General features: G+C 37.4%; 8 protein-coding genes and 1 pseudogene across 12 annotated transcripts; 5 read left to right on the forward strand and 4 right to left on the reverse strand.

Annotated features, from left to right (window-relative positions):
• Positions 1-10,013: 10,013 nt before the first annotated feature.
• LOC121268506 (60S ribosomal protein L5) lies at positions 10,014-13,692 on the forward strand. 2 transcript variants are annotated; one of them, XM_041172830.1, is made up of 9 exons: positions 10,014-10,163; positions 11,317-11,386; positions 11,468-11,559; positions 11,959-12,085; positions 12,204-12,283; positions 12,396-12,512; positions 12,631-12,765; positions 12,868-13,037; positions 13,342-13,692. In XM_041172830.1, the coding sequence occupies exons 1-9, from the start codon at positions 10,161-10,163 to the stop codon at positions 13,448-13,450; spliced, it is 903 nt and encodes a 300-aa protein (XP_041028764.1). In that variant the 5' UTR covers positions 10,014-10,160; the 3' UTR covers positions 13,451-13,692. The 2 variants fall into 2 exon arrangements, with proteins under 2 accessions (XP_041028764.1, XP_041028757.1); XM_041172823.1 differs by lacking the exon at positions 10,014-10,163 and adding an exon at positions 10,332-10,525.
• Positions 13,693-14,747: 1,055 nt separating this feature from the next.
• On the forward strand, positions 14,748-15,780 carry LOC121243189. Its single transcript, XM_041141270.1, has 2 exons — positions 14,748-15,033; positions 15,352-15,780. The coding sequence occupies exons 1-2, from the start codon at positions 14,876-14,878 to the stop codon at positions 15,581-15,583; spliced, it is 390 nt and encodes a 129-aa protein (XP_040997204.1). The 5' UTR covers positions 14,748-14,875; the 3' UTR covers positions 15,584-15,780.
• An 8,312-nt stretch (positions 15,781-24,092) lies between these two features.
• LOC121239066 (glycerol-3-phosphate phosphatase) lies at positions 24,093-34,433 on the forward strand. 3 transcript variants are annotated; one of them, XM_041136200.1, is made up of 8 exons: positions 24,093-24,269; positions 24,712-24,781; positions 24,938-25,097; positions 25,564-25,645; positions 26,618-26,834; positions 32,072-32,136; positions 33,599-33,849; positions 34,145-34,433. In XM_041136200.1, coding segments are annotated over exons 1-8 (939 nt in total). In that variant the 5' UTR covers positions 24,093-24,176; the 3' UTR covers positions 34,146-34,433. The 3 variants fall into 3 exon arrangements, with proteins under 3 accessions (XP_040992134.1, XP_040992126.1, XP_040992142.1); XM_041136192.1 differs by lacking the exon at positions 34,145-34,433 and having other exon boundaries at positions 33,599-33,859; XM_041136208.1 differs by lacking the exons at positions 24,093-24,269; positions 34,145-34,433 and adding an exon at positions 24,343-24,479 and having other exon boundaries at positions 33,599-33,859.
• A 1,459-nt stretch (positions 34,434-35,892) lies between these two features.
• On the reverse strand, positions 35,893-41,560 carry LOC121253423 (protein IQ-DOMAIN 14). Of its 2 annotated transcripts, XM_041153435.1 has the most exons (8): positions 41,156-41,560; positions 40,983-41,073; positions 40,325-40,354; positions 39,672-39,769; positions 39,082-39,477; positions 38,153-38,386; positions 37,579-37,710; positions 35,893-36,833 (listed from the first exon to the last, which is right to left on the reverse strand). In XM_041153435.1, exons 4-8 carry the CDS (start codon positions 39,744-39,746, stop codon positions 36,099-36,101), a joined length of 1,572 nt encoding a protein of 523 aa, XP_041009369.1. In that variant the 5' UTR covers positions 39,747-39,769; positions 40,325-40,354; positions 40,983-41,073; positions 41,156-41,560; the 3' UTR covers positions 35,893-36,098. The 2 variants fall into 2 exon arrangements, with proteins under 2 accessions (XP_041009369.1, XP_041009373.1); XM_041153439.1 differs by lacking the exon at positions 40,325-40,354.
• Positions 41,561-48,196: 6,636 nt separating this feature from the next.
• LOC121248585 lies at positions 48,197-51,514 on the reverse strand. The gene is made up of 2 exons (XM_041147090.1): positions 51,287-51,514; positions 48,197-48,926 (listed from the first exon to the last, which is right to left on the reverse strand). The coding sequence occupies exons 1-2, from the start codon at positions 51,313-51,315 to the stop codon at positions 48,320-48,322; spliced, it is 636 nt and encodes a 211-aa protein (XP_041003024.1). The 5' UTR covers positions 51,316-51,514; the 3' UTR covers positions 48,197-48,319.
• A 2,395-nt stretch (positions 51,515-53,909) lies between these two features.
• On the reverse strand, positions 53,910-58,746 carry LOC121234236. Its single transcript, XM_041130113.1, has 6 exons — positions 58,635-58,746; positions 56,983-57,461; positions 55,932-56,239; positions 55,660-55,716; positions 54,825-55,303; positions 53,910-54,434 (listed from the first exon to the last, which is right to left on the reverse strand). The coding sequence occupies exons 2-6, from the start codon at positions 57,393-57,395 to the stop codon at positions 54,114-54,116; spliced, it is 1,578 nt and encodes a 525-aa protein (XP_040986047.1). The 5' UTR covers positions 57,396-57,461; positions 58,635-58,746; the 3' UTR covers positions 53,910-54,113.
• A 1,849-nt stretch (positions 58,747-60,595) lies between these two features.
• LOC121234230 lies at positions 60,596-92,552 on the forward strand (annotated as a pseudogene).
• A 2,085-nt stretch (positions 92,553-94,637) lies between these two features.
• Positions 94,638-97,797, forward strand: LOC121234224 (protein NRT1/ PTR FAMILY 3.1-like). The gene is made up of 4 exons (XM_041130088.1): positions 94,638-94,840; positions 95,237-95,454; positions 96,032-96,591; positions 96,784-97,797. Exons 1-4 carry the CDS (start codon positions 94,711-94,713, stop codon positions 97,709-97,711), a joined length of 1,836 nt encoding a protein of 611 aa, XP_040986022.1. The 5' UTR covers positions 94,638-94,710; the 3' UTR covers positions 97,712-97,797.
• A 42,012-nt stretch (positions 97,798-139,809) lies between these two features.
• Positions 139,810-140,792, reverse strand: LOC121247057 (NAC transcription factor 25-like). Its single transcript, XM_041145390.1, has 2 exons — positions 140,547-140,792; positions 139,810-140,088 (listed from the first exon to the last, which is right to left on the reverse strand). Exons 1-2 carry the CDS (start codon positions 140,790-140,792, stop codon positions 139,810-139,812), a joined length of 525 nt encoding a protein of 174 aa, XP_041001324.1.
• Positions 140,793-144,179: the final 3,387 nt, after the last annotated feature.

The following is a 144,179-nucleotide window of genomic DNA, read 5'->3' on the forward strand; positions in this document are numbered from 1 at the left end:
AAGTCATATATCAACTCACTTGAACAAACTCCAAATATGTACAAAGAATCAAAGATGATAGCAGAAGAGAGATTTCGCAAAGAAATAGTGTCTTCTTTGTGGTATTCATCTACAGCAGGTGGAGTACGAGGACTTGGTGCCCTTGTCACAAGTTGAAGGCCGGGTGTGCTGCTCCTTGACAAGGAATCACCAAAACCATAAGTATTTGTATTAGAAGCTAACGCACCATCATTTTGTGACCCTGAAATCCATTGTTTATGCCCACCAGCATGTAAAGCATCCACAGATGCCAATTCATAGTTCCAATGAGCAAAATGGAACTCTGAAGTTCCAACACCAACAACCTGAAATTGCTTCGTTCGAGGGTGTGTAGCCCATGAGGCCAAGACAGAAATTATGGCAGCACTAATTACACAATCAGTTTCCACCAACAGAGAAATATTTATAGAAATCAAAAGCCACCACCTAGTGACTCCAGTATATGTCAGTTTCGTTATCAGGACATTCCAAGAGAGCAAATCTCTTATCGGCATTGCTTCAAACAGTTGAGGGACAAGAAGTTTCTTATCCGTATACATGAAAGTTGTAGCTGCTTTCTCGACATGTCCCCTGCTCCCTTCGAGTTTCTTTGGCCCTTCCCCATGATAGAGAATTTCAGCCTGTGTTATGGTTCGAGGGAAACCATCAAGATTGAAGCCATTTTTTTCCTTCGATTCACCGGCTTCAAGATGCTCGGACAACAGATTTGTTACAATTTCATCTCCCAGATTTTCAGCCCTCTCCCTGCGATCAAGGATCCCCCTTTCAAATGCTTAAGGTAGACGTCGGGGTATAGCCTCATCAAGTTCAGATGGACAATTAGTAGCAGCAAGAACCCTAACTCGAGCATTCTGGTTCTGTGTGTATCCATCCCGAATAGGGGAAATTACTCCCTGGAAGGGCTTGGTTGATCCATAGGCTCAGATCGAGAGAGGAAATTCTAGACACACAGAGAATCGAGAAGGAGAGGGATCTACTGGTTGGAATATGGTATGGCTATTATTTTGTGGTGAGGGTGAGGAATCGAAAAACCGAAAATCGATTCCACCAGGATCAAACTCCCATCGGATGGCTAGGTGTTTCCCTTTTACAGTCAGTGAGTGTTTGTTGCTAGGAACGATCGATAGAAATGAGGGAAAGCGAAAATAAATTTTTAAAGGAAAGGAAGGAAACGATAGCTGGAGAGAGAGTTCTAAGAATGAAGAAATCGATTTCTGATGACTAACATGATTTCTGGAAATATGAGAAAGAGGAATATGAGCGGAATTGACTGCCTCGTCTTTTTTTACAGCAACTGCATCTTTCTCTTGTATGTCACAGATTTGATCTTCGAATTGGTTGAAGTTTTCCTGAAAGTTGCTAGCAAAATCGTCAAGTGACTGTTGAAATACTTGGTGCATTCTATTGTGACTCTCCCGCAAATCCTTCAGATGTTGTTGAACAACATCGAAGCGTTGAAAATTGTCTTCCATTAACTCTTTAATATTTAGTAAGGATGAGATGATGTTTTCCATTCTCATAGATTGATAAAGCCAATGCCAAGGAAAGACTGGCTCTGGATACCACTTGTAACACACCTGATTAGTAGTATTTGGTTAACTAGAAAATAAGAGAGAAAATGTAAAGAAAATGGTCAAATTCGAGATTGACCTAGCCTCCAATAGAAGAGAAGTTGAGAGCAAAATAGAAACAATTGTATTCAGATTCTCTATGCTTACAATTACGTCCTAAACCACTTCAAATACTCCCCTCTACTAACTTGTGGGCCGTAGGCCAACTTAACAAGACTCTAAAAATAAAGACAACTCAATCAAGGCTAACAACATTAAATGGGCCATGGCCCGACTCACGACTATCTTGAAAATAAAAGAAATGGCCATAGGCCAATACAACGAACAGAAACAACCAAAGCCCACAATAACTTCACTCCACCACTGTTCATGTAAGGGAGTGTGACAGAAAATGACGTTGAATGTTGAATGGGGGGGAAAAGGATGCAGCAATGTACGGCTTGGGGGGGAGGGACACTGGACAACGTAACGTACACTGGGGAGGGGGGAGGGACGTGGGACAAAGTATGCAGGAGGGGAAAATCAAATGGGTCTCCTAGCTGCTATACCAAAACGCATGGTTTTGAGGTTTAAAAAAAAAATGCCCACGTAAGCGGTAAGCGGTGCATGGAGGTTGTATGAACGGTAAGGAGCTGTATAGCTTTACTCTTATGGCATCCGGCTAAAAGTGTACAACATTATTTCTCTCAAAAGTAATTTTTTTTTAAAGAGAATATTGCTGCCAATAAAAGCTGGTCTCTGATGTTACCTTCTACTTTATTACTTCGTTGTCTAATGAAAAACGGAACTTCCAAAGCTACACAACCAAAGCAGTCAGTTGATTAAAAAAAGTTAGCGGGTGAACTTCTGATTTCGAGAAATGAAAGATAATTTGTGTGCAAATTTCTTGTATTTATTTTACATATATATTTTAAAACTTATTTAAATATTATCGGTCTCATTTTTTTAAAGGAATTAGACATTATATAACTGTATTTTGTAAAATTAAACATTTTTTTAAGACACATAATTTATAGATATGACCTTTTTTGGACAAAATACACATTGAAATATCTAATTCTGAATGTATGATACTATTTCTTTAATCATAAATGGACATATCAAACTCAATCAATGCGACAAATATATAAATGTCATTGGAAAATGTTTAAATAAAAAGCTTTTAAATTATTTTAGAAAAAGAAAAACATGAGAATTGAGCTTTTGACGGAAATGCTTTTTAAGCTCCCCATTGGCAGTCCCTCTTTTATTTTATACACGACACGAGGAGGGTCCAAGTGGCAAGTAAAAATTTTTAGAGATAATTATTAAACAGTTTTTGTACAATTATTTGAATAAAATAATGATTTATTTCTCAATTCAAATAATAATATTTTATAAATAAAATTATAATAATTATTAAATAGTTATCTTTCATCGGTTCTTACGACTGCTAGAGCAACCTAAAGAAAGGGTCTCACATTGGGAGTTGGGACGAGGGCCTCTATCGAAAACTAAGGTCTTTTTTTTATATAAGAAGTGTTTCATTTTATTTTATCTCATCATTATAATTTTTTCAAATTCTCACATGAAATATAATAAGCGACTCAACATTTTCAAATCTCAAAACAATAATAATATTAAAAAATAATATTCTAACAATATTTTATTTAATTTTTAACTTTTATCTCAATTCATCTTATTTCAACTGACAATTCAAACGGCACCTAACTCTGTAGATTCTTGTCATTTGGCCTCATTTCTCCTCTTTTTTTTTTTTTTTCCTTGTCTCCTTCTCTTATTTTGGCAAAAAACTATTACATAACACAAATATTACCTAAAAGTAAATTCATAAATTGACTTGCCTTTATTGTATTTCTTAGATATACTTTATAACAAAAGTAACTTTACAATCAGACTTATTATATTAACCCACATTAGTTTATGATGTACTTTTATATAATTCTTTTGTTACTAAAATATTTCCCTTTTGGTAACCATTAGTACCTACTTATTTTGTTTAAAAATTATATTTACAATTATAAACCGTGTAAGCATTGCATACTCTTTTAAAAAAGTAACTTAATTATAAGATCTACATAAAAAAATAACTTTCTTAATAATAAATTCACTCTTTTTTAAAAATAATGTGTGATTTTTGCATAATTAATAATTGTAACTAGCATTATTTTTTTTTAACATTTTAAACTTGAAAATTCTCATATTTAAGAGGGGAAAAAATGTCAATAATCAATGAGATTTCATAATCATTATATAAAATTTGCAAAAATTGGGGATGACATAACCAGATAAGTAAGCATGCAATTTTGGCAACTGGGCATAACGTGCAATGCAACTGGGCAAGTGTGTCTTGCACGTTGCACCATTAGCTAGTATAAATATATATATATATATATATATATATATATATATATATATATTTATATATATTTATATATTTATATATTCTATTACAATAAGCAGCGATCAAGCTGTGAACAGTAATAAACAATATTTTTCTTGTCCTTTCATGTATAGTCTATGTGTGTTGGGTTGTGTTGTGTCTTTTTTATCTTTCTATTTTGTTCTTTTGTATCCGTTTAATTGAGGATTTTTTATCTTTTGGTGCAGGTGTGCAGTTTTAGTCTTTTTTTTTTTTTTTCTTCTCTCTTTCAATCTTTTTTGGTGTTGTGTCGGGGAGGGATGGGGATGGGGTTGTGTCAGTCGATTAGGATTTTTTTTTTTCGCCTCTTTATCCATTGAGTATTAGGGTATTTTAGGTTTATTATTTTTGTCTTTTGTAGGTTGTGTCAGTACAAAATTTATGATTAAGTGTTTTGTTCATTTGTCAATCCACCACTTCATGTTTTTCAGGATGATTTTAAATGTCTTGTGCAACAAAAAGCATTTTATTTTCATAGTCCCAATGGGTCAGTTTCTAAGGATATCATATTTGTTTTGTTTGATATTTATTTATATTTTTTTGGTTCCTTTTAGACATGGTCTTATGTTTCCAATCATACTCATTTTTATTGCATATTGCACTGAAAAAGTAGTTATTGAAGCAATACCTTGTCTATATGGAGAACTTTGTTGCAGGATAAAGACGTGAAGTAATAGAGGCTGTTTCTAAGGTTGATGATAAACTTGCTTAGGCATTTCTAAATGATGAGCCCATATCGCTTGCTGAACTTGAGGTCTGTCAGTGTGCTTTATAATATTGATGTAGAACCTGTCTACATGTGCTTGTGGAAGCTTTGGGTTTGAAGAATTTGTGAACCTAGGTTCAAGAATTTTAGAAGAGTGGGTTGAGGTTTTTAGATTGAATTATGGCTCCAAGAGATTGAATTTTGGATTTTGATGAGTTAAAGAGTGGGTTTTTTTATACAAAATTCACTACTTTGGATCAGCACATAAAGCCCATATTTGTCACTGATACTATCAAGGTTTTGGATGGACCAATATAAAGATTTGGTACTAATATAAAAGCTTAATATGGATATCTAAAGTTTAATATGGATTGAATTTCTAGATGAGGATAGAATGTGTGCCATTTGTCAGCAAGCTTTGTCATTCATAAGCCCCACACACCACATACCACAATATCTTTTATTTTTTTATTTTTTTAAATTTTTTTTAGTTTTATTCTTCTTAAAACAATTGAATTCTTCAACTCATCATCCATATACCACACATTTAGTAAGAGAAAAAAATTTAAAAAAATAATAAAAAAGGTGGTATATTGTATGTGAAGCTTATGAATAGGATTTTTCTTTGCTAGCAAATCAGAAGAGGGCTTGCCCACTATTCCATGCAAGTTGGAAGTCCTCAAGAATGGACTAGGTAGGAATGGGAGATCCAAATTCTGCAGCAGGAATATTGAAAATGGGATTGGCAAATGAGAGGAACCCCAAATTTACTTTTTGTAGTTAGTATTATAAGATTAGCATTATTGTCATATATATATTTTTTTAAAGTTCCTATTGTTCCTATTATTTTCACAAATTCTTTATTTTGTAGAAATGTTGCCTATTTTTCAAGAGAACTCTATGTATGTAGGGAAAATATTTATTGCAGCCTACTATATGCTGCAGCCGCAGCACACCCTGTGCTGAATTTAAAAAAAAAAAAAATTTGTACGTGGAGTGTGCGGAGAGTGCGGTTGATGTATAGCCGCACTCATGTATGAATTATTTAGAAGGTCAATTGTAAGGGGATTTTCCCCCACTAAGCACATGAAGCCTATGGATTAAAGAGAAAGAAGAACAAAGGCCCAGCTCAAGGCAAATAGTCCTTGACCCAGCCCATGGAAAAAGTCCTTTGGATGCAACCTGTAGGAGGGATGGTGTTGCAGGGGATGAAACTCATCAACCTGAAAGTCCCTCGAGTAGTGTCCAGCACTCAAGTGCCCGCCCACATGGCAGGGGTAATATGTGGGAGCTTTTGATCTACTGACAGGAAAGATATCAACGGACCATCTAGAAGACAGTCCTGAGTGAAGGAGGTCGGAGAACCACGTCGCATTAATGACTCCACTACCCGGACAACACGTCACATTAATGAAACTATCGTAGAGCCACGCCACATTTAAAGATTCTGACACAGAGAATAATACGAAGGACGCGGACTTCATGGGGCAAGCATGATCTGTCCCCCCAAACTTATAGTATAAATAGCAGACCTCAGGATATCTCTCTCTGATCTCTAGACCCCTTTACTTATTTACAAATTTTCAAGAATATTGACTAACTTTGGCATCGGAGGTTACCTGGCCCCTAGGCCGCCCTCTCCAAATTGCTCTTCTCTCCATCTTTTTCAGGCCCGTTGTTGAATACCTGAGTTGTCAGAATTTGGCCTAAAGGTGTGTGAAACACAACGTTAACGCCAATCAACTCTTATTTTTGTGTAGTGAAAAGATAGGATCAATGCAGTGGGCATACTAAGCTTACTATATCTAATAAAACGATGGTTTCCATTCCATTTTGCATCATTAGGCAGGATGGCAAATACTTGAAGAAGCCTAGGCTTTAAGTTTATAACTATTGTTTCTTGCACATTGATCTTGTGGAGATTGCGTCTCTATAGACCTGACCATTATTTTCGGGAATTCTATTTGCTAAAAGTAAAAGTTCCTGTAATTGTAGCATGTTAGATTTGTTGAGAGATGAGAATCTCATGATTGTATTTTTAAAGTGGTAAGGAATTAGGATGCCGATTCTTTTTGTGGAAATCATTTTGCACCAAGATATTAGGTCCTTGTGTACATTAACTATGATTTTTCACGATTTTAGCTTACACTAATACCTTGTCTCGAGGCTTTGTTTTGTTATTCAAACAATTATGCTCTTTTTGAACTTTTCATATTTCTTATAGTAAAAACATAATTGAATATGAACTCATGACTACTGCATAATATGCATGGAGATCTGTCTTAAATGAAATAATTTGTTATGTTCTAAGCTATTATAAGTTTACAACTTTAATATCAGTACATATGTAATGAATACATTTTTTTTTATCATTTTGTGCTATTACTTTTATATATATGTGTGTATGTGTGGTGTAAGAATTTTTGTATTATGCGTGGTTCAAATAGTCAAGACTTCAGTTGGTGAGACATGATGCCTTCTAGTTTAGAAGAAAAAAAAAAAAGGAAAAAAACAGAGAAAAATGAAAGATTATTTAGTCCTCGTTTTTACTTACATTGAAATGATAGTAGATGGGATGAAAAATTTATGAATAATAATAAAATAGTTTAAGTTAAGATATTTGATGAAGTTTTAAGAAATAAGAAAAAAAAATTGAATAAAATATTATAAAATTAAAATATTGTTATAATATAATTTATTATTTTTATTTTTATTTTAACATTTAAAAAATTGTAATAATTAGATAATAATTAAATAAAAAAGTTAATATTTAAAATTAAAAATTAATTATATTTAAGTGATAATTTAGACGTTGAGTTAGGAGATGTTTGGAAATAAATCTTGTTCCATCTCATTTAATCTCATCTTTTTTTTTTAAATATTATTCAAATACAAATACTTTCAAATTAATCATTACAACTTTTTAAACATGCACGTGCCCCTTGGCCAAATGACACTTTTTATTATTTTTCCTTTTTTTTAAGTTTTTAATTTTTAAGAAAAATAAAAAAATACACTAATATATGAATAATCATTTCTTTAACTATTAAAAAAATTAAAATTAAAATAAATATATCAACGGTCAAATAAGGGAAAAATCATGGAGCATAGCTGCCCTCGGTTATATGGTGTTGGGTCAGTTTTAGAACGGCAAACTTGGGGATTAGAACTGCTACGTACAACCGTTGTGTAATCGACTGATAAAATTCAACTCTGTAGGGTAGTCATGTTGTTCATCTCCATCGTTGCCCAAAAGATTAAAACGAGAAACTTCACTGAAATACACTTTCGCAAAGCTATACAGAATAAAACGCCATTTATTTTGAAGCATACAAATCAAATGTGGACTAGCCAATTCACCTTCCTCATCTTCACACATCTTTTTTCAGAATAAAATGCACCTATCTCGCTAGTCTTATCGCTTTGGTTTCGTTGAAGAAGATATTTTACAATTAAAAATTGAGCCATGAAGTACGCTAGCATACCGTTCTATTGCAGAAAATTTTGATTGAAGTAGCTTCATCTCATTCATTGCCAAAGACAATCTTCTTCTGTTTCTGAGAATCTTTTGCTCCAACGTTATCTTTCTTATCAAAGGTCTTCGATTCCTCTTGTTTGAAATCTTCCCTAAGGGGTGGCCATAATACCATAGTGAGAGTAAAACAACGAGTTGTATTACAAGTGCGAGAATAGTATCTCATCTATTATCATTTCCAAGAACCCCACTCTTTCCCCAACCCCAAGAGCAGAGCTTATATCCATCATGTGCAACGAGAACAATATGCGCAGCACCACAAGCGCAAAGGCACTCTCAATTAGACGCTATATTTCTCAGTACTTTTTTATTGTCTTTGTCCTCATTGAGAGAGAGAGAGAGGGGCTCTGAGTTTAGAGAAAGAAAATAGGGTGAGAAAAGTGATAGTTGGAGTTTTTACGTGCTTCTATACAAAATTGATAGAAAGGGAGAGAGAGAGAACAAAATGGAGAGGGGAACAAAATGGAAGTTTTTATCAAAAGGCATGTCGGTTATGCGAGGATTCTGCGAGGATTCCCCCAGCCAGTTGCAACAAGAGTTTCTCTTTTATAAGTAATCGTATGTGATGTATGGGCTGAGCCAGGTTGAGCTACTTAGCTCAAGTCGAATTAGAATTAAGCTTATTTAAGTTGGATTTAAGTAGTGAGGTATTTTTAAATATTTTGTAAATAATAATAAAAAAATAATGATAAAATATTAAATAATAATAAAAAATAAATAAATAATAATAAAAAAATGATGATAGAATATTGAATAATAATAAATAATAATAATAAAATAATAAATATTAGTGAAATATTCAATATTCAAACTGGACCTTATACGTATCAAAAAATAGTCTATATGTACTCAAGGGCCCAATTTTCAGGCCTATATGCCTTGGAATTGTTGGGCTGATTGTATCACAAACTCCTAACTGAATATTGCACATGTCGGATGTTAGTGTTGAGGTGATGTTTCACATAGTTAAATGGTTAGGGCCTCTGCAACGTGAGATAGTTAACACTCATCCAAAGAATATGAGAGATTAAAAATTTTAATGTGAGAGAGTTAATCCACGTATTGATATAGTTTGATATAGAAGGTTAAGATTATAAAGCTATTTTTATTATAAAATAGATCTAACGTATCATATAAAATCATATCAGTTTATAATTTTATTTTATAGAATCTATTTATAACTCTAACAATTCTTTTTTTTATATAATTTTTTATGATTTCGAAATAATTGGGTTGATACTTGATTCTAGGTGAGTTCTTTCTCTTTCACCTTGAAAAAAAATACTCTCTTTATATTCTTAGACACGTCACTTCTGACTCGAAAAATAAAAATAAAGAAATTCAAAAATGGTTGAATAACATCATATCAATACGGTAATAATATATGGTGTTTTCCCTCCAACAATGTTTCCAATGTGAAGTAATGACAGATGACTGGCTACGAAAGGAATGTGACCAGTGTTGTATTGACAGATAGCTGTATGATGTGGGATGCCGATGGCCTTTAGGCCCAATAGAAGGTCCAGCATCCATCCATAGAGGTTGAAGCGAATTTTGGGCCCTTAACGGCCCAAAGTTTGGCCCATGATGGGAACATAATTTACATTATTTCACTGATACTGATTGAAAGAGCTCGAACGCATTGACCATCCTTGAAATGACCAAAATGGCACCACCCACATGCTAAAACCACAAAACCCTAGTGATCTCCCCCAAATACATCCCAGCCGTTTGTTCCCGCAGAATCAATCTCATCCGTTTATCTCAGAGCCCATTAAGTACCTCTAGGGTTTATAACTTGCCCTTCTTTATTCGCGCTTCCCCTCGCCAAGACTGAGCCGTCCCCAACTCTATCCCTCTTTGGTAGAGTCAGATCGAGTTTCTGCAATGGTGAGGCTCTCATACTAGGGATCTATGTTTCATTCTTGTCTCTTGTTCCATGCTTGAATGGTTACTTTCACTCGGGCGAATAGTCTCTTTGTTTGAGAATTCGATTCCATTTTTCAAAGATATATTTTGTATCGTTTTATTTAAAGGTTATTGTGGTTGTTAGGGAAGTGCCGAATCGTAAAGAGGAGAATTATGTTTTGGGTTTTGCTTGTTTCATTGAGAAGTTTCTGCTTTTCTTCTAAAACTGAAGTTGTGGATTAGTCTGAGGGCTTTTGTTTGGTTCCCGGAAAATGCTGGTGAAATGAGAAAAAATTATAAGTCTTGTGCACCACGTTTGAATCTATTATTTTCGTATGAGAAAGGTGAAATCTTGTAGATATGAATGTGCTACGGTTTTTTTTTTTTTGCCGCCATGTTCGGTCATACTTGGTTATTGAAAGTGTCCGAGTCTTAGATAGTGATATTTTTTTTTTTTTTTGAAAATTTAGATAGTGATATTTTGAATCTAAAGGTTAGCTAAGTTTTGTAGGAATATGATATTTGTTTGCTGCCTCCGGAAGAAGTACAGCTTGAATGGAGGTTTTGATTTCATTTTATTTACTGTTTTTCCTTAAAGCGAAAATAAGGCTTTGAGCTTGTACTCCTTCTATTTGATATTCAGCCCCTTTAACAAACAAAATATTGATCGATGATTGGCACACGGTCTTTAGCTCTTTCTTTATTGTTTGAATATATTTTTGCATATTGGGGCCTTTAGAAGAAAAATGTTGAATAAAGTCTCATTCTGATTCTTAGAAATATGTTAATTGCATTTTCTGGTTCTTCCGTTGAGGCTTAAGAAATACTTAATTGGAATCAATTGTGGCCATCTTTTTAAGGCAAAAAGGAAAGGATATTCAGTTTTTCCCCCACGCTGTGAAAATTCGCGTGCATTTTTCATGCTTTGATTTCTTATGTGGTAAATATCTTTGTTGGTTGTTTTGGTAATTATAATGTTGCATGTACCAGTACCAAGTATGCATGTAAGTTTTCTGCTTGGGAGCATGGGTTTTCTTTTATTTTTGCAAGTTTTCTCCTTGGTTTGGCCATTCTTGTTTTTTTTTTTTTATTACATTTGGGATGGGTGTTTACACTAATTTGTCTATCATTGCAGGCCTTTGTCAAGGCTCAAAAATCCAAGGCCTACTTCAAGCGATTTCAGGTCAAGTACAAGAGAAGACGAGGTATTATATTGTGTTTAATGGTTCATAATCTATGATTGATATTATGCTCTATCTGACATTTTGTTTCTTTAATATTATCAGAGGGAAAGACTGACTACCGGGCCAGGATTCGATTGATTAATCAGGACAAGAACAAATATAATACTCCCAAGTATCGGTTTGTTGTGCGATTTGTATCCCAAGATGATAATTTTTCTTGTGTACTACATAACATTCTTATCTCTTATTCCTTATTTAGCTGATCACTGCAAAGGCATTTTTTAATATTCTGTTTGCCTGCTTTCAGTGGTAATAATAATTTAATTTGAAAAAGAAATGTAATCACTATTGTGTCTAAAGGCTTGGATTGAATCTTTATGAATTTGTAATAGCTTGAAAAAATGCTTTATTTACTATTTTTTTCTTGTACATTGTCTAGGATTTGTATTCTTGGTTCTCTGAGATATTATTGTTGGGATCTGCTGATTGTGCTGGCTAATTAATATGTTTGATCTTAAAATCAGAAGGGCTTCCTTTTGGGATTTAATATTTTTCTTTTGCATGTTCTACATAAACCTTAACCTTATTATTAGACCAACAAGGATATTACTGCACAAGTTCTCTCTGCCAGTATTGCTGGTGATTTAGTCCTTGCTGCTGCTTATTCACATGAGCTGCCACGTTATGGACTTGAAGTTGGCCTTACTAACTATGCAGCTGGTATTTCAGTCGTATCTTTCAGAGCTCTTCTCCTCCCCATCATCCTTTCTCTATACTTTTTGTTTCTGTTGCTTCTGTTTGTCTCTTGTATAATGAACAGTTTTTGTAACGTACTCAGCATACTGTACTGGGCTTCTTTTGGCTCGTCGTGTCTTGAAACTGCTTGAAATGGATGATGAGTATCAAGGCAATGTGGAGGTATATCAAGATTTGCATACCATATCTCCCTCTATTCCTCTTCCACATTAGATTTGATCCCCTCTCTGGTTTTATGGAAGCTTCATCTGTTAATGAACTGTTTTATGATTAGGCTACCGGTGAGGATTTCTCGGTTGAGCCTGCAGAGAGCAGGAGGCCATTCCGTGCTCTCCTTGATGTTGGTCTTATTAGGACAACAACTGGCAATCGTGTTTTTGGTGCCCTCAAGGTATTGCCAATCAAAGCTGTCTTTCATAATCTTCTCGGTTCTCGATTTTCTTTTTGGCATCTCATTATGATTAAAAATGAACACCTGTATTAATTGTTGCTGGTTGTTAACTATATAGGGAGCATTGGATGGTGGTCTGGACATCCCTCACAGTGAGAAGAGGTTTGCAGGTTATGGAAAAGAAAGCAAGCAATTTGATGCCGAAGTTCACCGCAAATACATCTATGGTGGCCATGTTGTCGCATATATGAGGGTATGGACTGGGTCATTCCTCTTTCATCTGATCATTGTGTTTCTTACAATGCTTTGTAAGCTGATGTCTACTTTTTATTTTCATCTGTTAAATTGGTGTCAGACTTTGATGGAAGATGAACCTGAGAAGTATCAGTCTCACTTCAGTGAATATATCAAAAGAGAGATTGAGCCTGATGATGTTGAGGAGATGTACAAGAAAGTTCATGCTGCAATCCGTGCCGATCCTGCGGTAAAGAAGTCTGAAAAACAGCCTCCCAAGGAACACAAGAGGTGGGGGCAATTATTAATTGTTGGGTTTTGGTCTATATGCATATGTATTTATGTATACCAGTACTCTTTTTTTCCTATCGATTGTTCTACCGTGTACTTCATTTTGTAACATTTTTTCTGGTGGTATTCTGGCAAATTTCAAATGAATTTCAGTTATTTATTTCCCATTTGTTTTTGTTTTGTTATAAATGATTTCCCCTTGTAGTTATGCTTCTGTAAGATTCAACTTCTGCAAAACCAGGAAAAATCCTGTTTTCTTGCATGTTCTCTCATTTTGATAGTTCCTATCGGTGGTTCATAACAGGTTCAACTTGAAGAAGCTTACTTATGAGGAAAGGAAGGCCAAGCTGATTGAGAGACTGAATGCATTAAATTCTGCAGCTGATGCTGATGATGACGAGGACGATGATTAAAAAGTAGTTTGGGAACGTGAGTTTTATAGTTTTGCTTATCCGAAATCGAAGCTGCATTTCTGCAGTTTAACTAGGGACCTATTCTTGTTTGAAAGTTCTTATGTTTTTCCTTTTTTTGTTAATTTTATCTTAAGTTCAATTTTGCAGCTTGGATGGTATGGGCATTATGATGATGTTGTGACTTGTCATATTGCTCAATTTCCTTGGTTTAAACATTTATAAAAGAAATTTCTTCGTTTAAACTACGAATAGCTTTATTGTGCTCCCTATAGTCAATTTGCTGTGCTCGTTACCCTTTGTGTTAGAGATCCATGGCTTTTCATCGCTCGTTTTCAAGTTTTATATGGTTATAGGAGACTTAAAAAAAGGTTATATATAGGATGATCAATTTTTTACCTATTTGAAAGATTAGATTAATGCAGCATTTATTCCGAGTTACCAGTAATTCTCTCATGGAATGTCTATAGTTTTTTGTTGCTCTGATCAATGAATTTTCATTCTTAAGGTAGATGAGCCGGTTTGGATTTGGATTGAGATGATTTTATTACTATTCACAAATTTTAACTCAAATCTCATTATTATTCACAAATTATATCAACTTATCTCATTTTTGAATCCAAATGGGGCCTTAATTTACCCATCATTGATGTTTGTTAATGGCAGTATGTTTACAAAATTCACTATAAAACTTGTAAAATTCGTTATAAAAGAAAGAAATCGCAATGTAATACATGATAATGTTGATTTTAGTAAGGACCGTTTATATGCCATTCCTTTTGCGTGGATGGTGGGAGTCTTGCCATCTTGAAGGTTTCATGTTCTCGTCTCACCACCTCAAACATCTGGTTCTTCAATATGAGAACAGTCGTCAGCCATGATCAAGTTCTGTGATCATTGGTAATGTCCGGACAGTTCTTTCGTTTGGCATCAACAATCGTGAGAAAAGGTATATGCTTTTGTCTCGAAATTGATTCTGCCCCTAGAACACGACAATTTTGCTGGTCACTCTTCTTTTCACTTCTCATTTTTCGATTTAGGTGAAGAACAGTCCTAAGAGTCATCGAACATTTTGGATACAAAATAAGAAAAACACAAATATGGGACTAGTCAATTTGGTTGGTCGGCTCGTGGGTATTAGTTTTTAACTGGGGTCGGAAGATCAGCTCAAAGAAAATAATCATTTTGGTCACGGAGAGACATAAAAAAAGATACAAAATTTAGTAAACCAGCCACAAAAGGGTCCACAACCAAGAAACCTTATCTGATACCAGCCAATGGATCTCCTTCTCGTTTACAATTTAAGCTACCAACACTATCCACTTCATAGATTTTTCTTACATCTTGATAATATAATCGACTTCCCAAAAAATAAGTCCTATTATTTTGAATTAAAATAGCCCCCCAAAATCGACATAGAGAAGAGTCATGGTCCATTCTCTAACCCCAGCACCAGCTCCTGCAGCACCCATCTCAACAAGATCAACGAAGAAGACTCATTTCTTTTCTACGGGGTTTCAAAGAGCGTGGGCTTGCCATCAAGGTTGTGGTGGAGACGAGCTTGAGTATAAACTTGTCCATCGCAGGTTCGTTTATATATTTCCTTACATATATCTATGAATGCATATGAGTATGTTATGGAAGCATGAATATCATATTTCAAGAGAGTCGAACGTGTTTTAGGGCTCAGTAATTTGCAAAAGTGACATGTTTAAATTAAATGAATCGAATTTAATTTCCGTAAAATAGGAAGATGAAAGTGGGATTAAATTATCGAACTCCTTATATTCCTCTAAGAGAAACAAAATCGCATATATAGAACAATATACATGCTTATAGAATGTAGCTTTCCAACGAGAACGTATACGTATGTTTCATGGATTCATGCACGTTGCACTTTGCAGGGCTGTGACTTTGAGCTTGGCTGGAGCAGTGCTGGGCTTGAATCTCGGTGATCGGAGTGCAAGTGCAGCGGCCAGAAGGCCTCCGCCTCCTCCGCCCACGGAGAAGAAGGACCCCAATGTGGGTGGTGTCCTGGCAAAAGTTCTAGCCAGCAAGAAAAGGAAGGAGGCTATGAAGGAATCTATGGCCAAGTTAAGAGAGAGTGGGAAGCCCATTAAAGAACCAACGGAATGAACATGATTTCTCCATGAATGCAGACCACCTTCGAAGTTATTTGTTTGTGATCACTATCTACAGAGGATGTGTATTTAAGAACATCTATCAAGCACGATTTTCTATCATTTTGAACAAGATTCTTGTACGTAACTAAAATATTCCAATATTTGGCATTTAATCGATCGGTGTCACCGACCAGAAGACCAATTTTTAAGGATAGATCTCTCGCATTCAATGTCTGCAAATCTTCATGCATGCATTCATCCATGTGTTCAACTTGTTCGTTTACAATTGTAAATAGAACAATATTCGTTCGAGACACTGATCAAACAGTGGTACGTCCCAGATTTCCATCTCACAAATATGAAATACCCAGTATATCTTGATCAAGTGCCTTCACTTAATTCAGTTGCTGAGATACACCAGGTGATAATCCTATCTAAACAATAGGAATTGTGAACATATTTTAAATTCCTTTTAATGGCCGTCAGTAACTAAGACCTCTATACAATATAATTTCTGGACAGATTATTTCCCCTTATATATGACAATAATATCATGCATGCCACGAAATTTAGACCCGTTTTCTTTGTGTTTCCGAAGAACTTTGAGGCAAAGGCTTGGTTAATAGATCGGCTATATTTTGGCTGATGCGATCTAATTAGTAATAGCTCTATCCGTGCCTTGGAAATATGTTACTCAATGAAATTCTTCCTTTAAGGGTTTTTCTTGTCTTACATGGCTTAAGTATTTGGGTATTGAGGTGATCTCAGATGATCTGAATGTGAATAGTAGTATTTTGTAAGTTTCATTGAGATGTGTTTGAATGTATGAAATATGTTGAGATATATTATCACAATGTAAAATGACAAGAGAATCAATGTTTTTTTTTTTTGGTACAAAACTTCGAGTTTTTAAAACTTTTTGTTCTTATATCAACAAAGCTTGCTCTTTTTGCTATAAAGATTAATTCAGGAAAATGATAGACACAATTCTTTTTATAATTTTTTATATAATTATGTTTTAAATAAGGAGATTTTTGTAAAACAACTTATAAAAGTAACATGAGAATCTCGCTTTATCTAATTCTAACATTGATATTAGATTTTGAAAGAAAAAATTGGTATAAACTAATAATAATCTTGTAGAACTTGAACTTGAAGCACTCCAACAAGATGATGCCACATCATTAAAATGATGACTGATGGAAATCACTGGCCGCTCTCTGTGGTTGAGTTTGGGATTTGGGCGCTTCATACTTTTGAGACGAAGATAAATTTTTTGGAGTTGTGAGCTCGCACGAAACGAATAGCACACGAGATAGGGAATTTTTTATGCCAAAATAATATTTGGCCAGCAACTTGGACTCAACAGATTTGGCTAGTAAAAATGATTAAAGTTAAAAGTACTATAACTTTGTTGAGTTCACTACAGTGAGTTTTTATACAATCTAGTTAAACTTTGGCCAAAATATAGCACTAGTAGTGGACTCAATGAAGTTTGGCTAAAATTTGATTAAGAAATTCACTTTTACAAATTTAACTAGTCACTTTTCAACAACATCAAATAACATACTCAATAAATCTATCACTATTCTATTAAAATATTGATTTTGAAATTTTCATTTATTTTAATTCTAATTGTATTTTGAATATTTATTCGTTATATTCCACATTAATTTCTAATATTCATATTATTTCAACGGATCAAATTTTATAACAGTCTTTTTTTTTTTACAACAGTCATATTTTTTCAACTGATAAGAAAACGAAACTAAGAACACGCTTTTCAAGAATTTGCAAGTTACGGCAAAGATAAATAATCTCTTCTTAAAATATTGATATTAGGGAAAGTGATTTATCTACATTAAATATAACCATTTCAAGGATAAGTGGACAACCGAGTGGAACGCGCTTTTGCTTTTGAGAAGAAATGAAATCGTGCAGTAGAATGCATGAAATGAAAGCACACGGGAGATGTAATCTTTTATGCCAAAATAATATTTTGGCCAGTAGTTGGTGCTCAATAGATTTGGCCAGTGAAATAGGGAGGACTTTTTCCCTGCACTCCACCCCCATCCATGCGGGGGAGGGATACCCCGTCCGCTACACGAGGTGCAGGGATGGATTTCCATCCTTCCGTCCCCCTCCCCGAGAGGCCTTTGGCCCAGTTAATAACTATTTACTAAGTTTCAACTAATACTATTGAGTATTAACTAATAATCATCACTAAGGTACTAAGCTATTACAATTATACAAATTCAGAGAACTAATAAACTATTGCAATATTACAAACTCATCTAAAAATAATAAATATTACAAATTGTACTACTAACTATTGTAGCAACATTACAATTAATTGTAAATTAATAAAATCATAACATTTCAAATTTGATCAATTTGGGTTGACGATGAGTTCATTGAGTTGTGTTGAGACCATAAAACCTGTAATATTAATAAGTTAAAAATAAAAGAAATTAGAATTATAAAGTATGAACATTACAAAAATTTAAAATACATGCATATTGTGCAAACCATAGCAAATTAGCAATGGTGGGTCCAATACACACAAAATCATACTGCATCGATGGTAGTCTTAGATGCCGTCTCATGTATTACTATAGCAATTAAATTTGAAATTAATACCGATTAAATGAAAATAAATAAATTAAAATAAGAAAATAAAATTCAAGTCCCACAATTACCAGATCTAGGCTAATCACTACCCTCTTCCTTAACGTCGACCTCCTCATAGTCAAGAACATCCGGAACATGAATTGGAGTCCCCGTTATCCAATGCTGCATGCAAATCAAAGCCTTCACAGTGATTGGAGCTAATGAACTCTGGAATGAATCCAATATCCGCCCTTCGGTGCTAAAGGCCAACTTTGAGGCTACGGTGCTAATAAGGATGGCCAATATATTGCGAGCTATCTCTCCAAGGACAGGATACTTCACAGCATTCACCATCCACCAACTTAATATATCAAACTCTCTTGAAAATAGTTGAAACTCCGCTGCCAAGTATCTGTCTATCTCTGACTGAGCCTCTATAGAGCTCCAAACAAAGGGGGTCTGCTCCAACCCTCACCACAGTCCAATCTATGTCTTTTCTCAACCTCGGCTTATGGAACTGGTGGGGGTAAGTGTAGGTGCCGCAATATTACCACCCTGCAAGATGGTAAACTCATCAAATAGTCTACCAAGAGTTTCCTTAACCCTTGCTGCAATATGATCTGCTCATGCTTACCCGTAAGTAATTCCTAATCCAAATACTATGTTATCCACCTTAAATTGATAGTCAACAACAACAGATATATATAACAAAATATTAGCTCTAATGAAATGTCTTCATTACTTGTACTTCGTTCTCATAATCAATGACATCTCCCGCAGCTTAATGTGACCATCCACGACCATGTTATCTAATTCTTCTTTTACCTTACATATTTGCTGATAGAATTAATGGGATGTAGGGTACAAAGTTCTAGATAGCGTTGTGGTGACCTCTTAGAAGTCTAAAAAAATCTACGAAATAGATACAACTTCTCAATCATCATCCATAGACTTCCCAAGCCCTCGTGAGCATCAAAATATTTTACATATTGGATGTTTTCATCACTCAACAATGCAAATGTCAACTTATATTCTTGGGCCGCCTCCAACATAAAAAATGTTGAGTTTTATCGTATAAGTATATCAGTACAAAGATTCTTATTGGATGTTAAGCCCACAGATCTCGTAGCAACCATGAATTTCTCTAATCTCAAAGGAGAAGATCTCACCCATCTCATAGTAGTCCTAACCTGAGCAATCGAGTCATAAAAATTCCTCAAACCATAATTGACAATAAGATTCAGAATATGTGCCGCATCTCACATGCAAACACTCACCACCCATGATTGTCTTATTTGCCTCTTTAAGATAGATCTTAAGATGTCCTAATGTGACATCGTTAGACGAGGCATTATCAACTGTGAATGTAACAACTCGTGTTAACCCTCACTCCTTTATTGCAGCATTCAAGGCCTTTCCAATTGTCTCACCCTTATGATTGGTGATTTGAAAAAATTTTATAATTTTCTTGTATAATGTTCAATCATAATCAATAAAATGCACAGTCAAAAACATATAATTAAAATTTTGGAATGATATCCAAGTATCAGTGGTGAGGCAAACAAATTGACCCGCCAATTGACCCCCCAACTTCTCTTTTTCAGACCAATAATACTTTTTTACATCATTTGCCACCGTGTGACAAGAAGGACGATTAAACATCAGTTCCAAATAGTGAGAATACATTTGGAACCCTTCCCCATCATCAACTTGAAAATGTAGCTCGTCCATGATGACCATACAAGCTAGGTGTCTCCTACACTCATCGAGATCATACTTAGTATACCCCATCAACATTGCGCCCCCACTACTCTTATCCGCCATTTTTTAAGTTCAATCTCTAGCCTAGATTGGTTATTCTCTTGTAATGATCTTAAAATTAGACTTTTTTTTGCACTGTTTTTCTAAGTGCACATTTAATTATGAGGTACCATGTTTCTTATATTGGCATCCATAAATTTCACCACAATGGTTACACTTGACTTGGGATTATTGGGGTCACCACCCTCTAGTTTGGTGAAATGAGACCAAACTATGGAAGCAGGTTTCTTGCTGGCTTGGGAGCAAGGCAAGGTTATGTAGGCGTAGGAGTAGGTGTTGGGCCAGGAGCAGGAGTAGGAGTAGGGGTAGGGGTAGGGGTACCCTGGGTATGGGAGGTCGCACTAGAATTTGCCGGATTTCCCATGAACTCAAGCAAATAAAAAGTCTGAAATTATAGCAAATACGACAACATGCTAAACAATTAACATCTAAACAAAAAATAAAAAAACTGATATGATACTCTCTATTTTAATAGAACCTTAAGTAACTAAGAATCAAGAAACATACATTCTTTAATATCACAATCATTAAGCAAATCAATTCTAACTTTCACCAAATAGTCAGGGTTTTTTTTTTCAGTTGCATGTAGTTTTAATCTACTATTTTTAGTGCGTGTCTATTATGAAAGTCACATCATCAACTTTTAATTATCTATTTGGAGAGAGAAAGAGAGAGAGATAGGTTTATCACATTAATTAATATCACATTATATGTTTTTAGTTTCCTAATAAAATTTTCTCAAAAATAAAGGTTTATCACATTAATTAATATCTTAATTTTTATATTTGGAAATAAGCAATATATTCATACACAATGTATACAAAGCTTAATTCATAATAGCCTCTAATTCCATGTTTTAAGTTCTATAGAATCTTCATTCACTAAGAGGATTGCCAATATATATAAACTTATTGGCAAAAAAAGATATTTCTTAGGGCAAAAATCCACTTATTATTGCATGCATGGCAATTTCAGTGTCATTGTAATTCCATATCCGACATCATGAGTTGATATTATCAGTCATAGTTGTGAGTAAACATCTTTCTTTTTCAAATCATTCAACTATATATTTGCAAATGATCAAGAGAATATCTTGATGATTTTGCTCAACTCAGAATGTCTTTGCTATTTTTCATATGCTTTTAAATTCTTACCTATTGAGAATAAACCAAAAATTCTTAAACCCTAAATTAATTTTGAGTTCCAATCCGAATTTTGAAACCCACAAAATCACTATCACTATCACATATTCAATCATCAAAACACATCATAAACTCACAAAAATCACTATCACATAGCAGATTCACAAACTCCCAAAAATTAACACACATCAGTAATTAATTATCAAAACACATGCACAATCGAGTCTCCACAGCACACAATTTACTAACACAATCACATCCTCCATCTCTGACTAAACCTCATCCTTCCTCCAATCTCTATTTCATAACTCAACAAAAATTAAAATCTGTGAAGTCAGAGATTGAAAGCAAATTCTTACCTTCGGCGACGGAGATGCAGACGAACGGCGATAGTGTAGTGGAAACGACAACAACGACAGTTGGACAGCGACATATATGAGAGAGTGAGAGAGACTCAAAGAGAGAGAAGGAGCTAAGGGAGTAAGGGCTAAGGGGGAGTCGCAGGGGAGGGGGTCTTAACATAGATAAAACGATATCGTTTGGTCATTTGTTATTAAGTAAAAAAGAAAAGGCATGTTTCATGCTTGGGATTATATATTAATATATATAATAAAGCGGGGGCAGGGGGTGCACCCCATCCCACCCCCACTGTTGGTGTCAGATGTGGGCAGAGCCACCCCTACGTTATATTCAATTTAGTTAAACTTTGTCCAAATTTTAATTTAGTTATTAGTGTTTTCAACCTAAAGTGTAATCTAGTTTTGTATCCAAGTGGACATACACTTTTCATCGTACACAATTTTTTTTTTTTTTTTTTTTTTTGTTGTTGATAAAAAGCATACTACATTCATTAATAATGGACATTACAACTTGACCTGAAACATACATTACAAGCCAACTTCAAACAATAATAGCTCCCCAGTCCAACTTGTGACTAATATAGTCTAGTCCAAGCTGTAAACCTCTCCAGACTTAAAGTTTGAGAGACAGTACAACTCTGTCCAAGACAGAGTTAACCAAGCCCATACTCTGTCGGAGTAGGGTGCACCAAACCTCACTCTTTGTCTAAGATGGAGTTGAGGACACACTTTGGACAAAAATCCAAGAGACAATGTGTATTTTTATTTTTCTTTTTTCCAAAAAATAAAATACATTATAGAAATTAAAATACCTGAGAAAATAATGGATTACATCTTGAAAAGATATAGATCTACATTTTCAACTTTGGAGGAAAAAAACTACAGAAAGCAACGACTGTGATGGCGCATGAGGGCCACGCGCCACCCTAGAGGGATGGCGGAAGGTTAGATCTGAAGTAGCTGGTGGCCCTGGACCGAGAAAAACCGCACGTGCTGGTCAGATGGCAATCTGAGTGGTGGCGTGTGGTATACACGCGCTCTCTGTGGGCCGCGCGTGTGGCTCAAGCGCTGCTTTTCGCCCGTCTGAAGATCAGCACCTTGGGGAGACCGTGGTGGGGCATGTGGTGGTCACCAGAGAGTAACAGATTGGCCTTCCTCCAAATTTTGTCCTGTAAAATACCAAACAAGAAAAAGTAAAGGAGAAAAATTGTAGAGGAGATGAAGGAAAGAAAAGGGAGGGAGGAGCTTTTTTCCTAGTTTAAGTCTTCTAGAGAGAAGGAGGAGCCTCTCTCTCTAAAACTAGGACGAGATGAATCCGTACACAATTCTAATTCTGATTTGAAGTGGAATAACCATATCTCCATGCTAAAGGACCATATAATGCATCGACAAAACAATATTACTTTATGTATAACTACTTCTTACCATTGTTTTTTTTTTTATATATCTAAGCAAGCAAATATATTTAATTAACTAAGATGATACAAGAGGAGGGGGTGAGGTTCTCCAATAAACACCCCAAAACAATAACAATAATGCAAAGTGATGGATAAAAAAGAAAAAAAATGAGTTTTTACGATCAATTTCTTGGTCGTCACCCATGTCCTACCAAGAGGATACCATCTTAAAAGACGGTAATAAGCTGTTCGCAAAAAATTGTGAACAATGGAACCACCGCCGGTAGCAGTAGAACCTCTGCTGAAAGCGGTGAGAGTGGCGGGTGCACTGTTGCTTATTGTCATGAGATGATTTTTGGAGATATCCTCAGCCCCTTCTTCAAGATCACGGTTTAGGGAAAACGATAACATAGGAGAAAACCCGGCATCGAATGGACTGATCTGCCGATCATCTGTATTCCCGGGCACCTGTGATGGCGCGTGGCAGCCACACGCCTGTGGGATGGAGAGTAGGTGGCCCAGATCTGGAAGATCTCGGCCAGACAAAGCTACTGGTTGGAAGCGTTGTTGTACGGCGGCGCATGGGGAACACGCAGGGAAACAAGCCGCGCGTGAGGGCCACGCGCAGACCTTTTTGGTGCGACTCTGCGCCGTCCCAATAGTTCGGCAGCTATAGGATGGGGTGGTGGGGCGCGTGTAGGTATATGGTGGCCGAAGAGCAGCATTTCAGACAAAAAACGAACTGGTAGAAAAAGAAGAGAAAAAACACTACTATAAAGTGCGGAAATGAAAAGGAGAAGGACTCTCCGGTGATGGCTCTCACGGAAATGGACGATTCCAGAGAGAAGGCAGACGTTATCACTCTAGAAGGCAGACCCAAGACATAAAAAGGGGCAGTACTTCTTACCATTGTTGTTTGGCAGGATTGAATTGATATCTAGTAGAGGTACCTACTGTTTAAGCGATGAAAATTATTTGTATATTTGAATTGTGTGCAAATTTTAGGTATTTTTTTAAAAAAAATTTAGATAAATTTAAAATCTATATTAAAATTTTTATTTTTTTAAAAGAAATGTCCTAAACAATATCTAACGTTATTATATTAATCTAATACACGACATAATTTTACATATATTATATTGCCTGGGCGGGTTATATACTTGACCCGACTTGGCCCACTTACTGTTTATGCATTAGAAAGTTTGGTGTGTTACTGTTAGTAACAGGTGAGAAAATATTCGCGGCCGAAGAGGAGGAGGAGGAAGAAGAAGAAGAAGATGATGCCCAGATGCTCTGTTTCGTCCAAAGAAGTTCAGCTCTTTCAGAGCTTGAATGGACTTCAACAACTCGCCGAAACACGTCGTTTCAAGGTTCCCCGTCTCTCCTTACTTTGCTTTGCGCCCTTCATTTCTTTTTCTTTTTTTCCCTCGGTGAAAAGTTACCGCTGTATTATTTCCCCCAGTAACAAAACAGATCCTTTCGATGTGAATCTTGTTGCTCTCATGGTTCATCTCTGCTGAAGGGTGTTTTTTGTTTTTAAAAAAGTTTTGGCTTGAATTGGTTGAGTCAGAAAGTAGATGGTACGTAGGAGCTATCCATATTTCATGAGTCTATGATATTGATTGAATTGTGTTTAGTGAGGATTTTAAGATAGTCATTTCTTTGAGTCTTGATTACTATCGTTGTAATCATTTTACTCTGAACGTGTGCGTTGGTTAATGCATGTATGGTGTATCTATATGTGTATATATTCATGTGTTCATCTTAAATGTACATATTTTTGTTACAAGCTGTTTGTTAATGTGTATGCAGGCATGGTTTTTAGATCAATTTGGGGTCCTTCATGATGGCAAAAACCCTTATCCGGGGGCAATTTCAACACGTATGTTTTCATCTGTTAGCCTTGGTAGTCGGGAAACTCTTTTTAGTTGGTACCCTAAAGTCATTCTCGGTGATAGCAACATGCTAGCATTTATGTTTTAATAATTCCTTTGTTTAGTAACAAAAGCCTATCAATAATTTGATTGATGTTTTATAGTAGAAAAACTAGCAAGTACTGGTAGCAAGATGGTGATCATAAGTAATTCCTCAAGACGTGCATCAACAACCATTGAAAAGATGAAGAGCCTTGGATTTGATCCCTCTCTTTTTATGGGAGCCATTACTAGCGGAGAATTGACACATCAATACCTGCAAAGGTTTAACCCCTGAGGTTTTAGATTTCTATTCGACATTCTTTTTTCATTTTCAGGATTGAAAAGTCAATATGGTTTAGCAATCAAAACAAAAAGAAGACAAAAGATTGATATACTACATTTAACTTCTATTTGTTTCCATTCCATATGCTATATGTGGTCCCTGTGAACATTAAAATTTATAATATCTCAATATATGATGGACTTATATGCAACCTTAGTTGTTCTCATTTATCCACAGTTAATGCTATTTCTAGCTTCTAAATGTTTAACGTCTTTCTGAACACCTTCATTAAGGCTACCTTTAATTGATAAGTAATGAAAGTGATCTATGCTTTTCATTTTCTGGGCACACTGTGTTCTTATCCATATTATATTGTGGACTATGCCGCATTGTGTTTTTTTTTCTCAACTTATTTATAGCATAGAGGTTGTGGCTTATCTTTTCATGTATTTTGCTTTTCAATAGGAAAGATGATGCTTGGTTTGCAGCACTTGGAAGATCTTGCATCCATATCACTTGGAGTGACCGGGGTATCATATCTCTTGAGGTATGGTAAATGCACAAGCATTGCTTGTAATCATTTTTTTTCCTTTTATTCGAATCCTATGTTTTTTTGGGGAGTAAATTGGTTTCTCTTCCTCTTCCTTTAAATCATAACCAAGAGGTAAAGCAACACTGCTTCTAGCACGGCTGCTGAAACTCGTGGATCAAATCACTGCTCAAAGGAGAAACAGTGTATTATGCAATTTGAGAAACTAAAGTACAATTAGATTCTTGTATGTGAAAGCTGAATAGCAGCCTGGTTATGATAGATGCTTTCTTCAGTATGATCCAGACTGTGTGACTACATGTACACATTCGGTAGAATTGATGAATTTAATAACACTCGTCCTGTGATCCCACGGCACTGTCTTCTTAGTTTATGTTTCCATCAAACCAAACATTTGTGATTTTATTTGGGTGATAAGCAAAACTGGGGAAATAGATTTGTGCAAGTAATTATCGTGCTGAAGAATACTTTGTCCCAATTTCATGGTCCTTTTCTGTTGTTCGAAATCTTTTAGGGGACAATCACTTAATGCTTTCACATTCGAAATAATGTCGTTTCTTTCCCAAATTACCCCTCATTTTTCATCTTCAATGTGGTTTTTATTTCAAGCATGGGAAATATAGAAATACCATAAAATAATGAGTAATGCTAGATACAAACCCAAGGCATGCAAGCCCTTTAAAAAAAAAAAGAGGGAGATCCATGACAGGGAAGTGGGGTTTTTTAGCAGGTCTCCTTTTTTGCAAAAGACTTACATGGGGCTTGCACACTCTGGGTTTGTACAAATCATTTTCCTAAAAGAACACAGTATTTTCAGTGACTGGACAGACTTTTGGGGCATTCTGAAAAGGAATGAGGGACTAAGAAAATCAAAAGGAGGGTGCAATGTAATTTTTTCGTGATAGGGTATTCTGAAGTCACCCGTGGAATGTTGAGTAAAGTTATCTGGTGTACAAATTCTTGTTGTAGGGACTAGACATACAAGTTGTAGAGAATGTTGAAGAAGCTGAGTTTGTTTTGGCCCATGGAAGTGAAGCTTTGGGGCATCCTTCTGGTGCTGCAATTCCCATGAAACTCACGGACCTTGAGAAAATATTAGAGCGCTGTGCTGCCAAAAGAATTCCAATGGTGGTGGCAAATCCCGATTACGTGACTGTTGAGGCAAGGGACTTGCGAGTAATGCCTGGTAATAACGTTTAATTTTTTTTCTTTTCATTCTTTTATGCAAAATGCATGCAAAGGGCTGATAAAGTATACTATAACCAGGGTGGGATATTTGATTCTCTCGGGATGTAAAAGCAGGGTTAGGATATGACAACGTCTTAGGTTAAATCTCTACGCAAAATATCAATTTATTAGAGTTTAGGTGATGCCCTCTGGATCTAGTGTGGGTGATGTCTCATTTTAGATTTTTTTAGAGTTGCTCATAAATTCATTCGGGAGAATGTTTTTTTTTTTTTTTATAAGTCATTCAGGAGAATGGTTTCTCATTCTTTCGAAAGTTTGTTACCGAAGTGGCAGGTTGAAGAATCAGTAAATGTAGCCCCAAACTTACTAAATGTTATGGTTATATAGTGTATCTTAAAATATGGAGAGAATCTGTTAACCTAAAAGAAAAGAGAGAAAAAAAGGACTGAGAAAGAGAGGTCCATAGGGGTAGTAGTTCTCTATTGTAGCATGTTCGATGCCAACTATTGACTCTAAACATGTGTTTGAAATTTCTTTGTTCCCATATGATTTTTGTCCTCCTTTGCCTTTGAAACTTATTTTTCAAATTAGTAAATTTGGTCTCTTCCCTTTTATTCTTTTTTCCGTCTTGGTCATATTACAATTCATTTTACACTGTCACTCTATCCACATATCCCGTGTCCTGCCTTTTGTCACATTTACTGAGTTTAATACGTTCAAGTCTGTTTTTTCCTAGCATCTTTTGGTAATGTGCATTGATTTGCACTGAGTCATTAACTTGTAAATATATTTCATCTGTAATCTCTCTGGCTTGGTTTCATAAATAAGAATGGGGGTGATTTGAATGAGGTGGGCAGTCCAACCCTGCTATGTGCTATCCCATCTTATCTAGCTCCTAACTCAATGGATTGGGTGCTGAAAAAGGTGGCGGAGCTGCAGGAGTGTTTGGGGATTTCTTGTGTAAGATATGAAGAGCAATTCAAGGCTCTTCTAGTTGCTATTGAAACTGGGCATCCAACGGTAGTAAAGTCTGTTGCTAAAAAAGATAGAGAGTTGAAAAGATTGGTGTGCTCTATTAATTATGACAATAAGGAGGGCAGTGTAGGGAGGGAAAGATTAAAGGAGAGGGGGAGCAGTTTTTTCTTATGAAGCCTAAAATCTTATCGTGGAATGTTAGGGGGATTAACGATGCTAATAAGCGACTTCGCATTTGTTCCCTCCTTCGTAGTTGGAAAGTTGATATTGTATGCCTCCAAGAGACTAAGTTGAGTCATGTTGACAAAAGTATTATCCGAAGTTTATGGGGTTGCTCTTTTGTGGGATGGAGTTTCTTAGCATCATTCGGTGCTTCTGGAGGGGTATTGTCGATGTGGGATATGAGAGTGGTGGATTTAGTAGAGGATTGCATTGGGGATCATTTAGTGGCCGTCTCTTTCAAGAACATTGTGAATGGGTGGCGGTGGGCCCTTATTGGAGTGTACGGGCCTAATGGGGATAGAGATAGACGATTGTTATGGGAGGAGCTGGCGGGAGTGCATTATATTTGGGAATTACCTTGGGTTGTGTGAGGATTTTAATGTGGTACGTTTTCCTTGTGAAAGGGCGGGGGCTACTTCTTTGTCACGGGCCATGGCAGATTTCTCGAAGCTGATATTTTATGTCAATTTGATTGATCTTCCTCTGGTCGGGGGGTTGCACACTTGGTCCAATAGAAGAGGGGGGTCAAGATTGGACAGGTTTCTAGTCTCTTCTTGGGAGACACATTATCCAGACCTAAGCCAGAAGCGCTTGCCTCGGGAATGCTTGGATCATTTTTCCATTTTGCTAGACTGTGGCGGTATTCACGAGGGAAGGCGATATTTCAAATTTGAAAATATGTGGCTCCATACGGTCGGTTTTGAGGAGAATGTGAGGAATTGGTGGGCCTCCTACTCTTTCTATGGCACCCCTAGTTTTATTGTGATAGGTAAACTTATAACTCTCAAGTTGGATTTAAAGAAGTGGAATATTGAGACTTTTAGACATACTGATGAGCAAAAGAGTCTTCTATGGAACGAGTTGAATTCTCTTGAAGCGGTGGAGGTTAGTGAGGAGTCTTTGTTGAGAAAAATTGAGGTGGTGTCTGAAATTGAGAAAGTTTTGTTGCTGGAAGAAATCTCTTGGCGCCAGAAATCTAGGATGACGTGGTTGAAGGAGGGTGACAAATGTACTAAGTTCTTTCACAAGATGGCAAACTCCCATAGGCGTAATAATGTGATTGAGGTGATACATTCTGGCAATACGGTGCATCAATCTCTAGCGGATATTCAAGACCACATAGAAAGTTATTATGAAAATCTTTTCAAAGAGACAAAGGTGTGGCGACCTAAACTGGATGGGTTACTTTTTGAACAATTGGATGGTTGTGCAGTGAGTTTGTTGGAGAGACCAGTCCGAAGTGCAGCAATTGGTGAGAGGTATGTGTAAAGATAAAGCCCTAGGGCTGGACGGTTTCTCTATGGCTTTTTTTCAAGAGTGTTGGGGCATAGTGAAGGATGATGTGATGAGGGTCTTCCATGAGTTTCATTGTTGCCACAAGTTTGAGAAGTCCGCTACTTTTATTGCACTTATTCCGAAGATAGCGAGAGCCATTGAGTTGAAAGATTTCCGTCCTATTAGTTTGGTAAGCGGGATCTACAAAATCATTTCGAAAGTATTAGCTAATTGAATGAGCTTGGTGATGGACAAAATCATTTTCAAGCCTCAAAATTCCTTTTTACGTGGCCGGCAAATTTTGGATTCAGTTTTGGTAGCAAATGAGTGCTTGGACAGCCGTTTGAGCGATGGTATTCCGGGAGTTCTATTCAAGTTGGATATGGAAAAGGCGTATGATCATGTGTGCTGGGATTTTCTGATTTTATATGCTGAGGAGGTGTGGCTTCGGTGATAGGTGGTGTGGTTGGGTGAAACATTGTGTATCTTCTGCTCGGTTTTCTGTTTTAGTTAATGGCCAACCCTGTGGATTTTTTCAGAGTTCTAGGGGATTGAGACAAGGGGATCCGTTATCTCATTTTCTCTTTATTTTAGGGATGGAGGCTCTGAGTCGCATGTTGGAGACGGCGGTAAGGGGAGGTTTCATTGCTGGTTTTCAGTGGGTAATACTAAAACAGGTGCATTTTCCATTTCCCACTTGTTGTATGCAGATGAATCTTTTGTGATGCTGACAGTGGACAGCTTCAAGCTTTAAGGGCTGTTCTTTTGTGCTTTGAAGCTGTTTCGGGCTCAATGTGAACTTGGAAAAGTTGGAATTGGTCCCGGTAGGGGAGGTGAAAAATATCAACCATCTAGCAGAGTTGCTGGGGTGCAAAGTGGCCTCTCTTCCTATGAAATACCTCAGATTACCTTTGGGAGCCTCTTTCAAAGCAAAAAATATTTGGGATGGTCTGGTAGAAAAAAGATTGGCGGGTTGGAAGTGGCTCTACCTATCAAAAGGGGGGAGACTAACTCTTATCAAAAGTACTCTCTCAAAATCTTCCTACATACTTTCTCTCATTATTCCCTTTACCGGTGGGTGTGGCCAATCGGATCGAAAAACTGTTTAGGGCCTTCTTGTGGGGTGGCATGTGAGAAGAGCATAAATTTCACTTAGTGAGCTGGCAAAAAGTGTGTTGTCTGAAGGAGATGGGAGGCTTGGGGGTGCGCAATTTATTCTTTTTTAATAAAGCTCTCCTTGGGAAGTGGTTGTGGAGATTCCAATTGGAAGAGGACTCGCTATGGAGATTGGTTATTGATCGGAAGTATGGTTGTGATTGGGGGGTTTGGCGTTCTAAGGAGGGTAGGGGTACGTATGGGGTGAGCCTCTAGAAATTTATTAGAAAAGGTGGAAGGTGTTCGTAAAACACACTAATTTTGGGGTGGGAGAGGGTACAAGAATCAGCTTTTGGTTTGATGTATGGTGTGGTGAGAGAGCCTTATTTTCTGCTTTTCCTGGTGTTTTCAGATTGGCAGTAAATCAGCAAGTCACTGTTTCAGATGTAATGAGTCGAGAGAACGGTAATGTACATTGGAATATGATCTTATCCAGAAACGCGCAGGATTGGGAGGTGGATGAAATGGAGGGTTTTTACAGCTTTCTTCATTCCAAGAAGATAGGAGGAAATGGGAGAGATAGACTGTTGTGGAAACACTCGGGGAGCAGAAAATTCTCAGTTAAATCTTTCTATAAAGTGCTGGCAGCACACCAGCCTAGTTGGTTTCCTTGGAAGGGTATTTGGAGAGTTCCCATACTCCCTAAAGTTGCCTTTTTTACTTGGACTACAACTTTAAGAAAGATTTTGACGGCTGATAATTTAAGGAAATGTGGTGTGATTGTGATGGAGTGGTGCTACATGTGTAAAAGCAATGGCGAATCAATTGAGCATCTTTTTTTTGCATTGTGAGGTGGCAAGGGAATTATGGGCGGGTATTTTCGGTCGAGTTGGGTTGTCTTGGGTCATGCCCAAGAGTGTGGTGGATCTCCTAGCATGTTGGAATAGGAAGCATCATTGCTTCCAACTAGCAGCGACGTGGAGAATGGTTCCTTTGTGTCTATTGTGGTGTATTTGGATGGAGCGCAATGAGAGGTGCGTCAACAACAATGAGAGAACTGTGGGGGAATTATGGAATTTTTTTGTATTTTCTTTAGTTCAATGGTTTGCTGCTATTGTATTAAAGGGAGGGAATGCCCATGAGTTCTTGCTTTCTTTCCAACTTTCTAGAATGTAATTAGATGTCTCTTTTGTATACTTCTTGTGTACATGGGCTGTGCCTAGTTTCATTCAATCAATAAAGTTTCTTACTTATCAAATAAAAACTTAAGAGTTCCAGTTCATGTGTTATGATACAAGCTTTACTGTATCATTCAGCTCTTTATTTGTTTCTTCACTCACGCAAGCATATTTAGTTTGCAACACAAGTAAATCAAGAAGGCATCTCAGTTTTGAGATTTGGGAATTGCAAAAAATCTAACGTCCAACCTCTTTTCCGTAATTTAGTGTAAGTGATGACTCTCCATAACTGATTATCTAGTTAGCAGCTTACCGCTTGCTGATTCTTATCTAGTTACTGTTTAGAAGTCAATTTGGTTCGCATGGCTTTGTTATTGATTCCTTTAAAAAGTATGTCAGTTACACTAGATATGGAATCTCTATCATTTCTGTGTTTATCTATGTTAGAGTGCTTGTGTTTTTTATGACGTGAAAATTTTAATTTTGTTAGGAACTCTGGCGGCCAAATATGAGAAGCTTGGGGGTGAAGTGAAATGGATGGGCAAGCCAGATAAGGTGATGAAATCACATTGTTCTCCATTATCTTCATCATGGTCATCGTTCATTTCCATATTACATGTTCTTGTGCACCCAGACAGTCACTTCCTTGCTCTGGGTTGCATGCAAAGTAGGCACAGTTACTCTAGATAACTCCGCTTGCAATGTGCATTTCCTCACAATCTCTCTTACCATATAATTAATATGTATGCTCTAATACCATATGAATGATAATGCGAGAATTTCATTATTCTAGAATTTTCAAGATAAGAGCATATTGTTCTGAGATGTGACTAGCAAATAATTGCAATGAAATTTTGACCTGTATAATTTAATTAGTAAATAGCAAAAACTCAGCCAAGCTTTTTCGCATACCTTTAAAGCCAATACAACAATTGAAATTATATTTAGCATTAAATCATCTGAATTCTTCTCAAATTATATTCAATCAGTGCTGATTAGTTCTTTGAAAATCTTATCAAAACTTTGGTTGTAAGTGGTTTCCATGTTATTTCACAGATTCTTACCTAGCAAATTTCAAATAATTCCTGAAAAAACCAACCAGCTGTCAGCCTGTCAGAGATGTGTTTTGTACCCAGGCTTAGTCTAGCAGTCTCTTGTATTTATTTCTAATTAGTCAGTCTCACAGAGCCGTGCAGTTTTCAGGAATAGATAAATTTATTAAACTAAAAATATTATATTTAGCTAAGTTAGTTCCCTACATCGAATCATTGTACAATAAATGTAACTTTTGAAAGAGTGCCAATGTTATCACCTCGATCTCCGAAATTTGGTTAAAACTTTGGTCTTCCCTCCTTTAGTCTTTTCGTTTTATATATTGATTATGGAAAACCTTACAAATTTACTTCAGTGGAGATAGGGGCGAAAGTCTTTTTATATAGTGTGTCAAAGTAACCTTGCCCATAAAGAGTTGTGACTTCCTCTAAATTCAGTAACCTTTATTAGGCCCTTGTTTATAAAGCTAAAAAGGCTCGAGTAAACAAAACCAAAAAGACATGCGCTAAACTAACTTGAAATGACCATTAGCAACTTTATTAGATTTATTATTTTTCATTTAAGAGTTTTTTTTTCTTTATTACATATATAATTTAATTTTCATTTAATAACATAATGGCAAAGTTGATGATGTCGTTGAAAAGAAGCAAAGTTCCCACCCCCCTTCCAAAATTTTATATTGGTAGCGATAGTCCTCATGATGTTGCAGTTGATTTTTTTGTGATCACTAATTTTTATAGTTGAATTTTGGGGTAACTAGTTGGAACTTTTGAAAAGGTGGGATATGATTGCTTTTCTCTTGATTTTAAGTGTTTTTTCTTCTTACCATTGTGTTTGCCATTGTCAACTTCTTTGGGCGGCCCACCCCCCCCCCCCCCAAAAAAAAAAAAAAAAAATCTTCCTTCGTCACAAGTCTTGTGTGCTGGCTTGACTCCAATATTATACCTTTTGAAAATGGTATCAGATAATCTATGAAGCAGCCATGGCAATGGCTGGTGTTGATGCGTCTGATTCTATTGCTGTTGGTGATTCTCTCCACCATGACATCAAGGGAGCAAATCAGGCTGGAATCCAATCAGCTTTTATCACTGGTGGAATCCATGCAACAGAACTTGGAGTCAGCAATTTTGGAGAAACTGCAGATTTGTCTTCTGTTGAAGTTCTTGCATCGAAATATAATGCTTATCCGTCATATGTATTACCTGCATTTACATGGTAAAATCTCAGGTTGGTAAGCACTCTAAATTCCCAGTAACATACAAATAAATTATTTATTAAAATCTCATAAGATTTATATGATTTAAACTTAATTGATTTGATGTTATGGCGACATGTGAGATTAGGTCGAGAGTTTGTGATTTGAAATCATTAAAAGTTCAATTTTTTTTTTTCATGCAGAAGAATTACAGTGTGCTGAAAGCAACTTTAACTGACGAGTTACTTGATATTGATTGCAAGTTTGAACTATGTATGTCTGATCTTAGGACATTACTTTGATTTTTGTGTGCAGATGCAGATGAGTTTTCCATTTGCTTGGCAGTCATGACAGATTTGTTGAAATCGTAGACTTCCATTCCCCTGAGTTCTGACTGTCTTTGACTGGATGTTCCAATCTAGGATGGCCTAAATCATTACTTAGAATGTCCTTCTGATTCTGTGTGTCGATCAGTGTACTACAGGAATCCCAATAAATGGTTAGAGCCACAGAGCAAAACATTCTACTTAAAAACACTACAGTGTGTTTCTATGAACACTATGGAATTATTTTGACGTCATATGTGTAGAAAGATGACTTGTTAGGATTTCTGTTTATTAGAGAAGATAGTTTTGAGTAATGTCACATACAGTCGTAGAGTTCGCAAGTGCCGTGCAGTCGCTTTAAAAAAGAGTAAGTTTTATTATTAAAAAATTAAATTTTTTTTTTATGCAAGTCTTGTATTTATTTATTATTTTTAAAGTGATTGCGCGACTCTTGCACATTTACGACTGTAACTATTATTTCTCTTATTTTTAACGGATAAAAATAATGAAAGACAGATCCTACTCAGACGTCAGATAATAGCTTGCTACTGAGTTGACACCGGACAAAAGAACTTGCAATGAGTCTCTCTATGTTGGCTGGCTTGGATTGGTCGTGAATCTTACGTTAAGTATGGCATAATTTCGTAGTTTATTCCCGAGACTTAATCAGACATAAACCATGACATTTACAGGCAAGTCTGACAATATTTCGAAGGTTGTTGAGCGGATCAAGATAGTGTATGGAAGTCTCTTAATGAAATGCAAAACTAGAAGTTCAAAGCAATTCGAGATGTCATGTCCACATTTTTAATATCGATATAAAATAAATAAATAAAATTAATATTAATGTTATTTATTTTCAGCTCTTTATGATGTTGTGAATATTTGTAATATTTATTTATTTATTAAACAGTGGAACCACAAATATTGATGATTGTGATGGATCATCTTATCCGGAAAACAATCCGACAGCACATAAACCAGTGCTGGACGGTGACACAAGATTCATAAGAATTTCATCTTCACGGTATAGGTTTTAAGCACCATAAGAATTTTAGGAAGTATTTATCATCGAGATTCGAGAGTCTGAGACCTATCTCTAGTCTCAAAAGTGTGAAGGTGGTAATGGGTGAGGTTCATAACTTCTAATCCAAAGCCAAGATTACAGACTACAGTCCTGTCTGCCATCAGAAATGAATAAGAAAAATATATTCTAAATGGAAAGATGCAAATCAGCTAATGAAATAAATAAAACCTTGAAGAATCCAATATCAAATTGCCAATGTCGTTTGGGACCTCAAGCCCCAGATGCTGTCAATTTGCCAGCAAAGTTAAAACAGTGCTGTCTCATTCTCCGTGCTGTCCACACTGCACCGTGCCAAATATGACACCCCCAGATACAGCACCCTGAACATGCAAGGGCATGTTGTGACCCTTTCGGATTTATAAACCCAAGTCCCTCACCATGACAGGTATGTAATTGACTAGAGAACCATTTTCTTTACCCATCTTATCCTTTCACAAAAAACTTGGAGCACTCCCTTTGGCATATCTCTCCGCTCCTGTAATTTGGGGGCAATGAAAAGTGGGGATGGTGAGGCGTCGCATGGCTTGCACCACGGGCAGATGCCTCAGGCTCTGCCCAAATGTAAATTCATGAATGAAAATCTTTATGGGAAGCCCTTCGAACAGAACATTAGCACTTGTTTTTGGGATTAAAATCAGAGAACTTAAAAGTTTGCAAGCAATCCAAATAAAAAAAATGTCATAATACCTGAGAAATTCAATCCTGTTACATCCAAACCATCATTTCCTAAAGTTTCTTTATTATATTACATCAGTAATATGTAAATCAAGCTATCACCATACACTCACTCAAAATAAAAACCACAATGATGGGATAAAATAAAACTAAAAAAAGGGTTAAAAAAACCAAAAATAAATCACACAAATCGGTTAAATGGCTTCCTTCCAACCCCAGCAGGTAAAGAAACCGTAGAATCCACACTCAAATTCCCTATAGATTGAAGTGACTGGTTCTTGTCTAACATTCTTTGGGAGCCAGAATCCTTGTTAGAGAACAAGGAGCCCTTGTTCCACTTGAAAGGCCCTATGCCTTGTGTCAAAGGGAATGAAAGTCGCCTCTTTGACTCGCTGGCCGGAGTCCCTGGAAACCTATCCCTGGGGTTACTACCAGCTCTTACTTTGGCTTTGGCTGAAACTGTTTGAGCCATGTAGCTTGGAACTGAAAATGGTGGGCAGCTCATGAGGCTGTCGTCGTCCTTTAATGACAGATCATAAGCGGAATCAGCTCCACTAGCTCTTGGTCTTGAAAACTTTGACAAGCTGCTGTTGCCTAGTGGGGTTCTATTCGGAGGTGGGGTTCGAGCCTGTTTTGCCGTCGTGAGTATGGTTGATTTTGAGGATCTTGGTGTGGCAATATCCATATTATCAAACCCAAAATGATGTTGCTTGTAGTTGCTTGATTGGGGTAGTGGGCTTGGCTTCAGCTCTGAATGCGGTCTTTGAGGTGTAAGTTGAAAATTTTTCACTGCAAGTCCTTCAGTTGGATTTGCTGGAGGCAGCTGGCGTTCCAACCAGTTCCACCACCATGGGAATCCCCCAGATCGGATATCGGTTAGAGGTGTTTGACCTGATTTAGGAGTGGCTTTCCACAACTGTTGGCAGAGAGAGAGAGAAAGAGAGAGAGAGCATAAACATCAAGATATACAAATATATAGAAAAAATTTGTTGTAAGAAAACTTGGCTTCTGGAGCTAGTTTGAGAAAGAAGGAATCAATTTCCTTTGAAGTTGGTCATTGACCAAGTGTAGGCCAATAACATGGAGATGGGCATGTTGATCATTATTACGAGCTTAAGTGTATCCATGAGCCAGCATACATGTTGATATGCTATGTATCTTGAATTCATTGACTCTAGATGATAGTTTTCAAACAATATAACGTTTGCATTTACAAGGGTACAACTCTGGGAGATGCAGAAACTTGATATCTTTCAAACAGCTTAACTCTACTAGGATGACCTTTGAAAAAGTATTAGCACTGCAATGATTCTTAAAACAGTAAGTCTCTGGAGACCCCAAGTCCTACCTAAATGCTCGTAGCTATTAATCACCAAAAAGACACGTGTGCTGGGGTCTAGACCAAATTCAAGAAAATGCCTTAGGATGCTCCATAATATGAGAAATGGGGGAATGAGAACCATGAAAAAGGGAGGAATGAAAATGAAGATCAATAGAGAAATCATGGTGAAGTAAACAAGACCAGATTGTTAATACTGAATGCCCAATGAAGTGTATTTGTTGGTAGACATTGATGGATTTGTTTGAATAGCTAATTGTGTAAGGGTAGCTCAACCTGGTGATGCAATTGAAGCTGGTCCAAGTTAGTGTTAATAGATTACCTGGTGTGAATATGCATAGGCCATGGCTCTCTCCCTCTTGATAACTGCCTCAACCTTTCTCTGCAATTTTGCCTCTATCTGCTCCTTTGTTAGCAAGCTATCATCCCAGTCATCATGGTTACCTGCCTCGGACTATACCAGTACCCCAATTGTAAATGTTACTTCTTGTTGAAGAAATAATAAAGAAGGCAAATAACCGAAACAACACCAAAGTGTATGTTCTTTTGTACTTTAAACAACAAAAGACCGTTGCCTCACTGGGTCTACTGGTGAGATTCGAAAAGAAGTATACTTCTTTATTAGATTACCAAAATGAAGATCAGGCAAGATGAATTGCAATGTCAAGTCCAAGTAAAGGGGCAGACATAAAGCCATGCCATTAATATGGACAGGCCATACATAATGGACATGGCATAAGGAATTGATTTTTGTAACCAAGGTTAGAACTTTTGATCATCTGATCAAATATCCAATGAGGTGCTACCAATGGGCCAAATTGGGGAGCATTATTGACTGGAAAACTAAAAGCCACATAGCTCAAATCAAATCACTAATAAAAAATAGGGAAACTTACTGCCTGGCTCCATTTGCCAAAGGTACTCTCCACTTCCTTATCATTCCTGAATTGAACTTGCCGCCGGGTTTGGTTTTCTAACATCTGGATCCTCCGTGTCTGAATCTGAGATTGAACACGTACCAAGAGTTGCATGTATTTCATGGCATTCATTGTCTGACGCTTCACATTCTGTCCTCTCACCACTCCTTGAAGCCTCACCAGACCCTTTAATGCTCTAAAGCTTCTCCTTGCCTGTATGAAAAGTACTAGTTATGTGAATTGGGTTATGATCAGACGTTTAATCGAACAAGCTCAGTTCAAAGAGGTCTAGAGGAGTCCTTTTTAAGTTCTTTTCTTTCAATATCTCTTGTCATAAGATCTCCAAATCTGTCCGGTGTTAGATATCATCGCCCAAAACTTGGGTTGACACGGATGAACTTTGATAAATTGCTTCCTCAAGCTAACCTCAACAGAGTATCAGGGAATCACATAGAACCCTATATAGGTCGGCGAATGGCCCTGCCTTAAAGTTGCAGTTTCACTCTCTGGAAATGTTGTGCATGAACTAGATTCTTTGAGAGAACACTACACTAACAATTCTGGCCAAATACAGTCCAAACATGTAGTTTGTGAACAGCTTTGAATTTGGACATATTCGAAAACAATTACCAATTTTTTTTTTATAAGTATATCCGAAAACAATTACATTCAATGTCAAGTGTCCTATAAACTTATCAAATGTGTTTACGTGATAGGAGATCCATCCAAATGGTCACGCAGCCCAAAAAAAAGGGTTACTTACCAAAGAATAAAAATACAAAGGGATATCTGTATTGAATCTTAACTCCATATTCTCATATTTGCTTGTTAGACATGCTGTGATACCACAGGCCCTTGAATAAATGTCTTTGATGTTAGCCAGTTAACAAGAGAAGATGGACAGTTACCTTATAACCTCTATAGGCTGCTTGGATCTTAGTAGCTGAAGCATGGTGGTTTCTTAGAGTTGGTTCTGGTCTGTGGCTAATCTCTTTGTAGTGATGAACAATCCGAGGAGAAGCAGCTCTAGGGGATGCAACCCTTGGAGAAGCAACTCTGGGAGAGGCAACCCTTGGAGAAGGAGCCCTTGGAGAAGCAGCTCTAGGAGTCAGAAAAGGGGGTGTTTTTGATTGCTCAGCAGGCGTGGGAGGCCTAAAAGTTAATATTTGTTGCTCTCTTTCAAAGTCCCCAAAAATTTTTTCAATGCTGCTTGGCTCTCTGAATAGGGGAATGAATGAATTGGTATCCCCATGTCTTAGTTTTCCCTTCTTCTTCTTTTCTTTTGTGCTTTTCTTCTCTGAGTCCTGCAATTGTTATAAAGCAATAATGGAGCAAAGTTCCATTCAGTCCTCATTTCAGAAGTATTTTTCATGCTGGAAGCAAGTGATATTTTCTCTCTAAATCCAGAAAAGTATTTTGAAACCCTAATTGAACAGCTCCGTTTCTACCAAATGTGTTGTTCCAACGAATATATACTAAATGTATGATATTGACTTACATTGACTGGCTTCGCCTTAGAATGCGGTATAAACACTCTCTTGATTGCAGAAAACCAACTGCCTTTCCTTCCCATGTCCCTAGCATTACTGTTTCACCCTGTTAAGGAAGAATGTATCAAATACTTCAGTAGATGCGAGTCCAGATACACATGCATGCATCCAGTCTTGCATATGCATGTATCTTCTTAAAACAGACGCAATAAAATCTTTGGGTGGCTGAAACCAACAAAGACAATTAGCATTGGGACAACATCTGGAGCGTATGATTTGTTTATTTTGTCAAGCTAATGATCACAAAATATTGCAAGCACAGAATAAAGCTATTCAAAAACTACCCAAAAGTTACACGATCCATAAATTATTGACTCCACAACTTTCTCTTCTAAAGCTATTAGTCTGAGGCGCTTAGTATCCCTTCCGCCAAATTAACATCGAAAACCATAGAGATCTGAGATAGCTAGCATTCTGAGGTGATTTTTATTGTTTTACTCTAATCAACAGGGAAAAATAGAGAGATAAGCGATATGACCATATGAGATGTCTATCAAGACACAAACAAAAATGAATTATAATAGCATTTCGAAGAAACTAGTTCAAAATTAACCGGATAGAAGATTAGCCATTGATAGATAATGTAGACCAAAAAACTTACACTAATCAGCAAGAAGAAGGCCACCCCCACCTACCACGAAGGCCAAAGGAGGATCAAATAAATAAAATAGAAACCTTTTAAATAAACAGACCTCCCTCCAAAAAGAACAAAAGAAAAGTTTCATGTATAGAAAGAAATAAGGAGGACGGGAATTTGCAGATTGGGTTCAAATGTTTGTACTATGTAACAGAGAGACACCATCCATGTTTATTGTACGATATGACTACAGAAGTGGGTTTCAAACGTCAATTTCATTGATCTGTATACAGTTGAGATCAATAACATTATCAATATAAACAAACACGTTCTGCCAAACAGAATTATCTACTCAAATACAGAACAAAGAATTGTTTTTTATTTTCGTTAAAAAGGTAAGAAATCCTCCAAGGGGTTGATTCGCTTAATCTGAACAGGGTTCATCTCTCTGTAAAACAAAACTCTTAACAAGATACAAAACAATTCAAGTATTACCTAACATCCAGAGTACTCTGAGGCGGAGAGAGAGAGAGAGAGAGAGTTTATCGAGGTGTAAAAGCAGCACTACTCGCAAAGAAAACTAATTTTTAAGAGTTTAAAGACAAAAATTCTCTGAATAAACACCTGACACTCACAAGGGAAAAGGGATCCAACGAAACGAGGAAATGAACAAGGAAATTACCTTAAAACTGACATCAAACTTCCAACCTCTATAACAAAAACTGCCCAGCTTTCCAAATTCTACTTCAATTAATATCTCCAAAAGATTATACCTGATCATCAGACAACATAATTAACATAAACCTAAAAGTGCACACAATTAAATATGGCTAAGGTAACTGAGATCATGTGTACCTTGCTAAACCTTCGGACCTTCCAAAGGCTCTTCAGAAAGCTGTTTTCAGCCAAAAGGAAGAGCAAGCAGGGAAGAGCCCTCTCTCTTCTCTCTCTCTCTCTCTCTCTCTCTAGCCTCCCTCTCCCTTCCTGTGCCACAAGTTGCTTTCCCTCATAGCTAGCTAGCTATAGCTCTTTTCTTTCTTTCTGTGTCCTTCCCTAGCAGTTTCTCTCTCTACAAACTTTGAATCGGGTTCCTACTCGTATGAATTTTACTTTTCTTCCTTCTCTTTGCTACCTTACTTTCACCTTTTGTGGGATTTATATTTAATTGTTTTTCCTTTTGGTGTCACTAATCATCATGAATGATGAGAAGGAAAGAGAAAGGGGGGAGGAGTTGGCCACTTTCTCACTCAATGTGCCCAACCTTCAACTACCTTTACTTCAGTGGGAAGACTTCTGTACATCAAACTATTCCCTACTAATTAACGGTTAGGTTTGGTACACTAATTATTATTATTATTATTATTATTTACATTTTAATTATTTTTCATCATCATCATCTTTCCTGCCTGCCTTGGTACCTTCCTGACCTCAAAATTTATTTTTATTTTTTGCTGCTTATTTATATCGGAGAAAGTTTACTACGCCGCTCTAAATTGATCGTTCCATTTAATTGCTGATTAAATTTTTTATTATTTAATAATTAAAAAAGTAGTTTTAAGTATATTAATATATTTTTTTATTTTTTTAAAAATATTTAAAAAATATAAAAAATTAAAATAAAATAAATATTAAACGATACACTCAACAGTAAAAGTGGAGCAGCATACACTCTTTATACTCTCTAAAGATACTCTCATTCTACTTTGTGCATTTCTAGAGATCGGGTGTAATTTACTAACATGTGCCCATTACATCGGGAAGAGAAAGAATTATTTTTCTTTATCATTATTCATCTCTTATATTTTATATTTTATAAAAAAATATCAGATATAAAATATAAAAATAAATAATAACTGATATATAACAAAATTTGAGAAAGAAAACATGTGTACGAAGAAAAAAAAAATTCAAGATTAAAAAGATCAAAGACGTTATAATTTTGACCTAGTACTTGTTCTGATAGAACAAACTTGAGTTTCGGACAATTTGACGAAGTTTTCTGAACCAAATTTGAAGTTGGGTCAAGTCCAAAAATGTGACCAATTAATAAGGTCACAATGTTCTCTACCTTGTCTGTGTGCCTGTCAAATATCTAGGCCTAGGGTTTTATATATATATATATAATTCTATTGTTTTATCTACTTTACTTGTAGTCTTGTAGATGGAGCCCAGGAGTTAAATCTGAGGCTGACGATTGCTTGCTGAGACTCCAGTTTCACCGAAGTCAGAAGTTTACAAAAAAACACGGAGTAATTCATGTTGAAGTTGCACCGCGTTTAAATATTAAATTGGATTAAATTGAGTTGAGTTGAATTGAGTTGATAAAATATTATTAGAATATTATTTTTTAATATTATTATTATTTAAAATTTTAAAAAAAAATTAAATTATTTATTATATTTTATATTAAAATTTAAAAAAATTATAATAATAAGTTAAAATAAATTTAGAGAAGTTTAAATTTTAAATTATAATGATGAGCAGCGATGGTCGTACTGAGTTGTCGAAATGAAAGACTTTTCTTGCTTATTAATGTTAAAATTAAGTTGCAAATTCCCTGTTTTTTAAAGAGCATATTTTAAAGTTGAAGAATGATAAATACACAATTATTACAATTATTTTAGTCTCATCTCTAGTAACATATTTGAGAATAAATATTGATTTATTTTAAAAAAAAAATAATTACAGTCATGAATATATAAATTTTGTATAACCAATTTGAAAAAAATAAATAGATATAAGATTTATATATTAAGAAATTAATTTTTTAATAATAAATTTTATTTTTTTTAAATAATCGAACAACACTTAGTAAATTTTTTTTAATATACAAAAAGAAATCACGAATACATTACAAAAGAATTAAATGTTGTCACACATTGTTGTCAGATAAAATCTAGACACCTGTCCAATCTCTTAGCCAAACATCAGATCAATCATAACTACAAACACGGGAATTAATGCTGAATGCGGACACCTTACCTTTATCACTCTTCGTTTTTTTTTTTTTTTTTTTCATTCTTTAAATTTGATTGATGGATATCATGGATTTGATTTTAATACCCTAAAATGCCCATTTATATGTAGTTATTATCAGGAGGAGAAGTTATGCTTAGAATTTTATAAAAATAAAGTTATAAATTAAGATTATTTTATATAATATATTAAATTTGAGAAATGTATTATTTATTATTCACTTTCGAATAACTCTACATATAATTATAAAATATATAAACATGACATAATTACTTTAAAAAAAATAAAATTTATTATTAAAAAATTAATTTTTTTCATATGAATCTTATATTTTATTTTATTTTTTAAAACGATTATATGGTAGTTATATAATTTACAATTATAAATATTCTTTTCTTATTCATTTTTATATCTTATATCTATACTTTTTTTAGAAGATAAAAGATTATTTTTCGCACCTATAACAAATTAGAAGATTTTTTTTTTTTTTTTAACTATAACATTTCTCTTTCCTGTATATGCAATATTGGAGCGTGATTTGTACTTGCCACAGATTAAGGTGGGGTTAAACTTAAACCTAAAACCCAAAGCAAAGAAGTAGCCTTCATGGTATGAAAACAGTAGCGTATTCCACGTGGAGCCTACCGACAACGGATGTGGCCCCTAGACATTCGAAATTAGCCATGTGATATCAGCCATTGGATCAGAATAGTAATGGCAAGTTGCAGGAACTCTGACGCTTATGATGGTTTTTGCACACTTTGTTGTAAACAAAAATCTACTGTCACAGACAGATGGTCCCGATTGGTCCTGATAATTTATTTATTTATTTATTAAAAAAGTATTTTTTTTAATGTTATTTTAAATTTTTCTTTAAAAAAAGGTTTAAGAATATAAAAAAATAAATAGAAAAAAAAAAGATTGTGAACACTGCTCGGTTGTAAAATATGTCGAGCAAAGCTAAACTAGAGTCTAGATCCATCCGATGGGTCCGGAATAAGTATTTTTATTTTATTTTTATTTAATGACTTAAGAAGTAGTTTTTTGTAATTTTTTTTAAATATTTAAGGATGTGATTGGAAAAAAATAAATAAATAAATGATCTTGTCAGAGCACGGCTCAAATCCTCGGATTACACCTACCTCCTGTCGGGTGCAGCACGGCTCAAATATGTTTGTGTATCATCCCATCATTATAACACTCTCTGGCGACGCACGTGAGGCGTGATAGAAAAAACACGCCGAGTACATAGGATCCGACATTGACATGGCAAATCCTGTTTTTCTGCCCCGGCTTCTAGAATTCAATTTTCATTAAAGAGATTATTAATCTTTGGGATCAGAAACCATCAAAATATAATATAGTTGAATCAATGTATGATTTTCTATAATTGGGTACCAAAAAGATTAACTTTTGGATTCATGGGTAGTTGAACTACAACATGGGTTCTGTATAGGTTAAAGGTACCAAAATTTCTTTCAACTTTCAACGCAATCGATTTGCATATCTTTGCATAGAAAGTATTTTAAAATTAAAATAAAAAACTTATTAATTAATGAGTCTCATGTTTATCAAACTTAAAATGATAGAAAATTCATGTTCCTTAAAAATTACTACAATCACAAAGAAATTTCATAAAAATAATTAATCACAAAATAGCATGACTTCATATAATACGTTAGATCTATTTTATAATAAAAAATAGTTTTATAATCTAACGTATTATATCAAGTCACGTCATCTTATAAATTTACTTTTATGAAATTTTTTTATAGTTAAAATAGTTCTCACTCATTATATTAAATAAGAGAGAAATATTGTAGATTTTATCATGATCAAAATGTAACACGTAAATCTAAATAGAAATTTTTTTCTCATCAGTTACTATTCATTAATCTACACCCCGTATTTTATGAAAAACATTTCCACACTTTATGAAAAAAATTAGTATGAAATGTAAAAGTAAATAGTGACTGATGCATATAATTTTTTATCTAAATAAGAGGAGAACGTACAATCTAGACTAGAAGTGAAATTAAGAATTAAAAAAATATATTTTAATATTTAAGTATCTATTATGAGATGAGACAATTGATTAAGCCATTTGTTAAATTAAATAATTAGAAAAAGGTACTGGTGGATATTTTGTGGTATTTACTATTTAGATTACTGTTTGATCTATGTTTAGGGAATGCAGCTTCTAGTATGGATCTCGCAGCTCACCATTAAAGACTATTTACAAATATCAACTACATTCGATTATATATATATAATTTCCCACAACTTCTTAAATATCAATATTTTAATTAGAGCGATATGATATTTGTGGATAAATGACAAAAGCCATGCATCCCCTTTAGAATATCATGTACAATATAATAATCAAGATTGGCTCCTTGCCGCCTTACATGTCGGTCCGCTCTCTTAATCATTAGAAAGAAAGAGATAAACACATTCTGATCACACATACACCATCGATGGAGCTAGCCGCGTTTAGCATAAAAAGTGGCCGAATATATATACATATATATATATATATATATATATATATATATAATTATACAAGGTAAAGTGTCTATTTCATCATTTCCTGAATTAAAATGGTAATCTCCACTATTTTGTTGTTCATGATGTTAATTATTAGATTCCTCTCAGCTACAGCTCTTACATCATTAATCATTAAAAAAAAAGTAGTTATCAATTATAATAGTCGAGGCAGAATATCAAGAAAGGAGATAGATGTTTTAAAAGTGATTAAATTTAAATAAATAATATTAGATATAATTATAAAATGGGTATATTTTGCATACTTTTTTTAAGAAAATAAAATAAAATTTATTATTAAAAAAATAAATCTTCATGTAAATTTAGATTTATACAATATTTTTTAAATAAAATATATGAAATTATTTTATACATTTTAAGAATGTAAATATCATTTCTCAATTTAAAATTAAGCTAGTTTGTTCCTAAAAGTTTAAATATGTGGTTAATTAAGTACTAAACTACAGTCCATCTTTTTTCTCATTCAGTGTTTAGTGTCTCAACGACAAATTCACGTCCTCTAGCAGCTACTATCTCTTCGAACTTTTTTGGTAGGTCAACCGAAATCAGGATTAAACTACAAAAGAATATATAGTATACATTTTCTAGCAATATAAAATTGAAAAAAGAGGACACCCTGGTTTTCTCTAACAAAAAATAAAAATAAACCCTAATATATATTGTTGAAACATGATATTTTAAGATCAAGAAGACAACGTACGTATGTACGTACATGGTGGCAGATCATGTGGTTTGGTGTGCTTGCTTCTCCATGTAGAAATTTGGAATTAGCAGAGTTCATGATGTCATGTATATATATACTAGCTAGCTAACGTATAATAATAGTTTATATTAATTAAGAAGATTAAAAATTTTTGGGAAAATGTTAATAAATCGTTTGAAATTCAAGGAATAATAAGTACTAGTCTAGGATATATAAAGTACCAAATAATTAAAGGCCAGTACTTCATGAAATACTTAGGATAAATTAAGAACCTAATTAAAAGCCATAATGCAGTTTCGCATGCATCGGTGGTAGTACTGCATCATCATGTACTTGTTTTAGACTTCGAAGACCCATTGATTCAACGCGCATGGGGAATCAAATTACCATCGTCACACGTACGTCGACGCGGCAAAGCGCAAAGTTCAGTGGCTGGTCAAAGTTCAAACACCGCGGGGAAATCAATTCCTGGAAAATGGAATTAAACACTTCTACTAGCTAGTTTTTTGTTTTTTTAATCATTGTGTGTTGATTGGTCAGTACCGTTGAGTTCTTTTTTTTTTTTTTTTTTGTAATTATTTTTACATTAGTTTGGCAAAGTGAATTCACATCATATATATGTTATTGGGCCAATTAATATATATAAAGACATTACTTTAAAGATTTTCATTTTTATAAATTAACCACAAGCTGGTGGATATATACCATAGAAGTAATTAAATGCATGGAGTTCCATTTCCAGAAACTTGTGATCATCATCATGCATGAGGCCGTCGACGAAAAAAATTCAGTCAAGATGGGTCAACACCAGATGCAGGGAAATTCGATTAAATGATGCAAAATACCAGAGTTAATTAATTAGGTATATATGCAGCTACATGTACGTGCATATACATGATAAATATAGAACATGAAAAATAATCGTTTGGGGAAAAAAAATCAAATCACGAGACTGAATTGACGATGAAAAAAGAAGAAGAAGAAGAAGAAGAAGAAGAAGAAGAAGAAAAAGATAAAGAAGAGTGAAACAGATCATGGAAAGGTAGTTGAGAAAGCTTAGCTAGAAATTAGAAGAAAACAACATTTATGCTTTCGGATCGGAGGAGATATTATTAAAGAGTCCCGAAACAACCTAACTTGTTGAGTGTGATGCAGATTACATAACCACTAATATCCTTTCTCTTCAAGTTCTTTATATTTGTTTTTGAGTGGCTTATAAGCAAAAACATGAATAGCTATATCTAATTTATAGATAGGTTAGCTTGGGTTGTTAACCTAAATAATATTGGAGGTCCAAGAAAAGGTAAAATTGCATCGATCATCATGAGTTCGTAGGCATGGTGAGGTCATTTTGGCCCCAACCGATCATTTTGATCTTAAAATTTTCGACATGAAAAAAAAAAAAAGTTATTGGAATTAGATATTTTGAAATCCAATACATTAATTGACCATTTATAACCAAATAAAAGCTTTTCATTTTTATTTTATTTTTCTTAACCGTTAATTATATTTATAAATATGATCATGATCCTATAAAAAAGAATTTGTAGAGAAGTCATATATATATATATATATATATATATATATAATAATGGCCAGCCAATTCTGGATAAATCTTTCTCATAAAATAATAGATAGGAAAAAAAAACAGAGAGCTAGATGATCAGATCATTGATCAAACAATAAAATGAAGGGGAAATATTTTCAAAATTTACCATTTGGACACATGCATGCAAACTATCATGTACGTACTACGTACTAATGATCATGCATAATTAATGTTCGTGATCGGCCTGATCATGATCCTCCCGCCCTGCCATCACCATTCTACTAAGACGACTAGGACCCAGCTTCTTCCTTCTCATAATACTCCTCCTCCTTATCACTTCCATTTGATTCCTCCTCCTAACTTGCATCATTGCTTCTTCTTCGACAACAAATCTTCTCATTAAAACGTCGTCGGTCAAAGACTTTCCACGGAAAACTCTTCTTCCTTCCACACTAAGTCTTGCATGACTTGGAAAAGGAATAATTCTCTGATGATCTTGTGACGTAGTAGTAGTAGTAGTAGTAGTGGGAAATGGCTTTGATCTTGGGTAGCTGTTGCTTCTTCTGGGTGGCACCTGATCAGCTCGGAAAACCTCGTTGTAAGAAGAGATTGGTGCACAAAGACAAACTCGAGTGAATGAAGTGGCTACCCTTAGAGAGGTGCATTTTCTTAGCTTATGTACTGATCTAGTACTGGTACTTGGGATATCTTTGCTGCTACTTTTGGAATTAATGGTTTTCCATGGCGTAGCGTTTGTCGTCGGGATTTCTGTGGACTTGGAAATGGGTCTCCATACAGTGGCCATCTCGATTGCTCTTTGATACCAAGGCTTCCTATAACGCATGCATATAAGAGGTAGTACATGTCATGCATAATATTATTATATATCTTCGCGTGCATGCATGCATGTTATCATGATCATGTAGTGCACTTTAACTGTAACATGCATATATATATATATATATATTTGTGATATCAAAACATATATGAAAGTTTATATGGATCTATGCCAATATATTAAAAGTAGAAAGTGGAAAGTTTGAAAACATATATGTTAACAATGTGAACCCAATGAAAACTAAAGTAAAGTTATCGTAAAACCAAAGATGCTTGCTTGCTTGCTTCCCCCGGCCTCTTAATTTGACGTTGACATGATGAAGACTTGGTGCTGGGTCAGAATCTTCAAATTTCAAATTTAGACTCAGCCTGGAGTTTTATTTACGGCCGTTTAATTTGCACCAAAGTAGGCGGTCCAAGCTGACCTCCTTTTGTTGCTTATTTGAAATCTTAGAAAAGTTTCTGAACATTCTACTCATAATTTAATATAATCTCCTATACAAATTACATGCCCAAAAATAATTCTTCAACAAGAAAATACCTAGTTTTGGATGTACATATAATGAAATATGTTCAATCATGCTGGAGAATTAAAAGTTATATATGCAAGGCTCATGACATTACACAATATACTAGGAAGACTTGATGAAATCTAATGTGTTAAGGATGTGCGAAACTATATATATTTGCAAATACTAAGAAATAACCCACCAAAAAAACAAAGCACTTTGAAGTAAGAGAAATTATATTTGGAATCCTAAAGTGTACAAATGCCGTGCATTCCTTTAAAAAAAATAATTGGGTAAATCTGAAACCCGCATAAAAATTTAATTTTTTAATGATGAATCTATCTTTTTAAAAAATAGTACAAGATATTTACGCTAAGAATCTATCTATTACTATGTAAAAACATTTTTTTTTTTTTTTATGGTTTATGGGATCATGCTTACAAAACGTCAAACAGTTAAGACTGGGCCTCGCGGAGTCCACCGATGTTCGAACATGGGTGTCCATAAGAAAGAACCCTGGACCCAAAGCAAGAATGCAATAAAGAAGAAAACTAAGGCCCAAAATAAATTACACGTTCTTTTTTTATTTGGATTTCCAGTTAAGTCTTAAACAAAGAGAGAATGATTTTAACTCTTTAAGACTTTAAGTAATAAAGGAGAATGGGTTAACTGTAGAGTAATATCGTTAATCATATTAAAAAAATATATGTATTTTTCACATGTTTGAATTACATATGCCATTCAGTAGACTAAGTAGTTTGGGGTTGGGAGAAATTATTTTTATCTTTCCTTGCATTTTTTTCAATCCAAGTGCTTTCGTCCACATTCTATTGACATTAAGGCTCGTTTGGATACAAAAATACTTTCAATCTATCTCATTTCATTTTATCTCATTATTATAACTTTTTCAAATTTTCATACAAAATATAATAAACTATTCAACTTTTTTAAATCTCAAAATAATAATAATATTAAAAAAATAATATTCTAACAATATTCTATTCAACTCAGCTAAAATTATCTCATCTCAATATTCAAACGAGCCCTAACAGTAAAAGCTAAAGCCATGTTATCGTGTAGCTTAGATTAAAAATAAAATATCACATGTCAACTAAAATAATAATAATAAGAATAATAATAATAAAACTTTCGAGAAAGGAAGTTCCCTCCTTCCACCACCTATGAAGTGAAGCCACTTGTAGGGCAGCTTGATAAGGCCTCTAGAAGTGGCCTTTTCGGCAAGCTACTTTTGTTTGGTCCAGATTGGGCTTAATTCCAAACATAAGTTGCTAGAGGTGGCCTAAACCCTTTATGTGATTCACTTGGCATTGAAACTTTAAATCAGGAATAACAAATGGATGTAAAGATTTTCTAGAATCCTCAATTACTTACATTAGATGAATAACATGAGAAAATGAAGAGACTGAATGTTTTTTATTTTTAGTAAGTGTATATACAGCACTGTCACATTGACATGCAGAATCACTAGGCCTATTAATTATCCCTGTTTTGTGGGTAAGAGGACACATTTATTAGTAATTACCACCATATTCATGGTTTAGCTGAAAGCTGTAGAACTTTTGACAGCAAACAGGGATAAGAACTGTCTCAAGAGGATCATATCATGTAGACAGAGCAAATAGCAATGCACAGTAAGAAAGGCAGAGTGCAAACAATCTAAATGATCAGTTTGTTTTTTTTCCTGAGACTGGATGATCAAGTAAATATTTTAACGGCTATGCTATGAACAGCACACTTTGAACAAAATAGAGCAAGATATTGTATATTCTGTACTAGAAAAACTGCAGAGAGTAACAAAGAAGGCAAGGAGCGTTTTCTTGGCATACCTTGTGTTTGAGTTCTTTGGATCTTGCATGAACTAAGCCAACTGGAGTATGAGTATGTGAGAGCTGGAGAAGAAGAGCAAAGAAGTTTTAGTTGGGTTGGGAATCATGAAGAGCCTTTTCCTGCAATTTGTAACTTCAAGATGGGGTTGGCAATGTTCTTCTTTTTTTCTTTTCTCCATTCTTTATTGCAGCCCACCCCTTCTTTTGCTTTGGCAGGCATGATTCTTATTGATCTTAAGAGAGAGAAAGAGAGAGTTTGAAATTTCAAAGGCAAAGTAAAATTGATGCTTTTGAGGCCAATTACTAAAGAACCCCCCCACCAGTAGTCACTTTAAAAGGGAAAAATGCCCCTATCAAACTCCATCTCTTGGTAGGGCATGGAAAGTATGCAGACCCCTTGTAATCATGTTTAGTTCCTGACTTTATGATTGTGGGCGAGTCAGATTTCTTAGGGTATTAATTTGTTTAAGACATGCTTGGCCTGCCTTTCTGACAGAAAAATTATAGACTATCAAAGTAGCTTTTGGTTTGATTGATAAGTTTTTTTTCAATCTCTGTATTAAGATATTGCTTTTGCATGTTGAATCTCATGATACTGCTACTAGTCTTTTGCCATTAGAAATCTATATTCTATTGCACAAAATTATGAATGGAATGCACTTGAAAGAATGTTTGCAAAGATTAAATGTCCTTGCCTTAATTTTCTTTTGGCAATAGTGGAATCATTGAAATAATTATCATATACTCGATGAGAGTAACTAAAAAGAAAATTGTGTCAAATATGCAGACGAGCTCAACTCCAGACTAGCATATGATGAGATCATGAGATAATTGTTTTAAACAGCCAAGAAGAGGCATAATATACTAAAATACCAATTAAAACATACATAAGAGTTAAGCTACAATTAAAAAAAAATCTGGCATAAAATATTTTCGTCTGTGTGTATTGTTGAACTTTTGAATATAGGAAAAGGAACCCATTTCATAGTCCTCAAAAGGAGGGCAAAATGAGCCAAGGTGCAGGCATGTTTAAGGTCCAGTCTGGTTCTAAATAATTTGCTAATGGATGGCATCATGATTCAGTCTGTGGGTGGTGTTATATCCAGCACCCCAAAAGATGCTGCAAATAGGAAAAGTCATGATGATTGGATATGTTGGGATGGAGATTGCGCCTGTACGCTTAAATTGTTTGTTTATATTATGTCAATAAAACAGTCATTGGGATATTTATACTATTCTTTTACACCATCAGACTGCATTCAATTTCAGGCGCATTTTGGTGTTTAATTGGCAATTATTTTACATTCAACGCTTAACATAGTTCATAACATATAGCTTTTACAAAAACAAAATGTAATTTACAAGGGATGTAACCTAAATTCTAAAGGGTTTTTTATTTGGAGTAAAAAAAAAAAAAAGTACTGGGGTTTTCAGTCAGCTTTTGCTTTTGTGCATTGTAGACCATAGAAATGATACATTGGAATTCAGAGCTTCCCACCAAAGGAAGAAAGGAAAGGGACACTGGTACAGACTTGCAGTTACCAGTAACTTTGTGGACTTTCCTGAATGTAATGTCAAGTAAACATGTGCGACTGAGAAGTGAGTCCCATTAAAGTTTGGCTCCAAAAAAAAAATGCAGAAACTGAGCAGTGGAAGACATATTTGGTGAAGAAGTTGGGATGAAAAAAGGAAAAGAAAAGTTTGGAGGGTAATCTCAAATTAGATAAGATCCAAAAAGCTCTTGTATAATTTGAGAAAGGCAGAGCCAAACTACACAATCAGAGTAAATTTATAAGTCCTGCAGTCTAAATTTAAGATAAAGAAAAATGGCCATCCAAGTCTTAGCCTTTGTGGCCTTCAATCATGTTGAGGTGTTTGGCTCGACACATCACGTGTAAGTTAGGAGTTCATCTCAGTTCATGCGAGTTGCCAACACGTGCCATCCTCTGATGCTTTGTAGAGCACCATGATTCTACCCAAAATCTGCTCTGAGGCAGGCATTATGGAAGAAATCCCACCTGTTTATCTTTTGAATTTCGGGGACCATGAATCAATTATCCACACTTTGGTACAATTATTCCATAATTATATTCCTTTTAAGTTTTTCCTTTTGAAGTGTCGATTTTTTCATCTTGTAAATGTAAGGCGATATATGGTGATTGTTTGCAGTTGGACATGAAAACAGTGGATGATTGATCTTTTGAGGAGACGAGGTTTTGAGTTAAACAAGGATTTATTAGATAAGGAACGCCTCATTATTACAAGAAATTTAAGGCCTTGTTTGCTTGGATAATTCAAAGTTTAGTTAAGCAAATCCAAGACGAAGAGCTGGCAATTTACTTACAAAGAATACCAGCATAAATGGCTTACTGATTCCTTTATGCACAACCTTCTTAAAACAACATATTGCTGACATCCCAACTCAACCATCTCGTAGTCTTTTTTCTTTTCTTTTCTTTTCTTTTTTGGTTGATGAGTGAGCCTTTGGCCCAAGGAGATGGTACAGAAGATATTCGAACCAGTGAACTTCGCAACATAAGGCGAAGTCCACAACCAACTGCTCCATTCCTTGGGGTTGAAATTTTGTGGTTGTAGGTGAGTGAAACCTCGACACTTAAAACAATTAGAGAGACTGCAGAATTGGGATCTAACAGTGGTTGCAGGAGCTGTCCTTACATGATTCATGCAACTACCAAAACTGGAGCCATATTCATCTGAAAAGTACATAACGCCACTACATGCCCATTCACCATGCTCCTATTCTCCATCAACTTATGGCGTCTTTACTCTGTGGAAGAAAGATATACAATGAACAAGAAATTCTGACTCACTGGCTATCAGCCTCGCCCGAGGATTTCCTGCTCCAAATACCAGAGCCAGCTTTGCGCTCCCCACGCTTTCTCTTATTCCTGGGAAAATGGACATCTGATGATGCTAAACAACATGTCAGGGTTGATGGCTCTGGGTGCCCGACAGATTTCTCCACAGAAAGAGGTTCTGACATTGGAATTAAAGAGGGAGTGGTGCTTTCTTCTTGGTCACCTATCTCTGGTTCCTGATGCGTCTCTGTGGATTGGTTACCCATACTTTTGAAAGTATGCCTTTCCGCTTCAGCTGCCTCACTTTGTACCAGAACACTATCTACAATCTGCATATATTAATATCACGATACCAAAGTGATTTAATGAACATATCAAAGGAATTCAAGGGTACAAGAAATTTTCCATTCCTCATTATCTCCTAAAACTTCCAAACATTTTGAATGCAAAAATGACTCGTAGCTGCAATAATGTGCATTCTGTAGGGCTTAGAGTCAGAGGAGAAAAAAAGGGTCACTCAAACTACCGAAAGGTAGTGAAATGATATGCAGGTTTATTAAAGCTATAATTTTAGAATTCAAAATTTCAAAAAGTAAAAGAATAAGGAGATGTTAATTAAAAATTAAAGGAAAAACAGAGGCTTAAACTTCATATAGACACATTCAGTTAAATATCTATGACTATACGAATAAGAATAATTGTAAGGGAAGAAAGCTTACATCTTCAGATGAATCTCCAATCTGTGGCTGATGAAGGGTGACATCAGCAGCAGACAACAGTCCCACCGTGCTTTCAATTATATCGGGAACATGGACTGCCTCCCCATAACTTAAAATGGCACTTCCAGGCATAACAATATCTGCGTTGTCATACTCTAATATTTGTTTAGTTGGAGTATATATGGGTCCTACTGATACATTGTCTCCATTGCCAGCAGAGAATGTAGGACTGTGAGCAGAGCTAGTCTGTAAATCACAAGGTGCTAGAAGGCTCAAATTCTCTGAGGAAGAGAACTTCGAAGCATTTTTGGCCAGTACCATGTCAATTTGAGCCTTCAGTTTGTGAACCCGAGAATGCACCATTTCAATTTTCCAAAGGACTTGCTCTAGTAAATGTTCACCATCTTTCAACTCCAAAAATGACCAATCATTACCCATATCAAATTTGTCATTGCAATCGCCATTTGGGTTGGTGATTACTGCACCAAATGATTGCAAGAAGCAGCATTCAGAGAAATACATCCATATCAGTGGGATGATATAAATAACAATAATAAAAGATACTTCTAACAGTAAGATGAAATTACAGATGACACATAACATGGAAAATAATGCCATGTATCAAGTTATATTCACGAAGGTTGAAAACATTACAACATATATTGTAGATACAATATATGAAACTAGTATGTGTGCAACAGGTGCAGGCATGCATAGATATGCAAAATACCCAAACGAAGTATGCCTTAAAATGCTTCACTGCTTTCCCTATTACTTGTATAATATCACATGTCAGACAGCAGTAACAACATCCATGTGCAGCAAAAATTGTTACCTGGATTACCAAAATCACCAGCCATTGAATTTCCATCTGGATCAGACTTCTTGATTTCTGCAATATATCACAAAAGTCACACATGGAAGCTACTTTTTTTTGGAAAATATACTTCCCGCCCTCTAACTAATAGGTTTTCTACACTTTACACTCAAAATCGTCGATTAATTGCAGCATTTTGGTAGTTTGACTGTGAAAAGTGTATTCCCCCTCCTTTGTTTCAAAGGAGACCAAAGCACCAAAAGCATTGAATACAAAGAATAAACTTGTACCAAGATAAGAGAAAAGGTTATGCTGTGACATGTATGATGTTATATCAGTGGTTTCTTCAACTCTCTTCCGTTTCCTCCTCTTTACAGCCTTTGTTCTGAAACATTGACTAGAAAATGGCAATGACTTTGAACCCAATCCTTCAAATGTAAACTGGTCGAATCCTGAACGTTTTCTCTGGTCATATGCTGCACTCTGCCTGGAATATTTTAATGCTTGCGACTCTATCTCCTTAATTCTCAATTCTGTCCATTTGCAACGCCACATCAAAGGGCGTATAAAGTTCCTCCAGTGATTTGTCAACTTCTTCCTATAATGGAAACACAGGATTTTGCTTTTCTTGGGTAAGTACCCAAATTTGTAACTCATAAATTATCTAAAAAATAATGACAAGCATTTAAGAAAAGAATTGTGGATGCTTATCATGGGTCATTTGAGACTGTGAAACTAAATACTGATTAGTTTAGAAAATTTAATTGCTGTTATTCCTATACCCAAAACTTTAGCACAGCCAAGAGATAGCTATGCTCACTGAAGAATGGTGAGAAATGGGATAAATGCAGAATTAATGGCAAAGTGTTTCTATCCTCTCATCTTAACCCTTGGACTGGATGAAGTTAACAGTTGAACCATTTAGATCATGTCGTACAGAGCCCTTTTACATGCCACAGCAACAAAAAAAATAAAAAAAATAAAAAAAAAAAATAAAAAATGAAAGAATTGAAAGTTCTCGATCATTGGTGGCAATCATTATACATGGTTAATGCTTCTTATGTTAGGTTTGTCATTGCAAAAAACACACAAATAAACACGGCATATAAAAATCTTACTTAAAAATAAAAATAAAAAATCAATAGCCCTGTAGCCTTCTCGTACTTCTCCTTTTTGTTGTTTTGAGAAAGTCATACTTCTCCTTTCTAAGATGGAAATATGGGACTCAACCCCTTTGTGGGTGAGCAACTTGTGGTGTTAGGGTTTATTACTCCTGTGGCCAAGGAAGCGAGGAGGGAAAAAATATTAAAAGGTTAAAAATAGGGAACTAATAAGGCAAACCTCACTGGAAACGAACTACTCAATGCTTCAAATGGAGAAGCCAAACTGTTGTCACCAAAGAATTGTGATTCCACTTCTCCTTCACTCAATCCTGACAAATTCTCAATATCAGATGTAGTGTCGGCAAATGAGCTTGAATATTCAGTTGCATCCGGATCCTCACATTTGGATAACCTGATGTCACTTTTAATTGTACATCCAATTATATCAACCTCAAGATCCTCAGGGCACTTTGGAGCATTATTTTGATCATCCAACATAGCTTGATTCCCAGTGTTGGTGCCTTCGCAGTTACTCCTGCACCTTAAACCCTTACCATCTGGTTTTGTCAGGGAACTATCAGGTGCCATTTCTCCTGTGAAGTGTGGTTTAATGTCAAGGTCAATGTCCATAAATGATTGGCCAGGAGCCATGCCACAATAGTTTCAAACCCCGCTCATTTCTTGTTAGAACAAGAATGATTTTCCTTTATAGTTAGCCTGAAACAAGATGCTAATTAATCAGTATGTTAGTGACTAGGTGAAATTTTCTGAAATGTTAAACCCAAGAAACTATTTGTAAGGCTCAATCCAGCGTCACCTAAAATGATAAGAGGAAAAAAATAATAAGAAGATCAAGAGAAAAGAATCACAGTGAACTTCTATGAGGTAGACTAGAATAAAAGCCATCATTAGGATTTTTGTTTAGCCCCCAAATCTGCTGTGGGGGCATGAACTCCAAATTAGCATGGGCAATATGTCTAATGCATGCTCCCTTTTTGTAGCTTATTTTCATCTAAAAAAACAAAAGAAAAACAACAAAACATAATATATCCATGCGCACGTATTCCGACCAAATAATTACTCCGTGAGACATTATAAATCCAAGAGTTGTAAGATTTTTAGCTATATAAATCCAATAAGAGATCTATGTATAATAGAAAAAGGATGACGACTTTCCGCTGTCAATGTTCAGATCACATAGATAATCAACATATATTAACTGTACAAACGATCCGACATGAAAAGCATAGGAAAACAGAAATTGATGCCCATAGCAATGACAAACGTGAAATTGAGACAGACTAGAAAATTTTGGTTGAAATTCAGTGTTCATTTTTAGTACATTGTCCCAATCATAAAATAATAACAACAATTTCATTCATCTCTTTCCTGGATGATAACAAATACGGCCAGACTTTATTTATCCTGAGAAGAAGAAGAAGAAAACTTGCCCAACAATTGGCGACGCCATAAAGTAACATGCTTTAGTCAGAATCACTTTCAAGGTCGCAACAGAGAACAGCGGCCAGGAAAATACATTACAAGACCAATTCATGCAGACATGCATATATCTATAAATATGAGATAAAGGTTTCTCAGGAAGTGGCCGGTAAGCCAATACATAAACAATTTCAAGAATCTCAAGCTACATGTACACGTTTTGCACTTGCAGGGTCCAAGAAACAACAAAAACAAAGTCTTTCAGCAAAACAACGACAATAACGATAAGAACAAGAAGAACACTAGTGGTAATAATAAAGAACTAGTGCAGCGAGGCTTGGATGTTAGAAACATCTCCAATTCACAACCAGAGCTGCATGCATGCTAGTAAATGTGCGTAGGGTCTGCATGTGTCCTGTGTGTGTGTAGAGGAAGAAGTTAGAGAGGTACCAGAGTGGAGCGTTGAAGTGAGGAAGTGGAGAGGTCTCGGCGGCGTTCCAAGGACGAGCAAAGCAAGTTAACGTTATAAACCTAGCTACTAAAAATGTAGTGCGGTTCCCGCTTTTTGAGGACGCGTGTGACATTCCTATTATGTTTAAACACCTGGGCGGTTTTGATTGGTCAATTAATTTTTTTTTTTTAAATTTTTATTAAAGAAATGCTTAGCTAAAAAACATCTCACGATTAGAAAATTATAAAATTAAATTTAGTGTAAATTAAATATATGAATTCGTGTTAATTTATAAATCTATTTTTATAATATCACTATATCACTTATCTTTATTATATTTTACATGCAACGAGACATTGATTATTTTCTTTCATTTGTATGTATACAAGAAACTAATTACTTTTTTTTTTAACGTTTTTCCTAATTCATTTTATATTACTCGATGAAATTATCAGGATTCAACACCTTCTTTCACGATTTACGTACACACGTGACACGTTACAGAAATAATTATCATGCAAAACAAGTCACGTGAGTCTATGTTTCACTCTACAACAATAGATATAACAACTAACGATGTTTGGACGCGGGAGTTTTTGTTAACGGTGATAAAATTTTTACAAGTAGTGGAGACTTTTTTAAGATAAGGTTTTGACGTAGTTTTGTAAGACTGATAGACCCATTGATGTAATTTTAATTTAGAATTTTGATTTTTTTAGAGATTGTATAATAAATAAATAAATAAAATGAAAAAAAGTGACTAGCCTAGCCACCATGGAGTGGCCCAGATCCAAGCTCAAACCAGTCCCGTGGTGGCTAAGCGAGTTCTTGTCATCACTGATGGGCCGTTTAGAGCAGTTCTGTTTGCCAAACGTTGATGAAAACTTCCATGCAAGATCCTTTTCACATATCCAACTCTCACAAATTATGAAAAGGGGAAAACAAATCCCCTAAGTATATCGGATGGAAAAGTTTTTTTGGCAAGCAAGTTCGCTTATTAAATTATGCATTAGTATTGATATGTAAATTATTTATTTAATAAAATAGTATAAATTGAAGACGAAAATAATTTTTATGAAACATATGACTTTTTCTTCTCTAAATTTTTTTTTTATTTTTATTTTTCAATTAAAAAAATTATGTTAGTATTGGTATACGATTTGGTATATACCAAACCGCTTGTAACTAGTAAAACTCATTTAGAATATAAGTGGATCTGCTGATGGAAACTGTACTCAGCTTTGATTAACGAGATTATTAATATGAAAAAATCAATTCCGAATCTATTTTCTCATTATCCTCTTATTATTTTATGATGTGATATTAGATGATAAATTCATAAATGAAATATAATAAATAGTCTCAAATCATTTAATGCCACATCATATAATGATGAGTGGATAATGAAAATTGAGATAATAAATAACACTTCTCTATTAATATTATATATATATTTTTAATAAACACGAGGTCGATATAATTTGTTTAACAAATTTTGTATACTTTAAGATTGTAAATATAATTTATTTTTAAAAAATAGCTTTTAAAAACAGTTAGATTTTCTTACGTGAATTTCAAACACTAAAATTATTATAAGATTGTATTTAGTTGTTGAACCAAACTCAACTCAACTCAAACTAATAATTGATAGTACTCACTATTTTTTTAACTTTATATAAAAAGATTAAATCTTAATTTATTTCATATATTTCAACTTAAAAAATTAAACCTATTTTAATGTTAAAAAATTAAATCTATCTCAATAGAATTCATAAAATATTATTATTTATAATTCAACTCAACATCTAAACGAAACTAAAGTACCGTTACTATACAAATTATTTATTTTAATAACTATATAAATTACTTATTTTTTATTTTGTTAAGAATAGTGGTACACGTATCACAGGTAACGAAACACTGTTTTTTTGTCCCTCGACTTTAGATTTTAGAATCTAGATTCAACGATGAACAAGAGAGTTCATCCACCTAACGAAACACTGTTCTTTTGTCCCTCGACTTTAAAATCTAGAGTCGAGGGTGAAAAAAAGAGGTCATCCGTGAAAAGAAACGATGAAAAAGAGACTGTTGCAAATGCATGCGCGAGATCTTCCCACGCGTTGATACTATTCGTATTAAAAGATCCCCTCCCCTCCCAAATCAACCCCTCCCAAATTCCCAATCCCACAAAATTTCGATACGCACCGAGTGGGTGTCGCCGTTATTTCGTTACTGACTGAATGGTAGTTCGGTCATCGAAAGTACTACGATCAATTGTCAACCTCCATGCTCCCCGCTCCAACGGTCCAACCTCGACGTCTCTCACTCGCTCAATGAGTCGGAAGTGCTCCTCTCCTTGAAAACTCTCCTTGTCGATGGCCTTCCCGATCCCTCATACCCTATCAATTTTCTACAAGAAACCCTAGAAGTCCCCTTCGGTTTCTGATTAGTTCCTTTTCGTTTCACTCCGGGGTTTCTTACCGTTCTCGGCTCGGGATGATAATGATCGAGAGGGCTCTCGATATTTTTGTCCCCTCATGCTGGGAGATCAAGGTCACGGTGTCCGCTTCGGTATTCGTGATCTTCACTTACTTGTTCTTTACGTACCGGAGCGAGGGTCATCCAGCACTCGCCGACAGCAATTTGCCGAATTCTGGCGGCACTGATAAAGACAAGGTCAATTCCTGTCAATTCTAACGTTCTTTTTTTTTTTTTTTTTTTTTTTTTTTTTCTTTTGCATGCGAATGTAAATTACTTTTATTGCCAATTGCGGCAAGTTTTTCTTTCTTCTGTGTATTCTTAGTAAGAAATGCCACGGGCAACGATGATGAGGTCAATTTGAGTTATTTTTTCTATTCTTAATGTGAAGTAGTGTGACTGTTTGAGAATTAATGGTTTTGAGGGTAAAAAATGTCGCCGATTCATGTGAGGTTAACAATCTGGTGTTGTTCTTAAATATGTTAGAGCAGTTATATAAATGGTGTTTTGCATACACGATAAGGTTTAGTTTTGCTCAGGTACTTTTGTTGGGTGCTGAGAAGATGTTGGAAATGAGAAAATTATGCATTTAATATTTTGACTTCTTGATCACGTGGAAATGAAATGCTCCGATTTTGAGTTAGTGAATTCAAGATTTTTCTACGTGTACTCTTGCCATTTTGCATTTTTATTTGTGTTTATCTGAAGTTATTAGTTTACAAGTCCTTTTCTTTTATTGAAATTACCAAATGCATTAATGTAGCACTTGCTTTTATTTAAAATGTGTATTTTTGGAAGGTGCTATTCTTGTTCGTGAAGAGTGTTCGTTTGTCAGGGTGCAGTTTTGATTCAGAATTTTGTTTTTGTCTCCTTTTGTATGTACGGCTTTAATCTTTCTTTATTGCTTACGTAATTATTGTTGTTGTTGTTTTTTTTTTTTGATAAGTAAATAAATATTATTAATCAACAAATAGGCATAGCTCACTACATATACAGAAAGTATGCCCTATCTAAGTAGGCTCAATAGAGACAAGAAAATCATGTAGATCCATGCCATCAAAATCAACAACAATGGCCCAAATACATAGAGTTCTAATAAAAAAAACTTTTAGTTCCTCTAGAGATCTCTCCTTGTCTTCCAAAGTCCATTCATTGCGCTCCTGCCACAAACACCACATGACACATATAGGGACCATCTTCCACACAACTTTAATCTTGTGAATGCCTCTTAGATTTGTCCAGCTGGCTAGAACTACCATCGCTGTCTCGGGCATCACCCAAGCCAAGTCTAGTCTACTAAACACTTCATTCCATAACACCCTAGCTGTCTCACAATGTAAAAGGAGGTGGTCCACCGATTCACCCCCTTTCCTACACATACAACACCAATCTGCGATGATCACCTTCCGTTTCTTCAAATTATCGGTTTTGAGGATTACCTAATGAAGCTGTCCACATGAAGAAGGCTGCTTTGGGTGGTGCCTTATGTCTCCATAGCCTTCTCCATGGAAATTGAATATTGGGCTCTTGTGTGAGGGACTTGTAGTAAGAACGAACCGAGAAAGAGCCTTTACCTTCTTGTGTCCACCACAACCTATCTTCCTGTTGATTGCTCGGTTTTATAGAGAATAAGAGGCTGAAAAATTCTTCAAAACTGCTAATTTCCCAGTGTTGTGCCGCTCGACTAAAATTGATATTCCATTGAATTTGCTCCCCCGCTATCACCATGACTTCAGCCACTGAAGCATCTTTAGCACTTGCAAACCAAAAAAGTGAAGGAAATACATCCTGTAGAGCACTGTTACCACACCAAATATCACTCCAGAATTTAATCCTGGAACCCACTCTCACAAGAAATCTAGTTTGTCTAGTGAATACCTCTCATCCTCTTCTTATATGTTTCCACAACCCCACTCCGTAAGCCCCTCTCACTTCTTTAGTGCACCATCCCCCCATAATCCTCCATATTTGCTCTCAACCACAAGCTTCCATTGGGATTCGGGTTCCTCATTGTATCTCAACAACCATTTGCCAAGTAGCGTCCGATTAAAAATTCTCATGTTTCTCATACCCAATCCACCATTGGAGATAGGGCGACATACCTTCTCCCACTTGACGAGGTGGAATTTGAACTCCTCCCCCACACCACTCCACAAGAAGTCATGTTGAAGTTTCTCAATTCGAACCGCCACGCTTGCCGGGATAGGAAAAAGAGATAAAAAATAAGTAGGTAAATTAGATAATGTACTCTTAATTAAGGTGATCCTACCATTTTTTGACAGGTACATTCTCTTCCATCCTGCCAGCCTCCGCTCTACCTTCTCAATCACTGTGTCCCATAACGAAGACGCTCTCGCGGTAGCCCTCAATGGGAGCCCAAGGTAAGTCATAGGGAGAGAAGCAATCTTACACCCCAGAGTGTTAGCCAACTGTCTTATGTGTTGAACCTCTCCAATTGGCACCATCTCTGATTTATCAAAATTCACCTTTAACTCGGATGCCGCTTCAAAGCAAAGGAGATGAGCCTTCAATGCTCGAACCTGGTTTAGGTCCGCCTCACAAAATATAAGTGTGTCATCTGCAAAAAGCAAATGGGAAATATTAATAATTCCCCTCTCTGGGGTACCAACCGAGAAGCCAGCCACGAAACTATTGTTAACCATTGCCGATGTCATTCTACTTAGCACCTCCATCACAATAACAAAAAGTAATGGAGACGAAGGATCGCCTTGTTGTAAACCTCGTGTGCTATGAAAAAAGCTAGCTGGGCTTCTGTTTATCAAAATCGAGAATTTTACCGTTGATATGCACCAATAGATCCACGATTGCCACCTCTCCCCAAAACCACACCGCCTAAGAAGATAAAGAAAGAAATCTTAGTTAACGTGATCATACGCTTTCTCCATGTCTAGCTTGCAAATTATACCTGCAGTGCCAGCTTTCAGTCTACTGACAAGGCATTCATTGGCAATAAGAACCGCATCTAGAATTTGTCTACCCTTTACAAATGCATTTTGGAGTTTTGTAATTATCTTCCCCAATAACTCACCTAGACGAGATTATCTTATAAACCCCACTTACTAAGCTAATAGGCCGAAACTCCTTAATCTCCGTAGCCCCAACTTTCTTTGGTATCAAAGCAATAAAAGTGGCGTTAAGACTTTTTGCAAATTTTCCAGCTGAGAAGAACTCTTGAAACACTTTCATTAGATCATCCTTTAACATGTCCCAACATGTTTGAAAGAAACCCATAGAGAAACCATTGGGACTTGGTGCCTTGTCTTTAACCATTTTCCTCACCACTTCATAAATCTCCGCCTCCTCAAAAGGCCTCTCCAATCGACAAACATCATGTGGCCCAATGGCATCAAAACCAAGCCCATCAAGCATAGGCCTCCATCCAATCTATTCGGAGAGTAGCTGCTCATAGAAATCAACTACATGATTGTGAATCACCTGCTTTTCCCTGCAATCCACTCCATCAATTCTCAGCATCTCAATGTTGTTGTTTCTTCTATGAGAGTTGGCTATTCGGTGGAAAAACTTCGTGCAACGATCTCCTTCCTTTAACCACAATACTCTTGATTTTTGATGCCAAGAGGTCTCTTCTAATAAGATAATCCTCTCAAGCTCTGCCACCAACCCTATCTTCCGAGCTACTTCTTCCTGTGTAAGAGGCTGGTCCTCTTGCAACCTCTCTAATGCTTGAATCTCCAACCCCTTGCTTTTCTTGCGTTCCCCTACGTCACCAAAAGACTGCATGTTCCAAAGCTTTAAATATTTTTTTAGAGCTTTCAATTTTCCCGCAAAGATGAAGCTAGGGGTCCCTTGCATCTGATATGATGCCCACCACTGTCCAACCCTATCCACAAAACTTTCAGATTTCAGCCACATATTTTCAAATTTGAAATACCTACGCCTTCGTTGGATGCCACCGCAATCTAGCATGATAGGCCAATGATCCGATGTTGTTGTTGTTGTTATTCTTTTTATCATTATATATATATATATATATATATATATATATATATGGTTTTTATAGTCATGCCAATCTGTTCAAAGTTTATGTTGTCTTTACATACCAATAGTGCATATGTGCGTTTATCCTACTGGTTACAGTCTATATGTATGTGTGTCATGGATTAATTTTTAACTTGTTTGACGTGCAGTTCTGCCCTTATTTTGTAGATGGGCCAATTGAAAGGATATCCTCAAACTAATTTTCCATACTTAATCAAGGTATATAAGATCTTGTGATCCTATTTGGCTCGTGTTTATTTCCATTAGTGTTTACATTGGATTCAATTGAATGGAATGGGTCTTCTCTTTCTTGTTGAAAATGAGATGGTTTGTGCTGTATTTTTCAGTTGGAATTGTTGGCAGCTAAGAATCTCATTGGTGCAAACCTAAATGGCACATCAGATCCTTATGCTATCATTACTTGTGGTACAGAGAAGCGGTTCAGGTTACCTTGATCTTTTCCCCTACTTTGCACATGTATTGATGCTGTTGGTTTAGCTGAACTCTGACATTTATGTTTAACAGCCTTATACTGGTCAAATATGATCGAAAATACTGATGTAACTCTCTGTAACTTTGTGTTTAAGTCAATAACGTACTTAATGAGACGTGATATTATCTAGAGTAATCTTAGCTTAATTATCAGGAATAGAGTTTACTACGTAGGTAGGGTTAGGGTTCCTCTTTTAATGTTTAGAACTTTGGGTTATTAGGGTTTCTGGATATTATCACTTTTCTAAGGTAAGGAATTATATAGTTGGAAAATTCTAGGGCAGTATGTAGGTGGCATCTTTGTGTCATATAGTTCGTAGGTGTTAGATATGCCTATCCTTTTTCTTTCCTTTGACGTTAGCAGATTTATGTAACTAGTTGTTGGACTTTAATGCAGAGTTGAGTGATTATATGCCTATCCTTTTTCTTTCCTTTGACGTTAGCAGATTTATGTAACTAGTTGTTGGACTTTAATGCAGAGTTGAGTGATTGGAAGCGGCATATTGAGTGCTTCTCAGTCCTTATAAGTAATTGTAGTTAAGAGAAGATGAGCTGACCTATAGTATCCTTTTCTCGCTAAAAGTAAAATAGTTTTTTTTTTACTGAAATGTCCTTTCTTCACGTTCTTTCATTTATTTTTTTAAGAGCCAGATTTATTGCTTAATCTTATATGGGATTGCGTAGATCTATTGTATCTACTACGATCTTATTTCATTTGTTGTCACCGGTGCAGTTCCATGGTTCCTGGTTCAAGAAATCCCATGTGGGGAGAGGAGTTCAATTTTTCTGTTGATGAGCTTCCTGTTCAGGTAGTATACCTTTACAACTACTACCACTACTACTACTCTTTTTCAGTTTTGTTCCTATATTAATATGCATGTTCATTTTCATTTAAAGTAGGCATGCTTCTCCCCACCTGGCCTCTTTGAGGTCTGGGCATAGAGACTCTACCTGGCATCCTTTCCCCTTCTCTGCCATGGGTGACAAATTCAGTCTATCGACATTACTATAACTAGAGTTATCACTATTTTTTGGCCTTGTCTAAGGCTGGGGTGGCTTTATCCCTTTTTCAACTTGTTTATGCAGTTAGTTGATTGTGTATTTGGGTTCTATCCCTTTGCAGTTTTATTTGAACTTATATTTATAAATATATTTGTTTATTGTACTTCATTATCTTTGAAATTTTCTTTTTCTTACCTGAAGTTCTCAATAGATGAGTAAGCAATATTGTTAGACCCTTTTATTTAGTTATTTTGTTGCTCGAAATGCTGGGTTGTTACATCCTAATCTAGGTGAAGCAAGAGTTGATCCTAGGTCTCTGCTATGAGGCCAAGATCCTTGGACTTTTCTGCCAATGTTATTTTCAATGCAAGTTGCAACTGCAAGTTGAGCTTAATGATGCAATTTCTATGTTTGTAACTTTTGACTTGGAACAATGATCAAAGTAGATATTTGATCCCTCACTGTTGGACTATCAGATCTGTGTATATGATTTGAAGGAAGAAAGATAATTAAAAGTTGTTTTTTGTATATGTTAGCATATATGTCTGTGTTGACATTCCTAGTGTCGTTATCTAGGTTCGGCATATGAAATTGATATTTCCCCTACTGGATGACATATTGGTTATTTTTAATCTTCCCATGTCAAGGAAGAAAGAGAATGCATATTTTTCTTTTGGTTATGTTAACATATACTGATGTGTTTGGTTTATTCACATAGGATGGGGGTATGAACAGATTTTAACTCCACTTGATGATACATTAATGTGTTCTTCATTTTCTAATGCACTAATATGCCTGGTCATTTTTTCAAAGTAGGCATGCATTTGATTAAAAACTGATAGCTAACTTGTACATTTTTTTCTATTGAAGTTATGCACTGACAAGTTATTCTCATAAAATACTGTTGCAGTAAGACAGTATGGTTCAGAACACATATTTTTAGGCTTTTCTGAGACTAGGGTGAGTTTATACACCATTTGAGTCAAGACTTGTGTTATTCGTCTTTAATCAAGTATCTAACCTAATTTAACCTGACTTGAACTGGATTTTAAACAGATCTGAATTTTAAAGAACCCAAACCTGGATAAGAAATAACCTGAGATAAGGTAACTCCTTACTCTGTTTCCAAACAGCCTTCTTGCTTTCCTCCCACAGCTGATCGGCAATGGGAGTTTTCTTCAACCCGTACATTAATGATGGCCTATTGGCAGCATTTTCTGCAAGTAATATAGACAATCATTGATGGCAAACACCTGCAACCATAAGAGGGTCAACAGAACCAACCAACACTAATTACAGAGGAACCAAACCAGCAACCATCACACTTTTGGTGACTGAAGAAACAAAAACAAACATTGTATTTTGAAGAAGAGAGTTTTTCTGCTTTGAATCTAAGGGATTATGGATTTATACCCTGAAAAAACGACGTATTCCTTATGAGAGGCATCACAGTACTTATCCACTCTCTCATTGTTCAAAATCATATATTCTAGAAGAATAATATGATAGAGTAGTATATTGTTATGTAGTACGCTTCTTACAGGAATGACCTCTAACAATCAATATCTCAGTTATATGCTTCATAGAAGCTGTTAATTAATTAGTTAATTGCTTTTTTGTACTTGGGTTTTATCTGTTTTCAATTGTAATATTTTGTTGTGCTTCATTGTCTTTGGAAAGTTTTTTCCCTGAGTGTATTCTCTGATAAATTAGTAACAGCCTTGGAGCTTTTTGTTTTGTTTAAAGGGGTTGCCTGTTGATAAACTTTATAACTTAGGTGTAGCGAGGAGTTCCTCCTAGGTCTCTGGTACGGGGCCAAGATCCTTAAAATTTTCTACAGATACTATTTTCATAGTTTTCCAAGTTAGTGGAAGTTGAGTTATTTATGTTACCTCTGTTATGACTCAGGGAAGCACCTAGCCACATTTGCACCATATACCAAAAGAATAGTTAAAATTACAATTATTTTTAAAGTAATTGAGATTACAATTGAAACTCCTAAAATTACTTTTGAAGCCAAATCCCGCTTGGTAAACAATCAATGTGGAGCTTAGCACCTATGTAATGCCATCTCAATTCCCCCTAAATGTGGGACCTAATCACAATTTGAGGTATCACTATTTTTATTTTGACAATTTAAAAGAGATTTTATTAATGTAAGTAGTTAGGCATAACCCAAGTACACAAGAAGTATACAAATGGAAACACCTAAATACAAGCTATGAACTAGAAACTAGTAAAGTCTAAAAAAGAAGCATTTAAAATATCCCCATTCAGTACAAGAGTTTTTGCCCAAAAGCAAAGAGTTCAAAAGAAAAACTCTCTAAATTCTCCCAACAAAGGTTCTCTGTCATCAAAACAGTGTCCATTCCTTTCTAGCCATAAGCACCACATTAAGCATAGAGGAATCATCTTCCAAATATCAACAATATGATGGCTTCCCATTATATAATTTCCAACAAGCCAATAGATCCACCATTCTCTTGGGCATCACCCAAGCTACACTTGACCTGCCGAAAATCTCATCCCAAATAGTCTTTGCCACCTCACAATGCAGAAACAAATGATCAACTGACTCCCCATCTTTTTTGCACAAGTAATACCAGTCCATGCAAATTATATCGCGCTTCCTCAAATTATCCTTTGTCAGGATCTTCCCAAGTGACACCAACCAGCAAAAAAAAAAAAACAACTTCAGTCGGAACCTTGGATCTCCAAATACACTTCCAAGGGAATTGGTTGACACAATGGCATGTCAGCACTTTATAATAAGAACGAACAGAAAAATTGAATTTCCAGCATGTTGCCCCAGCATTCTATCATCTCCTCCCTGCACCATTTTTATGTCATACAATCTACTGAAAAAGGCATTAACAATTGGCACTTCCCAATCATGAACATCTCTAATAAATCTCACATTCCATTGGGGAATATTATTGGAAAATGATACAGAATCAGCTACAATAGTGTCTTTATCCCTTGCCATTCTAAAAGGGAAGGAAAAGCATTCTTGAGTGCCAAATCCCCACACCAACGATCATGCCAAAAGTGAATCCTATCTCCTCCTCCAACCTTAAACAAAACGTGGTTGGCAAATTCCCCCCACCCATTCTGTATGTACTTCCACAAGCCCACACCATACACACTTCTAACTACATTAGAACTCCAACTCCCCCAAGCCCTCCTCACAATTTTCCTCACTCAAATTCATAATGTCCTTGTCAAGGCTTGCCGCCTCACATTTGTTGCAATACTTAATCATAAGAACAGGTGTTACTAAGTTGTTTTTTTTAATCTGTAAACAATATTTTTTTTTGTCATAAGAATAGGTAAGAGCCCAAGTATACGGGACATATACAAGAGCAACGTCTGAGCGTGCTAGTTTAGTGATACAAGGAATTCATGAAAAGTCATGCCATGAAAATCAATTACAATCGACCAATGGGGTAAAGTATTGAAAAAGAAATTCCTAAGCTCCTCTATTGACTGCTCTTGATCTTCAAAACTTCTTTCATTCCTCTCCCTCCAAATAGACCACCATAAACATATTGGAACCATCTTCCATAATGATGCAATCTGAGAGTTTCCCTGAATGCCTCTCCAAGAAGCTAGGAGGTAAAAAGAAGAAGAAGCTAGGAGGTCAATTACCCTTCTCGGCATCACCCAAGCTAATCCTATCTGAGCAAAGACTTCATTCCACAATGTCATTTTGATATCATTTGTTGATTTTGATATCATTTGTTATGATCCAGGGAACTTCTAGTCACATATATACTATATCCCAAAAGGGCTTGTCGAAACTAAAACTGATTTTTTTTTAGTTACTTATGAAACCCAATTCACATAGTAAACAAATATTATGAGACAAGACCTGTGCAAGTCAATATTTCATCCTTCAATGTTGGACATTTGATATGTATGTTAACATAGATCACTTTGTTGAGATTAAGGATTTCTTAAAGTTGTTTCATACATGAAGCTTATTTTTTCCCTACTGGCGAGCAGATTAATGTGACAATATATGATTGGGATATAGTTTGGAAAAGTGCTGTTCTTGGTTCTGTGACTGTTCCAATTGAAAGTGAAGGTCAAACTGGTACAGTGTGGTATAAATTGGATAGCCCATCAGGACAGGTATCTTTGTTTTTGTTGGTTCTATTTATTTTATTTTCATGGCATCCTATATCTTTGATTATTCCTTATAGAGACCAATAAAACTCTAGTATTTGCTTGTCAGGTTTGTCTCCATATTAAAACAATAAAATTGGCAGTAAATTCTTCCAGGTAGCTTTTTTGTTATATTATTTTTTTATTTTTGCCTCTAATTAGATTGTTTAGCTCGTTAACCCCTTCTCCCCGCTCTGTGTACTCATGTATACATATGACGAATGCAAATTAGACAACATATTTATACATCTTTTTGTGTACACATTAAGTGGATCTACTGAATGGATTTTTACTACTGTAGTTTGGGGGCTTTGTATTTATGCTGAGTATCCTGATTTTAATTTTATGTGTATATATATTGTGTTGTCAAAATTGTTCTTTTCTGCCTTAAAGAAAGCCCTTAGATGATAGATACATTATATGTGTGTGTATATATATATATATATATATATATATATATATGGGTAGTGCTAGTGTGCTGCCTAGCTTTGACCACTGGTCGTGCCCACTAGTACAAATTTCACTTTTTATTTTTTTTCTTTACATTTTTTTAACATTTTTAAATATATATTTTTTTTTAAAATACACCAATACACTAATAGTCACTTCTTTAATCAGTAAGTAAAAGAAAAAAAAAAAAATAAATGCATGAGCGATCAAAATAATGGGCAAAATGAGGCTGCATAGTAGCATTATTCATATATATAATACACACACACACACACACACACACACACTTAACCAAACTTAGAACATTTTTATGTGTCTACACTTTGTTATTGTTGATTTTATGACACAATCTAGGTAGATATAAGCACATGAACTTTTTTTTTTGATGCAATATAGGGCCTAAGCCCTAGCACATGATTGTGTTGGTGCATGCGCATATCCATTTGTGGGTATTGCATTCGACTTGACTCTGTACTTATTTTTAGTAATAATATTGTAACTTTTATCTTTATAATTCTGTACCTAATTAGGTGCCTTTTCTTGTATACTTCTTGTGTACTTGGGTTATGCCTATTTTTGTATTAATAAAATCTCTTTCAATTATAAAAAAAACTTGGATCTTCATAATGCTTTTGTTATGCTTGGACATGACAATTTTCTATGCTTCCTATTTCACTTTTCATATTGAGTTTTTGGGGAGGGCCCTTTATTTATTGATTTTATTTTTATTTTTTTGATGCTGGGGAACCTCTACAGGGCTGGGTCTGACTCTCCAAGGCGGGGGCCCTTTGGACCCAGCCCTGTAGAGAATATCCCGGTCCCGTGCACCTCACCCTCAAAAGTTTTCCTGCATGGAATTAGTTAAATCGCTGGCTTTTCACCAGGGGGTGTGGCCCCAAAGGATTGTTTGCACGCATGAGGTGTTGAACCTTGGACATTGAAAGGAGTGATACCCCAAATCCAAGGCTTTGACCACTTGGGCCAACCCCTTGGGGTTAGACCCTTTATTTATTATTGGTGTTATTATATTTGGCATTGGTTTCTAATGATTATAATTCATATGCCCTAATTATCTATATTTTTTACTGTTAGGGCTATGGATGGGTATGCTGGAGCTAATGCTCAAAGAAGGATTTCCGTAGATAAACAAGGGCCGACAGTGGTTCACCAAAAGCTGCAGCCTCTTCAAACAATATTTAATCTCCCTGCAGATGAGGCAAGTTGCATAAACTCTGTTGTTGTGGCAATGTTAATCTCCTGAAGTTTCAAATAGCACCTCTTTGTATGAGAGTTACATGCCTAACAAACTGAGTTATTGTTTCAGGTTGTCAAGCATAGTTATTCTTGTGCACTTGAGCGGTCATTCTTGTATCATGGTCGAATGTATGTCTCTGCATGGCGCATTTGCTTCCATTCAAATGTTTTTTCTAAGCAGATGAAGGTTAGCCGGCCATTTTTCTTTCCTACTATTGTACCAGCAAATTATTTCATTTAAGGAATCAGTAAAGTTTCACTAGAGAGATTTGATTTTATGAGCTCAGATAACAAATCAACTTGTCACTTTTAATGTGCTCGACTTGTTTGATTAACTTGTGCTTTGGGGCACAAATTTGTGTATAGATTTGGCTCAGCTTAATAGCTTATGAGTTTTATGTACTCTGCACATAACAGAGCAGGATACGGGACAAATGCTATTCTGTCATCATAGATACTAGTTGAAAATGAGTGGCTTGATTCATTTGGCACATGACAATGGCATAGCTTCATCCAGCTTTTCACAGAGTGAAGTGACACAGTCTATATGTTACATTAATTACTGTTGAGTATTTAGTCTTAAATTAATTTTTATTTGCATTAGGAAGTTTCTGGTATATTTAATTTCTGTACTTATTCTGTGTCTGTACGTATTCTCTTGTGGGTCCTCATGTTTGTATGTAATCCCAGCTCCGGTGCTTCTCGCCAGAGTTAATCTTTTTTCTCAGTCTAATTCCTTTCTCACCAGCGCTTCTCACTCCTTTTTTCTCTTCCATTCCATTCCTTTCTCTTCCTATTTTCCTCTCTGTTTATTGTTCTTATCCTGCTACTTTGATGGAGGGTGATAGGCGGCTGCAGGTAGAATAAAAAACCTTTATTTTTATGAAAGTGGGTGGATAGTAGATACAACATTCGTATCACTGAAAGAAGCAGAAGGATGGTCAAGTTTATCTCTTTAAGTGGGTCGTCGGCTCTATGGGTGGCAAAGGTGATCAAGGAATGCCTAGAACTTTTTCGACGTGAAGCATTTTTCAGAAAAATGGGGATGGATAGTGGAGTCCTCACCATTTAATGTCAATTTAATGCCAGGGGTTGCTTTTTTGCAACTGGCAGAATTTGGGAATGGCAGGAGAAGGGGTTTGTTGGTGATCTTTGAAGGTTTGAAGGGTAGGGGATGGGAAGGATTTGTACATAACATTTGATTGCTTGCTAGCGTCAAAGCCCTTGTTTCTGAGTATGCAAACAGAGGGCAGGATCCTCCCCAAGGTGCTAACGGTGTGCAGGACCCTTCCAAAGCTCGTGGAGGGGAGTCTGGTAGTGGGAAGAAGGTGGAGAGGTCCTTCCCTCCAAATGGTGCCTCGGTGTTGAGGTCACCGGCGCGGTTTCCAACAGAGAGCAGTTCTGTTGTGGTGGGCAGGAATCGGAATATGGGTTCGAAGGTAGAGGTAAGGAGTTAGAAGACGACAATGCCTGCAGGCTTTCTCCATCGGTGGACATTTGGCCTTTAGTGTAGTCTATCAAGGGTGGTTGGGGAACATTGACGGGTGCTCGAAGGTGGGAAAAGTGGAAGGGGTACTATGGGCTGTCAGAGCTCAGCTGGTGGGAGTCATGGGGAATGTTATAGACCTGATGTATAAAGTAGATATGGGCTTGGGTCTGGTTATGGGTTTGGGTGTTGGGTTGCCTGGGCATGTGGGGAAGCTAAAGGAAACATAGGCTGCGCTGATGGGCTGGATGTGAGAGGGATGAAATCTGGTGGACCAGGCCCAATTAGCGGGGGGCAAGTAAACTAAAACCCGTTCATCTTGAGTGGTGGGCTAAAGCAAGCTCAGGACATGTTAATGGGCTGGGCCCGAGTACCACTCAGCTGGAAGGGTAGAAGTCTGGTGGGCCGGGCCTGCACATTGGGGGCCTGATTCCTTCACCAGTCCACTTTGATTGGAGGGTTGATCAGACCATCGCGGGTTCGAGGCTTCTTGAAGGGGGACACTCAGGCTTGCCGGTGGTTGCTTTGGGCACCTTGTCACGACCCGTCACAGAAAGGGTTGCCGGTCGCTGGCAACACTTCGTCTTCAAACATGGTGCAGTTCCCTACTGTGGTAAGGGGGTACAACCAATGTGACGAGACTACCGTTTCAGTTGGGTTGGCTAAGAATGAGGCTTTTGTTTGTCCTCAGGCCGTCGACAACTCACCGTCGACTCAGAAATGGTCGCTGGTTGCCGGCAACCTCTAGGTTCACAACGAGGAGCAATTTACGGCCTTAGAAGGGGTGAATAGAAGAGATGACGGCTTCAGCTGGGTTGGCTATGATTGGAGCTTCTATCTATCCTTAGAGCAATGATGGCTCCTCATGACTTTTTGATTGCCCTCAGTCATCTCCTTATGATGTTGCTGAAGTTATAGGCCCTTTTTCAATTGTCGATGAGGGCCCTTCTAGGGTCTTGTGTACTTTGGAAGAAGAGTATGGGTCTCATTCAGAAGATGAGGTGCTTTCGGTTGATGGGGTGGATGGGTCTGAACTGCAGTTGGTTTGCAAGGAGTTTAGGGTTGGTGTCTCTTTAAACAAATCGAAGGACTCTGGGGACGAGCCTAGCCCCATCTGTTTTTTGCCTCTAGCGTCTTTAAGGGCTGGTTTACAGTCAAATTGGGTTCTTCAGAAGGTAGAGGAAATTTGCAATTGTGTAGGGATTTCTTGCGAAGGTTTTGAGGATCAGTTTAAAGCCCTTCTTATCACCATTGAAGTAGGAAAACCCCTTTTAGCTAGATCTGCCTCTAAAAAAGAAAGGGAGCTTAAGAGACTTTCTTGTACCATCAATTACAACTGAAGGGAAGGAAGTGCCAGTAGGGGGAGGCACAATGATAAGGCGAATCTTGGTGTTTTATGAAGCCCAAGATTCTTTCATGGAATTTTCGAGGGCTAAACAATCAAAGCAAGCGCCTCTGGGTAAAGAATCTGAATCGTAAATGGAAGGTTGATGTAATTTGCTTGCAAGAGACGGAGTTGAAGATTGTTGATAGAAATATAATAAGAAGTTTGTGGGTTACTCTTATACGGGATGGGTCTCTCTTGCTTCCAAGGGTGCCTTAGGAGGTATTATAGTGATGTGGGATAAGAGAGCTGTTAATTTGGTGGAGGAGTATGTTGGCGAATTTTTGGTGGCTTGTTCTTTCAAGAATGCGGAACATGGTTTTGGGTGGGGCTTTGCTGGAGTATATGGGCCAAATGTTGACAGTAATGGAAGTTTCCTTTGGGATGAGATTGTTGGCTTGTGTAGTTGGTGGGATGGCCTGTGGTGTATTGGAAGGGACTTTACCATCACTTGATTTCCGAGTGAAAGGTCAGGGGACTCTAGTATTGGCTTCGCCATGGCTAACTTCTCAACTCTAATTTTTGAGCTGGATTTGGTTGATCTTCCCCTCTCTGGGGGAGACTTCACTTGGTCTAATGGGAGGGCTTGGTCCAGATTGGATAGATTTATTCTCTCATTCTTGGGAGGCTTACTTCCTTAACTTATGCCAAAAACGCCTTCCTAGGCGATGTTCTGATAATTTTCCCCTCTTGTTGGATTGTGGGGGTCTTCATGAGGGGCGGAGATATTTTAAATTTGAGAACATGTGGCTGAAAGTCGATGGGTTTATAGACAAGGTTAGATGTGACTAGTTTTATTAACTTCTATGCTGTTTTTCACAGCACTTAGCTTGTAATTAGGTTCATCTCTTGTATACTTTCTGTGTACTTGGGCCTTGCTTAATTATGTAGATCAATAAAATTCTTCTTATAAAAAAAAAAAAAAAAAAAATTCTGTTCTATAAATGTTAGCGGACAAATGTATTTTTAGAACTTAAGATTTCTAAAATCACTTCTGGTCCATTGGCTCCTATTATGGGCTTTTGTTATGTTATTAGTTTTTTTTTTTCATGGTTTTGTAAGTAATTAGTTATGACTTAGGTAGTTGAAGCTCAAAAAATCCAAGTCCGGTTTGGATTGGGTTTAAGTCTTTGTTTTTTCTACTATAAATATCCATGCAATGCTCACAATTGAATAAGCAGCAAGTTTAATGGGATTGTCCAATAATTATTCTGTGTAATGCAATTGTTTCTGAGGTGTGATTTGGAAAAAAAAAATCTCTGTATGTTTAGGGAATTAGGTGTGATACTTGGATTTATCTTCTTCTTGTCTTCTAATGGTATTCCATCAAGTTCCAGGCAAGACCAAATCTGAATTGTCAACTATAAACTTTAAATATTTAAACCCCCCAAACCACCCATCCATCAAATAACTCCCAAACAAGTGCAAAACCCAAAAAGTGTCCCAGATCACCTCCATCTTTTTTCAAATGAATATCATCATTTAGTGACCTTTTTCTTCACCGGCTATTTGCCAACTTTTCAGAAATCCATAGCGTTGACCTTGCTTTTATTTTATATCAAGCTCTTGGATCTGCTAGGCATTTATTACCAGAAAGCTTCATGGAAGCTAGTGGCATGATCCTGACGTTGAAATTGTAGCCTATACCAATATAATCCAATCTACCAGGTGAAGTGAGCAAAGAAGCTAGGAAATTTGTTATTCAGACTCCAGGAACCACTGCTTATTTACTGCTTTTTATAATCTGTCTGTTATCTACTTTCATTTTTTTTTTTATCAGTAAATAAGAATTTTATTAAAATAGGCGAAGTCTGTTATCCACTCTTATATCAAGCTATGTTAATGGTCTTCCTTCTTAATCTTATGTTATTAATCCTTCATTCAGAAATTTTTAGATACATGTAATCGGGATAAGTTTTTTTTACTAAATATATGGCCAATCATTTAATTTGAAGGTTGTAAATGCAATGTTAGAAGAATACATTATTCATGCTAGCCATGTGTTTCTATTTACATTTGACAGGTGATTATACCATTTAAAGATATAGATGAGGTATGCTTTCTCTCCCTCCTCCCCCTCCCCCTTCCCTCCCCCCCCCCCCCCCCTTCCCTCCCTCTTGATAATTTAATGGTACAAAATGCTCATTTGATATGTAAATTTATTTTTTCTTTTTCCTTTTTTCCCACCTATGAAGATACGAAGGAGTCAACATGCATTCATTAATCCTGCTATAACATTATTCTTCGCATGGGTGCCGGTGGACATGGTGTGCTCCTTTGGGAAGCCCTGATGGTCAGTGATTAGTTATGAATGCATGAAGGCGTATATATAATTTATGTATATATTAAAAAAAATAAGATGAAGATGCTGAAATATCGGTTTTATGGATCATAGTTTTCTCTTTCTCTTGAAAGAAATTATGATATTTTTAGTGATGTGATGGATTTAGGTATTTTGTGGGTTGTTTGTCAAATTATAATATGGTGCTAGAGTGGTCCATCGACCGAATACACTCCTGATGGATGTTAGTTATTGGCTTGGTTTTTCATATTGAACTATAAATATAATAATTGATATTGCTTGTTTAGAACTTGCTCAAATGACAGCTTTGGTGGCTCTTTTGGGGATGCCCATGTTGATGTCATTATCCACACATAAGAGTGGGCTTATTTTTAGTATTTCAAAATACTGAAAACTAGTCCACTCATGAAAGAAACTTTATGATTTTCTTGAGGACATGATCTCCATTGAAATGTTGTAAAAATTTGTATGATTGAGAAACTGTACTATGAAGGTGACTTCTTTACGATCTACATTTCAGCAGGTTGCAGTCTTCTGCATGAGCTTAAAATTTCTGATACAGTGGAGTGCAAGAAGAATTCCCTTGTTAAATGTGGAAAAAGATAGGAAAAGACTATGCCTGAAACTTTAGTTTCTTGTATTCAGGAGAATTGAACAATATCTGTTCACAAAAATAGGAAAATAGCTGATTTTAGTGCTGACTAAATGCTTTTATACATTGCTTCCCTCATGTTTCTCACGTAAATTATTATCCTTAGTGAGTTTTCTTACATTAAATCTTTGTTATTTGAAGTCAATTAGCCATGCACTTTTACATGGCGCAGATTTTAGGACTATGCTTTCATTTTAGCTTTTAGGGTTGCGTGTCGATTGTATGTTTCCTTCCTAATCTTTAATTTTCTTCTTTCAGCTTGTAATTAATAATGAATCATTTCATAAGATTCACTCAATAGACCTGAGTTACATGCAGCTTCTGAAAAAGTGCCTCTTCCAGTTAAAATCTTGATTGCATGTAAGATCTGCAGTGTTTATGAACTATATTGCTTTCTTCCTGATTGTCCCTCTAATCACATTTGCACTTGTGCAACTAGCATTGATAATGTAAAACTTTAAGCATTTCGTTTGGTAACCCAACCAGCAGTTTAAGCATTTAGGAAAACATCCATCATTCAAGGTTTTGATCCTTTTTCAGATAAGTTGGTCTCTTAAGATGTGTTTATATGGCTTTCATTTTTCTTTGCCATTTTCAGGGAGAGTCAGATATAAATTTGCATCATTTTGGAACAGGAATCATGCATTAAGAGCTTTACAGTGTGCAGCGAAGAACATCCATGTCATGATAGAAGCTGAGAAAAAGGTCGGTCTTGTGCTTTATAAGTTCTCTATATCCTCTATTAAAAGGATTTGCATGTGTAAGAGCTTAGTCATCTTGTTGACTTTACAGCAGATGGAGCCTGATTTGAAATTTGAAGAAAGGAGTAAATATCATTTAATTAATGTTAAAAGGTCTTGGGCGATGTTCATTAGGGGCTATTTATTATGGGCCAGGTGTTTTCTCTTGTATACACCTAGTGTACTTGGTTACGCCTATTAACATTAATACATTTTTACTTATAAAAAAATTAATGTTAAAAGGAATATTTGCCCATTTTACTAACAGCCGTACATTATTTAGTGTGATGTTTTGGTATTGTACAATACCCTGACCGCGGTTTTATAATAGGAGGCTCTTCAAATTTGTTAGGCTTTGTGGATATCTCATTTTGGCATGTGCTCAATTCCAAAATAAATGACATAAACCATGAAAAGCTTTACTCCTTATGTAGTTTTAGATGGATCTAATGAAGATTGTATGTTATATAGACTATTGATGAAACGTGCTGAAATAGAATTTCTGTTCCTTTGTGCTTATTAATTACTTTTGTTACTAAATCACTAGTACATATTTGCAGGAATCATACGATTGTCTAACGTTGGTAGTTTCTTAACCTTTGATTGATAACTTTTGCAATACTTTGAAACTTAGAACTGGTTTTGGTTTTGAAGGTTAATAAGGCTAAGGAACCAAACAAGCAAAAAGAGAAAGGCCACTGAGTCTAAATTGTTAATCTATCATGCTTAACATAAACTCAATCTTGTATATGTCTCGTTGACTTGGGCTATGCCTATTTCTCATCAATAAAATCCTTAATGAATGATCAAAAGGATTAAAACATAAACTCAATTTTCATAATATATGACCAGTGAGAGCTGTATTCCCTAGTCCAAAATGTGCTGAAGGTCAGGCACTCTATGATTTATATGGGAAAGGATTATAGAAAGAGCTCTTTTTCTATTGATATTTGGAAACTTCTCCCTCTCGAGTCCTCATTCCTCCATGTTTTTATTTTTTTAGAAGTAGTTATTTCTGATTCCAAGTTATTATCTTTTTAATTGAAATGTGAGGGTAAAAAGCGGAGTTAGTGTTTGAACTCAAGATTACTGCTCTAATACATTGTTATATCACTCTGTCCTAAAAGTTAAATTGATAGGAAGAGGTGAATTTAGTTATTTAATTTAGATTTTAGCTGCACTCAATTTTCATGTTCCAGTTAAAATCATATGTGATGAACTTTGCTATCCAGTGATAATTTAGGCCCCGTTTGGATGTTGAGATGGTCTCAACCCATCCCATCCCATCTCAACATCCAAACACCAATCAAATGCAAACATATTTCAATTTCAAAATTTCAAATTTTCAACATTTTTATCTAATTATTACCTAATCATTACGATTTTCCCAAACTTCCAAACAAACCACAAAAAACAATTCAAACTTTCTCAAATCCCAAAACAAAAATAATATTAAAAGATTATATTCTAACAATACTTTTAACTTAATAATATTTTTATTCAAGTCTTTATCTTTCCTTTCCCAAAACCCCATAAAACATCTTAACTCAAATAGTTTGTAGCTGGATAAGGATACATCTAAGTAGTTATTGAATAGTATACTGATTGAGGGTTATTTATTAAAAAAGATTTGTTGAGGGCTCACTGGTTATAATTTATACAGAGAATCTTAGGTGGAAAGTGTTGTGGATTTATTTTCCAAATATTTATAATGCACTGCCCTTTTAGTTAATAATTTCCTTCCCCGTTCTCTTTATTTCGCTGAAGCTGGGTTTCTTTTTGTTTGCCTTCAAATTTTATACTTTTAACTATATGCTGCTTGAATGGTACATGTGATCTCATGTTACTGTTATATAGGAGAAGGCAGAGTCAGCTCTGCGATCACACAGCAGCTCTGTTAGAGGAAGTGGAACACAGGCTAAAATTCCAGAAGATAGTGTTCTGAAAACTGGAAAGCTTCAATCTTTTATTAAGGAAGAAGTTTTAGTCCATATATTGAATGTATGCATGGTTTTTACTCTTACCCCTTAGATTTAGCTCATCTTAGTATACTTATTAAAAAAAAATTAGCTCATCTTAGTATTATTAGCATGCAATTAACTTATCTTCCATACAGGATGTTTACCCATGCACAGCTGAGCAGTTCTTTAATATATTGTTGAATGACGATTCAAAATTTACAAATGAGTATCATACAGCTCGGAAGGATACTAATCTTGTTGTAAGTAACAAGTTAGCTTATGTTCATCATCCTTTTTGTTTATTAGTGATATAGAATTGGGTAATTAGATTTGATTACTGTATCATGATGCATTTGTAATCATCCTAAGGGACATTATGTTGTTTTTTGAGAACCCATTTTTTATTATTTTGCCCCCCGTCTGATTTTTAGACAGAATGGCGGAGCAATGAAATTTTCTTGTGTTCATTTGCTTGAATATCCAGCAAATGAATTATGTATTGGTACATGTCTGTTCATATTCTAGCACATCCTGAAATGTGTAGGAAAGGTTAACTTATATGACTTATGAGTGCATACAAGTCCTAAGGCTTTGCAGTAGTATGCTCTTGTATATGTCTCTCTCTCTAGTTTCTCTCCGTACAGTTTTAGTTTTTTTCCTTCTGTTGGTAGTGATTCATTAATGGCTTTTCCTTCTTGAGGGGATTAGTGTATTCTCTAAATCATTAGGTTTGTATTGTCTGTGGGTTGGTTTAGATGGGGTTGTGCAAGGAGGTATTCATTGATCAGAAGTTGTTTGAGTTTAGAAAGGAGAATGCAAGGTGGTGGAGGATTATAGAAAGTAGTCATCGTGGTGTGAAATATATTTCAGTGGATTGGGAAACCCTGGGTTGGCTGGGTTCTATGGTGAAGGAGTGTGCAGTAACATTGGGTACTCGGGAGTTTCTGCGAACTCGTAGAAAAGGGGACACTGTGATAATAGTGAGGAAGGGACGTAACTTTAATGGTAGTTTTATCTCCATCTCAGAATTTGGTTGTGATAAGAGGAGATGATTGCTTGTGATTTCGGAAGGAAGGAAGGGGGAGGGATGGAAGAAGCTTGCTAATATTTTAATGGAGATGGCTGATATCCAGATAGTTGCTGAAGAAGAACAAAGGTGAGGGAGGTGCTCCATCATCGTGGGCAGGAGGTGTAAGGTCGTACAGTGAGGTGCTAAAGAAGGTACCGTATCGTGCTGCATTAGACGTGGTGTCAGGTGTAACCATCTCTGAGGACGTGCAGCGGCATGGTGTAGCAGAAAGCAGATTGGCGGGGCTAAATGAGGAAAGCATTTTGAAGATGTTAGCTGGATTGGGGGAGAAGATCGGCATTGTGTTAGATGAAATAAATTATCTAAAACGCTGCGTTAAAGGTAAGGAGGTGGTGGGCCGAAATGGTGGGCTTGGTATGGGTCTGGGCAGAGCGATGGGCTTGGGCAAGGGTCAGGCATCAGGCCCTGTGAAGGCCTGGAGGGCAGTGGAGACAGTTGGGTCGGGGAAGGTTCTCGGATCCGAGATATCGGACCAGGGACAGCGGGTGGCACCGATAAGTTCATTACCGGCAACCCTGCCGGCACAGAAGCTGCCGACAACCTCGGTCGAACCCTCTGGTGAGACGGAAAAGGAGATTCGACTCGGATCCGAGATTTTGGACCAGGGTCATGTTGCTCCTGTGGCGCCGATAAGCGCATTATTGGCAACCCTGCCGGCACAGAAGTTGCCGACACCCTCGGTCGACCACTCAGGTGAGACGGTAAAGGAGTTCCGATGGGAAGAGGTAGAGGAGGGGGAGTTTCTGGCGTTAACTTCTGCGTTTGTGGAGAATGGACTATCGGAACTGTGTGGGGTGGACGAAGTCCCAGAAGTGGTGCACGAGCAGTCTGGCTTGAGGGATAGAGAGATGTCTCTTTGCGGTGAGGTGTTTTCGCGGGACAGTGATGTGGTTCAGAGTGGTCTTCCACTTTTGGTGATGAGTAGACTTGATGAGTTATTTTCTGGGGATGATTCTCCTCTTAATAATATGGTTTTAAGTGGTGAAACAAATAAGCTGGATGTTTCGGTGATTCCCAATAACAGTGTTGGGGAAGAGGGGGCTCTTACTCCTTTATGTACACTCCCTCCCAGTGATTATGGGAGTTGTTCGACGAATTGGATTTTTAAAAAGGGAGCTACAGAAAATTTTTGGGGTCTCTTTTGGAGGTTATGAGGAACAATTTATGGCCCTTCTTATGGCTATTGAAGCTAGCCGTTCGAAATCAGCTGCAAAACAAGATAGGGAACTTAAACGCTTAACATGCTCCATCAATTATGATGTCAAGGAGGGGAGTAGAGGAAGGGTTAGATCAAAAGGGAGGGGTAAGTTAAGTTTTAATGAAGCCTAAGATCGTTTCTTGGAATGTAAGGGGTCTCAATGATAGGGACAAACGCCTTCGGATCAAAGCGCTATTGAGATTATGGAAGGGAGATGTGATATGCTTGCAAGAAACAAAGTTGGGTTTTATTGATAGAAGTTTTGTGCGTAGTATTTGGGGATGTTCTTATATGGGTTGGTCCTATTTGGCCTCTCAGGGAGCATCAGGTGGCGTATTATTAATGTGGGATAAAAGAGTGGTTGAGGCGATTGAGGAGTGTGTTGGAGAGTTTTCGGTTTCGGTGTTATTAAAAAATGTGAGCGATTGGTGGATTTGGGCTTTTGCAGGGTCTTATGGTCCTAACATAGATAGAGATAGATGACGGTTGTGGGAGGAGTTGGCGGGAATACACTCTTTATGGGATGTGTCGTGGTGTATGGGGGGTGATTTTAACATTACTCGTTTTCCTAGTGAACGATCGGGGCATCATCGACACACTTTGGCCATGGCGGAATTCTTTGAGTTCATCTTTGATATGGATCTTATGGACCTCCCTTTGGTGGGTGGTGAGTATACTTGGTCTAATGGCCGTGCTTGGTCGAAATTGGATCGATTTCTTGTCTCACCGTTATGGGAAGCCTACTATCCAGAAGTTAGTCAGAAAAGGTTAGCTAGAGTCAGCTCAGACCATTTTCCCATCCTCTTAGATTGTGGTGGCATTCAAGGGGGTCGCCGGTATTTCAAGTTTGAGAATATGTGGCTTAAGGTGGACGGGTTTGTAGAGATGGTGAGAACTTGGTGGACTTCGTACCAGTTTAGTGGCACTCCGAGTTTTATTCTTGCAGGTAAGATGAAGGCTCTAAAGCAAGACCTGAAGAAATGGAACTTGAAAGTTTTTGGTCACATTGACAATCAAAAGTCTATTTTGATGGAGGAGTTGCAGGAGTTGGAGGGTAAGGAATTATTGGGAAGGGCTTCGGAGGAGGAGTTATTGAGAAAAGTAACGGTTGTGGCAGAGTTGGAAAGGGTGTTGCTGTTAGAAGAGACTTCATGGCGTCAAAAATCCAGAGCCCTCTGGTTGAAAGAGGGTGATAGGTGTACGAAGTTTTTTCACAAAATGGCTAATTCTCATCGACATAATAATGCGATTGAGTTGTTACATTCAGGTACACAGGTGCTATCTTCTTCGGCTGATCTAGAAAGTCACATTGCACATTATTATGAGACTCTGCTTACTGAACCATTATCTTGGAGGCCGAAGCTTGATGACTTACCGTTTGAGGCAATTGATCCGCAACTTGTGAGTGTATTGGAGAGACCTTTTGTGGAAGATGAGATTTTCAAGGTCAAATCTGGTATGGCTAAGGACAAAGCGCCGGGTCCGGATGGTTTCTCAATGGGTTTCTTCCAAACTTGTTGGGATGTGGTGAAAGGTGATGTCTTGCGAGTGTTCAGTGAATTTCATGCTTATCAAAAGCTTGAAAAGTCACTTAATGCGACTTTTATTGCACTCATTCCAAAGAAATATGGGGGGTCGAATATTGAGGATTTTCGCCCAATAAGTTTGATTAGCAGTGTCTATAAGATTATTTCAAAGGTCCTTGTTAATCGGCTTAGTCTAGTGCTGGAAAATATTATCTCCCAGCCTCAAAATGCTTTTATTCATGGGAGATATATACTTGATTCGGTGCTCATTGCAAATGAGTGTTTGGATGCTAGATTGAGGGAGGGAAGTCCAGGTATTCTTTGCAACCTAGATATGGAGAAGGCTTATGACCATGTGAACTGGGATTTCCTTTTGTATTTATTGAAGAGGTGTGGTTTCGAAGATAGGTGGATTTCTTGGATGCGTTTTTGCATTTCAACGGCCCCATTTTCAGTGCTAGTTAATGGCACTCCTGTAGGTTTTTTTCATAGTTCGAGGGGTTTGCGACAGGGTGATCCATTATCTCCCTTTCTTTTTGTCATAGTTATGGAGGCGTTGAGCAAGATGTTGCAGGCTACTGTTAGTGGGGGTTTTTTATTTGGTTTTCAGGTGGGAAATGGCTCTGGTAGCTCTTGTATCATTTCACATCTTCTTTTTGCAGACGACACTCTGTTGTTTTGTGAAGCGGATAGGAGTCAGGTCCAAACTTTGCGTGCATTATTACTTTGTTTTGAAGCAGTATCAGGGCTTAAGGTGAACCTTGACAAGTCTGAGCTGGTTCCGGTGGGTGTGGTCCCTAATATACGCAATCTAGCAAGTCTTCTGGGTTGCAGGGTGTCCTTGTTCCCAATGAAATATCTGGGTCTTCCGTTAGGTGCTACTTTCAAGAGTAGAGCTATATGGGATGGGGTGGTAGAAAAGATAGAGAAAAGGTTGGCTGGATGGAAAATGGTGTATCTATTGAAAGGTGGTCGTCTCACTCTTATCAAGAGTACCCTTACAAACTTCCCCACTTATTTTTTATCCCTTTTTCCTATGCCTGCAGGGGTGGTGAAGAGAATTGAGAAACTCTTCAAGGCATTTCTATGGGGAGGCTTAGGGGAGGAGAAGAAAGTTCATTTGGTTAATTGGAAGACAGTATGTTCTCCAGTTGAGTATGGGGGGTTGGGTGTGTGTAACTTGAGAACTTTTAATAAAGTGTTGTTGGGGAAATGGCTTTGGAGATATCATATGGAAGAGGGTTCTTTGTGGAGGGAAATAATAGATGCTAAATATGGGGTTGATTGGGGTGGTTGGTGTTCTAAAGAAGTGAGAGGGGGGCATGGAGTGGGGCTATGGAAGTTTCTAAGGAAGGGGTGGATTATTTTAGTAAATCATATTCGTTTTGTCGCAGGTGAGGGTGACCGAATCAGTTTTTGGCGGGATGTGTGGTGTGGAGATCATGCATTGGAAAGGGTGTTTCCAGCTTTATATCGTATTGCAGTTAACAATGACGTTTCTGTGGCGGAAGTGCGATTATTTGCTCATGGTTCGCATCAGTGGAATATTCTGTTTAATAGAGATATTCATGATTGGGAATTATCTATGGTTTCAGATTTTTTCAGCTTGTTACATTCTTTAGGGTCTACTATGGCGCAACAAGACAGCTTGAAATGGAGGTTCTAGGATCATAAGAAATTCTCAGTAAAAGCGTATTATAAAATTTTGATTTCACAGGATCACACCTCATTCCCTTGGAGGAACATTTGGAGGTCTCGAGTGCCCTCTAGAGTTGCTTTCTTTGTTTGGAATGCCGCCCTTGGGAAGATCTTAGCCACGGATAATTTGAGGAAGAGAGGATGCGTTGTATTGGATTGGTGTTACATGTGTAGAAAGAATGGAGAATCGGTAGATCATCTTTTACTACATTGTGATGTAGCAAGAGGGTTGTGGGATGAGATTTTTCGACGGGTCGGTGTGGCTTGGGTAATGCCTAGGAGAGTGGTGGAGCTGATGGGTTGTTGGAGGAAATTGCAGGGCAGTCATCAAGTGGCAGCAGTTTGGAGAATGATTCCGTTGTGTATCATGTGGTGTATTTGGACGAAAAGGAATATGCGATGCTTCGAAGACAAGGAAAGAACAACGATGGAGCTGAAGAATTATTTTCTACACACTTTATTGCTTTGGTTTTCAGCTATTGTATTAAATGGGGATGATATACATGAATTCCTATCTTTAGTTTAACGCTCTTAGAATGTATCTAGGTGTTCAACTGTATACTTCTTGTGTACTAGGTATATGCCTATTTCATTCACATCAATAAAGTTTATATCTTACTTATCAAAAAAAAAAAAAAGGCTTTGCAGTACGCAATTTTCATCTGCAGGATGCACTTGAGCATGATCTCAATGATTTTTTTTTATTTTTTTTTATAAACAAATCTTATTAGTAAAATTGGGCCCAGTACTTGGGATGCATGCAAGAGTGGCACCTATTGATGACCGTCTGGTCTCTCAATGAATTGAACGGGCTTTGCCTAGCTTAATTTTTTATGTGATCTACTTGAACATGAACCTCAAAGGAATCAAGTTGGCCTTGCCTCGAGGAAAGAGTTAACCTATAAACTGAGTTTGCCAGTTTGGAGATGAAAGTGCAAGTCAAATCAAACCAGTTGTGACAAAAGTTAGATGTTTTATTTTATTCTTGCTTTTAATATGAAATTAATTATGAAATAAACTTATTCTATATGCAGCAAAACAGCGAAATGGGCATCATTTGTGTACACCTCTGTACATTGTCTGCCATTGAGCTTTTAGAGTATCCTGTTTTTCTACCGATAATTCAATTCCTAAATTTGGCCCATGTTAGGATAGTAACATGTGAGGATTGTTTTCTTTTACCTGATGTGCATGTCTTATACAAAAGTTTTTCTTTAAAACCCAAGCGCATTTGGTTTTATATCATCTCAATGCACATTGGTCTATGTGCAAATGAAGTCATTGGCTGAATCCTGAAGGGTTAAGCACCGGAGTTTTAACATGTTAATCCCTTTTTGTCACTACAAAAAGTCATAATTCCTTTTGAATCTTTTGAAATTATATAGTTTTCTCATTGCCCTCTCCAATTACTCCTTGGATTTATATTTTATTTTATTTTATTTATTTATTTATATTTATATTTATATTTTTTAATTTATAAATTCTTAAGTAGGCATTAATTTATTGTTATATCATTTCTCATATTGCAATTATCTATCTTATATTCTGGTTTCTCAGACAGTAATTCCAATTAAACTTAATTGCCTAATATCCTGAACCGAAGGTGTAGATGGCCTTCTCTGCCTTGAAATCTGACTTTTATGTGGAGATGTCATTTTCTCATAATTCTGCACCAAACCCCTCAGATTTACTGATAATACACATTCTTAGAATGCTTCAAGTTGGTTTTTGTCACATTTGATTGCTTTTAGCATTTCAGCCTAGATGACTAGCTTTAATTCCTTGAATGGAACTCCTGTCTACATTGTGTTGTTTTATTCCCATGCAAGGTTGAACAGAAAAACTTTAGCCTATCGATTGCAGCTGGTCCGATATTCATGTATCCATATTAACGAATGGATTGATTGCAAACTTGGATGCATTTTTGAGCTATGATCAGGACCTCTGGTGGACTGGGTGTGGGGACTTCCTGAAGCAATGTTCCTTTGACCCAAGGCTACTGGAGTTTAAGCTAGTCTTAAGTAATTAAGTGCGAGACTTTTGACCCTAGGAGTTTGTCTTTAATTTCTGTTGACCTGAGATTTCATTCTTGCTCTTATCCCTTCTCCAGGTGGGACAGTGGCATGCTGCAGATGAATATGATGGTCAAATCAGAGAGATAAAGTTCAGATCCCTTTGTAGCAGTCCGATGTGCCCGCCAGATACAGCCATGACAGAGTACCAGCATGCTTTTCTATTGCCAGACAAGAAATTGCTGGTAATGCATGTATCTTTCTCCTGTCTGCAACATACTTAGTTGTCTTGTCATCATCATCACCATAACCATATTTACTTTTCCTATAATTTAGCAGAGGTTAAATCATCCATTCAATTCCATTGTGCATGAGTTGTATTTTTCTGAAAATAATTTGCAACTTTCTTTCTCATTTCTGAAGCCTATCTTTATTGGCTGCAGTAGCCATACTCCGGCATTGTTGATTTTCTATATCTTCGTATGCTCATTATTTTGTCTCCAATTTATTGAACAATGATGAGAATTTTGCTTTCTTGTAGGTGTTTGAGACTGTGCAACAGGCACATGATGTTCCATTCGGATCCTGCTTTGAGGTATTACAATTAGCCAACGCTTCTTCAGGTTGTCCATAGTCAGGATTTTTCCTAGAGAGGTTTTCCAACTAAAGAAAGCAACAACCTTGAAGGCACCTTACTTCTCCATATCCACTTCCAAGAATAAGGATTATGGTTTTGGCGTGAAAAAACCTTGTACATAGATCGAACAATGAACTCAAAATGAATCTAAATCATTCTATCCATCTCATCCCTACCAATACTTGTAGCATACAGCAAGCTGAACCGATTGGAAATAGCACTAATTTTTCCCAGTCCCGCACAGCTCTAAGAAAACTCACGTTCCACTGTGGAGAGCCACTAGAGCTGTCCAAAAGATTCACCACCGAAGCGTTCTGATTATGGGCAATCTGCAAGAGGACGGCGATTGAAACCTTAAGAGCCATGCTACCACACCAACTGCCATGCCAAAAACTGACCCAGAAACCCTCGCCAACCACAAAACTAACGTGTTTGGAAAAACCCCCAAGCCACTCCTAATGTATTTCCACAGCTCCACACCATGTGCACCTCTCACTTCTTTAGAACACCAACCCCCAAAGCACTCCCGTATTTGGAGTCAATCACAGCCCTCCACAATCTCCCCTTCCTGATGGTAGTGCCATAACCATTTCTCTAAAAGGGCTTTATTGTGGCAAACTAGGAATTCGACACAAAAAGCTAAATAGGAGACCTAGTATCAGTTAATTGTTAAGATTTATTGTGACAATTACTTCAACTTGACAGTAGACTAGGGGTATTTGGCATAAAAGCTTTTGGCAATTAAACATCCTTTTGTTTGTCTTAATAAAGTTGTGACTTGTAAAAGAAACTGTTGGTTGATTTCTTTATGCTATGTTTCTTTATCTGCTTTATAGGGACATTAATTTGTTGGTGTTGCATCAGGTCCACTGTAGATGGTGGGTGGAGACAAATGCTGAAAACTCTGTTACTATTGATATAAAAGCGGGTAAGTATTGGATTGCCTCCCATTTCTTTCTTTCATTGCCACTGACATCTTGTAATAATTCATTGCTACCTTAGCCAATTGTGATCTACGATCACTCAGTCCAAAATGTGGTATGCTTTCAGTTAACTAATATTGTTGTTTCAGAAATATCCTTCTTTTGCTTCCCCATCTACTCTTTATAAAATCCAATGAGGGAAGATAATATTAAAATCTTAAATAAATTTTCAGATTTCTTGGCAGCACCATGGTCAATTACGAAGACTTTGACTAAAGGCTACTTATCGTATTCTAATTTATTGTTAAACAATTTTTTTATGTTATCTAAGCTGGCTAAGCTCATAGTTACCATGGAGATATATGAACTTACTGAGGAACAGATATGTGTACCTCGCTCTCAGTTGGGCTGCAATCAAGTAGAGTCAAACTGAATAATAAATGTTTAAACTTTCTTTAATTTTTTTTCGCACTCTCGGTTCATATATTTTTTTAACAAGTTAGAGTTTATTTATGAGCTGTTTGATTAATTTATTATTTTCTCAAATAAACTAAATACCTTTGCAAAAACCTTATACGTTTTTAAAATTTCATGTTAGTGTTTAGTTACTTAATTATAGTTGAACTTATATTGTTCAAGTTCATTGGATAAATTATATTTATGAACTTAGAAAAACTGTCTTTGTAATAAATCATATATATTTTTCTATTTATAAATATTATATGTATATTGTATCTCATGACCTTGTGTATAAATTTAGATAATTCAATTTTGGATTTTTATGAGTATCTTTTTTAGTTTATATATAAACCTATACATAGAAAAATATAAATGTCTATTACAAGAGTCGCATTCATAAGGTTTTAAACAACAGCCATCACATTATAAAGATGGTTCTCTCTTATCTTTTAAATGATAAAATTCTCGTTAGAGATTTAGATATAATAGAAGATAAAGTTTATGAACTTATACGAGTTTATATGAGTTGAGCTTAAATTTATACTAGTTAAGGGCTGTGTGGAAATTTGGGAGGGTTTATCTTTGAGAGGATTAATTGGCAGTCCACAAATTGCAGCAGTGTGAAAGATGATCTATACTTAGCTTATGTGGTGTATTTGAAGGAAGGAAATGAAAAAAAATTGAGGACTGATAAATGATGTTGGAGGAGCTGAAACTTTTAATTTTCAATGCTCTCATCTTTTGGGCTGCTGCTTTAGACTTTCATGGGCTTAACTTTCACGATTTTTCATGGGCTTAACTTTCACGATTTTCTTGTATATTTTCCTATTTCTAGATAGGTATTTCTCTTGTATACATTTTGCGCACTTTTTTTGCCTTTTGCATGATATTTATTAGTCATAAAAAAATAGATTAGTAAAATTGAATCCGACTCAAGTTTGGTTTGCAAAGTTGTTCACCATCTGTCCTTGATTGTTCTGGAAACCCAAGTGTTTTTCCCATTCTATTCATAATTTATAGATGCATCCACTGGCTCTTGAGCTGGGTTTTATGGTTATTATAGTTATCACTATCACCATTATCATTCTTATTATCATTATACTTTTAAGCATCTGCACTCTTTTGTATTTCAACTGGTTAACCAGTTCACCTCATCCCCATAATATGTTAACCTACGGAATATATTTTCAGAGTTTTTTTTTTTTTTTTGATAAAGGTGCCATAGATCAACATGTAGCTCTGCATATGGGTTTGACATGAATTTGCAGATCTTGTAGCATTCTATGGCAAGATTTAGGTGCTTCTAGTTTATATGGCTTAGTTTAACATAAAGCATTTTTGCCACTATTCAGGAAGTTAGGTTTTTTTTTTTTGTAAGTAAAGGAAATTAGTTTTTAATAGAACTGAGGGGTAACTTTGGCAGGTGTTCACTTTAAGAAATGGTGTTTGATGCAATCCAAGATAAAGTCAGGGACTATCAACGAGGTTGGTACATATCTGATTGAAATGTTTTCTAGGGCTTTTCATGATCGGTCATAATTGTGCATTCTGTCTTTCAATATGTGAGTGGATTTTAGCTGTAGCTGTCAATGATGACATGTTTGGTATTTACATAAATTTTACATGGATGTGTAGTGCAAGATAGGGATGGGAAAGATGTTAGAGTCGGCCCGTTTGCATATCAAGTCAATTACTTCTGGTGGGACGGACAATACCCCTTCCTCTCTTCCTGTCCCCCAACAAAGCAGCTAATATTTTCAGTGACCCCAGGTTGGGTTTCCTATTTACTCGTCCATAGTTTTTGTTGTTTTATCATTTATGAACGGTAACATTTACATCAAGCTCCCAAGGCCCTTGTGATGGCTATAGGTGTTCATCTTCTGTATTCTTAATGCAGTGCACCCTGGCTCTTTAGGAGAGAACTGGCGATGATGTATGTTTGTGTAATTCACTTTTATTTAATGATCAAATCTCAGTTTTCTGAAACATCATCGTACGTTTTGAGTTGGGGCCACATGCGCTTCCCTTTCAGAAAAGACCTGCTGACTGAGTTGGCATTGCTGATATAGCTTTGATAAAGTTTTAACAGGCTTTACAGTAAAGTTAGGCATAGTTATTAGGACTGAGATTCCTACTTTTTACACTTTCCTAAAAAAATCAATGAAAGAACTTAAAAAACAACCGTTTTGAACTTGGAACTAGTCACCGCACTCCATAAGTGAAAGTCAAAGGATTTGTGGCGAAGTACTGAAGTCAATATGTAGGCAGAAAAAGATCTTTAGCTGAAAAAGGCCATTTTCAGTGAAATACCGAAATAAATGGTTATGAATTTTTCCCTGTTGTAAATTTCCAGTGCCATTGCAATTTGCCCATCCCAAACCTTGGAAAATTACGTGCATGGTATGGGCTATTAGTTGGAGTTCATAGATTATTATGAGTTCATATATGAGAAATATGCAGGTGCTAGGGGTTTATGGCTGATTGACCAAGTTCTAAATCATTTTGGGATATTTTAATTTAGAATATGGATATTGAATTTACAACTACAAGCATATTCTATATTCCTTTAAAAACTACCTGCCACCATTTATATATGCTGGACATTCTTTGGATGCATAACTGTGTGTGTGTGTATATATATATATATATATATATATATCTATGTAAATAGTTATTATACATTTTGAATCAAAATCATACATTATCATAACGATTTATTGGAAACACAATCCCCTCAAAATCATAGCAATCTTGGATATGGACAGCACCAGGCAGCCTGGCATTTTCACCTCTTGGAGACGCCCATCTCCGAAATGATCAACCCTATGTTTTTCTCTAATTTGTATTGTTCTGAAGGGACATGTCCAAATTTGTTTGTCCTGAGTCTGTTCACGTACGTAAGAGGGGACGTCATTCTATTGGCAAAAATCACGAGCATGACCCTAAAGTGGCAGCTACCAGCCTACCACAATACCACCACGGTCTCTTAACTTTTCTGCAATTATAAAGCTTTATGATATTATGATATTAGGAAGCTCGGCTCATACTTTACTTGCTTGTCCTTTTCATATCATGGGGGAACATTGGAATTAGGAAAAGTTGCCTTCCTGCTCAATATAATTTCCTCCAAGTGATGATAAAATCCAGAGTGTTTTCTGTCTTCTGACAGTTCCAAGTAGTACTGCCGAAATCACAGCTGATATATAAAGCTCCCATCCATACATACATACATAGCTACAAATCTAGTTCTACTAGATTTTGAAAGATTTCCCAATTTGTTAATTTATTTGACTGTATGATTTTAATTATTACAGTTGTTTTGGGACCTTGAGTTACATTGTAATGTTATGAACGTGAGAAGTGGTGGCCCATAGTACATTAGAAAAAAGTATGTAAATCTACAGGACTCACAGAGAAAGAAAGTCGTGAGTAGATATCCTATTAATTATTAAATTCTTTTCAAGCATTCATGATTAAATGCTACATTATATAGGCTTTTGTTATTGCTCGGCTACCGTTTTGCCATCCCCCGACGCCCTAGCTAGGCTTTCAGTACATGTGAATAGCGCATGCTCGCACGTGAAGAGACAGAGCAGTGCTCAAGATCGATCATGTTGGAGAGAGACGTCTATGCATTAAAATACCACACACGCATCTACCTCTTAGCTGAACCAACTTACTCCAAAGGCCAAAAGTAAAACTCACGGATGGGATTGAAAGTAATGTTTTTTTTTTTGTCTTTTTACCCTTGCTATTTTATCAAAGATTCCTTTTGATATATACCTTTCGTCTAATGCATATGTATACCTAAATACTCAAAACTAATTCAGAGGATGTAAGAAATCCAGAAATCTGAAACATGTGTGGCGCAGATTAGGGGATAGATAGACAATAAACAAGATTTTTTTGTCCATCTGGGGCATATTGCATGCAAAACTCAAACCATTAATTTGATTAGGCACAACCTCATGAATGAAAACAAAACAAATATATATGACATAAGACACCACGTCACATACCAATAGAGGCAATCTGTACGTGGGTCCCCAGTACCACTCTGAAAATTTGCCTCTGCCATTTCCTCTGTCCTCAATCTGATCGCTCCACTATATATTGTCCTACCGTTTAGAGTACTAGTACTAGTATGAAAACCACGTTACAGATGGAGTTGGACACACAAAAAATGGCTGATGATGAGAAGCAAAAGAAGATAGAGGATGAAAACAAGACGAAGCGGCAGCTTGGAGGAATCAAAACCATGCCATTCGTCCTTGGTATGCTCGCATTATTCCAATACTCGTGTTAAAGTCGTGCAACTTTCTTTCTTTGCCTTGTTTTTATTTTTTTAACCGCGGGGGGGGGGGGGGGGGGGGGGGTGTTCTCTAACCGGGACGTACGATATAGCTTCTTGAGTGGTGTTGCTGTATGCTCTAAAACACAGAGAGAGAGAGAGAGAGAGAGAGAGAGAGAGATCAGAGTGACCCAACTTATTTTAATGAATCTGTAAGCGCACGAGTCCCCCTAACTACACATTGTGATCTCAGATTCTCACTGCAACGCATAAACAAAAAGAAAAAAGAAAGTTGGTGATATTTGAAAGGAGAGGTTGCGCACTCCCACGGTATATTTTGAAGTACATTTAACTAATTTTTTTTTTCCATGTAAAACAGCGAATGAAATGTGCGACAGATTCGCCACAACTGGTTTCCATGCCAACATGATAACGTATTTAACACAAGAACTGAACATGCCGCTAGTAAAGGCATCCAACACCCTCACCAACTTTGGTGGAACTGCCAGCTTCACCCCTTTGATTGGTGCTTTAATTGCCGACTCCTTTGCCGGGCGATTTTGGACCATCATGGCCGGCTCCTTTATCTATGAACTGGTATCTATCTCTTCAATTCCTTGGTAAAACAACCGTACAATGAGTCACAAGTGTACAGTAAAGCCCACCATATTATGCGCGTGTGTGTCAATCAAGTTGCTTAATATCCTTGTGAGTCAGAGTACTCATGTATTATGACTAGCTTTGGTTACATCTAGTAAAAAAAATCAGTGGATGCATCTTGTTAAGAAACGAACGGATGAGAACCATACATTCATTCACTCAATCGATGTCACTTATACAGTTACTGGAGGTAAGCCAAACTCTTGTTATATATTAGTTAACGAGAAATGATTTGTACAAACTCTAATAACATAGAGTCCGTGTAAGGCTTTATAAAAAAGTGAATCTTACTTTAAAAAAAATATAAAAAAATTATTTTTTATTAATGAGACTCACTTTTTTTACAAATGATTTGCCCTTGACTTATCTATTTGGAACTTGTAACTATCATTAAACCTTAAACCACTCTCACCAACATTTGTTCAATTTCGAAAAAGAAAAAAAGCATATTTGATTTAACATTTAACAATTTGTCATTGTTTGTAAAACTGAAGAACATTTTCAAGTCTCGCAGGGATTGGTGAGCATAACCATATCAACAATACTGCCAATGTTCCACCCACCACAGTGCCCGAGTCAAACGAACTGCAAGGAAGCTTCAGCATCGCAGCTTTGGGTCCTTTACATCTCTCTCCTTCTTACATCTCTCGGTTTGGGTGGCATTAGGCCTTGTGTCGTTACCTTTGCTGCAGACCAACTGGACATGACCAAATCCAGTGTTGCATCTCGACGTTGGAATTTCTTTAATTGGTACTACTTTTGCATGGGAATGGCAACACTGACTGCCCTAACTATTGTAGTTTACATCCAAGATAATGTGGGTTGGGGCTGGGGTCTTGGAGTCCCAACCATAGCCATGGCCTTGTCAATTTTAGCCTTTTTGGTGGGTTCTCCTTTTTACAAAAGATTAAAACCAGGGGGTAGCCCTTTGGTTAGAATGGCTCAGGTAGTTGTTGCAGCCACGAAAAAGAGGAAAGAAGCCTTACCAGTAGACTCGGCTCTCTTGTATGAGAATAGAGAACTCGATGCTGATATTTCTTTGCACGGAAGGCTTACACACACAAATCAATTCAGGTAAGCATGCTCCGTTGTATAACATCATTTCAAATGTTAAGCATGCTTTACAATCGAAGTGACTTCATGAATCATTAATTTGTACGTAATGAGTTGAGAATAACATGATAATATAGACGAAAGAATAGAAATTCTACATGTCACATATCAATTGAATGGTTAAACTGCTGGGCTCGTATATGACTGCTGCAGGTGGTTTGATAAAGCTGCCATAATAACAGATGGCGAAAGAACAGATTCAAAGCCACCAAATTTATGGAGGATTGCCACAGTCCATCGAGTGGAGGAGTTGAAATCCATAATCCGAATGCTTCCTATATGGGCAGCAGGAATTTTACTAGTCGCCTCATCTTCACACCAACATAGTTTCACTATTCAACAAGCTCGCTCCATGAATCGTCACTTGTCCCGTTCCTTCGAAATCCCTCCAGCCACTCTATCCATCTTTGGCATCGTAACCATGCTCAGTGGCCTTGTTCTATACGAACGCCTCTTTGTACCCTTTGCTCGTCGCTTCACTAGAAACTCATCAGGCATCACATGCCTGCAAAGAATGGGTGTAGGCTTTGCGGTAAACATTCTTGCCACGGTTGTCGCATCATTTGTTGAAATCAAAAGAAAAGCAGTGGCAGCCAATCACAACTTATTGGATGATCCAAAAGCAACTATCCCAATAAGTGTTTTTTGGTTGGTGCCTCAGTTTTGCCTCCATGGGGTAGCAGAAGTTTTCATGTCTGTCGGGCACATGGAGTTTCTTTACGACCAATCACCCGAAAGCATGAGAAGCTCTGCAGCTGCTCTTTACTGGATAGCAATTTCCATGGGAAATTATGCAGGCACATTGATGGTTTCACTTGTTCATAAGTATTCAGGCAAGAAAAGCAACTGGCTTCCTGATAGGAACCTCAATAGGGGAAGATTGGAGTATTATTATTGGCTTGTCAGTGGAATCCAAGTCATAAATCTCTTGTATTATGTGGTATGTGCATGGTTTTATACTTACAAGCCCTTGGAAGAGAGATGCAAACCGGAGGAAGTAGTGGAGCTGACTAAAGATAAAATCCCATCTTTCGTCTCGGATAAGAAAAGCGATGAAGAGGCAGAGCTTCCAAGAAATTAATGACAATACTTGATTAATTTGGGTTAATGTGGATATGTAAGATATTACTTGATTAAAATAATGTAGCAGAATGAAGCTTGATTTTTGATTCTTGATCCCCTTCTATTTAATTAAGTGAAGCAAGGAAAACAAACAAGTTTTCCAACTTAATTACTTATCTCTTTTATACAACATGTCTCACATCCAAAAATGACCAGCCACTGCCTGCGCATGGCTGCATGGGGATGAGTACACACAAACACGACAGAGAGAGATCAGAGAGACTCAGATTTTGTTTGACAATTTCAAGAAAGTAAAACTTTGATTTGAAAATTTTAAAAAGTGAATGACGCGTTGTCTTTAATATATGAATATTTTTAAATTTAAAAATGAAGTCTCATATGCCTATAAATAGCTCATTTGGGATCTTCAAATTTAGAACATATTATTGCAAGTTTTACAACATTCATTCGAAGCTTTCAATCTCTCTTCTCTAAGCATTGAGCCTTAACCTTTGTTCATTTTGAGAGAAACATAGTTTTACGTTGTATTATTTTTATTCCACTCATTAAGGAGTATTTTCTTATAACCTACCAACTATCAGCTCTTGTATCAGTAAAATATTGTGTATAACCCTTGTATATATAGAAGGTGTTCTACACAAAGAATAGACATTGAATCATCACGTGTAAGATGATTGCAAGTGTAGATCAGGGTGTTTTACACAGATTCTTTGTAGTGGTACTGTTCAAAGGTGTAATAGGTTTTTATCTCCATTTGAAGGAGATTAGATAGTGAATTTGGGAATAGTCCTCAAGGGTAGCTCGAGGCGAGGACATAGACAGTGGGGCTGAACCTCCTTAAAATACTAAGTTTGCTTCCTTTGACCCTTATTCTTTATTTTTACTGCTACATTGTATTTTATTCATATTTTATATTATATATTTGGTTTATAATTACGAATTTTTAAATACAACTCAATTCACCCCCTCTTGTGTTAGTCATCTGGCCAACAGATTATTTACCACACGTGCTTTTTGGTTGGTAATAAGACTTTTACCCACGTTTAAAACTAGTTGCAAGTGATTTGGCTGGAAAAAGTGGGTCATGCTGTTGGCGTAAGTGTTCTATCTATGGCATTAACCATGTAATCTCTACAAATTGAACAATAGAAAAGAATTTCACAGCAAATGGTCATATGTGTTGTAGTGAATAATAATTGTACATTAAAAAATAGTTCTATATATCCAATGTAAAAAAAGAAAAAGAAATTGGTGCAAAAGTGTGCAAACCATGGATAATTGGTGCCCAAAAAAGTAAAATAAAAATAAAAAATAAAAAATGTCGGTGATTCGTTCTCGCTGGAAAAAAACTAAATCGTAACATTGAGTTTATATTTTATGGCTTTGAATAAAAAAGTATTTATTTTGTGTCTTGATGGAGGAACATACATTTTTAGTTTTGAATAAATGAGTTTATATTTTATAAAAAATTTGAAGTATATAAATACGTTATGAGAGATGATTTTAGATTATATGAGTTAACTCTCCGGACTTTTGAGAATGATACGTTACATGCAAAGAATAATTCTAAAAGAATATTAAATCTTTTTTGGACAAGGAATAATAATTGTACATTAAAAAATAGGTCTATATATCCAATGAATAAAAAAGAAAATACGAATTGGTAACATATAAAAAGAACCAGCAGAATTAGGTTCATCAAAATGAGCAGACCAGAGATTATCAACTACTACAACACACACCAAGAAATAATCAAATACAAGAAATTTGGTTATCTTTACAGAAAACACATAATTTTAGATAAGACTTCTTATAGTTATTATCTAATATGTACAATAGCTTATTACATTAATTAAAAATCATAAAAACCATCCATGTACGTGTTTCTACAGTACTTTCGATCTGCCACAGGTGAATTAATTAAGCCGCGGGCTAGGCCAAGAATGCATGGACTTGTCTCAAAGTACTAAAAGACTCTTCGATCCAAGAATGCTTGAAAGTTATCTGGGGGTATATAATTAAGAACGTCATCGATTTCATCTTGTGCAGCTTGTAATTGATCCGATATTGATACTACCGAAAAATTAGAAGCTTGTTCCGATGATGGAATATCAGTGATCCCCGTATCCAATAATGCTTGTTCCGATATTGATGGGTCAGTCCTCGGGCCGTGCTGCACATGATCATCATGACCGCTTGTAATGTACCGATAAAATGGACTGTAATAGTATATGAAGAATGATAGAATAGGGGAAGTGTTTAGAAGAAAGAATATATTGATAACAGGTATATTCGAGGTATACCCAACCTCCTTAGCTCAGAGAAAAGCTTTAGACAATATTCAGCAAAGACGTAATACCACCTCCCCACCCACTCGCCCACTATATTCCCTTACAGACAAGTAACAAACTCACCCACTAAAATGCTTACACCTGGAATTCAAAACAGAATACAAATGATAAAATGGTAAACTAAACTTATAGAAATAACTAACTGATCTTCTAGAATAAAAAGCCAGAATCCACGATTTCTGCCTTCAAATGCTCCAAAATGCTCCGTTTCTCGTATGGGCCCCTGGTCCCCTTTGTTTCAAACTTCACTTTCTACCTTCAGCCTGGCCCAACTACTTGGGCTTCATTACAAACCCGCCCACTTAAAGAACCTTGCCCACAAGGTGTGGGTAAGATTCTTGAAGTGCCTTCAGACTCTCCCATGTATTGTTCTCGACCGAAGCCCCGACCCACTTGATGAGCACCTCCGTGCGAGCTTGATGACCATGGCGAACGATGCGGCGATCGAGCACTGTTTCTCGTTCGGGCTGTACTTCTCTGGCATCGTTGACAGGCGGAAGCGACAGAAGGGCTATACCTGTGATCCCAACTTTTGTTTGAGGCAAGACACGTGGAATACGGGGTGGATCCTTGACCCCGACGGCAGCTCCAAACGGTAAGCCACGATTCTGAAAAAGCAGTGGTTCTATCCCATACAACACCTAGAGGGGGGTGAATAGGTGCAGTTCAAATTTTGAAAGTCTTTTCAATATTAGAAACAAATAAACAGTTAATCAATGTACAAAAACAATTAACACAAGGATTTGGTCACGAAGTGGAAACTCATTTGAAGAACGTCTTCAAATTCTAAAACCACTCCGGGTGTAAGCCACCACCTAAAATCCACTATAGAAAAAGTTTATTACAACCAATTTAGAGACACTCACAAAACGTTTGTAGTTTCTAAACTTGGCTTGCAACCTCACGAGTGACCCACTCGATCTCTACACGCATGTAGTGTCGGAACTCCGACCTTCTATAGCTTTCCATGAGAACCTCTCGATCTCTGCATCAACAGCAGCTCCAGAAACCTTCTGGCCAACAAAACGTCCACTTCAATGGACTTTGAATGAGATTTGATCTTGAGAGTGGTGTGGTGGATATGTGTTTGTCCAAGACAGATTCACAAGGGAGGAAAAGGTTTCTCTCTTTGGCTCTTGAAACACTTAGGGTTTTGCACTATTTTTCCACACGCCACAGAACAGAAATGATTTGTTCTATTTATAGTCCCAGCAAGTCACGACGCTCAAAACATAATCTTTAGGTTGTCTTGAACATTGGCTCGAGCGAGGTGTCGAGCGAAGGTTGAGCGCACGTTATCTTCTAAAACCGCTCGAGCGAGATGTCGAGCGAAGGTCGAGCGAACGTCTCTGGATGAGTTCTGCTCGCGCGCAACATCGAGTGCACATCAAGCGAACCACTCTGGATGGGTTCCGCTCGAGCGCCACGTCAAGCTCACCTCGAGCGAACCACTCTGTTTGGTTTCCGCTCGAGCGCTGAGTCAAGCGCATATCGAGCGAACCACTCTGGATGGGTTCTGCTCGAGCGCCACGTTAAACTCACCTCGAGCGAACCACTCTGTTTGGTTTCCGCTCGAGCGCTTAGTCGAGCGCACATCGAGCGAACCACTCTGGATGGGTTCTGCTCGAGCGCCACGTCAAGCTCACCTCGAGCGAACCACTCTGCCTGGGTTCCGCTCGAGCGCTGAGTCGAGCGCACATCGAGCGAACCACTCTGGAAGGTTCCGCTCGAGCGCCAGGTCGAGCGCCCATCGAGCGAACCTCTCTGGAAGGTTCCGCTCGAGCGCCAGTCGAGCCACGTTGAGCACACTTCAATCTTTTTCACGTACCAATGCATCAACACTTGTTACAACTCAACTTTACATAGGTTTTCACAAGAATATGCCAATTAACTCATTTTTCCCTCAACAGATTCCCACCCGCTGCGCCACCTTGAAAGGTCCATAAAACCTGGGGGATAACTTGAGATTGTGCCTTGTAGCTACTGTCCTCTGACGGTAAGGTTGTAACCTAAGGTACACCCACTGCCCCACCTCGAATTTCCTCTCCGTTCTGCGTTGATCAGCGTATTTCTTGAACCTTTGTTGAGCAAATGTTAGATTTTCTTTTAAGATCTACTTGGTTTGTTCTCTGGATCGAAGTATCTTGTTCACTGCCTAGTTAGAAGTTGTACCAGGCACATATGTAGTTAACTTTGGGGGTTGATAACCATATAACGCCTCAAAAGGCGACATCTTGGCAGAGGTGTGGTAGGAAGTATTGTACCACTACTCAGCCAGAGGAAGCCATTGAACTCACTGTTTTGGTTTAACCCCCACGTAGCATCTGAGATACCATTCCACAGCCTTGTTCAAGGCTTCAGTTTGACCATCACTTTGGAGATGGTAAGCTGAGCTGTAGTTCAAAGAGGTTCCCTGTAGTGAAAATAAGGTTTTCCAAAATGAGCTCAGAAATGTAGGATCACGATCTGAGACAATGGATTTTGGAAACCCATGGAGCTTGAATACCTCCCTTAAGAAGACCTGAGCTACCTCACTGGCAGTGTAAGGGTGTGACAGACTCATGAAATGGCCATATTTTGTGAGTCTGTCAATGACTACCAAAATTACATTTGCTCCTTTTGCTGATGGAAGACCCTCTACAAAGTCCATATAAATTTCTTCCCATGCTTGCTTTGGTATGGGTAAAGGCTGTAAAAAACCTGCTGGATAAAGGGTCTCATGCTTGTTAGCTTGGCACACATCACAACACCTTACCAAGTTCTTGATATCTTTTTTCATGCCAACCCAAAAAAAATCTCTTTTAGCTCTTTGGTAGGTTTTAAGAAACCCTGAGTGTCCTGCTTGTGGGCTGCTATGAATGAACTGCAAGACTTTCTCCTTGAATGCAGAATTAAGGGCTATCACAAACCTCCCCTTCTTAAGAAGCAGCCCCTGCTGCAAGGTATATCCCCTTGGAACCTCCTGGTGACTTTTGAACTTACTTAAGAAGTCTATTAATTCGGCAGCAGAAGAATAGCTCTGCCTTAGTTCTTCGATCCAGTCAGCCGTTGGAAATGAAATGACTGCTAGCAGCCTTTCTTCTTCAAGTGTTTCATGCCTTCTAGAAAGGCCATCTGCCACTTTATTTTCTCTACCTTTCTTGAACTCAATTCTGAAATCATACCCCATTAGCTTCGTTATCCATTTCTGTTGCGCTATAGTCTCCACCTTCTGCTCTAGCAAGTACTTAAGAGCCTGCTGGTCTGTTTTAACAGTGAATGCTCGGCCCAATAAGTAAGGCCTCTATCGTTGCACAGCTGTCACTAGGGCTAAGAATTCCCTTTCATAGGTGGATAAGGCCAAAGCCTTGCCTTTTAGGGCCTTACTGAAATATGAAATGGGTTGCCCCTCTTGCATGAGCACTGCCCCTATACCACTCCCACTAGCATCACATTCTATGATGAATGGTTTAGTAAAATCTGGGAGTCGTAAAACAAGGGGCTTAGAAACAGCCCCTTTGAGGTGCTGAAAAGCCTCTTGAGCTGCCGCATTCCAAGTGAAAGCATTTTTCTTCAAAAGGGCAGTTAAGGTGGCCGCTATAAGTCCATAGTTTCTGATGAACTTGCGATAGTAACCTGTCAACCCTAAAAAACCCCTTAAAGCCTTTATATTGGTAGGAATGGGCCACTTTACCATGGAGGCGACCTTGTTTGGATCAGCCTTAACACCCTCACTAGACACAATGTGTCCCAACTACTACACTTCCAAAACCCCAAAACTGCACTTGGACAGTTTAGCATAAACCTGGTTGAGAGTTAAGACTTCTAACACTTGCTTCAAATGGCCCACATGATCCTCCATGCTTCGGCTATAGACAAGGATATCATAAAAAAAATCAGAACAAACCTTCTTAGAAAAGGCTTAAAAAGTTCATTCATAAGGCCTTGAAAAGTGGAGGGTGCATTGGTGAGCCCAAAAGGTATCACAAAAAATTCATAGTGACCTTCATGAGTACAAAAGACAATTTTGTGAATATCCTCGGGAACCACCCTAATTTGATGGTACCCAAACCTTAAATCCATTTTAAAAAATACTACCGAGCCAAAGAGCTCATCCAACAACTCATCAATGACGGGAATAGGGAACTTGTCTTTCACTGTCTCTTGATTTAAGGCCCTATAGTCTACACAAAGGCGCCAGCTACCGTCCGCCTTTCTGACTAGTAAAACAGGAGAGGAAAAATGCCTTGAACTAGGTCTAATCATCCCTGAACTGAGTAATTTAGTGACGATTCGTTCTATTTCAGTTTTCTGGTAGTATGGGTATCGGTATGGTCTTGTGGAAATAGGTTGGATTCCCTCCTTGAGGGGAATTTTATGATCATGGGTTCTCTTGGGTGGCAATCCCACTGGTTCCTCAAAAACCTTCCAAAATTGCTGTAATAACAGGTTAAGGTTGTTGTTTAGGGTAGTGTTTGGGCTATGGTTGGTGTTTAGGTTTGAGCTCACTGCACATAGCTGGATAAAGACCCCTTTTGGCCCATTCATACTGTTTAACAACACCCTCCTGCCTTCCTCAAATGAAGGCCTCCCTAACTGAAGGCCTTTTAACTCCACCAATCTGCCTTGCCATTGGAATTGCATGAGTAACTTGGAAAAATTCCAATTGATAGTTCCCAGATTTTCCGGCCACTTTATTCCCAACACTGCATCACACCCACCCAAAGCCAACAAATAAAATGGAACAATAAACTGATTACCTTGTAATTTGAGTGTTGTTTTTGAACATGCTCCTGCACTAGTCACGACATCACCATTTGCCACTTGCACTTTTAGCCTTTGAGTATGGTCCACTTGTAACTTCGCCTTTTGTGCTATGGAATGATCCAGGAAATTGTGAGTGCTCCCTCAATCCACCAAGATCAACACCATTTCTCCACCAATGGAACCACTGATTCGCATGGTGTTTGGGTTAGGAGTTCCTGTGATGGCATTGAGTGAGATTTCCAACTTTTTTGCTACTGGTTCACTTTCCTGCACCTCTTGAGAATCGAAATAAAGTTCTTCTCCCTTATCATCCAGCTCCTCCTCACAACCTTGGAACAAATACATTTTAGGGGATTTGCACACATGATTAGGGTTCCATTTCTCTTCACAGTGGTAACACAGTCCTTTCTTTCTCTTTTCATCCATCTGCGATGAAGGAACATGCCTTCCTGCCTTGAACAACTTCTGTCCAGGCCCTTGAAATTGGGTAAAATGAATCCCAACCCCAGAACCCGAGCTGTATGAGGGTGGTTGCCTGTCCAGCCAACCTTTCACTGATTTCTTAGAGCTGGTCTGGTACTCCTCTTGGATCTTAGCGAGGCCAAATGCTACATTGAGAATCAAGGGATTGAACATCCGCACGGGAAGGCGGATTTCATCCTTCAAGCCACTAAGAAAACAACTTAGCTTATAGCCTTCAGGAAGTCCTTTCAATCAGAGAGGGACTCAAATTGGGCCTTATATTGTACTACTGTGGACACTTGTTTGAGTCGAGTGAGGGCTTCCATGGGGTCATCGTAAGCCGTAGGGCTAAATCGTAGTAACAAGGTTCTAGTGAAAGTATCCCATGTATTAAATTGACCGGTTTCAACTGCATCTTGATACCATACGAGGGCCTCCCCCTCCATGTAATATGATGCCATTAACATTTTCTGTCCAGGTGGTGTCTGATGATAGTCAAAATAATGAGAGGCTTTGAAAATCCAACCTGCTGGATTAGTGCCGTCACAGTAGGGAAAATCCAACTTCACCCCACGGTAGCCTTCACGCCTGAACTCCTGGAAGTCCCTATCCTGCTGTGCATTGAGGTCACGGTGGACCACCTGTGCTGTTTGGTTGGTCACCGAAGTCTTCACCATTTCGGTGAGTTGAGCAATGTCAGTACGCATGGAATGCATTCTCTCCTCCTGTTGTAGCATACGTTCTTCCTGTGCCTCCTGCCTCTGCAGGACTTCTTGATGCTTAGATCGAGTATTGTCAGCCATTTGTATAACTAGAGAGGATCGGTGCTGATGATACCAATTATAATGTACTGCTTGTAATGTACCGATAAAATGGACTGTAATAGTATATGAAGAATGATAGAATAGAGGAAGTGTTTAGAAGAAGAATATATTGATAACAGGTATATTCGAGGTATACCCAACCTCCATAGCTTAGAGAAAAGTTTCAGACAATATTCAACAAAGACGTAATACCACCTCCTCACCCACTCGCCCACTATATTCCCTTACAGACAAGTAACAAACTCACCCACTAAAATGCTTACACCTGGAATTCAAAACAGAATACAAAGGATAAAATGGTAAACTAAACTTATAGAAATAACTAACTGATCTTCTAGAATAAAAAGCCAGAATCCACGATTTCTGCCTTCAAATGCTCCAATACGCTCCGTTTCTCGTATGGGCCCCTAGTCCCCTTTGTTTCAAACTTCACTTTCTACCTTTAGCCTGGCCCAACTACTTGGGCTTCATTACACCACGGTACCTTATTCGACATAAAGTCCAGCTTTGAAACTGTGCGTAGTTGCATAAAATAACGTCAATGATGATTAATTAGAAACTAACAATTAAATTAAGTGATGGAGCTATATATATATATATATATATATATATATATATATACCTGTATTCGTGCATAATCCAGTCGGTTTTGGTTGCTTCTTTCCGGATTCGTTCTTTGTTTTTGTATTTAAAGAAGGTGAGCGACTTCATGTAACCCACGAGGTGGCCCTCTGAGTCTTTAATTTCAATGTCTCCGGTGTTAGCCTTCAACCACCCTCCGTCAGAATCCCCCTCTATATCCCTTTTGATTCACTTCCCATTACCGTTTCTAGATACTGGCTCTCTCTTCACGAAAAAATATCGGTCATTATTCACGGTCATGTATGCGGGATCATTACCATCTACATGCACCAAGTTTCCAACCAACGAGAGAATCATGATCAGTACTGTACGTACGTAGAAGATTAGAATTAAAAACGATCGCAAAAAAGATTATCATGAGAAGAAACGAAGGTACTGGAAGAAGAACTTACGGTGAAGAAACCATGGTTCATGAGCGTAGACGTCGGCTTCAACGATGGGACCATTTGGTAGATCCAACCCCTGTATTTTCCGCCAAAGATAAAAGGACACCAACACTTCGTCTTTGGGATCGAACCTGAACCCCGATGGGGAAAGATGTACACCAACGTCTCGACATCTCCATTGCAGCTCGATCTCTCCACTCTTTGGTTTTCTCTCTCTTTCTGATCTTTCTCTCTTTCTTTATCTTGAATGCAGATAGATTTTTCTAATTTCTTTGTTCCGGGCAATGAACGCTTGCCTCTGCATGCATGTATGTATGTGTATATATATATATATACACAAATAACTTATAAAAAATGATAAGCTGATCACTTTCTTACAATTAAGGGCAGACTCCTTTCATCTCAAGGACAGTCGGTTTGCAGGTAATTCATGAAACGATCGAGTCAAATCCTTTTTCAGGTGGGCCGGGTCGTTTATGTGCTAATTAATTTCTGGTTCCATACTTTTGGGTAGGTAAATTAATTAAATCGGAGTCATGTAAAAGTACATAGTTTATTTGCTTGAGACGATCATACATCATGTATTTCAAACAAAACTCTTTTAATGCTATTTTACAATTATCTTACAACGTCTTTCTTACACACTTCTAAATACAATATTATTAAATACGATATTATTAATATTAAAATTTTGTTTGATTTTGATGAGTTAATTAATTGAGTTCAAAATTAAATGCATTAATCATTTTTATCCAAAAAGTTGAGTAAAATTCTAATAGTACCATAATCTTATTATGCTCAGTTGATTATATGGTGTACTTGATCCTAATTCGCCACTATAAGAAAAAAGGGCCTTTTTCAACGTCCAGTTTGGTAGCAAAAAGTGCTTGAAATCGCCGCATTTGAATATTTTCGTCGATTTTTAATTCGCTGCATGTTGGTTGGTATTATCTGTTTACTTCTGTGAAGAAGCAACAAAACTGAAAAATCGTCCCAAAAAATGATTATTTCCAGCGATTCCCCCCCCCCCCCGGTGCAATAACCCAAAGTTTCGCCGTAAATGGACATCCTAGATTCCTCAAACTATTGTTGGAAAAACTTAATTCCAGCGTATAATTTTCGTCGCAAATGATAAGGAAATCGCTGCAAATGATCTGAACATTTTGCATCGATCATATTTAATCGCCGCAAATACTGTTCTTTAGGAAAAATCAGTGCTATTACCGGGAGGGATTGTGGTCGGAAAAAGTATAGACTTTGTGGGAAATTGTATGTTTCCCACCAATTTGTGTCGTAGGAGACCCGTGTAATAAAATTGGTGGGGAAAAATTCTTTTTCCATCAAATTTTGATTTCATGGGAAAATCCATCCTTTTTGCCACGACATGAACGACAGATAAAGTATTTAAATTTCGTGGCAATTAAGTTCACTAACATCAACTCGTGGTCAGTAATAATGCCTTTATCCATTGAAGAAGTTTGTGGAAAATCAACTATATCCATAAATTTCCTTCGTGGCAAAATATGTGTCTTTTAAGTTTTACCCACAAATTCGATTGTGGTGAAAAATTATTCTGGATGATCAGTTCTGTTGGAAATAAGTAATTCCCACCACAATCATCTAGTATGATGTGGTGGGAAAAAATACCATTTAACTACTGTGGTGGTTAAAACCTTTTTTTCTTCATGACAAATAGGGTTTCATCTAGTATGATGTGGTGGGAAAAAACTCTTTGCATTCCCCATGGGAAGAGGTTGTGGCAAAAAGTGTTTGCCCATAACATATTTTATGGGAAATACATATTTTCCACAAAATACCTATTTACGAAGAAATATTATCACGGGAAATAATCACTTATGGCAAATAAAAAAGTATTTGTCACGAGTTGCATTTGTGGAAAATGCTAAGAGATTTAAAAAAAAAATTGTAAAATAAAAAAGTGAGATGAGCCATATAATCTATTCAAGCTTTATAAGATCAACATACAATTCATTCAAAGCACTCATTTATTTTTACAAGCTTCATCCATACCCAATACATTTAATACACATAAATTTCTCTATTAAACCAACATCATCATCATACTGTATAAACTCACTACAACTCCATCACTTAATCCCAACACTTCAAAACAATTCATCTTCATCCCAACTCCATTCCATGCTCAAACATCAACACAAGTGAATTAGCCACTTCATTCCATCCACTCCATTGCAATCCAAATAGACTATCGCCCAACCAACAAACAAAAAACAAATCCACTTTAGAACCATAAAATAATGCACATATATGATTGCTTCTAATTAGTGCAACCGAATTAAACATTCATAAAAACAAAAATATGAAAGAGAAGTGCAATACATAAAATAGTGGGGCATGGTTTAAAAAGAAATATCAACACAGATAGAAAGAGAATAGAAATAGAAATATTAAATATTCAAGATCTAACATAAAAAGGCCTATGAAAACATATGCTGTTTATTTTATTAGATACAAAGTCCAAGGTACTTGTCTAATTCAACAAAAAAGGGTTTTTAATTCATTTAACACTCGAGCCCAACCTAAATCCATCACACAATCCATTTTTCATGTATAATGCACTCAACATATTCAAATGAGTCAAATTCTTGGACCTCATGGTCCTCATATAAATTCCAATCTATAAACCATTGTACTTGAGTAAAATCTAACCATTAGTAACCATGAAATCCTATGAAATTTTCTGCAATGCTATACATTAACTATCACATAAAAAAAGAACAAAGCATACTTGAGAGCCAGCTCCATGTGTCCTTGTCTGTAATAGAAAACAACAAGATCCCTATAACTCTTCATTGTATCTGGATGATCAAGACCCAGCTCTCTCTCGTTGATGTCCAAAGCTTTCTGTTGATAAGCTGTGGCCTGTGATTGGTATAAATTAGTTAATTAACTTTGACTTGAAACCCTTATTACCAAGAAATGAAAACACATTGTTTTTATATTTCAGTTGTAGTTCGTTGTGGAAAAAGTTTTCGTAAAGTTTTTCTCTCTCTTAATTTTTTTTTTCTCTCCGTACACTTGAGGAAAATGTTGTGTGTCTCTCCATCGGCGTTCTGCTATCGCTGGTTGAGACAAGCGTTGTTTAGCTCAATTTTTTTTTCAGTACTTTATGAGTAGTTGTATTGTGATGGGGTCGAGTAAAAATGCTGTTATTGATCAAAAGTGCTTCGAGTTTAAGAAGATGAATGCAAGGTGGTGGAGAATCACTAAGGGCAGCTGTCATGTTGTGAATCACATTTTCATTGATCAAGACTCATTGGGATGGCTGGCTGTCATGGTGGAGGAAGGTGTGGTTTATGAGGGACCCTCTATTTTCATCAGATCGCATAGAAATGGTACTCAGGTGTTGGTGATGCAGAGGCAATGTGGCGCCCTCGACCCCCACGAGTTATTTTTGTGGAGTTCGTGACATCGGGATGATGACCACACGGATCACGCACCCCAATGACCAGTGCTCAAAATGTGTACAACATACAATAAATGTACAACATAATATTCGCAGCGGAGAGAATAAAAGGGTCTTTCTTTATTACATATCAGAATTGTACAAAAAGCAGTAAAATAACTTTACAAGAATTTTACCGTCTTCCGACAGATAATTTAAAGAAAATAAATAACATAAGGGAAACAAGTCCCAAAACGTTGAACAACATATCAGCGACTTAAGCTTCTGGTGGAGTCGGCCCTTCAGGTTCATACTTGGGCTCTGCGTCAAACTCTACGGCACCATAAAACGGAACCGTAGAGTAAAACACCATAATAAGATTATGACATCTCAGCAAGTAATTAACCAAAACAACACTCAAGAAATTTAAAACACATTTATATAAACACGTATTCCCATACGGATAGAATAACAACCCACATTCATTTTTCCCCAAAAATACCATTTTTATACTTACACCAAAAATCCCATTTTTGGTCTCAATCATATTTATTATGAAATTACGCATGCACCACGGTCTCCCCTATGGACCGTCCGCACACCCTGGCTCTCTTCGTCATATCACGGGTAACGTCCGTGCAAGAGACTTCGTAACGAGCGATGCCCAGTTCCACGCCTAGCGCGTACATGGCCAAGCATCCCCTAACCTTGCCAGCCAAAAGGTCACGGAATCGGTACGAGAGCGTTACAGTCTCGTCCGTTCCCGTCGTCACCCTGCGACAACTCAGGGGATGTCAGGTCAGTCTGTTACGCTCCCGAGTGACCAGAGGAGCTCCACCGAGATAATACCCCATCTCGGCTTGGGGTCGTGTTACACACGCACCCACATATTCAGTAACCAATGCTACAGACCACGTAACATCACAACACATTTTAATAAAACCATAAATATACAGTTCAATCATTTAATAGGAATATATAATTCATTTATAAAATTAATCATTTATTTACAATTTCACCATTTCTACAATACACATCATACCCCGTCCTCCACACCGGCCCAAGGCCCAATTCCAACAGTTACAACCAAACGCTTTAACGGCCCATGGCCCAATTCCAACAGATCATTACAATCAACAGTTACAACAAAATGACAGTTTACAAAATATAATTACAACAACTGTATTATTAAAAACTGGAAAATTACATACACACGAAGATGGGTATTTCTGAAAGATCACTCGAAAGGGCGTTGCCCAAGGTGGCAGCTCAACGGCGGCACACGGCAATTACCAAAAATTTCACCAAAAACCTGTTTGAAATTACACAATTTATAGAAGAAAACAAAGCTCGGCAAAGCTTCACAAGCTCACGGTTTCACCAAAAAAATTCACAGAACAAGATACAAATCAACAAGAATAGAAGATGGCTAAGACAAGAGAGGAAGATGATGAACTCGGAAGGTTTTAATCGAACAATCCGTGGCCTATTTATAGGCCAAGTACGGCGGTGGGAGGAGCCGCGTGTCATACGAGCGAAAGAAGAACAAAAACGGCAGCAAATCGTGCGTGGTAGTGCGGGTTGACAGCAGAAGGACGAATGGACACGGAGAAACCATGGAAGCTCGAGGTGGAAGGTGGTGGTGGCCGTGTGAAGCCACGGCTTGACAGCAAGGCTTCGGAGCCTCCATCGAACGACACGGAGAGGAAGAGGCAAGGTGGAGGTGGCGGCTTGCGGCTGAATTGCGGAACAAAGGCTCGGATGGCGTCGGCAGCAGCTGCGTGGAGGAAGGAAGAAGAAGAAGACTGCAGAAGAAACTAGAAGAAATGAAGAAGAAGGAGCACGGCGCAAGGGAGAAAGAGATGGAGCCCTAGTGGTCATCCTCCAAAACGACGCCGTATTGATAAATGGGAGTTGGGTTCTCATGGGCCGCACGGGCTGGGCCCGATTGGGCTGGGCTTCGGCTCAATCACACACACACACAAGACTGAGTTGGGCTTCGGGCTTCACACAACATTAAGCCCAAAAACAAACACTCACACACAGCCCAAAATAAATAATCACTACAATAAAATTACACAAAAAAAAAATACTAACACATATATAAAATAAATAATAATAAGGAAATTAAAAACCCAACATACCAAAATAATTAACAATAAAATAATACACTTAAAAATAACATAAATAAAATAACACAATAACATAATTAAATAAATAATTAAAAACCCATAAAAATAGGGATCTCACATCCTCCCCCTTAAAAGAAATTTTGTCCTTGAAATTGCCAAGTTCCTTTATTGATTCCGAAACATGATACAATACAAAACTCTAAACAAACTTGAGAAAGAAAACAAATATTCAAAACTACCCGAACAAGTAAGGGTAGAACTTTCTCATGTCTGCCTCTCTCTCCTACGAAAAATCCTGGACTAAAGGATCTCCCCAAGATACCATAACTAGAGGTATCGACTTGGATCTCAATTGTTGCTCTTTCCTGTCCAGGATCTGAGTTGGAACAACTTCATATGTGAGATCAGGCCGGAGTTGAATGCTCTCTAGATCAACAAAACGTGGCTCTTGCTGACCAAAGCTCTTCTTTAATGACGACACGTGGAAAACATCATGAATCTCACCAATGTTCTGGCAAGGCAATACGATAAACAACTGGTCCAACCTTCTCCAGAATCTGAAAAGGGCCAACATATCTCAGACTAAGTTTCCCTTTCTTACCAAAACACTTAACACCTTTCATTGGAGAAACTTTGAGGTAAACCCAATCACCATCTTCAAATAATAAATCTCTTATCCTCGCGTTCGAATAGCTCTTCTGACGACTCTGTGCAGCTGCCATCTTGTCTCTTATAATTTGAACCTGATTCTTCATCTCCTGAACAATTTCTGGTCCAAGTAGATTCCCTTCGCCAACTTCAACCCAAAATAAGGGAGATCTGCACTTCCTCCCATAAAGAGCTTCATAAGGGGCCATTTGAATAGTGCTTGAAAACTGTTATTATAAGCAAACTCTATAAGTGACAGATGACTTTTTCAACTTTCCTTAAAATCCAAAACACAAGCTCGCAACATATCCTCAAGAGTCTGAATAGTGCATTCTGATTGACCGTCGGTTTGAGGATGATAAGCACTGCTAAATTTCAACTTGGTGCCCAAAGCTATTTGCAAACTCTTCCAGAAGTGAGACGTGAATCGTGGGTCTCTATCTGACACTATACTCTTGGGTATTCCATGAAGACGCACAATTTCCTTGACATATATCCGAGTCAAAATTTCCAAAGTATCAGTGTTAGAAATAGGTAAGAAATGGACGCTCTTGGTCAACCGATCAATAATAACCCAGATTGAATTCTTACCACTAGGCGTCCTTGGTAGACCAATTACAAAATCCATTGCGATGTCGTCCCATTTCCACTCAAGAATAGGGAGTGGTTGAAGATAGCCAACGGGCCTTTGATGCTCAGCTTTAACCTGCCGACAAGTTGTACATTTTGTAATAAATAAAGTAATGTCTCTTTTCATTCCCTCCCACCAAAAACTTTTCTTCAAGTCTCGGTACATTTTTGTACTTCCTGGATGAACTGAATAAGGCGTTGCATGGGCCTCAGCCAAGATTCTTTCTTTAAATTCTGAATCTGTAGGAATCACCCTACGATTACGGAATAAAAGAATGTCATCTCTGCTTAGACTGAAATGCGCGGGTTCTTGTGACTTTTTGACTCTTCCTTTAATATCTAACAACTTAGAGTCATTTTCCTGCAGAGTCTTCAACTCCTCAAAATCAAGAACTCGAATATCATGAATTGAAGTCAATACCTTTTCCTACTGTGAACTTGCAGCAAGAAGTCTCCTTATTCCAGAAAGGAGAGAGTCTAACCCTGATGACTCAGCCTCATCAACTGAATAAGACTTTCGACTTAGTGCATCTGCAACCAGATTTGCTTTTCCTGGGTGGTACTTAATCTCGCACTGATAATCACTGATTAACTCTAACCATCTCCTCTGTCTCATGTTAAGATTTTTCTGCGAGAAAAGATGTTTAAGGCTCTTATGATCAGTGTAAATTTCACAAGTCTCACCATATAAATAGTACCGCCAAATTTAGAGAGCGAAAACCACAGCTGCTAACTCCAAGTAGTGCGTGGGATAATTCTTCTCATGATCCTTCAGTTGGCGGGATGCATACACCACAACTCTTCCCTCCTGCATAAGAACACATCCCAAACCAAATTTGGAAGCATCACTAAAAACCACAAACGGCTTATGAGGTTCCGGAAGTGCCAAAACAGGTGTTGTAGTTAACCTCTTCTTCAGCTCCTGAAAACTCTTCTCGCATTTGTCGAACCAAACAAACTCTACATTTTTCCTGGTAAGAGTGGTGAGAGGTCCAGACAATCGAGCAAAGCCTTCCACAAACCTGCGATAATAACCAGCAAGTCCCAAAAAACTTCAAATTTCGTGCACCTTTGAAGGACGTGGCCATGCCAATACAGCTTCGACCTTACTTGGATCAACTGCTACTCCATCCCGAGACATAACATGACCAAGAAATTTAATCTCCTCTAACCAAAATTCACACTTATTCAGATTTGCAAAGAGTTGATGATCTCTTAACTTACCCAAAACCAATCGAAGATGACGGGCGTGCTCTTCCGGTTCTCGAGAATAAACCAAAATATCATCAATAAAAACTATCACAAAGGAATCTAGATAGGGTCGGAATACTCTATTCATCATATCCATAAATGCTGCAGGGGCATTTGCTAATCCAAACGGCATCACTTTAAACTCATAATGCCCATACCTAGACCTAAAGGCAGTCTTAGGTATATCCTGATCCTTTATCCTCAATTGATAGTATCCCGATTTTAAGTCAATTTTTGAAAAAGTAGTAGCACCTTGAAGTTGATCGAATAAATCATTAATTCGAAGTAGGGGGTACTTATTCTTAATGGTTACCTTATTGAGTTCTCGGTAATCTATACACATTCTAAGGGTACCATCATTCTTTTTAACAAATAACACTGGTGCTTCCCAAGGTGAAAAACTAGGCTGAATAAACCCCTTATCTACCAATTCCTGTAATTGACTCTTCAGCTCTTTTAACTCTGCTGGCGCCATTCGGTACGGGACCTTATAAACTGGTGCCACATCGGATTCTAGATCAATGGCGAACTCCAAATCACGAACAGGTGGCAAGCCGGGCAAATCATCCACAAATACATCAGAGAATTCCTTCACAATCGGAATATCTGCTACAGATTTCTTTTCCGAAAGTGCAGACACCACATGAACCAAAAAGGCATCCGCCCCATTAGCTAAGTCCCTGCTTGCTTGAATGGCAGATATAACTGCAGGTTTCACCTTTATCTTACTTCCTGCAAACTCCAAATACTTTCCCCCAGGTAGTTGGAAACTAACAATCTGACTACGACAATTAATGCTGGCGAAATACTGATATAACCAATCCATTCCTAAAATAATGTCAAACTCAAGTAATTTAAACCTTATCAAATCTGCCTTAAGAGTCATTCCATTTATAACCAGAGGACAAACTAGGGTAACCTTCGAACACCACACAGTTTCCCCATTTGGTAACTTCACTATCAAAGACTATGATAAAGGTTTAAAGACTAGGTTGCACATCCGTGCAAACGTGGCAGAAATGAACGACTGAGATGCTCCCTAGTCAAGCAAAGTGCAAGCATAATAATCATACAGTTGAACTCTACCTAAAAAGATTTAAAACTACCAATTAAGTCTAACAAAACAAAACACCCAGTAAAGTAACTTCAAATGATCGGATAGAAATCTATACCTGTGATGACTCCAGCATTTTGGGTTTCCTGAGCTTCATCATCTACCTCACCAGGTGTAGCTTGAACAGTTGGTCTTGGGGTAGTCCTCCCACCACGATAACCACCTCGGTTCGCCTACATCTTGGTAGGGCAGCTGCGATCAAGATGTCCAGTTTGCCCGCATCTGAAACACTGAATCCCAGACATGTGGCACTCGCCGACATGCGACCTATTGCATTTGCCACATACTGGCGCTATACCCCTCATTCGTACTCCGGTGGCCATCTGCGATCGGGCCCCAGTCCTAGAAATAAACTTAGGTGCAGACCCCGAACTTCCTTCCCCGAAAACCATTCTCTTTTGCCCAATTGGAGCAGCAACAGGATCAATAAACTCCCGCTCTGCAATCGAAGCAACCTCTACTAATTGCTGAAAAGTCAGAATTTGCAAACAAGCAACCTGTCTACGGATCTCTCGCCGTAGACCCTCCTGAAATCGCTCGATCCGTATCTCCTCCGTAGCAATCAAATGTGTAGCAAACTTCCCGAGTTCTTTAAACTTCTGGGCATACTGCTCGACCGTCATCTCCCATTGCACTAAATTGTTAAACTCTCGTGCCTTTTGTTTCCTCATAGTGTCGGGAAGAAACGATCATTGAATTCCTTTTTAAACCGCTGCCAAGATACCGCTGCAATTGATCCTAACTCCATTTCCAGAAGCTCCCGCTTGGTTCCCCACCAAGCAGTCGCATCACCTTGCAACAGGTAACTTGCGTATAACACCTTCTGAGTTTCAGTACACCCACAGATCTCAAATGTCTTTTCGAGATCATTAATCTACCTTCCAGTACGAAGTGGATCCTCTTGTCCAGAAAAAGCAAGGGTCCTATGAGCTAAAAAGCGTTCGTACGGACAACCGTTCTGTTACTCTCTTTGCGGCGGAAAATTCTGTTGAAGAAATTCTGTCATACGGGTTAAAGCTCTAGCCATGGCGAGATTCCCATCAGAACGAGACAAGTCAATCTTAGTTTCCGGAGGTGGCGTTCCTGATCGGTCCATCTTTCTAATAAAAACGTGCCTTTTTAAAACTCGATATTTTTAAATTACAACAAAATTTTCTGATACTGTACCTAGGTATTTATACGGTTTTACCCAGAGCCAGACCGCTCTGATACCACCTGTGGCGCCCTCGACCCCCACGTGTTATTTTTGTGGAGTTCGTGACACTGGGATGATGACCACACGGATCACGCACCCCAACGACCAGTGCTCAAAGTGTGTACAACGTACAATAAATGAACAACATAATATTCGCAGCGGAGAGAATAAAAGGGTCTTTCTTTATTAAGTACCAGAATTGTACAAAAAGCAGTAAAATAACTTTACAAGAATTTTACAGTCTTCCGACATATAATTTAAAGAAAACAAATAACATAAGGGAAACAAGTCCCAAAACGCTGAACAACATATCAGCGACTTAAGCTTCTAGCGGAGTCGATCCTTCAGGTTCATACTCGGGCTCTCCGTCAAACTCTACGGCACCATAAAACGGAATCGTAGGGTAAAACACCACAATGAAATTATGACATCTCAGCAAGTAATTAACCAAAACAACATCCAAGAGATTTAAAACACATTTATATAAGCACGCGTTCCCATACGGACATAATAACAACCCACATTCATTTTTGCCCAAAAATACCATTTTTATACTTACACCAAAAATCTCATTTTTGGTCCTAATCATATTTATTATGAAATTACGCATGCACCACAGTCTCCCCTATGGACCGTCCGCACACCCTGGCTCTCTTCGTCACATCACGGGTAACGTCCGTGCATGAGATTTCGTAACGAGCGATGCCCAGTTCCGCGCCTAGCGCGTACATGGCCAAGCATCTCCTAACCTCGCCAACCAAAAGGTCACGGAATCGGTACGGGAGCGTTACCATCTCGTCTGTTCCCGTCGTCGCCCTGCGACAACTCAGGGGATGTCACGTCAGTCTATTACGCTCCCGAGTGACCAGAGGAGCTCCACAGAAATAATACCTCATCTCGGCTTGGGGTCGTGTTACACACGCACCCACATATTCAGTAACCAATGCAACAGACCATGTAACATCACAGCACATTTTAATAAAACCATAAATATACAGTTCAATCGTTTAATAGGAATATATAATTCATTTATAAAATTAATCATTTATTTACAATTTCACCATTTCTACAATACACGTCATACCCCGTCCTCCACACCGGCCCAAGGCCCAATTCCAACAATTTCAACAGTTACAACCAAATGCTTTAACGGCCCATGGCCCAATTCCAACAGATCATTACAATCAACAGTTACAACAAAATGACAGTTTACAAAATATAATTACAACAACTTTATTATTAAAAACTGAAAAATTACATACACACGAAGATGGGTAATTCTGAAAGATCACTCGAAAGGACGTTGCTCAAGGTGGCGGCTCAACGGCAGTACACGGGAATTACCAAAAATTTCACCAAAAACCCGTTTGAAATTACACAATTTATAGAAGAAAACAGAGCTCGGCAAAGCTTCACAAGCTCATGGTTTCACCAAAAAAATTCACAGAACAAGACACAAATCAACAAGAATAGAAGATGGCTAAGACAAGAGAGGAAGATGATGAACTCGGAAGGTTTTAATCGAACAACCCGTGGCCTATTTATAGGCCAAGTATGGCGGTGGGAGGAGCCGCGTGTCGCACGAGCGGAAGAAGAACAAAAACGGCAACAAACCGTGCGTGGCAGTGCGGGTTGACAGCAGACGGACGAATGGACACGGAGAAACCATGGAAGCTCGAGGTGGAAGGTGGTGGTGGCCGTGTGAAGCCACGGCTTGACAGCAAGGCTTCAGAGCCTCCATCGAATGACACGGAGAGGAAGAGGCAAGGTGGAGGTGGCGGCTTGCGGCTGAATTGCGGAACAAAGGCTCGGATGGCGTCGGCAGTAGCTGCGTGGAGGAAGGAAGAAGAAGAAGACTGCAAAAGAAACTAGAAGAAAGGAAGAAGAAGGAGCACGGCGCCAGGGAGAAAGAGATGAAGCCCTAGTGGTCATCCTCCAAAACGACGCCGTATTGATAAATGGGAGCTGGGTTCTCACGAGCCGCACGGGCTGGGCCCGGCTGGGCTGGGCTTCAGCTCAATCACACACACACACAAGGCTGAGTTGGGCTTCGGGCTTCACACAACACTAAGCCCAAAAATAAACACTCACACACAGCCCAAAATAAATAATCACTACAATAAAATTACACAAAAAAAATACTAACACATATATAAAATAAATAATAATAAGGAAATTAAAAACCCAACATACCAAAATAATTAACAATAAAATAATACACTTAAAAATAACATAAATAAAATAACACAATAACATAATTAAATAAATAATTAAAAACCATAAAAATAGGGATCTCACAGGCAACTTAACTCTTATGGGAGCTTTTTCTCCTTATCAGAGTTTCGTCAAGAGAAATGGCGCGGCTTACTAGTGATACTGGAAGGGAGGGAAGGGGCAAGTTGGAGGAATTTTGGAGAGTTGTTGAAGGATATTTCTGCACCTTACTCTGTTTTGGGAAGGAATAACAGAGGGAGCCACCCATGGACGCCTTTTCCTCCACCGTAGGGACATCAAGTCTTATCTTTGTACAGAGAGGCATTGTCTCGAGCTCCAAAACCTGCAGAGGGGTCAGGTGCTACTTCCTCTTTGGCGAAGGCGCGGCTCTGTTAAGATGCAAGTTTGGGCAGGTGTATGTCGAGGCCGAAGTTTGGCAACTCTACAGCATGCTTTGGCAGAGATGGAGACGTAAGTGGGGGTTTACTTCTTAATATGAGAATGATAAAACACAGCGTATAGGAGGCATTGTAGAGGGAGAAGGCTCTCGTAATGGGCCAGGGAGAAGGCTTTCTAAATGGGCCGGTTTATGATCTTGGGCTTAAGGGTAAATGTGTGGCTTCTGATGGGCCTCATTTGCAGGCCATTCTTCCAGTGGCCGGCCCAACTCGATGGCCAAGCCCGTCTTTCAGGCCCATGGCTCGAAGTCTGCCTGGAGACGTAGGGCGCCTATAGAGAAACCCCATCGTTGTCCCAACCTCCACCGTTGGCGGTGGGATCGTCAGATAGGTCTGGGGTGCCGGAGTTGGTGTCAGTAGGGATTAGAGCTGACATGTCGAATCTGTGTAGTGCCATGAGCTGCTTTTTATCTCCGAAATCTACACAGAAACATAAATAGACGTTTTCCCATGCATCGGTGACCCAAGCGATGGCAGCCATAGGAACGACAACCCAAGCGACGGAAACTCCCGATGAAGCTAATGGTCCTGCGCAAGTTTCGTTGGAGAACGAGGAGCTTATGGATGGGCCGCCACCCTTTGAGGTGGCACAGACTTCGTCACCTGCATGCTCTGGCCTATCTCTTGACTCTTTGGTGGCAAAGTCACTACCGGTGTTGGAGATGAATGTTGATTTTGTTGAGCTCTCCGGCCTAGTGGTGGCATAGATTGTGCTGCCAGCACCTTCTGGGTTGGTTATTGTTCCCTTAGCGGCGAAGGAACTAGCCCAGGTGTCGGATTAGGTAGTTTCTTCGGGATTGGATATGGTAGAAGATGCTGGCTCTTTGGTTCTGTTTACTGCTAATAGGGATGGGGAGGATGAACCTACTCCAATATACTCCTTTCATCCCAATGTGTCAGATTGGGTTATCCAGAGAGCGATGGACATTAAGCATATGGTAGGAATTTCTTACGGGGATTTCGAAGCTGAATTTATGGCCCTACTTACAGTTGTATAGGCTGTGAATGCCCAATCCAAGTCCGATCAATCCTTGGCTTCGGCCAAAAAAAGGAAAGTCAACTCAGAAGACTAGATTGGGCAATGAAAGAGGATGGAGGTGAGAAGAGCTCTACTCGAGAGTCTAGTAAGGGGAGGGGTAAAATGGTTGTCCCATGAAGCCAAAAATAATATCATAGAATGTGAGGGGGCTGCATGATCCTAATAAGTGGCTCCAAGTCAGAAATTTACTTCGCCAATGGAAATGGGACATCATATGCTTACAAGAGACTAAGTTGGAAGCTATTACAAGACAAGTAGTTTGCAGCTTATGGAGAGAACAACATGTTGGGTGGTCTTACCTACCATCAAAAAGAGCTTCCAGGGGAGTTCTCATTATGTTTGACACAAGGGTGGTGGAAAAGGTGGAGGAGTGAGTGGGTGATCTCTCGGTTGCATGCTTTTTTGTTAATCTAGAAGACGGCTTTAGTGTTTACGGCCCAAATATTGATTCAGAGAGAAGATTTTTGTGGGAAGAATTGGTGGGAGTTCTTAGTTGGTGGGAGCTACCAAGTTGCATTGGGGGGAACTTTAATACATCTCGCTTTCCAAGCAAAAGGTCGGGAGCTCCTCATATCACTCCTGCTATGAGAGATTTTTTTGATTTCATTTCAGAACAGGAGCTCATGGACATTCCACTATCAGGAGGCACGTTTACCTAGTCCAACAACCGTGATTTTCCATCTTGGTCGAGGATCGATAGATTTTTGCTAACCCCCGATTGAAAGTCACACTTCCCAAATGTAGCTTAAAGAAGATTGCCATGTTTATGCTCCGATCACTTCCCCATCATTTTAGATTATGGAGGCATCCAAGGAGGTAGAAGGTATTTCAAATTTGAGCATATGTGGCTTAAAACTGATGATTTTGTAGACAGGGTCAGACAATGGTGGACTTCCTATAGTTTCCAAGGCTCTCCAAGCTTCATTATGGCAAAAAAGTTAAAAGCACTGAAACAGGACCTGAAGCAGTGGAATGAACAAGCTTTTGGCAATGTGTTTCAGCAAAAGCGCTCTCTTATGGAGGAATTATCGGGTCTGGAAGGCTAGGGGAGGCCAGAACCCTATCTGAACTTGAGAAAATTCGCAAGAGCTAGGTAGTTGCTGATCTTGAAAATGTTACTTTGATGGAGGAGATTTCATGGAGACAAAAATCAAGGGTACTCTAGCTTAAGGAAGGGGACAAATGCACGAAATTCTTCCATAGGATGGCTAACTCTCATAAGAGAAACAATGCTATTGATACACTTATGGTAGATGGGGTAGCTTCTTCGACTCATATGGTTATCAAAAACCACATTGAACAATACTATCAACAAGCTTGGGGAAGCTTGGGGAGGATGGTGCTAGAATTAGGAGCCTTTAGGGGACCTTCCAAGGTTATGAACATTTTGTTGTAGGCGATGGTTCGCGTGTCCCTTTTTGGTTTAATATATGGTGTGGTAACCATTGTCTACGAGATACCTTCCCTGCCATCTTTGCGCTTGCTACAGTAAAGGAGGCATCGATTGCCAACCTTTTGGTCTTTTCAAATTGCACCCCTCAATGGAATATTGACTTCATTAGGGCAACTCATGATTGGGAGTTGGAGTCTTTTACGGAGTTCTTTACAACATTATATTCCGCAAGTATTCCAGGGGGCTCCGGAGACAAGATGCTTTGGAATCATTCTAAGAAACGTATCTTCTCTGTCAGTTCTTTTTACCAAAAGCTCACGAACTCCAAAATGTCTACGTTCCCATGGAAGAGCATATGGAAGACGAAAGCTCCTTCAAAAGAAGTTTTTTTTGTCTGGACAACATCTTTGGACAAGATTCTCACCACAGATAACTTGAGGAAACGATGGCTTATTGTCCTAGATTGGTGTTGTATGTGTAAAAAACATATTGAGTCAGTTGATCATCTGCTTTTACATTGCGAGATGGCCAAGGCTATATAAGATATTTTTTCTCAAGAGTCGAGTTGTCTTTGGTTATGCCTTGTAGATTGGTGGATTTCCTCGCAAGCTGAAGAGGACTACACGGAGATTCTCAGGTAACAACAATTTGGAGATTGATATCAATATGCATGTGTTGGTGTATTTGGAGTGAGAGAAATGCTAGATGTTTTTATGATCAAGAGAGAACTATGGATGAGCTTAAAGTTTTCGTTTTTAAGTCGTTGTTCCTATGGGCGGGTACCTAGGCCTTGCCTATTTCTATGAATACAATATCTTTGATTACCAATCAAAAAAAATATTTCAGTTGTATGTAGTATACCAGCCTATAATGCAGATTTATTACACCCATTTTCTAAGAATATTGTAACATTATTTTTTAATGATAACAACAACATTATATTGTCACAGAGATGCCCCGGTAATACAAAAATAAAAGGAAGCACAAATAGACATGATTAAAATCTCCAGTGTGATATAAAACAACAGCAAGGAGCCTGTAGGCTCTAGCTATCATCTGATGGTAGGGACCACAAACTGCTACCAGCTTCGCAAGAGCCTGCAAAACCACAAAAGTAAAGCAGCTAATATATGTCAAAGACTAGCTGAAAGGGACAAAGAATATCAGCTGAAGCCCTCATTACTAGATCATATGATGAAAGGATATCAAAGTCATGATTTTGGAATCCTTATACCTATATCCCATAGACAACTACATCCTCCAGTTTTCCCTTATCTAAAGCTGTTTTCGACGATTCTAGGAGTTGCCTCCCATCTGCTGATGAACAAGTTGCTTGTTGCAAAGAAATAGAAAATGCAATCAAATACAAAATTTGGAGAAATAAAATCTGGCACACAAAGAAAAGAACATGTGTCCATTATTCTGTCTACTTCATCACCTCATGCACTGAGACCAAATCGACGACATCTGATTTTCGAAACAGTTATCAATTGTGGGGCTACCCCGCCTTGTTCTGCCAAAAAAACTGGTTTTTGTGTCCTTTTTGCTAGGAGCTTCATACTACTTTCACCTACAACGTGTGACTGAAGTTCAATAGCACCTTACTGCAGTCCATCTCTGCAATGTGAAAAAATCGTCCTGATGGTGATCTTCTTGGCATTAGGCCAAGAAACATGGGAACAACTCGACGAGCCATTTACCTATTCATGTATTTTTATTTTCTCTGCTCTTTATTAGCTGCATTAAAGTGTTTGTTGAGGTCCCCTTCCCACACCAATGTAATTTTTATCTTATTTAATATACTTCTACCTCCCCCCCCCCCCCCCCCCCCCCCCCCCCCCCCCAAAAAAAAAAAAAAAAAAAAAGTTCCCCTGTTGTGGTTTTTGCCATATCAATGCCATATCAATTTTCTTCACAATATATACACAACATACCAACTTATCAAACAAATATATACAATCCACCCATTATAGAAAATTCTATGTGAAACCATTGCAATTACAAGAGAAAATCAAGTCGGGGAGGAAAAAGGGCACGCAATACATGAATCAAGGAAGACATCGCAACCTCTATATTACGAGGTACAAGAAAAATTATTGCAAAAAGCTATGAGATTAAGCAAGGATCATGAATATCTTCCATTTAGAAGACACGTCCGACAAGCCTATATGCATCCGAAGCATTCGAATAGGATAAGCAGCAAAGTAGAGAGTAGAAGACAATGATGTATCACAAAATTTAATACAATGTAATCCAAAAGTCCAGAATAGTATGAATCTTTAAGAAACTAAAGAATGCAAATTCTTAGACAAAATATAATAGAATGCCAGCTATTCTCAAAAGCATAGAATTTATGGACTAGTATTAAATACCTTATGACATAGTCCACGTAGAATTGCAAATTTATGGAAAAGCCGTCCTCTAGATCTATAAGAGCTATTTTCAAAGTGAATGAGATAAATCTCATTTAGGTGAAGATAATAAAACAGTAAAGAATCAAATGCCTAAGTTAGAAAACATACTTACTACATGTCCTAAAGACCGCATTCGAAGACCTCTGGTATGCATGAAATCAGTAAGAGTCCGGCCATCAACTGGCGAGAGCTCCAGTGAGCCAAAATCTACTACCTAACAAGGTAGAGAAGCTCATCTAACTCCCAATCACATTTACAGAATGTGATACCCCGTATTTACGTGTATTTTGACTAAGTAAATTATTACATTTATTAAGATTATGAGTTCTCTTGTTTAAAAATTTAGATGATTTACGTGATATTATTTTAAGATTTTTTAATTGTTAATTCAATGTGTTTTCTTGTTATTAATAATTGTTCATTATTTAAATTGTTCTTTATTTTAAATTAATTGATTGTTGGATTAAATTAATTTATTTTCATTGTACCATTACGTTTAAATTATTTTAATTGATTTGCTGTTTTAAAATCATTTTCGTTGGATCATTTTCTGTGACCCAAGATGTAAGGATTGGACCTCATTTCTTTCCCTCTATTTTTTCTTTTCCTCTTTTTCTTTCTTCTCCTTTTCTTTTCTCCCATTTCTCCCCCTGCTTCCCCCGCGCGCACGTCCCTCTCTCCCTCTTCCCATGCGTCGTTCACTAGCCCGCCGCCGTGTGCCACCGTCCAGCGTCACCGCCCAACACCACAGCTTCCCCTCCCGCAGGTCATCATCCCCCACCAAGCTCGGCCCCTATCTCGCCGGCGTTCTCCTCCATGCACGGCTTGAAGCCAAGGCGTTCCTTGAGCCCGCGTGCCGCCATCGCGTCACCTCCAGCCACCATTTCTTCACCACTTCATCATCGACCTCATAGCAACCCAATGCACCCATCATTGGCTCCGATCTACCACAGGTGAAGCACATCCATCCACATTTTCGTTTTGGGCTTTTTGGCTTAAAACCGCCTCCTACGTCGCCACCCATGGCAAACCACCACCACCACTAACTTCACCGACATCCCTAAGCCCTACCCTATCAATTTCGGGTCTTAGTTTGTCTCCGTTCAAAAGTGAGTTTTTGAGACCCACGGCCACAGTGTATTTTACACTGTTACTTTGCTGTGTCGCCACCTTTGCACCTCCGTAATCCTTTGGAAATTAGTATATAGCACTGTAAGTATTTTTCCAAACAACTTTCATGATTTAAATGTATTTTTGCACTAACTCATTTTATCTGTGAACTGGTTGGTTATACCGGATTGAGTCCAAGGAGTTCGGGGGTCGGATGGATTGTGGACGGAGTTGATTGTATGTTTGGTTTGTGATTGGATTGTGTTGACATTTGTTGGTTGTTGGATATTGGTGTCGTATCTTGTTCATTGCATTTGCACGCATGTTCATGTTTGTAACTGAAAATTGGGTTTTCGCATGATTGCATACATGTTCATGTGTTGATTTGAAAACTGGGTTTTCATGTAAGAAATGATTTTGAGTATGTTTGAAATGATTGGATTGACTGGTTTGAGAAAAAGGGAAAATAGACTGTAAAAATGGTGGTAAGCAGGGATAGTGGTATACTCCCGCCTGTGATTCCCGCCTACAGTGCTCTGATAAGTATTCATTGTATGTGATAAGTATTCATTGTGTGAAAAGGAACTGTAGGGATGGTGGTAGAGTCTCTCCTGTGATTCCCGCTTACGGTACACGCGGTAGGGATGGTGGTATAGTCCCGCATGTGATTCCTGCCTAAAGTGTTCGATAAATGGTTGGATTTTTTGTATATCATTTTCTGGGAAAATGTCAGATTTTATTTTTGGCTAAAATGGGATTTTTGGCTTGTGTTGGAAATAAATCATTTTTGGAAAAAATGAGGTTTTGGAATATGCTTGTTGGTTGCATTAATGCATTTTTATCCCGAGGGTTGTTTGGATTATTACTTACCTGTGATACCATTTTATGGTATCGCAGATTTTGATGCAAATGAGAATGACGAGTCTTAGGCTTGGGCTTCGTTGGGGGAGCGATCTGGGATTGCTCTCGTGTATCGAGATTTATTTTCCTACTTGTTACGTATTTGCCTTTTGTTATATTTTGGGATGACTGTATAACTTTTTTTAAAGGTAATTTGTTTTGAATATTTGTATTTAAATTTCTGGTACTTAGTTGGCTTATTTATATTATTCGTTGCGATTTTTTTATTGTGCACTTTTGCATGTTGCACACACTTGGCACTATCGTTGGGATGCGTGACCCGTATTGTCATCATCCCAACGTCACGATTCCCGTGTCTTTTGTACGTGAGAGTCGGGGCGTCACAGGTGGTATCAGAGCAGTTCGACTCTGGGTAAATCCACATGTCCTTTAGGTGAAGTACCAAAAAATTTTAAATTGTGATTTGAAATTATTTTGTTGGAAGTATGTTATTTTAATTGGTTTATTTATTTTATTGTACATTACTTTTTTTGTTTATTTATTTTATTTTATGTTATTTTATTTTATTTTTTTTAATTATTTTATTGTGTACTACTTCATTTGTTTTATTCATTTTGTCCTATGATTTTTTATTTTGTTGGTTTTATTCTATTTTATTTTATGTTATGTTGTTGTATTTTAATTTATTTTACTATAATTATATTTTAATTTGTTTTGAGTTGAAAGTGGGGTTAAGTGTTACGCTATGACAAGAATATGGTACGACCAAGAATGCAAGCTAATAAGCCCGATGATGAATTACAGAGGGGTGATGGAAATTATGCCATGGTGAGGGCATTGAATAGGATGACGAAGTTCCTTCAGCAGAATTTTCGTCCACAGCAAGGAGAGCAGAATAGGGTGGTGCAAGCCGGGTGCACCTATGAGCGTTTCTTGGCACATAGGAACCCTGCCTTCATGGGTGAAGATGATCCACTTTGGGCCAGGAGGTGGATTGAAGACCTCGAAAGGACATTCGAAGTCTATGGTTGTACAGAGGCCCAAAAGGTGTTGTATGAGAGTTACTTGTTGCAAAGTGAAGCAGCTAATTGGTGGAAGACTAAGCGGGAACTCCTAGAGATGGAGTTGGGATCTTTTGCGGCTGTGTCTTGGCAGCGCTTCAAGAAAGAGTTCGACGACCGCTTCTTCCCTTTTTTGTGAGATGACAGAAGGTGCGAGAATTCAAAAACTTGGTCCAAGGGGATATGACTGTCGAGCAATATGCCAGAAAATTTATAGAGCTTGGGTGATTTGCGTCTCATCTGATAGCCACCGAAGAGTTGTGGGCCGAACGTTTCCAGGAAGGGTTGCGCCCTTAGATTCGCAGACAGGTCGCGTGCCTGCAAATCCAGAACTTTTAGAGGTTGGTCGAGGTGGCATGTATTGCCGAACGAGAGCGAGGTGCTGTGGTAGGCTCCCCTTTGGGTAAGAAGCGACTGAACGTTGATGGTGATGGGAGCAGCTCTGGGTCGCCACAGAAGTTTGTGCAGAGGATCGGGGCTCGATCGCATGCAGCCTCCGGTGTACGTATTGGAGGCCGAGCTCCAATTTTTGACAGATGTAATAGAGCCCACGAGGACGAGTGCCGTCAGGGTTGGAACCAATGCTTTGAGTGCGGTCAAACGGGATACTTTTTCTCGTGAGTGTCCTAATCGGACTCAAGGGAATTAGGGTGGTCATCGCGGTGGTAGAGGTAATTAGAGGCAATTAGTTCAGGCTCGGATGTACGCGTTGACTCCTGGTAGTGCTGGCGACGAGGTTCCAGAGACTCAGGACGCTGGAGTTATGGCAGGTATGGGTCTAATCTGATCTTTCGTAATGGATGCCTTGTGTGGTTTATTCTCGGTTTTTGTAAAAGTTAAGCAAGTTGTACTCATGCTCGTTGGGTGTTGGAGGTCGTGTGATTTTCTTAAGTGTGTCCTGGTTGTATCTGGTATCCTACTTTAGCATGATGTTTGACTCTACAAATTTCGAAGACGAAATTTTATTTTAAGGGGGGAGGATGTGACACCCCGTATTTACGTGTATTTTAACTAAGTAAATTATTGCATTTATTAAGATTATGAGTTCTCTTGTTTTAAAATTTAGATGATTTACGTTATATTATTTTAAGATTTTTTAATTGTTAATTCAATGTGTTTTCTTGTTATTAATAATTGTTCATTATTTAGATTGTTCTTTTTTTTTTAAATTAATTGATTGTTGGACTAAATTAATTTATTTTCATTGTACCATTACGTTTAAATTATTTTAATTGATTTGCTGTTTTAAAATCATTTTCGTTGGATCATTTTCTGTGACACAAGATGTGAGGATTGGACCTCATTTCTTTCCCTCCATTTTTTCTTTCCCTCTTTTTCTTTCTTCTCCTTTTCTTTTCTCCCAATTCTCCCCTTGCTTCCCGCGCGCACACGTCCCTCTCTCCCTCTTCCCCTACATCGTTCACCAGCCTGCCACCGTGTGCCACCGTCCAGCGTCACTGCCCACCACCACAGCTTCCCCTCCCGTCGGTCATCATCCCCCACCAAGCTCGGTCCCTATCTCGCCTGTGTTCTCCTCCACGCACGGCTTGAAGCCGCGGCGTTCCTTGAGCCCACGCGCCACCGTCGCGCCACCTCCCGCCACCATTTCTTCACCACTTCATCCTCGACCTCATAGCAACCCAACGCACCCATCCTTGGCCCCGATTTACCACCGGTGAAGCACATCCATCCACATTTTCGTTTTGGACTTTTTGGCCTAAAACCGCCTCCTACGTCGTCACCCACGGCAAACCACCACCACCACTAACTTCACCGACATCCCTAAGCCCTACCCTATCAATTTTGGGTCTTAGTTTGTTTCCGTTCAAAAGTGAGTTTTTGAGACCCACGGCCACAGTGTATTTTACACTATTACGTTGCTGTGTCACCACCTTTTGCACCTCCGTGATCCTTCAGAAATTAGTATATAGCACTGTAAGTATTTTTCCAAATAACTTTCTTGATTTAAATGTATTTTTGCACTAACTCATTTTATCTGTGAACTAGTTGGTTATGCCGGACTGAGTCCGAGGAGTTTGGGGGTCGGATGGATTGTGGACGGAGTTGATTGTATGTTTGGTTTGTGATTGGATTGTGTTGACATTTGTTGGTTGTTGGATATTGGTGACGTGTCCTGTTCACTGCATTTGCACGCATGTTCATGTTTGTAACTGAAAACTGGATTTTCGCATAATTGCATACATGTTCATGTGTTTATTTGAAAACTGAATTTTTATGTGCGAAATGATTTTGAGTATGTTTAAAATGACTGGATTGACTGGTTTGAGGAAAAGGGAAAAGAGACTATAGGGATGGTGGTAAACAAGGATGATGGTAGAGTCCCGCTTGTGATTCCCACCTATGGTGCACGCGATAGGGATGGTGGTAAGCAGGGATGGTGGTTGTGTCCCGCCTGTGATTCCCGCCTACAGTGCTCTGATAAGTATTGATTGTGTGTGATAAGTATTCATTGTGTGAAAAGGAACTGTAGGGATGGTGTAAGCAAGGATGATGGTAGAGTCCCGCCTGTGATTCCCCCCTACGGTGCACGCGGTAGGTATGGTAGTAAGCAGGGATGGTGGTTGTGTCCCGCCTGTGATTCTTGCCTACAGTGTCCGATAAATGGTTGGATTTTGTGTATATCATTTTCTGGAAAAATGTCGGATTATATTTTTGGCTAAAATGAGATTTTTGGCGTTTGTTGAAAACAAATCATTTTCAGAGAAAATGAGGTTTTGGAATATGTTTGTTGGCTGCATTAATGCATTTTTATCCCAATGGTTGTTTGGATTATTACTTACTTGTGGTACCATTTTATAGTATCGCAGATTTTGATGCAGATGAGGATGACAAGCCTTAGGCTTGGGCTTCGTTGGAGGAGCGATCTGGGATTGCTCTCGTGTATCGAGATTTATTTTCCTACTTGTTACGTATTTGCCTTTTGTTATATTTTGGGATCACTATATAACTTTTTTTAAAGGTAATTTATTTTGAATATTTATTTTTAAATTTCTGGTACTTAGTTGGCTTATTTATATTATCCGCTGCGATTTTTTTATTGTGCACTTTTGCATGTTGCACACACTTGGTACTATCATTGGGATGCGTGATCTGTGTTTTCATCATCCCAATGTCACGATTCCCGTGTCTTTTATACGTGGAAGTCGGGGCGTCACACAGAAAATTTGTAGGGACAAAAATAGAAGAATCAAATTACATATAATTTAGTAGCCCATCTGCCATATTTATTCTAGCTCCAATGAGCATCATAGAAAGTGTGTGTAAACACAAATTTGGATTATCAGATGCACTTAAATCCATCTATATTGAAACAATGACAAGAATTAAGTTTTTTTTTCCCCTTTTTGCCATCACATTCTGTAACCTACAGCCTTTGGTTCTCCCAGAAAAATTATTTGAACCTCATTGCTTTGCTCCAGCTCGTCTTCCTTGAAGGGCTAGTAGAAATGTTCCAAAAGAATTAGAGCAACCCTCAGACACTGAAAAAGTTACATATAAAACAAAGAGAGTTTGTCTACAAAGTCTTCTTCAGAAACATCCAGGGATTGCCTATGCATTTTTGTAAACTCGAAGAAAAGAATTGAGATTTTTACAGCGTTTTACTTTGTATAACCCTGTTACAATTATGTTTGTCATCCAAATAGATATCAAAAAGTGGAGAAAGAGCGTCCATTCTTGCCTAGTATCCTTTGCTAAGTGGTGATAAAGCTAATGTAGAATGCAACAATTTATACAGAAGCAATTCGAGAACTAACATGGTAAACAGTATTCATATTTCTTGACACGTCTTTCTTCAAGTGTTTCAAAGCAGCCCTGCACAGAGAATTCATATGCAAAAGTAATGAAATATATTATTATCTTATTTAAAAAAGAATGAAAATTAAATCCATTAGCAAAACTAAAACTTTACTCTGGATAAAAATCCTGCATAATGCACTCATCGGAAGATATAGGGACCCATCCTCGAGTAGAGAAGCAACAGAGAGCCCAAAAAGAATTTATACATTACACATGCCACTAAAAGTAGAAAGCCAACATTTCATGTTCATAAAATTACAACAAATGATTGCTAGGACTAAAAAACAATTGAAAAACATAAGACTGAGCATCCACATTCTTGCAAAGCAAAAGAAAAGCTTTCCAAAACATGTCAAACCACAACCTATTACAAAATCAGTTGACACATCCTTAAGGTAGCAGTTTACCTCTTCAACTGTAAAGTAAAGCATGTAAGCTATCAAGGACCTCATGCTTCTTATCAATTCTTGCCTAGTAAATTTGAAATGAAGACAAAGTAGAAAGTTTAGTGCATAGAGAACTTTAACAAATTTCCAAACATCACAGTACGTCACTTTCCTGCACCTCTCTGCTTGCCTCACTCCAGTTTGAGCTTCCCTGAAATGTAAATATACCAATCAAGTTAGTATACATGAAAAACTTCAAATCCTTTAAAAAATCTTACATAACATAAATCCAAGGCAAACAAGGCATGGAGCTAATTTAGTTACGGCGCTCCATACCAGCACAATTATTTAAGGCAGTACAAAAACACAACAATTGGATTTGAGAAGCAAAGAAGTGTACACCTTCAATTTTCACTTATGAAAACACAAGATAATCAATCTCCCCTCCCTAAAAGAAAATAAACAGAACTAACAGAAGTTGGAAAATATAGAAGAAACACACCTGAACACTACTCTCTTCATTCCAAGTGCTAAGGCCATGTCTTACAAGAGTCACCATCTTCGATGACTTTATTGACATACTAGTAAGCCATGTTGTTGCTCTTTAAAAATCATACGCACCACCAATCATAGAACCATCATTATAAAGTGTTATCATAGTCAAGACCGAATTCTAGAAAATATATCACTCCATTTTTAGTATGACCACCAAATTACCATAGTTGTCCGTTCATCCCCAATGTGAAGAATTATTCATAATCTACCCATTGTTAATATGACCATAAAAATGAAAAATATGTGACATCGCACGATTGTAACTTTGGATCTTAAAAGTGATTTCATCTCCTCAGCTCGCTTTTCATCCATGACTAGCCCAAAACCATTTTCAGAGCAGACTCAAAACGCTGTGAGGTGCAATTGAGTAGTTGAAAACATTTGAAATAGTAATTTACATAGATACAAATTTTTCTAGGCCCTCAACACCACACCATACACATCTATATCCACTAGAATAATACTTGAGACACAAGGGTAGGATTTTTACCATGCTTAAGGGTTGGACAGTGAAGGAGGCGTGCGGAAGTTGCTGCTGCATCCATGGGTTGCTCGTGGTGGTGCTGTGTCTTGGCTGAGGTGGAGATGGTGGCTCACTGCGGTGGGGAAGGCCACTATAATTAGGAAACTGTGGGGGGGGGGGGGGGGGTGAAAGAGACCATGCGAGGGAGAAAGATGCGGGAGCTAGGATGGAGCGACAGTTGGTGACTGGCAAAACGTAGGGCGGCTGAGGGTGGCGATGGCCATGGCTGGAGAAGGCGGAGGTGCACGGATCTGCTAGGATCTGAAAAGGAGAGGGAGAGAGAAAGAATCAGTGAGAGGGCAAGGGGCTGAGGGGGAAGACCCACAATGGCTCGACGACAAGGGGAGCCGTTCGTAGTGGTGCAGCAAGGAAGAGAGGCTCGACAGTCGCAGGTCGAGTGATAGAAATAGGAGAGTATCGCGAGGGTGTTTTGGGGGGAGGGGGGAGAAAGAAGAGGGGATTTAATTTTATTAGTATTTGCGGCGGATTTTTATCATCGACAAAGCTGATAATGCCGTCGCAAATACTACTAACCATGAATTAAAAAGGTTGGTTTATTTGCGGCAAACAAAAGTTGCCACAAAAAAATAAAAATCTCGTCAGAAAGCTGATAACCCACGACGGAAAAATAATTATGGTTAGACTATTTGCGGCGAGACAATATCACAGCAAAAACTAATAAACTAATAACCCGCGAAAGGAACATACTTTTTGTAAATTTATTTACGACGACTTTTAATCGCCGCAAAAAAATGTTTATTTCGTGGCAAAAAATCATTTTCCTGCAAAGTTTTACTTACCAACATGATCTCGTGGCAAAAAGCTTGTAGTTTTTTCCCACGCACAATTTTCGTATCATAAGCCTACTATTTGCCATGTTCCTATATCTTGTAAAAATAATTCGTGGAAAAAATCCATATTTGTTGTAGTGTCGCCGCAAAAAACTATTTCCAGCTATTTCTTTGTTGGGGAGAGCTACGCCGGTAGCTGGAAGTGGTGCGGTAGCTGGAAGTGGTGCGGCAGCTGAGGACGCTACAGCATTGGGAACTTGAGGGAGATAGGAATTCGAGGGTGAAAAGAGAGGGAGATCTGCTAGAGAGAGAGAGAGAGAGAGAGAGAGAGAAGCTGCGAGGGAGGGGCTTGGTTGGGTTGGTTGGTGACGGTGGGTCTACAGCGGCATGCAGTGGCTACTGCGTGAAAGCGTGAAGAGTAGATATCGAGGGAGAGTAGGAGAACGACACTGGTGAATGATTTGAATATTTTGAAAGGTGAAAGATGTTGTCTTTAACAACTTCAAGAAAGTAAAATTTTGATTTGAAAATTTAAAAAGTGAATGATATTGTATTTGATTTGAAAATTTTGAAAAGTGAATGATGTTGTTTTTGACAATTTTAAGAAAGTAAAACTTTGATTTGAAAATTTTGAAAAGTGAATGATATTATTTTTGACATGTAAATCTTTTTAAATTTAAAAATGAAGTCTCATATGCCTATAAATAGCTCATTAGAAATCTTCAAATTTAGAACATATTATTGTAAGTTTTACAACATTCATTCAAACCTTTCAATCTCTCTTCTCTATGCATTTAGTTTTAACCCTTGTTCATTTTGTGAGAGATATAGTTTTGAATTGTATGGTTCTTATTCCACTCATTAAGGAGTATTTTCTGATAACGTACCCACTATCAACTTTTGTATCAGTAAAAGGGTGTGTATAGTCCTTGTGTGTATAGAAAGTGTTTTACATAGGGAATAGACGTTGAATCACCACGTGTAAGGTGATTGCAAGTGAGATCAGGGTGTTCTACATGGATTTTTTGTAGTGGTACTACTCAAAGGTGTAATAGGTTTCTATCTCCACCTGAATGAGATTTGATAGTGAATTTGGAAATCCTCAAGGGGTAGCTCGAGGCGAGGATGTAGACAATGGGGTTGAACCTCCTTAAAATACTGAGTTTGCTTCCTCTTACCCTTACTCTTTATTTTTACTGCTACATCGTATTTTATTCATATTTTATATTGTATATTTGGTTTATAATTATAGATTTTTAAATACAACTCAATTCACCCCCTCTTGTGTTAGTCATCTGGGCAACAGATTATTTACCACGTGTAACGCCTTGTCCCTTAGAGTCCAAAGAGTTAACTCATGTCACCTAAAATCATCTTCAATAACACTTTTAAAATAAATCAGAGTCTCCATAACGTATTAACCTATTTTTTCAACACAAATATCCATGTTCCTACATAAGGGCACATCAGAAGTGCCTCAGTAATATACATAAACATTTCCACAAAATGTAGGAATATCCATTACTCAAAAATACCAAAGCAACATAAAATATCAATACTATAAAAAAGACTCCAAAAAGTGCTTGTACCCTAAGGCACTTAGTCTTCTATGATCAACAAAACTTGCAAGTACTCCCTATTCCTGACTTCCAGTTGTTGCATCAAAATTATCTGAAAAATATTATAGAATGAAAGGAGTGAGTTATCAACAGCTCAGTAAGCAGATAACATATACTAGTATGCAAACATGAGCATTTACAGAGTTCAGATTTGCAAAACAAAAACACTTTTTATTTTCAGAATACAAAATCAGAACATATTATTAAAAACATCAGAGCGAAAGTATCAAAAATATTCTTATTCAAAATTTCCTTGGTATAGCATAACTGAAACATCATATCATAATAGAATTCCATGTTTAACCCCCAAGGTAGGGTTGTGCAAATTCCGGCAGCCAACCAAGCAGAAACAGAATTTGAATCTTCTCCTTATTATTCTTGGAGCTCCGAGTGTGCACATAGGAAATACCACGCAAAAAACTACTTTATTTCCAAAGTGGGTGCACTAGAAACAGAAAAGTTGGTACCAACCCGAATAGAGGCCACAATTTTACACCCATGGTAAGGTCAGAACGAAACAAAAACAAAAATAGAATGTTATGCCAAAGGTTTTCAAAAATCACATCATATCATATCAAAGTACAAAACATCTTCAAAACATAATAGAATCAGATCACAAAAACATTATTTAGGCACAAAATTTCATATTTGCTCTCTCTTTTGCACAGTTCAGAATCAAAATGTCAAAATAACTATGTCTTCACCAGTCATGCCAGAAAATACTTTATTCTTAAACAAAATCTCATGAATAATGCAGAACAAATAACTAAGGTAATTGAAATTTCTTTTCATAACAAAACATGCATACTTTTAAAAAATCAACCTCAACTCATTTTATTTTTATGCAAAGTCTAGTATAGGAACCCCACTTACCTGGACTTCTTAGTTTTCTAAAAATTTCCTCAACAATACCAAACAAATATTAATCGTCACCTATAAGATAATCACGTAATTCTCGTAAATTTCAATTGAACATGTATTTCAATATTTAAACCTAAGCTTTTCAAATAACCTATTTTAATTCATCAAAACATAAGATTCTCATAACCTCAAAATATATCATCTCTTTCTAAAATCATCAATGTCCATTTAATAATTTCGACTAAAACATTAAAAATCTAACTTATTTACTACTGAAAGTGTAACTATCAAATCAAATACTAGATAATATAATTATAAAAAATTTGAGTCCAATTACTCATATTTATAACAGTTAAACGTTAACTTGATAAAAAAATCTCAGCCCAATAAAATTACTAAAACAGTTTATCAAACATAATAAAATCAAGCCTAATAAAAAAAAATACACAAGTCTATCAAAATGATGTATGTCTAATTCATCTCAAGCCCTACCCACTAGAAAAATAGCTCACTAGATTTAAACACCAATCAGTTAAAATTAAGCCCATCAGTATAAGTCTTGTAGTCCATTAAAAAGCCTTTCCAAAAATTAAAGCATGCTTTTAATTAAAAGGGTAGAAAGGTAAAAACAAAAACACACTCTTCTTCCTACTAGGTTAACCGATATATACCATATGTTTTCTTTTTAAGTAAACTATCAACAAAAACAGATGTGAGCAAAGGCGTGAGCAGCGGTAGCAGCACTTACTGAGAGATGGAGGTATGATGGCGGTGAGCTGGGCGGATGTGGTGGACGATGGTTGTCCCGACGGAGGCGCACTTTGTGGGAGATAGAGATGAGTGAGAGAGAGAGGACGGAGAGTGGGAGATGCGCGAAAGAGAAACAGAGAGGGAGATAACTGTGAAGCAGCAAGGCTGAGGTGGCGTGAGGCGGAAGGAGCTTTTGATGGAGGACGGTTGCAGCGGCTCAAGGTAGGAGCAGTGGCTTTCTACTGCGCTGCAGTGGTAAAGAGTACAACTGAGCGGACTGGGCAGCGCTCACGTGAAGATTTGCGGTATTACTCGCTACCGACACCTGCATTTGGTGGCTTGTGATGGGATGCTCTCGGAATGGCCCAAAAAGGTGGCTTGCGCTGCTGGTGGGGACGTCAGGAAGGGTCTATAATGGCTATTTGCCGTGCTTGGAGGAGCAACCGTTTGCTCTGTTTTTTTTTTTTTTTTTTGGGTTGTAAGAACAGAGGAGAACTTGCGAGTTTACAAGGGTTGGGCAATAGCTAGTGACGATGGGGAGGGGGAGAGCTGGAGCTTCCGTGGTGGTCAAGTGGAGGTGGCGCACAGCGCAACGCTAAACGAGGGCTGAGCCGAGAACGTGGAGTGGCAGCGGTGCACAGTTATATTTTCCCGGTGGACGGTCACGCAAGAGCTGTGTGCATGGAAGGGATGGCTTCAAAGGGGTGCGGCTTAGGGTTTTCGCTAGTAGCATCAGAATGGAGATCTAGGTTTGATACTTCTATGAAGAGGAGGACGAGCGGCACTTATTCTAAGGTTAAGGATGCTTAACATATGTATAAGTTATAAGTAGAAATCAGATAAAGCCTAAAAAAAAAAAAAAGGATGGATGTGCATGAAAAATGAAAAACGGACGTAAAACCTTGCGATGAGGAGTCTAGAATCGTTCCACGAACCTGGGCTCTTTAGCCTAAAAAATATATATAATCGGCTCATGTCTTGATCAAGTATGGGATTAATCGATTGGTTTTTTCTTTAAGTTTTGAGCTTCGACTCAACTTAAAAAAAATACACTTATCCTATAAATTTTTCGAGTGAAGATCCACTTGGTCCATTAAAAGATTTTAAACCTAATTATCAGACCTATTGAAAAATTATAATCCGTCAAAAAATATCTTCGGCCCGAACTTTTTTAAAAAAAAAAAATTTACTCACAATTCTAAATGGACTTTTCATAACTATAAATTTAAGAATTTTGTAAAGTGGGCTTGGCTGGGACAGGTGTTAGAGCACACGTGCTTTTTGGTTGGTAATAAGACTTTTACCCACGTTTAAAACTTGTTGTAAGTGATTTGGCTGGCTAAAGTACTGGGTCATACTGTCGGCGCAAGTGTTCTATCTGTGGCATTAATCATGTATTCTCTACAAATTGAAGTCTTAGAACAGAATTTCACAGCAAATAGTCATATGTGTTGTAGTGAATGATAATTGTACATTAAAAAATAGTTCTATATATCCAACGAAAAAAAAAAAAAAAGAAATTGGTGCAAAAGTGTGCGAACGACCATGGATAATTGATGCCGAAAAAAGTAAAAATAAAATAAAAAATAAAATTCTCAGTGATTTGTTCTTGTTGGAAAAAAACGAAATCATAACATTGAGTTTATATTTTATGGTTTTAAATAAAAAAAATATTTATTTTGTGTCGAGGAACATACATTTTTAATTTTGAATAAATGAGTTTATATTTTATCAAAAATTTGGAATATATAAATATGTTATAGGAGATGATTTTAGATTACATGAGTTAACTCTATGAATTTTTAGGAGTGGGGCATTACATGCAAAGAATAATTTTAAAAGAATATTATTTTATTTTTGGACAAGGAATAATAATTGTACATTGAAAAATAGGTCTACATATAATGAATAAAAAAGAAAATCCGAATTGGTAAAATATAAAAAGAACCTGCAGATTTAGGTTCATCAAAATGAGCAGACCAGATCAGACTATCAACTACTACTGCACACACCAAGAAATAATCAAATACAAGAAATTTCGTAATCTTTACAGAAAACACATAATTTTAGATAAGACTTCTTAGAGTTAATTATTATCTAATACGTACAATAACATTTTTTTTTTTTTTTTTTGTTATAGAAGAGCCAGTAGCCACACACATAGCAGCTCCGTCTCAAATTTATTAATAAATCCTCACTTGTAGCAGAGGAATACCGTGGTTACAATCAAGGTATTTAAAAAATTATTAATATGCAAGTAAAATCCTCCCAAATACAAACCAACAAACATCAAGCAAATAAACAAACTAAACAAGCCTAGATTAAGAAAAATACTAAACAGGCTTATATAATAAAAACCAAAAAAAAAAAAAAAAAATCATAAAAGTCATGCATGTACGTGTTTCTGCGGTACTCTCGATCTGCCTCTGGTGAATTAATTAAGCCGCAGGCTAGGCCAAGAATGCATGGACTTGTCTCCAAGTACTAAAAGACTCTCCAAGAATGCTTGAAGGTTATCTGGGGGCATATTAAGAATGGCATCGATTTCATCTTGTGCTTGTAATTGATCCGATATTGATACTTCCGAAAAATTAGCAGCTTGTTCCGATGACGGAATATCAGTGATCCTCGCATCCAAAAATGCTTGTTCCGATATTGATGGGTCAGTCCTCGGACCACGGTACCTTATTCGACATAAAGTCCAGCTTTGAAACTGTACGTAGTTGCATAAAATAACGTCAATGATGATCAATTAGAAACTAACAATTAAAGGGAACTGCTACGCCCACAGACACAGAATCCTCACCGAAAGGGCAAATGTTTTTTTTTTTTTTTCTTTTTTTTCAATCAGTTTTTTAAACATTTTAATTATTTTTAAAAAATATAAAAAAATCACAAATTCATTTAAAAACAAAACTTAATCATTAAGTGAAAACAAATTTAAAAAAAAATGCAATTCGGTGGAAATTTTCGGTAAGAAATTTATGTAGGAATAGTATTTTCCTTAAATTAATTGATGGAGCTATATATATATATACACACACACACAAATAATGGGAATAAAAGCAGTGCATGCGTAACACTCTGATTAATACTCATGATGAGGTAATTTTTTTTTTTAGATCTTACTCATGATGAGGTAATTATGAACACATGCTGCATGCAGCTTACTTTAGCATCGGAAGCTAGCCTGTATTCGTGCATAATCCAGTCGGTTTTGGTTGCTTCTTTCCGGATTCGTTCTTTGTTTCTGTATTTAAGGAAGGTGAGCGACTTCATGTAACCCACGAGGTGGCCCTCTGAGTCTTTAATTTCAATGTCTCCGGCGTTAGCCTTCCACCAACCTCCATCAGCATCCCCTTCTATATCCCTTTTGATTCTCTTCCCATTACCGTTTCTAGATACAATATCAGTCATTATTCACGGTCATGTACGCGGGATCATTACGGCCATCTACATGCACCAAGTTTCAAACCAACGAGAGAATCATGATCAGTACTGTGACAAGTTACCAACGTGAGTTGCTCCTCCAGTCAAGCCATCCATCATTCCTCAAGTCAAGCTCCCTTGATTCTCGGTTTCTACTATATGGAAACATTCCTTACGTACTCTGTAATTAATGTGTAAATATCTAGTTGATCTCCAGAATTTATTTCCTCTGTTAATTTCCTTTTCTACTGTCGTCATTTACGTGTATAAAGCTATGTATCACCTTGAATCAAATAAGACAAGTTTAATACTTTCTCTTTATACTGTACGTACGTAGAAGATGAGAATTAAAAACGATCGCAAAAAAGATTATCATGAGAAGAAACGAAAGGTACTGGAAGAAAAACATACGGTGAAGAAACCAAGGTTCATGAGCGTAGACGTCGGCTTCAACAATGGGACCATTCGGTAGATCCAGACCCTGTATTTTCCGCCATAGATAAAAGGACACCAACACTTCGTCTTTGGGATCGAACCTGAACCCGATGGGAAAGATGTATTCCAACGTCTCGACATCTCCATTGATCGCAGCTCTCTCCAATGATCTTTCGCTCTCGCTTTCTCTCTCTCTTTCTTTATCTTTGTTTGCAATATATATAGAACGCTAGCCTCTGCTTTTATATATATTATATAGAAAAATGCAGGGAGCCGGTTTTGGGCTACCCATTTTTTTGCCCGATTGGATTTATTATTTTTTTTTTTTAGCTTTTTTTTTACTTAGTTATTAAGAAAATATTATTTAATAATATTATAATTTTTTTTAAATATTAAAAAATGTTAAAAAAATAATGTGAAAAAAAAAACTAAAAAATCTCTATTATATATATTTAACTTGTCAAAAATGATAAGTTGACCAATTCTTACTTTTAAGGGCAGACTTCTTTCATCTGTCGCACAGTCGATTTCTATGACGTAATTGAAATGAGTCAAACCGGGCCGTTTCCTATATATGTACACCTATCCATGCTTAAATATATATTGACTAATTCTCACGTGCTTAATCAAGTAAAGAGATCCTGCACGTTAATTTAGGTGTGAAAAAGTGTCATCAGACCTTCATTTCTCATGTAGCTGCGTTCCTGAGGAAAGATCCCGCACTTTTCGCTCCTTACTCGAGCTTAATTAAATAGGAGACAGTGGTGGCTTCAGGAGGAAAGGTTAAGCAATTTACTCAAGGTATAATTTTTTGTGTTGTACAGGAGAGTTTGGTGGGTGCTACCTATCAAGATTGTCCAAGAGAATGTTAGCATACACAGCAGCTTGTACATGAAGGTATGCAGCCCTTTCTGTACTGGCCTGGGAACAATATTTTTTTTTTTCGTAGGTACACATAGCTGGGGAACATATGCTGATTTCTTTATATATATTAGCTTTGGGGGCTGAATTGAGAATTTCATGGAGAGTGTGGAGTGAGAGAGACAAAGCTTGAGTGTAAAGGGTGCCAAGTTTGGATTTGTTATTTGCAAAGTACTATACCCACTAGAGGCATATTTCAGAGAGTTATCACTACAACATGCAGCTGGCTTCTTTAAAAGGCTCTTTATTTTTTTCGTGTACAAAAAAACTAGCTTCCTAGTGGCCAAGTGGCCGGGAGTAGTATAAGTGCCTTGTATTTGCATGATTTTATATTACCATGTTTTGCAGGTGGTTCTATGAGCAGTAACCTGCCAAGCAATCATACGAGATACTAAACTGGCTAGCACTTGGATTAGCAACTGCTGTGGGGTATCATAAGGAGCAGGAACTTTCCAGGTAAAATGTTGAACTTAAATCAGCTTCCTGCCCAGATGAAATCAATACACTGCATGCTATATATGTCCTGTTGACTTCTTGTGCCATTTGTGAATAATTGAGAGATGGTTTGATCGTGCAAAGCCTTACGGTCATCTTATTGCTGTATAAAAGTCACTTCAAAAATTAGCCAATGGGTTTTCCAAATAGTAGTTATATGAAGAAAGGCTTCCTAAAATTATAAATAAGTGCTCCCCAACAGAGATTGGTGAAGAGAGACCCCTGTATGGACTTTAATCTAGATGTTAGGAACTATGGTTAGGATTGGAACGATAAATTAGTAAGTGTGTGGTAATGATGAGGCTCCAAATGAACTGCAAATGGGTACTTAAGAATCAGTATTTTTCATTGTGTGAAGAAACACAGGTCAGTCAAACTTAGCGATTCGGGATTCTACTAAGCTTAACTGTAATAATATGGGAGATGACTAATGGAGGTTTTACCATAAATGTGTTGTGTAAGTTGGAAGAAAAATATTCTGCAATATTGACATTTTAATTTGGAAGTTATGTACTTTTAATTCACTAAGTTAGTAAGTGATAGTTGAGATTTACAGTTTGTCTGATGCGTTCTAATGTGTTTAACCCTGACCAACCCTTTGAGAACTACCTTTATGTCTGCTTGCTGGAAATTCAGGTGAGCAGATGGCACAAAGTGGTCGAGGAAGAGGGAGAGGGTGAGGTCTGGGAAGTAGATGAGCTGGAGCTTACTCATTTAGAGGCCGACCCAATCCTCCAATTCTTAATTCATGGACCCTTAGAGATGCCTATGAGTCCAGCTCTGGTGACTCAACTCGGCCTCCAAGCATAGTTTGGTAGACTCCATGTGCCAATCCAATGCCGGAAGCCGAGACTAATAGAGACGATATTGGTAAGCTAAATGACTACATATAATCTATAAAGTCATTTAAACCATATATGTATATATGCAAGATGAAATATGAACTCTAAGTTGCTGGCTTTGATTTTAATGTCATACTTTAGAAGACTCCACCACAGTGCCTGTAGTCTTAAATGCGCCACAAAAGAAACGTGGACGCGGGCCTGCAAAGTGTACTGAGTTTGAAAAACTTTGGAAGCACAGAAAAATACACATTTGAAGATAAATGATGGAGAAACAACACCATGTTGCGAGAACGCGACCATGTTTACAACACGGGTAACATGGATATTGAAACATCATGCGAACATGAGTTACGCAAGATGGACTGATGTACCCAAGTCCGAGAAGGATGAGCTGATTGACCATGTACGGGTAAGCCATTTATACCTTCATTGCAATTGTAAGAATGTGTTTTGCATCATGGGATGACATTAACATTTTGTATGCATGTAGGGTGACTACATATTGGATTGGGAATTGAAGAATCATCGATTGAAAGTTTGGAAACAACTGCGTAAGTGATTTAACGCCTTCCACCATGAGTTGCACAAGAAGTGTTTAGCGTATGGCAGCCATGAAGAAGCATTGGCTTCTGGGACTAGCTCGGTTGACCCCCTGGTTTGGGTTAAGCTATGTGGGAGA

The sequence above is a fragment of the Juglans microcarpa x Juglans regia genome, chromosome 1D (genome assembly GCF_004785595.1).
Source record: "Juglans microcarpa x Juglans regia isolate MS1-56 chromosome 1D, Jm3101_v1.0, whole genome shotgun sequence".
In the NCBI taxonomy this organism is placed as follows: Eukaryota; Viridiplantae; Streptophyta; class Magnoliopsida; order Fagales; family Juglandaceae; genus Juglans; species Juglans microcarpa x Juglans regia.

Coding starts and splice junctions, on each gene's coding strand:
- LOC121268506 (XM_041172823.1), top strand. Junction 12,086..12,203: donor CCTTACTAACTATGCAGCTG/GTATTTCAGTCG, acceptor TAACGTACTCAG/CATACTGTACTGGGCTTCTT. Junction 12,284..12,395: donor AGTATCAAGGCAATGTGGAG/GTATATCAAGAT, acceptor TTTTATGATTAG/GCTACCGGTGAGGATTTCTC.
- LOC121243189 (XM_041141270.1), top strand. CDS start 14,876: ATGGTCCATTCTCTAACCCCAGCACCAGCTCCTGCAGCACCCATCTCA. Junction 15,034..15,351: donor TATAAACTTGTCCATCGCAG/GTTCGTTTATAT, acceptor TGCACTTTGCAG/GGCTGTGACTTTGAGCTTGG.
- LOC121239066 (XM_041136192.1), top strand. CDS start 24,177: ATGATGCCCAGATGCTCTGTTTCGTCCAAAGAAGTTCAGCTCTTTCAG. Junction 24,270..24,711: donor CCGAAACACGTCGTTTCAAG/GTTCCCCGTCTC, acceptor ATGTGTATGCAG/GCATGGTTTTTAGATCAATT. Junction 25,646..26,617: donor GGGGTATCATATCTCTTGAG/GTATGGTAAATG, acceptor TTCTTGTTGTAG/GGACTAGACATACAAGTTGT.
- LOC121253423 (XM_041153439.1), bottom strand. CDS start 39,746: ATGGGAAGGAAAGGCAGTTGGTTTTCTGCAATCAAGAGAGTGTTTATA. Junction 38,387..39,081: donor CAGCCTATAGAGGTTATAAG/GTAACTGTCCAT, acceptor CTTTTCATACAG/GCAAGGAGAAGCTTTAGAGC. Junction 36,834..37,578: donor CCTATGCATATTCACACCAG/GTAATCTATTAA, acceptor CTCTGCCAACAG/TTGTGGAAAGCCACTCCTAA.
- LOC121248585 (XM_041147090.1), bottom strand. CDS start 51,315: ATGCAAGATCCAAAGAACTCAAACACAAG. Junction 48,927..51,286: donor CCAAAGAACTCAAACACAAG/GTATGCCAAGAA, acceptor CATGCGTTATAG/GAAGCCTTGGTATCAAAGAG.
- LOC121234236 (XM_041130113.1), bottom strand. CDS start 57,395: ATGGCTCCTGGCCAATCATTTATGGACATTGACCTTGACATTAAACCA. Junction 56,240..56,982: donor AGTAGTTCGTTTCCAGTGAG/GTTTGCCTTATT, acceptor TTTCCATTATAG/GAAGAAGTTGACAAATCACT. Junction 55,304..55,659: donor TGGTGATTTTGGTAATCCAG/GTAACAATTTTT, acceptor CATTTGGTGCAG/TAATCACCAACCCAAATGGC.
- LOC121234224 (XM_041130088.1), top strand. CDS start 94,711: ATGAAAACCACGTTACAGATGGAGTTGGACACACAAAAAATGGCTGAT. Junction 95,455..96,031: donor GCTCCTTTATCTATGAACTG/GTATCTATCTCT, acceptor CAAGTCTCGCAG/GGATTGGTGAGCATAACCAT. Junction 96,592..96,783: donor ACACACACAAATCAATTCAG/GTAAGCATGCTC, acceptor TGACTGCTGCAG/GTGGTTTGATAAAGCTGCCA.
- LOC121247057 (XM_041145390.1), bottom strand. CDS start 140,792: ATGACTGATATTGTATCTAGAAACGGTAATGGGAAGAGAATCAAAAGG. Junction 140,089..140,546: donor GGCTAGCTTCCGATGCTAAA/GTAAGCTGCATG, acceptor AACTACGTACAG/TTTCAAAGCTGGACTTTATG.